This window comes from Labrus bergylta, chromosome 2, assembly GCF_963930695.1.
Source record: "Labrus bergylta chromosome 2, fLabBer1.1, whole genome shotgun sequence".
NCBI lineage: Eukaryota > Metazoa > Chordata > Actinopteri > Labriformes > Labridae > Labrus > Labrus bergylta.
Genome location: NC_089196.1, coordinates 21,120,632 through 21,242,527, shown reverse-complemented (window position 1 = coordinate 21,242,527; position 121,896 = coordinate 21,120,632). Strand labels below are relative to the sequence as shown.

The 121,896-nt window shown below is 39.8% G+C and overlaps 3 protein-coding genes across 4 annotated transcripts in view; 2 read left to right on the top strand and 1 right to left on the bottom strand.

Moving 5' to 3' along the window:
• Window positions 1-254: 254 nt before the first annotated feature.
• On the bottom strand, window positions 255-27,718 carry gak (cyclin G associated kinase). 2 transcript variants are annotated; one of them, XM_065948563.1, is made up of 29 exons: window positions 27,336-27,718; window positions 23,123-23,184; window positions 22,104-22,163; window positions 20,496-20,610; window positions 19,888-20,030; window positions 19,531-19,656; window positions 18,002-18,091; window positions 17,327-17,462; window positions 16,726-16,838; window positions 14,848-14,926; window positions 12,630-12,747; window positions 9,996-10,045; window positions 9,700-9,848; window positions 8,974-9,096; window positions 8,696-8,829; window positions 8,301-8,495; window positions 8,091-8,208; window positions 7,881-7,960; window positions 7,524-7,717; window positions 7,277-7,438; window positions 7,000-7,160; window positions 6,274-6,535; window positions 5,983-6,177; window positions 5,624-5,761; window positions 5,426-5,512; window positions 4,167-4,319; window positions 3,571-3,719; window positions 2,902-3,078; window positions 255-2,747 (listed from the first exon to the last, which is right to left on the bottom strand). In XM_065948563.1, exons 1-29 carry the CDS (start codon window positions 27,475-27,477, stop codon window positions 2,646-2,648), a joined length of 3,813 nt encoding a protein of 1,270 aa, XP_065804635.1. In that variant the 5' UTR covers window positions 27,478-27,718; the 3' UTR covers window positions 255-2,645. The 2 variants fall into 2 exon arrangements, with proteins under 2 accessions (XP_065804635.1, XP_020507924.1); XM_020652268.3 differs by having other exon boundaries at window positions 4,038-4,319; window positions 27,336-27,717.
• A 5,535-nt stretch (window positions 27,719-33,253) lies between these two features.
• Window positions 33,254-71,791, top strand: aacs (acetoacetyl-CoA synthetase). Its single transcript, XM_020652269.3, has 18 exons — window positions 33,254-33,575; window positions 35,116-35,219; window positions 36,714-36,834; window positions 37,732-37,845; window positions 42,631-42,728; window positions 43,647-43,761; window positions 44,231-44,312; window positions 44,449-44,602; window positions 46,979-47,059; window positions 48,088-48,212; window positions 58,910-58,974; window positions 60,903-61,025; window positions 66,236-66,349; window positions 67,579-67,704; window positions 68,029-68,098; window positions 68,768-68,826; window positions 69,284-69,486; window positions 69,605-71,791. The coding sequence occupies exons 1-18, from the start codon at window positions 33,437-33,439 to the stop codon at window positions 69,740-69,742; spliced, it is 2,031 nt and encodes a 676-aa protein (XP_020507925.2). The 5' UTR covers window positions 33,254-33,436; the 3' UTR covers window positions 69,743-71,791.
• A 46,816-nt stretch (window positions 71,792-118,607) lies between these two features.
• si:dkey-215k6.1 (transmembrane protein 132C) overlaps window positions 118,608-121,896 on the top strand; it is a 241,505-nt gene continuing 238,216 nt past the window's right edge. The window contains exon 1 of the mRNA XM_065948557.1: window positions 118,608-119,538. Coding sequence (XP_065804629.1) covers window positions 119,457-119,538 — 82 coding nt within the window. The 5' untranslated portion in view covers window positions 118,608-119,456. The remainder of the gene's footprint in view (window positions 119,539-121,896) is intronic.

The window sequence follows — 121,896 nt, the reverse complement described above, 5'->3', positions numbered from 1 at the left end:
CAGCCACCCAGCCCATAATTAGATAATACACTTCTATTGAACCACCTTATAAAGCCTTCTTTATTTCAAATGAACATGTTTCCATCCAACTGTTCATCATTCATGAGTAAAAATGTACCGATCAGTAAATCAACATAAATATAGACCAGAATACATTATTCAGAATTATTCCAAAACGACGCACACTGCAAGATTCTGGTGAGTCCAAAAACATGTTTTTTTTCTTTCCGTAAAGTAAATATAAGGAGACAACAACAGATCAAAGGTTTTTTAATTTTCTTTTTGCACTGAAATCTACATTCATATTAGTTATGATGTAATTTGGTACAGTAAACACTGTAGTTTTGCAATCCTTCTCTATACTGTGATCATACTGTCAAAGGAGTTTCAATCGAAACTCAAGCATCAGTTTTTTTTTTTTTTTCCTTCCTTACTCAGGTTAACTGGCCCCTCGACTTGGAATTTTAACAAGGTGTCAAAAAGCAAATACAGAAGAGAAACACTTCGGTTCTGTCGCAAAGAGAGAAAAGAAACAAAAACTTATCAAAAAGACAGACCGAACAGACAAATGAGAAACACATACTGCTTAACATCAAAGAGGATATATATATTTATATTTGTAAAAGCACATTCGTATTAATAATAGACGCTTTGGAATGAAAAACAGCAACAAAGAGGCTCAATGTGATCAAACTGTCCCACTTGCACTCAGCACATTTCACTTATATATTATCTGACCATTTTTTCACTTGTTCCATTTATATGCATGAATACATGTCATTATAACCCCTGACCCTCCCAGAAAAAAAACATAATAAATAAAAATTAAAAAAAAAAAAACAGGTGATTTGATTGGTCCATGAGGTAACGTGATAAGAATAGCGCAAAAGTTGGAAAGTTTTGGAAAACAACACGTCATGAAAAATAAGTGTGAAATTTAGAAAGCAAAAGATAGTGAATGCGGCATGATGCCAAAAAACAAATCAGGATTTTTTTCCCTACCCACACACACACACACACACACACACGTGCACACACACTCACGCAGCCAATTACAAGCTCACTGACTAATCAATCGCTCAGGCTGTATTCTTAAAGCCACTTGAAGGATTTCATATTTACAATGAAGTGATGATGAACAAAAAAAAAAACCCAAAGCTTCAAGAATTAACCCAGAAAAAAAATACGAGAAAAATTAAAAAACCAAGAGCATCATAACATATTCTCTTTTCATTCCTTCACTTTTTGATCTCCTCCTATGCACTGTCAAAAAGACAGTCCAATGACGTCGGCGCTGGAGGTGGGCGGGGCTTTCAGAGACACAGAGAGAGGTTAATAATGATGAGGCTGATGAGGAATGATTGAAAGCGCTGTGAAGACATGTCGAGTTTGCAACGCAGCGTAATCAGGCAGGTAGACTTTTCTTTGTTTCTGCTACAAGAAAAAGAGCACTTCAAAATAAAATAAAAAAAGAGACCCTGCCCTGTTTGGACTACCCTGGTTTGAAATCAAACACACCACCCTCCTGTTGTGTAGAGGTTTGGTGTAGGAGAGCATGCAGTTAGCTACACAGTAAAGCCTGAGTGGGTGGAATTCAAAGAGCACTTCAACAACAACAGACTGTCTGGTTTAGGTTTATACAGGGCTCCGAAACAAGTCCAGCTCCTTTAGAAGAAGTTCAGGATGCAGATTTAGACCGCGGTCAGAGGAGTGTGTATGTTTGTGTGTCTGTGTGTGTGCAGATAGAACAATAATTATAGAAGCAGCACTAGTAGTGTTCAGCAGGCATTAGTCTTCGTCTTTTTGGAGATAAACAGGCTCAGGAGCAAACCCAACCGAAGTATTGTGTGGTATTTTCAGTAGATCTACTTCCATTTATTTCAGTCCTTTTTCTGCAAGAGAAGTTTTTATTGTCCGTTTGTTGCTGTGGTTGGTGTGTTCCAACATTTATCAGCTATTCAATGAGGCAACTAAGCTTCAAAATGTTAACATTCAAATAACTGTAGACTTCCATTTGTTGCTGGCATGCTGAAAGATTTACAAGATTACCATGTTCTGTTTTTGTTTTTTTTAAATCCATTCTTTTGAATGACTTATTGTCTGCAAACGTGCCAGGCAAAAATGACGACCTATGAGCCAAAATATACCAGCAGTTTATTAGTGTAGGGTTGTTAAATCTTTTTTTTTTTTCTTTTTTTCTGAATACCACTGTCATAATATTCACATTGGTCACTTTTAAGGTCCTTGCGTTATCTGATTTCTCTCGTCTTCTTCATGTGATTGTCACTCATTCCACCCTCCTGATGTTTGCAGCACCACTCAGGCATTGGTACAGGTAGGCAGTGAGCTAACACAATGTTTATTTACCTGGCTGTTTTTCAACCACTGAGGGACTTTTCACCACAGCCAGGCATGAGGCAAAAGGTCTTTTTTTTTTTCCTTTACTGTGTGGACAGAAGAAATTAAACAGGGACAGAGGGAGTGAAGGGAATGGTAGAGAGGACACCTCTCAGAGGCTCTGCACCCCTTAAGGCCCAATGTGGGCTCAGTCCTGTCCAAACTGGCCCGGTCTAACTCTTGTTTAGTTAAACAGAATCCAGTCCAGTCTGGTCTGGATGGGTCCAGACCAAAGGTTTTCTTTTTTTTCAGAAGAGGGCTTTGGATCCCTGGTTCTCGAACTCTGACCAGGCGTCGTTTAATTCCATGAAGATCATTTTAGCATAATCTTCATAAGGCTTGCCTGTAGCCTGCAGACAGAAGGAACATGTGTAAGACATGCTGAAAATATACTGTACATATTTTTAACAAGCACTTGAATTTTACCTGGCCATTGCCTTAAAATTAGATATTAGTTTAAATTCCTGCCACGGCTAAATGCATGAGCAGCATGTTTTACTATACCTTATCAGGGTGGACAATCAGCACAGCCTTCCTGTAGTACTTCTTCACCTGGTCAGGCGTAACCAGGTCAGCCATGCCCACAGTCTTCCAGCGGGTTTCTCCCTCCCACAGCACCGTGTGCAGGGTTGACAGCAGCGCTCGGATGTTTCGCTCCTTCCCCTCAATCCAGTCCAAAATCTGCAGCACGACCATAAACAATGACTTTATCCTCTTTTAGAAGAAAACATTGCACAAACATGTTGAGCACTCTGAGGTTACTTTGTGAGGTAAGGATCTGACTGTCAGCTGCCAAAAAAGGGGCCTTGTTGGTCATCTAATGAGTCTGTTTGGTAGTTTATCTAAAGTATGGATTATGTAAAGCAGAATCTTGCTGTGTTCTTGTAAAATCATGTGTTGCAAATAGCAGTGAACCAAAGTGTGTAACACAGAGACCAAAACTTTCTACCACACTGTTTAATCTTAATCTTACAGCTATGTTTTTCAGAAAACAAAACTTGCATGTTCATGCATTAGCAAATAAAAACAGCCTAATACAACCTCAGCACTAAAGCAAGAATGCCAAGCAGTGCTTTACACTGATCATACCAAAGATAAAACCAGCAACCCTCCAGCCAATGGCAAATAGAAGAAAAAAAAATTGCATTTCATCCACTCGAGAATTTGTTTCACCTGTAACTTGAGCGGATCAATATCTTTTGTGATCTCTTGTCTTCTCATTTCAGCGATGGATCTTGGTCCCTTCTTATCAAACTTAGAGGCAAAACCCTGAGTGGATAGCAGGTCCTCAAAGTCGTCCTCCTTCACCTTCGGCTTGGGGCCTGCATCGTAACACAACACAGAAAATTATACAGTCTGATCTGGGATCGTGTGAGATGCATCAGGCTACGTCATACAGAATAATTTAGTAACAGAGAAGATGGTACAAACACCAAATCCATTTAAAACGTAATAATCGTGTCAAGTAGCTGCATGAAAGAACTGCAGCATCATAGTGAACCTCACTTTTTACTCGAAAGCTTGCTCAACTAATTCTGGACTGCCTTTTCCAATGACCTTTATGTTAGTTGTGAATTCAAGTGTTAAAAACTAATCCCATTTAGAAATGATCCCAGACTCCTGGAACATATGTCTCTCACCAAACCCAGGACCACGGACCCCTCTGTCCTCTCTGCCACCGATGACACTGGAGAAGTTAAGGTTGTAATTGGGTTTGGTGGGTTGTGCTCCTCCCGGCTGAGACACTGAGGATGCTTTGGGTGCAGTACCAGATCCTGATCCATGAATCCACGGTTTGCTCTGGGCTGGTGTGGGTCTTCCAGACTGCCAGGGCTGGGCTTGAGGCTTAGCAGAGGAAGAAGTAGAGGAAGAAGGAGCCTTTGTGTTGAAAGAAGGCCCGGAGAAGTTACCGCTGGAGGAACCTGCAAAAAAAATGGAGGAATGGCAGCTGCTTAAAATACGGTGACTAAATTAAAACAGTCATTAGTAAAGTTTTACTCTTTTAAAAAAGGAATTTCCCATTTTGGATCATTGTTCTCTATCAAAGCAGGAGCACTCTTACAGGCAGCTGGATAACTGAGCAGGCCTCTGTCACGTCAGTCAGTAAACATAATGATGCCTAGTATAAGTGAGATGTTTGTAATTAACTATTGAATACTTGTCTCAGCTAAAATGTTTGTGTTCTTCTAAGTACGGTACATACAAGGCCAAAAAAGTTATTGTTGTTATTAGTTTATCACCAATATGTCATTACAGACTAGTTTAGAGTTAAATTTACCTTTAAGATGACCTGTAAAAATATTTTGTACCCAAAAGATGTTTGAGTAAGTAAGAAATCAAGTTGTTGTCCAGTATGTGAGCAGTGATTTTAAGGTTAACCATTCTGTAGCATAGACCGTGACGCACAATGTTTTTTAAATGTTCATAAAAGGACAACTTGATTAATATTTTCAACATTTGTTTTGTAAAGGTTCTTAGAGCTATGGAATCTTTCCTCATCCATCTTTGCTCACTGCGTCTTACCCTTTAGTGTGTAAAGACCCCCAGGACATTATTCTAAATTACAACAATTTTGCATTTTTTTTTTATGATGAGAAGCTGCAAATGAAGTCAGTGTAGTGAAATATAATCTAGGTGAGATGGTTTCGAAACAGATGTTTAACTTTGTAATGTTAAAGACTGGAAAGTACAGTTGGCTGGTTCTTTAGATTGAACACTCTGTGTGAAAGAGCTACAGTCCATCCAGAGTTTGAGTCTGACCCTCATCATTTGCTGCATGTCTTCCCCCACTCTCTTCTCCCAATATGTCCTGTCTCTCTACTGACCCATTGATTAAAAAAGTGCAAAAAAGTACTACACTTCATTTTCTGTGTGTATACATAGTAGCAGGTCCCTTTCTTTCTAACTTTACCCTCTCTGGGCTATACTTGTGTTTTGCACCAATCACTGTCAGATTATACTTCAATGTATTTTCCACGAACAGACACATGAAAATATAAACATGACTATTTCCATCACAGCCTCTTACCTGGTAAATTGGATCCCAGGTTTCCTAAGTCAGCAAAAGGATCAAAGGTCTGAGACTTGGCCTTCGACATGGATGACATACCAGAAGCTACCAACACAGAAACAATATTTGAGTTATGATCTATGCATTCTTTATAATCTAATCAAGATTGCCGACCAATCTGAAAATGCATAGTGCTCTTAGTATTCTTCCACCTACATGTAGTGGTGTAGTTCTGTTTGCTTGTGGTGGCACTCATGCTAGCCGTGGTGCCAGCTGTCCAGCTATCCCAGCCACCCAGCAGATCTGGTTGGCTAGCTGACGATGTCATCTTAGGGGCATCATTCACTATCTTATCTGTAAAGCCACAAACATACCAAGTATTTCCCTTCAGCAATTGCTTATAACAAACGTCTATAAAACAAGAAGAGCAGTTTGTCTGGGAAAACAGGTTCGGTTTTAAGGGGAGTTGTTGTGTGTGTGTGTGTTTGTATTGTGATTGAAAGCAGACAGTCAGGTGATTGAAGGCGACAGAGGAGCACTAGCGTTTGTGACACGATGGAAGATAAAAGACTTACTGAGGTTGAAGAGGCTCGTGTTAGAAGCAGGAGTGGCGTTACTGTGGCCTGAACTGAACCCGCTGGTGACTGAACTGTCTGAACCCAACAAGTCTCCAAACAAGTCCGGTCCAGAGGCCTGCCGAGAGGAACCCACACTAGATCCAACCCCAGAGGCAGACCCCATTCCAAATGGATCAAACAGATCTCCCATGGCTGAAACACAGACAAAGCAAGGACTCATTTATAAAAATAAAATAAAAAAGCTAAAAAGAGATTATTTCATATTACAGGGACTGTGCAATGACTTACGTTTTGGGTCAGGTGTGGCCCCACTAGTAGGCCCACTGAAGAACAAGTCTTCCTGCACAGCTCCTGTTTGACCACCAGGGGGTGCAAACAGGTCGTTAAGGAGATCGCTGTTGCTGGATGCACCTTTCATTCCTCCCTGGACTCCTTGTTGAGGAGCAGAGGAGGAGGCTGATGACAAGGAGGGAGGTTGAGGGTCAGCGTTCAAGCCCAAGAGGTCAGCTGTGTCACCAATGGGAGAATCCAGGGCTGCCGGAGGAGGGCTCTGTAAAGGGGCAGGGACACCAAGGGAAGACAGACAGAAATGTAATGTTGTAATGTGGAAGAAAGAAATAAAAGCAATTTAAATCTAATTCATAATACACTGAGGGTGTGAAGTATTTCAAATACCATATCTGTTACCTTAAATCCCTTTTCTACTGTGCTAGTACTCATGTCAGTCTGCTGACCAAGACCTTCATTCATTGCCCCCTCCCCCAAAAAAAAAACAACTTTGTGTTTTTCCTAAATGGTAGCCCTCAAAGCAATATTGTGCATACCGTCAGGTAGCCACATGCAACTACTGTAATAGAGCAGCAAAATCATCACTGCAGTGGGAAAGGAGAGTTAGTAACTTTAGTCAAAAATGTGTTTTTCTCTGTTGCTTTTCAGCGCAGACAGAGAAGTCAGGAGAGGTTAGCATAGAAATGACATAATATGGTGTATTTTGCCATCCAGAACTTTGCCAACCTGGAAGTCAGCCTCAAACAGCGGTTCACTTGGGTCACGTGACAGCGGCTCTCCACCAGGAGCAGAGTAAGAGTAGGACTCTCCTTCAGACTGATCACTCAGGTCCTCTTGGTCATTCATGGACCCCCCTCCTTGACTGCCTTCCTGAGAGCCACGCACATCTGCAAATACAATATATATATATATTATTTTTTTTAATAATCAAAGGGCATATATGGAGCAAATTTCTAGACGACTTTACAGCCAAAATGTTATCACAAGAACTCAAGTGAAGTACCTTCCCAATCCAGCGTCTGGAAGAAGTTGTTAGCGTTGCTATCTGGGCTCATGGGAGATTCCGGTTCTGTTACAGTGGAACCTTCTGGGGTCTGCGCTGGTTGTGAGGTTTCTGAATCATAAAATGCGGATGAACCTGGCTGACGGGGCAGCTCGGGCTTCCCTGCAATTACATTACAAAAAGAAATAGAATAAACCCAAACACTCTTAGCGCCAGAGCCTGGCTTTTGTAAAGTAATCCCACCTACCAAATTTACTGAGGATCTCCTGCTGTTCATCACGAGAGCTGAAAAGGATTTTAGGGTTGAGGCCTTTGGTTTGGAAGCTCTCCCAAGGAGGGGTCTTTGCGCTGGGTCTGTCCCTGGGTTCTACCTCGATGTCAAGGTTGACCTGAAACAAGTCTGGGTACTTCTCCTGGATGTCACAGGCGTCCAAGTCATACCTGACAGTGAAACAGGTAGATAAGAAAAAAAATAAGGAAACGTTTAAAGGTTAAGAATAGTGTTTTCATACATATCACTGTGCTGGAGAAAAAAAAAACATGAAACTTCTAAGACAATGACTTTGATTGTCAAAAGCATTGCCAGTCTGAATTGTGTACATACTTGGAAAACTTTACAGTGGTTGCATTTCTGGGGACAAAGCCTGTGTGGAACTGGATCTGGAACATCTTCATGGATGCCATCTGGAACACAAAATTTTTAAGGTTAAAATGTCCTTTTGTCACCATCTTTTATTTTTAATCTGTCTTTGCAGGGAGATACAGAATCTACTGCCAGACGATGCGAGTTGTACTTAAGCTTGAATTTGTGTACCTTGGCCTGAAGACGTCCTCCCAGTGTAGACCTTGCATGATAGATCACCACCAGTACATCTCCTTGCACTGTCACATTGAGGGGAATCTCTGCTCTCCCATCCTCGATCTTAAAATCCCTTGATATTGCAAAAATAAATAAAATAGAGAACGAGAACCATCAATAACAAGCTAAAAGACATTCCTGCGCATGTATCAACTATCAACCTACTTCATCTTGTCGTACTCCTGTGATGTGGTGAGGACTCTCTCGTCTCCGACATAAACTTCACAGAACGGCCTGCACCCATTACGCAGCTTGTTGAACAGCGGCATGGGTGTCATGACGATGGAGTGAATGATTATGGGCTTGCTGTGGGGGATGATGGGTTCCTCTGCCATCATGTCGCACATATACTCTATATACCTGCAACAGAAGAACAAAAAAAAATGATCAGGATTGTGTTACGTTTGCCTTTTTGTTAAATACAATATAAGTCAGGAAATAAAAGCTTGAAAACATTACATATTTTTATTGTCACAGAATCTTGGAGGATGATTCTCTCAAAGTTCAGACTCAAAACAACACCATTTTCTACAGTTTATAAGTTATGTGTGTTGTTGTACCTCTTGTGTGAGGGTGCTATTCCAGGTGGGCAGCGTTTCATTGAGAACATGTAGACAGCAGCCTCAGCTGTGGTGAAAAGGCGACAGAAACACAAGAAGGAGCAAACTGCTACTGCTGATGCTGCCCTGCCGTCCTACAGAGATGAAAGGAAAGCAATTAAGTTATTAATCATCTTTTTATGTCACAGGCTTATTCCCTCTTTCCTCCTTTTTTTGGGGATGCATGGAGGACTTTGTTATTTGTATTATACATCATCTAGAAGGTGGTGACTACTTACCAGACAGTGTACTATACAGATGTTCCTTTGGTCTTGTTTGAGCCATAGATGCATGTTCTTACACACACTATAGAGACTGCGGAGGTTGGGAGCGCGGCGCACTTGCCAGTTACACTCTGAAACCTGCACACACACAAAAACACGCTTCTGAATACAACAGGAATCTTGTAAGGCTGCACCATATAGAAAAAAAAAAGATTCTACTCTAACAATATTAAAAAAACAGTGGCTAAGATATGTAAACACAACTCAACAAGCTTTCCACTCCACTAACATCCATCTGCTGAAAAGATGCATGCTTACACGTTCCACAAATTAAACATAGATAAACACACAGCTTACACCGGGCTTCCCCAACCTTGGGGGCCCAGAATTCAAATGGGGCCGTCTGCAGTGTTTATTTATTGATCAATAAAAAATATAATGTATATTGGAATCTATTGAACACAGGCTACTGCGGGCCATAGCTAATGCCACAACAAGAAATTTGCATCTCTGTCATCCATTGGGCAAAAATGTCATTGCAGCCCTTCTTCCTCTGTCCTTAATAATATTCCAGTAAAAGCCTAAATGTGTTCTCAAATGAATGTTTCCAAGCAACACAGTAGAAAAACTATTTATTACTATTGTTTTAGCAAAATAGCTGCAAGTGTTTTGGATGTCTGTTGAAGTGATAGTGGGGTAACAAGCCAAAAAAAGGGTCGGTAACCACAGACACACGCTTACCCTGTTGTGGAATCGAGAAGGCCTGTATGATCGTTTGGAGAGGTTGTACACTGCATAATGACCAGCATGGCGGGAATCCAGGAACAGACGGACGTCCTCAATGTTGTTCTTTATCGCTGACTCCACCCCCTCTGCTGGGAAGGACATGACTACAAACACAAACACATATTTTTTTTTATAAAACATGAACAACAATTTCATGAAAGCTTGTCTCTTTATTGAAATGTTTAACAGTCACTAATAACAAAAGCCTGCAATACGTTTAAAACGAGTTTTGTGAAGGGCACTGTGCCTACCTGCTATTCTGGAGGTGATGTACGAGATATCCAGGTCCCCTTTGGCATAGCTGTAGAGAAATTACAAGCATGCTTTTAAATTGAGTTGTTACGGAACACAATAGAGAGGGGAAATCACAGATCATGTCAATTATAAAAATGGGAATAAAACAGTTTGACTAAGGATAGGGGGACCTCACAGCAAATTCAAGGAGCCTGGTAACAGAAAAAAAAGTTTCTTAAAAAAAAAGGAATCATTATATTGCAGCATTTTGATGTCTTATATTTAAACAGGTATAGTGGGACTGGCTATGAAACACAATGCTGCAGAGAGGAAAGGTTTTTGGTCAATTCCTAAATGGGCCTCTCTACCAAGGTTACTAGACAATTAAGAATACTAATAGATATTTAGGAAGGACACCCCACAGGGACACGAATTAAAATATTTGTCCTTAAGAGTTTAAATGGGGGAAAATTATTTGGTAGCTAGAGAAGGACTGTTTCTGCCAGTGGCTTCTTAGTTCAACTGATATCGGCAGTAAAATGTAGGAGACAGTCAGACACACTGGATTTGACAGCAAAAACAAACACGGGAAGGCTGAAAATTACAATGTTTTGCACACGAGCAAACTGTAGGCAAAGCAAACAAATGTGTGTATCTATGCTGATGACACTGTTGTGTGCGTGTGGTGTCAGAGGCCCACTTGTGATGTGATCTAACAAAGCTAAAGCTGAAATGGTGATTTAGTAAGCAGTGGAGACATATCAGCCACCGTTCACTCACACACTCAGTCATTCATGTAGGTCTACGACACAGATCCAAATTTCTTCTGGGTAAACTCACAGAGAGAAAAAAAAAAAGGTTGCTCAAATCATTTTAAAGCAATTGCTATTATATTAAAATAAAAATCCATATCCATATATTGAGCCAGCTCTGAAAACTAAAATCATGCCTCAAAGTATCTTTAAGAGATTTAAAGTGATGAATAAATGATGAGAGAGAACACTTAATACATAGATTAAAAAAAAAGGTAAAAGAAGCTTCAATAATAAGCTAAATGTGATGGATACATGGGAAACCAGATGGTGAAATGTTGTAGATGAGCAGGTCAGTTACCAGGGTTGGCAAAATTCAATGCATAATCGGTTAAAAAAAGCTCAAAGTAATTGATCACCAGATACATCAGATGGATAAGTTATTAGAATAGACAGCTGAAGAAGGCAATAAAGAGTTGAACATTTGAGCTTTAAGTGACATTGTAGTCGTCGTAGGTTATAGTATTAGATATTAACTTGATATAATTGGCTGAGCGTGAAAAGACTTGCATCAAAGCCTGACATAAATGGCGGTATTAATAAAATAAGGGTATTAACAAATTATACAAAGAGCCATATACGGTATTACAATGCGAATTCAATTAGCATTTAAATGAACAAAGGCAATTATAGCTAATTATAGCTACAGGCTATAATGAATTCCTGTCACATGCACAGAGGTCATTTTCTCTTCTTGTGTTAAATGCTAACCAGCCATTAGACCCTTCCACTCATTCTTGAGATGACATCTTCTGTCAGCTCGTATCAAACTCTGCTCTGCATTCATTCAATTGAGACATTGAATGTGTGATGTTAGGATCAGCAAGCTACAATGACAGACATTGCACAGTAAATAGCTTAATGGGAGGGAGGGGGGGTTTCTTCCACTAAATCAAACACAAACTACAAAAACACACAGAGCAACGCATGAGATGACGCACTCCACCGACCCGCATTTACCTTGGGTTGCTAGGTGATGGACACATAGTGGGACCATGAGGGATTGGAACAGAGGAAAGAAACAACAAAAAAAATAAACAAAAGGGCAAACAAATGATGATGACAAAATAACCAATGAAACATTAACCTTTGAAATGATACGGATAGAGGGGGTGTAAAAGGAACACTTTGCTTAATTAACCCTAAAGCATAAAAAGACACAGAGGACGCTGTCTTCAACAGTAGCGATTATTATCAATGATTTCTACAGCAGATTGGACCATCTACTTAATTATCATTACTATCCTAGTTGTTGTTGAAATAGCTCCAATAGAGGTAATTATATTATACATCTTTTTCTTTTCCTTAAGATTTAAAACTACAAAAACTGTCTTTACAGAACTCTTCAGATGGCAAAGCAACAAAATGTTCCTTTTGAAGGTAAATCTGGGGACGAGGTAGGAATGAATATGAATGGCTACACATTTGCAGGGGTACAATCATCTGTATTTATTTTAGGTAATGCATTTGTGATATGATTACTGGCAATTGACATAAGGGGACGTTAACAAATGTTCTGAGCACATTAGGTTATACAGTTAGCATATTTTCCCATTATCACGACACACAAATAGTTACTAAAGCACTTGTGGTGGTGGAATAATTAAGTAATAAACTCCAGTAGCTTGTGAAGAATGTCAAAAACTAAAATGTTTAAGCGACTCCACACAGGTCGAAACACACATAAGATGGGACTCAAGAGATCGACTCAGCAATACATGCCCACTATATGCTACCTGACCGAAGAGTGAAAGGTTTAATAATAAGTATTTAACGGAAAGTGGACATTTGAAATTATGCAACAATGATAACCATGGTAACAACAGGGGAGCACCTTACCTTGCTACTGATTGGATGACTTTAGAGGACGTGTCCTTGATGTTGGTCAAAAAGCGCTCCGTTCCTCCCCTTAAGATATCGAAGAGGCCACTGCCCGACTGATCAGGATCATATATACCTAAAGACATAGTAGGGGAAAGAGAGGACAATAGTGAAAAATCTGCAGACAGTGTTAGAGCGTAGTCACTGAAATCTGGTTTAACTAGAAAGTAGTGTCATTGCTTGATCACAACAAAAACATTCATGCAATCTTTGCATGCAATAGGCTTTAAAAAAAAAAAGGTGAAATTTGTATTTTCACATTTAAAATATGTCAAACAGCTCGAATAAATTAAGGAGAACATATTAAGAAGCTACAATTTATTAGGCAAATGCATGGCATCAAATCAGTTGTTTTCAGCTGTAGTGGAGCTGCACCCTGTTTGGATAGAACAACTGGAACATGGAGTCAACCGTTTTTATTTCCCGGCTGATGGCGTGAATGGACAAAAGGACGAGGCAGTTCCTTGAGTCAAAGAGCAAACTCTACTCTGCCTTTCGACAGATGGTTGAATGGCATGGAAGAAATCCTCTTAATGGACAGAGCCTGCATGTGTGTATGGATGGGAAAATGATAAGCCCATTACGCTCATTTAGAGAAAAAGTACAAATTAACAACTCAAATAAGATTATCTCACTAGGTACCATTGACTAGTACTCTTAATACCTTAATACTCACTATATCTGAGGATACACTAATTGTCACTGGAGCAAATGCCTCTAAGTTATCTGCTGTGTTAAAACCTTTTTTTTTTTACACATATTTTGACAGTTTATTAGTCCTGGAATTTTTTTTTTACTCTGCAAGAGGTTTACACTTAAATAAAAGTATAAACTACACAAACTAGTCTTTAAAGTTGGTATTGCAAAACTAAAAATCAAGGCATGTGTACTTTGGATTAACTATAAATGTGTGTAGATAATGTAGCAGTGGGTGGAAACCACTTTGAATCAAAGATCCTACTCTTGATCAATACATCAAATGACTAAAATGAAAATAAAATCCAAGTGTAAGATTGTTTCAGAAAATCATATCTAACATGGTTCTGTAAACCAGTATGGCGTTAAAAGCTGCTGACCCATTACCAGTTGGTTATTTTTTTCCTGTTTTTTCAGAAGAGAACGAGACTTGTTAGTTAACTCCCTGTGTGCTGGATAAACAGAAGCTGGTGTGGCGTGAGTGTTTTATGTGTGTCAGCAGGGTGGTCACTGGTGAACTAAGCAGATTACTTATTGCCCTGGGTGACTCAATGATAAAGGTGGAATATGGGTTGGGTGTGCGAGAGTGAACATGTGGTTCTGGTTTGGCCTGCATGATATGAGGTAGAAACCTGCGATGTGAAATAACACTGTTCAATATTGTGTTGACAATATGACTTACGATATTAACTGAAGTGTGCGAATACGCTACATATTTGTCGTTTTTTTTGCCTTTTTGTTCTTGCACTGTTATACAGAATACGTGTGTAAAAAGTCGTCTGACACAAATCCAAAATAATTCCTAAAAGCAACAGTGTTCTTCTTTTTCACCACAAGGTCTTTGTCAACCACATTCATCTCCCTCTTCTCCCCCTTTTCAGTTACCAATGCGAGCAAACGTTCCAGTCCATACCAGAGTGACAGGCATGCATCTGAAGAAAGCTGGTAGCAGGGGCTTCATATGACTGGCCAAATGGCATAAGTGAGTTGCACATGTATGCAAGGCTCCACCTGATAACATTGCATCCAATATTTAACTTCCTGGTTGCAAATCACCAGGCACATTAAATAGATTTCAGGCAGTCTTTTGCCATGTGTTTATTGAGCCTAATCATATTGACTCATTGATGAAAATGTGATTTATTGTGAAGCCCTCTTCCGGGCTAATTTGAAGCCAGGAGCTATTAAGAAGGAGCAGATAAGTCAAATTAAGTGTCTCTGTGAGGAAGCAGCAGCACAACAAAAGCTATGCATATGCAAGAGTTTCCTCATGGGCTAACAGTTTTTCCTTTAGTAAATCAATGAGTTGTAACATCAAATTTGAGAGAACAGCATGGCACAGCTTCTTCGTATTCAGGGAAGATTCAGGTAAATCCCCCTTCAACCTAAAGTGTTGTTAACACACTAGAAACAAAGAAACACTTGACAATTACAAATACATGAGAGTATAATACTGTCATCCACACACACACAAATTTACCTGCATTGTTTTGGACGTTGTGGATCTGCATGGGCGGCTGGGCTCCGTTGTTGCCGAACCCTCCATTCTGCTCCAGAAGCTGCAGACATTCATAGCCGTCATACACTGGACGCCAACAGTAATATGAACTCAACATTTTGGTGGGTAGGTCAACAAAAGTAACAATAAGCTGACAAAAAAAAAAAAACGCATTACAAAATATCTGGGCTTGACATGTTCAAAATGGATCTAAGCCAGGAGCAGCCACAGAGTTTGAAATGAGGAGGCGAGAAAAAAAAGAGGCTTCTTTAGAATAGAAAAAATGTCATTTTAAAAAAAAGAAAAAACATGTTTTAAATCCAGGCAGAGAATAAGACTACATCTCTTGTCCCTATTGTTTAATCCAAAGATTATCCTAAAAAACAGTTTTTAAAAAAAAGAGAAGACATTCCTATAACTGCCAGTTTGATAAATACGCTCTGTCAGATGTACTAGATAAAATAATTTCCAGCTGAGAGCACTCGATTCTCTGGGTCAAGCGTTAAAGGCTCCCAGACAACCCTCTGTGTTCCTCCTCCCTTCAGCTGTCTACTGTATTTCCCTCTCTGTATTTCACTTCCATCTCCCAAGGTCTCTCCTCTCTCTGTTCCACCTCACGGTCAGTCTGCCTCTCCATATGTCTGTGCCGAGAAGCAGCAGAGTGAAGAGTAGGAGGAGGAGAAGAAGAAGGAGGATTATAATCTCCTTATGTCCAGCAGAGAAACCCCTTCTTAACCCTAATCAGATCAGCGATCGCCAAATCGGCCTTCACTCTGCACACATTTAACCATCCTTACTGACAGGATTCTGTTTGATAAGAAATTTGGTCGCAATAATGAGGAACTTCATTCTGCACGCTACTTCCCTAACTGTTCTGAATGATGACATAATCTGATAATAAGACACAAGATTGAAGAGTCTGTGGCATTGCAAAAACAGAAGAATATATTTTCTAACATCATAAGTGATGATTACTAAACAGTCAAGAACATGGAGAAGAAATATCATTCAGGATGCAAACTCTCGCTGCACTTGAAGTTTGTAGTAGTCATGTGAACTTTGCACACCAGAAATGTGTTGAAGAGAAGAAACAGACTGCAAAACTGAAGATTTTTGACTTTGAAATCAGCTTTGCATATAAATCACAACAGTGGTGGAGGATTTGGTGATAAGTAGCAGGATTTGTGGTAAGAAATCAAAAGAGGCTATGGCTGCTTAGTTGGTCATGACCTTCCACCATGCAGTGAGGAGTGCTTTTCTGTTCAAAAAGCTTGGCTAAAATCTTAAAGCTGATTGCGCTGGATTAGCTACCCTTGGTGGTGGAAACAAAAGTAGTAGTAGTATTAGTAGTAGTTTTAACAATTACAGTGCTGCACAAAATACTCCTGTACCACTGAAGTTTAAGTATCACTTCAAGCTTGTTTTAAACTTTGTTTCACCCATCTTCCACCGCTCGGTCTGTCTGTCTATTTGAGGGCACGATTGGACACGCACACACCCACAGTGGAAGAAGAAGCTGTGTGGTTGTTCCATCAATAGACTCTTCAGAGGCTGAATCCCGTTGTTGAACTTGATAAAAGTTGCACCAACGGGGGCGCTGATGGCCAAGCGACCCTGGTCTAAAAACCAACCCGTGGCTCCCTTCCCACATGTCATTCCCCACTCTCCTTCAGTCCCTGATTCTCCGACTCTGCCCTCTGTCCACTCTTGCACCAAAACTCAAAACTGATACCTGGATTAAAGACCCCACTGCCACATAATTGTGAGGAGGATTCAGAGAAGTATTAAGTTCCCTTCTTAAATCGACTGTGATTCTTTTTTTCTCCCAGTAGCAATGAACACAATCATGCAAACGCCTACCTCTGTAATGGGAGACTTGGGGTTTACGTTGCGTGCTGCTGCTATTTCTTGGAGCTGGTTGACCAACTCTGTTATAGACAGACGCTCCTCAGGGTTCACCTTCAACATGGAACCTGGACAGCAGGAGGAGGAGGAGGAGGAGAAGGAGGAGGGTGCAGTGGAAAAAATGGGGAATTGTCAATTATTTAAAGAGGAAGTTAATGATCAGAAAGGTGACAAAAATGTGGTCATTATCACTGCACTAATTAATAGACGAGACAACAGTGATATCATTCAATAAATAAGGAATTAAACAAAAGAATATTAAACATTTTTAACAATGTGTAATGAATCACTCGGACAGAACGATCTAAATGACAGCTCCTTTCATTGTTGTGATGTTGGTCACTAGGAAGTCGACATATATAAACTGTCCACCAGGTGGAGCTGTGAGTTTATTAGATTAACTGAAACAAAGTCTTGGTAGCACTGCCAACATAAGAGGTGCTCGCTTTCCTGAACATATTTCAGTCTATTAAAAGTGACAGAACATTTGACCGGAGGTTTCCACAAATGCAGACTCCATAGAAACATGATTGATAGACTAACAAAAGGTACTTACGTATGAGGTCATGATACACAGTGTACTTGACGTCATTCTGAGGGATGGAGTATTTTCCATTGACGATTTGCAGCTTGGCCCCCTCCTCGAATGGGTGCAGTTTAAAACACAAAAGGTAGAGGATGCACCCTAGAGCCTGCATGTGTGGACAGTGGATAGAAAGGAATCGTAAAACTTTCAAGCCATCTTTCCTAATGTACAAAAAACAAACCTCAGGTCATTGAAACATTGTTTTTCCAATATCATACAGGAAAGATTTGCTAATCTCTGTTAATAATAACCCAAAATTATTAGTTTAACAGGCTCTGTAAAATCTGTTGTTTCTGTTACGTGTCTTGTGTAACAAGTCACATTTTTGTGGCCCCTGATAAAGAAATTAGCAATAAAGTGAAAAAAAGTCATCCCAGACATACAATATATTTTTCTCTTTAGAAAATAGACCATTACAGAGACAACAATGAATCTGGTCTGCTGACTGGTAGCTTTGTTATTTGCCATTAAAACAACACTACTGTAATCTCATGGTTTTAACACAGGGGATTATTAGCATCTACCATTTGCAGAAACATCTTTCATCTAAATTGTGACGGTAAGCTAAACTGTAACATCTGGAAAATCCCGTTGATAGATAAATACGACATTGAAGGACGAAGAAGAAACACAATAAGCTCTGACCCAGATGTCCTGTTTGTCATTTATGGGGAAGTTGGAGTAGAGATCGATCATCTCTGGCGTTCGGTACGCAGGAGTGGTATTCCTTGTGATCTACGCCCAAACAGAAGGAAAAAAAAGAGCAACTTAGAAACACATGTACAGCTGCTGGAGCTCCCTGAGGTGTTGCAGTTTGATGCGATCAAATGCAAATACCCAGTTATTGGTAAAACGTAGCTCTGACTGATGTTTCTTCAAACTATTAGCTTTGTTTCAGAGATTAAGTGAAAAACATGATTATGTGAGAATGCTGTGATTGTATAAAGACAAGATTAAAATCTACACACAAAAAGATATTAAAAAAGCAAGGGGACGGTAGCCTAGTGGTTAGTGCGCGCGCCCCATGTACGGAGGCTATTGTCGTACAAGCAGGTGGCCCGGGTTTGAATCCGGCCTGTGGCTCCTTTTCCTGCAGGTAAGTTCCCCACTCTCTCTCTGATTTTCTGACTCTATCTATCGTCCTATCTGTCAAATAAAGGCATAAAAAGGGGGGCGGGGGGGGGGGGGCTCTCCCCTTAAGGAACTCTTTTGTAGTACCGGCCCTGAAAACAGCTGACCCGATGAATGCGATGGAACCAGAATCTCTGAGGACCAACAAACTGAGGTCATCCGTGGCAACACTCCTGTTTTGTCGAGTGTTGTGTCTGTGTGGTTATATGGCACAAATAAAATTAACCTCATTGATCAGTGCTTCCTGGACCTCTGGCTGGTAATCCAATCATAAGGTTTCTGGTTCCTGTCTATCACCATGACGCCTGTACTACACTGAGCAACTGGATCTTCTCATTGCTGTTTTTTTTTTCCACTCTTAATTGAAGAATCTTTCTTTCAGAATACAATTAGAAAAATGTAATTAGCACTGAGGGCAACTGGAAGTGTTTTTTGTTACAGATATGAACTATAAATACTTCAAATAAAATCAATGTGGAGTGTGAAATGTGATGCAATTGCTCGACGTTTGTCCTACATTTTCCAACATGTAATAAAGACACTGGGTATGGCATACTACATTTCAAGTATTTATCAAACTCTTTCCGTCTACCCCTTAAAACCATGAATCGGAACATGGTTGTGTTTTGTCTCGAAACTGCCTTCTTGATATCCGTGTTCTTTTTGACTCCTGAAAACTACAAATTATGTGTGTGATTCCTCAAACCTGGCTATGACATCTGGTTAATATGTTGGCTGTCTCATCTTGGTATAGGCTACAGAGTGGACCCATTGTAATGATATTATAAACACAGGAGTTTAAAACAACAGGATTGAGGATTATTTGACCAATGAAGGCACGCATCCTGTTACCAAACATGGCTAAATCTTTTGCAAAAATAATTTCTATTTGTGTTGTTTTGAATGTTAATCTACAAAAACACTTATTACATTGCTGTTTGGGAAAGTATTCCCTTATAAAAGTGATGACAAAATAACACGAATACAAGCAAAGATAGAAAACTGGTTTTAAAGGGTGTTTCGGGGTATGTGTTTGTTTGTACCTCATCCTCCACCATGGACCTTTTCTGTGCTGACCAGCTGTAGTCAGGGTAATGTGACACTGTGGTGGCGCTGCCAAAGTCACACAGCTTGATGGTGCCCTGGTTACTAATCAAGAGGTTCTCAATCTGCAGCACATCAAAGAAACAGTGGGTTACCAATACACATCCAACTAGCAGATAGTGACTAAAATATTCCCTTATATTAGGTACCATTGGTTGTTGTTACATTTCAGAATTGTTATCATAAGATAGAAAAACTGTGTCTATATTGAGGAGTTCAGTTAAATTCAATCATTGTCAAGTTCTGTGTACCATTGCTACATTACTTACTCATCAAAGAATGAAGGAAAGACAAACCTTGAGGTCTCTGTGTATGATTGGAGGCTTCTGTTTGTGCATGTGCTGTACGGCGCGGCACGTCTGGTAGAGGATTTTCAGGACTGTGTCACATGACAGCGGAGCCCTCTGCTCGACCCGCTTTATAAAGTCCACCAGCTGACCTAAGGGGGGGGCAAGAAAGTAACAAATGAATAAATGAATGAATGAATAAAAAGCCATCAGTCAAAGTGAAAGCAACACCTTCCAGTCTGTCTCTGATTGTAGCTTGTGTGCAGTGTCTTGTATTTTCAGATTAGAGTGCAAACATAATCAAAGGATGGATTCATTTCTGAAATGTGAATACATGATTTACAGGGGTAAGTAAAGAGTTCTTATCTTACACAAATGAGAAATACATACTGAAAAGTCAGACTAAAAGGAAGTAAAGCAGGAAGTGGAAAAGGCTGCAGACAGGAAACTGTTTCAACACCAGTGTCTTTAGGTTAGAGTTACTTAGAACCGGTTCCGTCCATTCAGATCTGTGGCACTTTAGTCAGATGAGTCAATACTGATTCAGCAGTAAAGAAAAAAGAGGGTGTTGCAATTTGAGAAGAAGTGTTTCTGTGTTGGTGAATGTGTGTGCTTACCTTTACACAGCTCAGTGAGGATCAGGAACTCGGCCTGTCCAGTGTCAGACTCCTCCTTACTGATGGAGGCAGCAGAGCAGAACTGAACCATGTTGGGATGACCCGACAGCTTTTTCTGTAGAGCAAGAGGGTCAAGGAACATCTCCAGCTATCTAAATGGATCAAGTCTGCCATGCACTTTCCACCTCAAACAGCAACTCTTATATCAACCTCAAACAGTGAATGCAAGGAGAGTTCAGGGTTGGGTGAGAGGAACTTCACTAGTTTATTTAGGCATTATTCTTTCCCACATCAGCATTCAGGGTATAACTTCTATAACACAATGTTGAAACAGAACCCAGAAACATGTTGCTTTTCGTACAAACAGCCTGCGCCTTCACAGTGTGCTGCACAGCATAGAACAACTATTACTCAACAGCACAAGAGATCTCCCTGCACTTTCTGCTGTGGTGAAAAGGTTTGTTTGTTTGGTTCACTGTCTGAGCTATCTCTTTGATAAAAACCCAAACGCCATACAACTGAAACCTCCTCAGAGACACTGAAACACAATGGATGCTTTCAAGATTTGAACTGATCCCCCTTTAAACCGCATCTATGAATGAAACCCATCTGAAACCAGATTCATTTTCTTTCCTGCACATTACTTCTTCTCAAACAAGGAGCACACATTTGTGCCAATGTCAATATGATAAATTTTACAGTAAGTCAAGTTTTTTTTATAAAGCACCTTTCAAGAACAGACGTCACAAAGTGCTTCACAATAAAGAACTGAACAGAGATAATAAAAACAGACAGTCACATGAAATCAAATACAGACAGATCAAACAAAGGCAAGTCTGAACAGATGGGTCTTTAGCTGATTTTTTTTAAAGGTGTCCACAGAGGTCAAGGCTCTCAGTTCTGCGGGAAGACAATTCCAAAGTTTAGGTGCCACCACCTCAAAGGCACAGTCTCCTTTGGTTTTTAGCCTCGTACGAGAAACAACCAGCAGACCCTGGTCAGAGAACCTCAGGGACCAGTACGGCGGCTAAGACTCCATCTATGGTGTGATCTATTGTGGTCTTATAAGCACCTGTCCTGCAAGTGAGCTGCTATAAACACGATGATGCCTGCATTAGATTGCTGTTTTCAGTTTGTTTGTTGTATCTGTCACGATCAAATAAAACATAAAAAAATAATCTAAACAGTGTGATCTGTTGCTGTAGTTAATGAAGTAAATTTACATTTGACATGATTAAGAAAATGAACTATTAAATATTGCAAATAGAAGTATCCTTTCTTATAATCAATGCAGATCACAAAAAAAAAAAATATTATGCAGTACTCGAGTGTGTTGGTGTGTTGAGTGGATAAATCCTATCCAAAGAATTTGTTTGAGCTGCATAACAAAGTAAGTCTGAGTTTGAAGAAAGATATTTGTGTTATATGGTTAAACACTGTAAATGTATATTAGTGTCTGTATTGTTGTTCATGTGGTTTTGCCATTTTAACGCCTTGCCTTTGTCACATATGCTGTTCATGCTAAGTGCTAAAACAGAAAGGGTATACACTGGTCTTAGGAAGAAAAATGTTTTCTTTTACAATTGGTTTGGAAATGATAAAGGATACCATGAAGCAGACTTCCTGGATGATTTCCTTGTTCTTCTCTTCCTCGTTGGATAGCAACCTCTGAAACAAAGCAAACACAGAGAGCTTTTGTTTTTTTTGCTGTTCAGATATTTAGGATCACTTTTTTTTTTTTTATTACTTATACCTTAGACAATAGAACTAACTATTCCATCGATAAAAGATCTGTGCAGTATTTGCTTTAACATGAGAAAGACGGATTCAACGTAAAGTAAAACAGTATAAGAGATTATCAAATGAACTGATGTCTGCTCAAGTAAAGTTGCTTCTTTGACTTCTCAAAACTCTGTCAGATGTTTTAATCCCCCCCAAACCCCCATCCCCAATTTATCCAAAATGTATCACATGAATGTATTTCCTCGACATGTTCAGTTAATACAGCTGTTGTGTAGATGCATCATTTCAAGTATAGACAATCATTTCCTAAACAAACAAACCAAACCAACAGCACAGCCGGGCATTATGCATACAAAGTGGGCAGAATAATAAAACATACAGCAGATGGTCCCAAAATAACGACATCTGCGCCATAATTCATCGAGTCCTGGTAGGAAACAGCTTCTCAAGGAATGTTTGTCCTAAGCAATGCAACTGACTGCATAGCACCATAACGTTCCCACATTATGCACGTTCAAATATGTGGTTAGCAGAGCGTACTGTCTAAATAAGAAAAGGGCAAAAGTTCTCTTTGTGTTGTACTTTGAGAGTTCAGGTCCATTTAGATGTTAAAGTCCAGTAAAATGAAGTCATGCTCTGCATAGTGCAAAGTGGTTGGTATTTCTTTGTATTAGTAATATGTGACATCTCACTGCACTATTTTAGAATGTAAAGCTAAATCTGAGCAGACAGAGGTTTTGTTCCTTATGTATTATATGAGTTATCATCATCGCCATGCCAACTAACAAATGAGTTAACGAATGAAAGTGAAATAAGAAGCGGTGCGACATGCATCAGTAGCTGAACGTGAAAGAAGCAGAATTTCGGGTGAGCGGGTGTCTTACCTTGAGGGCATAGTCTTTACCACCGCTCATGTCCTGGGCTTCATACACAAAGGCAAACCCACCTGAGAAACAAAGAGAGCAAGCAGCATGTCATTTACATTGTTCACAAGTTATTACATCTACACAAATAGCGCAAGCAGTCTTCAGCTCCTTTGATGATACATCAACATCGGATATTCTGTGTATTGTGGAAGTTGTATAACAAAAAGGGGGGGATGACTGTGTAGCTGTAAAGTATTTCAGAATATGAACACAGAAACATCCACACTTGATTCAATGAAAGTTATTAGACAAAGCAAAGTGATTTCTGAAGTTAATTAAGTCACCAAGGACGAGGCCTTTTAAATCAATAGAGATGCAATTATTGTGATATGTAGGGCCAATACCGATACCAATGTTTGAAATAACAATTTAGCCATTTGCTGATTCTGATAACGATGTTTGTTTCATGACTTCTTTTGATGCAAGACTCCCACAATGCCACCACTTTCTCTCGTGTTTGACTATGAAAACAAGTCAGTTTGTTCAACAGGTGACCTGATCTGCCCAATAAAAAAAACGTCCTCTCTGAATCAGTACTTAGATGGCAGCATTGATTTGGCTCAACAAATAAACAATGACATCGGTTCATGCCACGTTATTTGCCAATGTGCCGATGTCTGTCAGCAGGGCCAATATCTGCCGATCCCGATGTTGAACCGGTGCATAAGCATGATTAACAATGTAGAGGGCAATGACTAGCAGCAACTGGCGATGGACGACAGATTTTGCATCTCTAATATTTGACATCAACATCCAACCGCTGTTTTGGTAACTAATTAAAACCTCAAGCCGTACGTTACCACATGCACACACACAGATAAGGATTTTAAACCTGGAAGCTGCCAAGCGTAACCACAGCCTTATTTGTTGGCACTGAGCAGCCACATTGGAGAAATTGGAGCTTAAGAACTTTGCTGAAGAACAAAAAAACAAACAACAACCTCAAAGTCACTAGCTATCCTCTCTTACCTACAGGCAACCACTAAGCCTCACTACACTGAAGGTGTGGTTGAAACCTGAACTGTGTTTGTGTCTCAATGCAGAAATAATCAGCTATAAAGGGAGGAAACCAAATCAGTTTTCCTGGATGTGATCACCAATCCTTGCAGAGGCAATGCTACAAGGAGCCCAGTAGCTCAGAGTTTGCAATGCTTTAGTTAAATAATGAGTATTAATTGAGTTTATACAATTACAGATCAGTACAAAAACACACATCAATCATTTTTAAACATTCAATACCTCCTAATATCTTTCTGGGGAATGCTTCTTTTTTCTAGTTTTAGGGTTTAAAAATCTGTGTGGCGAGTGGACAAGACCCTTTCAACAAGTGTGTGTGTGTGTGTGTGTGTGTGTGTGTGTGTGTGTGTGTGTGTGTGTGTGTGTGTGTGTGTGTGTGTGTGTGTGTGTGTGTGTGTGCGCACAACAGAAAAAGCGTTTAGCAAGTCCCAGTCCCAACAAGACCAAGGGGTGGTTACCATAGTGATGAGTAAATCAACTACCAACCTTGCTTTGCTCTGTGAAAACCAGAATGAGCACACACACCACTCTAATCTTCAAAGCTTTATTTACATAGGGGAGTATACCCAGACGTGTGCATTGGTTTTTCTTTGGCACGTTCTGATTTCATTCAGCTCCGTCTTGAAATTGAAACTGACGGTCTGCTGATGGGTCACACTCGAGCAACAAGTGCCTCACTTAACACATACCTTGGTGCAAACCTTCTGCACAAAAACACAGCCAGGTTCCGAACAAATGTATCCTTTGGTGTCCCTTGCAGGAACACTTAGGAGTAATTCTAGTCACTTTACTTGAACAATAACAAATTTCCCCCTGGGATCAATAAAGCATTTCTTATTCTGAGTCTGAGTACACACCGTCCCTGTGAGGTCACAGATCTCCCTCGGTTTGTGCTTGTAAATGGAGAGACTGAAACTTTAGAGGCTCCATGTTCTCTGCCAAGATTATCGATGCATACCAAGAACAAAACAGAGATATTCAGGGAAGAAATATATTCTATCAAAACCCAACTTTTTAAATACTGCTTGGGCTCCATCTTTGTGGGTAATGACAACTTGAATACAGTATATCAGGTATGAGGCACAGCTGATCCACTTGAGCTCTGACTAAAGAAACACTTCTTGTTTGTCTATGTAAACATAATTATTCCTGCTTGGCTTACCTGTAGAGGACAGAGTAGTGAGTGTGGGAATTGCTGTTAATACGGCCATGATGACAACCAAAACATTTGCGTTGACTCTTTCCTTTACTAAAACAGCAAAGTAGTTTATAGTCAAACTGATTGCAGGCATACTTTGGATTCTCCCGTCACAGACCCTGGTGAGTTAATTCAAAACAAAGACACCATTCAAGCGGTAGGATGCCAGTTTTAAAATGGCAAAGGTTTCATGTTAAATGATCTTGAGCTTTACCACCTGCTTTGATTCTGGTGCATCTCTTTTAACGCCTCTTTGATCAAATACCAGGGCTAACAATGTACAATCCCCTCAACTAGATTCAACCCTTGATCACATGGAAATAGTGTGTGCATGCATTTCTCTATTTCATAACAACAAACATGAACTAGGTAATGAAATAAGCCATCAACCAGTGTTTCCCCTACCATTATATTAGGGGGGCGGCCTGCCCCCCCCAACATTTTTTTTTGCAGCTTCACTGTTTTTCTTTTACTCTGCTCTAATGGCTTTTATAACACATATTATATTTTAAAGAAAAGCATTGTTTCTACACAAAATCTAGAGTGATGTTTGGACAGAAGAAGTCAGAGAGGTTTAAGAAGTGGACATGGTAGTGTGTTCTTTGAAGGACAGGAAAGACGTCTCCCATCTCAACAGTTTCTTTGCACTTGCAAGTGATGAAACTATTAGTTAGAAGGAGTCATAGATTTCCAAGTATGGGGGGGACTGAAGTTACACATATCTGACCAAAAAACAGAGCATGAGTAGAAGAAAGACAGATTGTGCAACAGTATACTGACGTTGATGTCGATCCGTCTTTCTTAACAAGTTTTCAGCCGACTACATTCCCAGAAAAGCTTAAAGCACAAGTGAAGCCAGACTATTGACGAGCGACCCACTGGTCTTACTGTGCCACAGCTACTGTGGTACGTATCATGACGTATCAGGATTGTCTAGCACAGGGTCACAATCCCTGACCAGTGTCAGTCGAAATAAACAGCTGTTAACACCTGTCCTTTAACCAGAGTCAATGCATACAAACTAAAAAAAAAAAAGATCACTATTTCAGATTCAAACTCAGACACATTATCCTTCAGCAAAACTGCTGACAAAGCAGTTTCTTTGATTTTTTGTATTGTATTTTATACATTTAACAGGATTGTATTTTTGAATCATGCATTTGCAGCTTTCTAAAACACACACACAAACACACACACACACACACACACACACACACACGCACACGCACACGCACACACACCACCTTTGACTTAGGACAGAAGTTAACTGCAAACCAATTAAACTCTTAAGTTTTATGTATTCAGAAAGACATCTGACCATTTCCACAATATGCAAACATCTTTCATCATTATTGCCTATAGCCCTGGCTAGAAACAAATAAGTACGTCGTGTTTAAAAAAGGGTGCACTTGCACTTAAACAGTCTCTTACAGCAGACAGTATCCTGCAGCTCTGCAGATGCGTGGATTTGATTGTTTCGGGTGATTAACATTCAAAACGAGCACTCATAGTGTCACGCATCAACACTGCTATCTTTTTTTTTTTTCTCGTTTTATAATGAGATGCATCCATAACCCCTCTGTTGTGATCTTTCACTTGAGTAAAAACAGGTCTTGCAACCACCAGAGATGATAAGGTTTGAGGGAGGCTCCACAGATAAGTTCAGTGTCCGAGTTAAACGCAGCTTCACTTAACAACTCACAGAAGCGGGAAGTTAAACATGCCAAATCATCTTCTACAAACATTCAAATATGGACATTTAATGACCGAAAGCGAATCATCAGCTGGTGTTTACTCGGTGACTCGCAGCCCTGCAGACGCAAACACCTATTGTCATTTGACTACAAGTACAAATATGTCACTTGTGCTAGGCGAGTAGGCTAGGCGAGTTAGCTCTGATGCCGACTCGCACAAGACGTCCACAACATTTCTCTCAGCTGTTACACAACACCTCACCTTCTGCGATCACCCTCTTGATCCTCAGTTTCATGTCACCAAGCTCAACGACTTGCCCGACGAAATCATTCTGGTCCCGACTGGCAGCCCCGACCGAGCCTGGCCCGGCTAGGAAATCCAGTGCCGACTGGAACAGGGACATTTTTTTGATCCAGCGACCCTGCTTTCAGACTTACAGAGCGGCGGCTGCACCGAAGGGAATTTTGCTATCTGAAAACGCCCCCCCCCAGCAGGTTAAATAGTTAAACTCTAAGGTGTTCAACTTTGTTATAAAGGCTTATAAGCAGGTACTAGCATCCATTTTCTTGAAGCAAAACATCCTCTTCCTGATGCTAGGTTGACGAGGCCGCCACCATCACCGTGCTTGACTTCCGCGAAGGCTGGTGACGTCGGAGCACGATTCAGTCATGTGACGCAAAAAAAAAAAAAAAACACTTATGAAACTCAAAGAGATGCATTTTTTTTTTTTTTAACGTGTGCAATGCAAAAATGTGGATTTGTCTCAACGTGTTCAAACCCATGCATTGTATTACACACATCGCCAGGCTGAATGAGAGAGTCACATAAGCCAAGCCCGTCAGCTGGTCGACCTAATACAGTAGTAGTAAAAGAAGTAGGCCTAAGGAGCTTCAACATTTTCTATAGCTGATATGAAACTCTGGTATTTTTGTAGTTTAATTTCATCTTAAAGAGTGGTTTCAAGATTAATTCCACATGCATATTTTCATAAGAAAGGGAAATTAATTTAGGAACACTATGCTTAACGTGAAAATAATAGGACGCAACATTGTGTGTGATTACGCCATCTACTGGACGTTTAGGCTACCTGCCAAGTTTTTTTTTTTTAAATTTAGTAACATGTACTCTACACGTTTAACTAAGGTACCATGTTAGGATAATCTTTTTATTCAATGTTCATTCTTGAATAAATGTGAGACTTTAGCAATAACCTAAAGGTTGTTGATATTTGTCATAGTCATGGTCGTTGGTCGATGTCAACCCACCTGTAAGGGCAGTAATGGAAACAGGTGGCTAAAACACAGATAAGGGTGCTATGTGTCAGTTAATCAATGTATCAGTATTGGCTATTGACCAGTTTTAAGAATCATAACTGCGGTTTGTCTCACGGTTTTGTTTTACTGTCTGTTTTGCAACCTGTCTGTCTTGTTTGCTTAATCTGTACCGTTCTGCAATCTGCCCTGTTGCTGTAATAAAACAGTAAAACAAATCACCATCACTTTATTACATTTACCATTTCAAAGTTGTTGATCTAATGCAACTCAAAACGTAGAAGAAATCGCCGCTGGGTCACCAAACGGCTGATGCCCATAATCACAATGTTTGGCTAAACCTGGAATGGGAGCAAAGGCAAGGTTTTTTGGACTCATCCCAGTGCCATAAGGATACAGAATACATACACTACAAATAAATGTTAACTGTGGGTCAATCTAAAGTACATGAAAAACACTTGCCTCATTTTCTTTATTTGGTATTATAATCATAAAGATGGGTATTGTTTATGACTTATTACTTGACCTTTATTCTGCACAACAGAAAATAATGCTACAAAATTCCTCATCACCATAAGGTTTATTATTAATTTGCCTGTTTGTCTTGTTGAAAGCTGCCCATGATACAATTAACATTTTAATGCAGTGTGGTGTGCATGTGTCAGTACTACATTTAACATCACAGGATCCAAAGAGCAGTCATTGGGAAAGAATTGCACAATGAGAAAAATGACAGATATTGCCTGTTACAAAGTTGAAGTTGGGTTGGAGAGCAGCAGACATGAGCTAATGTGGAGGTGGAGCTGGAATGAAATAGAGAAATCAGGCCAGGTTCCATTTCAGGTCAAGTAAAATCTTAAATACCAACAGATACATAAATGTTTGACTTAAAAATCAAAAGTTGAAGTCACTGAACTGAACCTAAAAATGAAACACCAAAAATCTGACCTATACTAGCCAGTTTTGAATCTAATTGCAAATAAATAATAGCAACTGTTTTGTGCTGTTTGGGTTTTAACTTTATTTTTCTTCCAAATGTATGTTTTGTAATATGTGGGTAAAACACTTTATGAATATTCACAATCACTGTTTTGGGGCATTGTTCTAATGTCAAGTATCTTATTATGTCAATATGAAAAGCTGTGTAGATTACCACATGGCACATAGAACATTTTTGCATTCTCAAGGTTCCTTTTCCATGTAGAAAAAAGTATATTCTCTTTTTCACTTACAATCTATTTGCAGTATTAGCACTAAAATTAGGGACATACAGCAACTGCAAAATACAAAACAATTCTCAGAATTCATCCAGATTTACATTAATACAATTTATGTTTTACTAAAATATCTGATTGTCTTAAAGATGTACCATGCATTTTCACATTTTTGGTATGTCTTTCAAAATGTACATTGGTCGCTGTGAAAGATTTTCTAGCAAGCAGGTGTGATCATAGAATTATTCATATGAGCTTTTTTACATATTCCCTTTGAAGTTTCAGCAATGCCTGATCAAGCGAAACTGTGTGCCTATATGCTTGATAATGACAACAAGGAAACAATCTTACAAAGACACAACCACACACATCCAACTGTTGATAACACAATTGTTTTGTCTAATGTGTTCATCAAGGGCTCTCTTTGATAAAGAAATGGTCTACTCAGGTGGTTGCGACCGTGATATTTCCTGCTGCAGTATTTGGTTACACTGTGGACTACTCTGTGTTCCTCAAATGACATCACAGTATGCATCAGACATTATATTTCCTTGGATAACTAATTGTTTAAGCCCAGTTTGCCTACACAGTTACTACTGCACCAGCATAAACATCAGGGATTGTCATTTGGTGCAGTTTATTTGATTTAGTTTGAGATTTTTTGTTTCTTCTCTTGAAGTACTTTTGTGTCAGAAAATTTGAACACACCCATGGTTTGGCCTTTATGCTAACTCTCAATGTAAAAGAGTTACATTTCCATTTGTTTGCTAAATAAGTGTGAGAGAGAGAAAAAGTTTCACTGACTTGACATGGTGGGAGGTACTGTACTGACGTTTTGAATTTTTGAATCATGAGGTTTTTCACTCATTGCATCTTGTACAACAAGGTTGGGTGGTCCTCTCATGATATGCACTGCCATCTATTTATTTATGAAGCTCTCATCGGAAAATTAGCTTTATACTTAACAGAACTCAAGCATCTTTTGGCTGGGCAGACACGTGCCTCAAAGCAGTTACTGTTGAATGTTCCTCAAGTCAGATCAGGACTGGGAAAATCAGCTTTTTTCTTCTTCTGCACCGGATTCTTCGAAACATCTCCTTGAGGGGAATTATCTTTTACCTTTTGGACATTTTAGGATCCTGATTTTAAACCTCCCAACCTCTGTTTGTAACTATTTTACTTAAGTGTATTTCATTAATTGCATTTATTTTTTGAGCTTGCTTGATTATTTTAGTCAATGTTTAACTTTTTCTTACACTCTAGTAGCTTAGCTTCTTCGAAATCCCCCAGTTTGTTGATTTTTAGTAGTCTTTTATTCATAGTCCTGTATTTGTTGTCTGTCTTCAATTGATTCTGTCATGACTCTGTGTCATTGTAAATGACGGTTGCCTCTCAATGATCTCTTGAGTATAAATACAGGTTGAATGAATGAATACAATTATTGACAACTGTAAAAGCTTGAGGTTTTTTCTTTAAAAATGCATAAAAGATGTTTATTCTTCACATTTACAGAGAATGCCATTGTAAGAATACAATGTTGCAAACTGGACGTAGACTGGATTTTTTTTTTAAAGTAGGTTATAGCCCGTAAGGCACAACTTGTGTAAGAATGTTTTAAACTTTGCCTAAACTCGCCTTACACAAATTACACCAACAGACAGTGAGGAGGGTCGTTCAATCCTTTCCCTGATTGGGCACACCTCTCTAAGGGAGCCAAAGCCAGTTTGCCATTGACCAAACGACACGCCACTCCAACTGTGACGATACGCCCCCAACATAGACCGATCTGTCGGCTGATGTGGAGCCAGTTTGCTCAGGACCAATCAGAATCATTTATTTTGACAGGCAAGTTAATCGCGTGCAAGAATGATTTGACTACAAAACTGTATTGCGCGTTCCCGTATGGGGTGTTCAAGACTTCTAAGGGATGCAAATAGTCCAAAATAAAAATACAAATATGTATCAAACATTTTACATATTTAACATGTAGAGTTGGCGTCTCAAAGGTTTTTAAATGAAACAGAATATGACGCAAACATAAATTTAAAATGTGAAATTAAAAAATGACAGTGATGAAAGAGGTAGCTACTTAAAACCTTTATTAAGTGAAGGGACCCATGCTGTCTGTTTTTTTTTTTGTATTTTCTATGTAATATTTAAGTAAGTAAGTCAAGTTTATTTATATAGCAACTTATTTATAGAGCAACTTTCAAGAACAGACGTCACAAAGTGCTTCACAATAAAGGATATAAGTTAATGTTTGATGAATTTATTCCAAAGCATCATATTTTAGAAAGTGATCATATTTTGGTTTTGATCCTAATCTCCAAAATAACAAGTACCTATCATTTACTCTTTGGTAGAGAAGATCAGATTACATACGACTACATTTACCTTTAAACTGTGGTTGACAGTTTCACAGTATGTCTCACAACATATGAGAAACATACTGCCACAACGATAGTTACACTAATACACAAAGTAAGATGTACACCAAAACGATTGAGCATTTTGTGACCACCCACCAATTCATCCATCCATCAACCATCCACCAATCCATCCATCCGTTATACTCAAAGTAATGGGGGCGGTATAGTAGCTCTGTCCTTAGGAACTTGGGTTGGTAGTCAAAGGGTCGCTGGTTCAAGTCTGGTGGCTGGAGAGGTGCCAGGTCACCTCGAGGTGCCTTGAGCAAGGCACTGAGAACCCCCAACTGCTCTCTGCCTAGCCTCACTCTGACATCTCTCCACTAATCCTGTTTGTGCATGTGTGATTTGGGACGAAGCATGTCTCAAAAATAACAGAGTGTAAACCAGAATTTCCCCTCAGGGATTAATAAAGTATATAAAAAAAATAAATGTTTATTTCTACAGTCGTTTATAAAATGTAGTGATACTCAGGACGTATGTGTTTAAGTACTGATTCAATTTTTTAGTAGCCTAGTAGGACACACTTTTGTACAAATATGTTACCTTGCACAGTGTTCCTCATAAGTAAAAAAATGGTAGCATGCTACTTTATATCAGTTGTATCAATTAAATCAAACTCAGTGGTATCATTCAGAGTAAAACTGGTTTGATGACAATAAGTGCTCATTCACTAAAACGTTTAGTAGGACAGATATTTATTATATTAAGCCTAAAACTGTGTATTTGTTCTCTATTCTGGAGATTGAGAGACAGGCTCGATAACTATTACAACTGATGTGCTCAGAATCTTCTTGGTGCCCCCTAAAAAACCAGACCAGTTTCGAAATGTGGGGGTTCTTGTGTTGCAGCATCTATTCGTATAACAATGTGTTTAACTGGACTGAACGTGGCGTTTTATCCACACACATTGTTCTATATCCTTCCCTCCATTGAACAAAATGTCACAAGGTCAAATCATGTTTTTTTTTTTTTTTACTTATGGACTCTTTGTTACCTTGCACTTAACTTGTATGGTAACTAATGTCACCTAGAGATTAGGGGGTTTCTCTGAGTCAAAAAAGAGTGCATTTGTTTTTTTTATTTAATACTCTCAGTTATTTTTTCTGAAAGTCTGAAAAAACAGAGTTGAGGGTGCATTTGAGTGCAGAATGGATGCAGTGGTGAGCGCAAGGCTGTGTTATCAGATTGGTTGCGCGTTCTTGAACCCATCTTGCTTACGTCACGACCCTGGGGGCGTGGTCTGCCGGTTCTCCTCGTCAGCCTCACGCTCGTCTTTGACAGTGAAACCTCGCCAGTCGCCACGCGCTGTATGGTCCCGAGCCATTCAAACTAAAGTAGTCTGCCGAGGATCTAATCCCCGACACCAGCCCTCACCTCCGGCAACAGTGAGCTTTTAATAAGCAAGGCGCTCGGGATTTGGAGTTGACGAAGTAGCAGACGCGACAAAGATGTCTAAGGACGCCGAGGGCAAGAGCGATACGATTATGGACATGGAGAGCAAGGTGTTGTGGTACCCGGACTCCAAAAAGAACACGCAGATGGACAAGTTTAGGATACAGGTCAACGGAGAGTACGGGCTTAATCTCGGTGAGTAAAGAAGAGAGGGGGAGAAGAAGAAGAAGGAGGAGGGAGGAAGACAGACAGGCAGGCAGGCAGACAGACGAGGAGCCAGACAGAGACAGAGAGCAGGAGACAGAATGGTGCGTTTGAATGAATATCAGAACGGAGTTTATTGAGAATACGAAGCTTGTCCGAGCTGAAACACACAGGGACAGAAGTGCCTCCCCCGTTCATTGGCTGCATGTGCATGTTGTGTGAGCACCTCTAAATGAAACCCCGCCTGAAGCCTCCTCACAATGCACTGTGTTTTAGCTCGCTCTGTTGTGCAGCCATTTGGTATTTTTTTTAAAGGGAATATTAAAGAGCCAGTGATTCAGCATTTAAACCTATCGACCTATAAATATTACTAAACACGTCTCTGCAAGTTGTAGATAATGGCATATGTATAATGTTGCACGGTCTCTCACTTGCTCACCACAGTGTCTCTTTTTGGTCCATTATTAGCTGTTTATACTGCTGTTTTACTTTGCATTGGTTTACTTCCAGCTCCCATTTAAGGTCGGCTTTTTTTTTAATTGTTTCTTTGATGCCAGGTCAATGCGAGGAATGCTGACAAACCCGCCGGCTAGTGTACAGAGAAGATTGTTATTTAATTGTAAAGGGATGGGAGAGGGAGTGTGGCAAATACAGGTGTTTGGAAATAATAATTGTAATCATAATAATATGTAATATATATATAATCCTGATTTGCATAAACCCTGTGTTTGCATATTTTTTTAATAGGTCTATAGACTTTTACAACAATGGCAGAAATGTGTATTTTCAAAACTATTTGAACATCTGCCTCAAAACCAGATGTGACACCTGACATTTTTTTCCTGGAAAAAAAAACCCAAAAAACCACTTAGCAATATATCGTCTAAACATTTTCCTTTATAGAGGCTTTGCAAGTGTTGGTCGTGTGGTATAAAAAAAAAGTTAAGATGGAGAATAGAACATAGCACTGGTAGTTTCTGAGATATGTATGCAAATTCTCTCAGTCAATTCATTCATTGTATGACATTCAAATCATAAAACCTGTAGAAAAAAAACCAAACATGCATAGACACATGCAAGCTGATAAGTGATTGTGTGTAAGTATGGCTGTCCTTGATTATAAATAGTTATAAACCAGTATATTGGGAGTCACTGTGTAAGATTACTCATGGAGGTCTGAAAGAATTTACTCAGTCGCCACTGTCCAGAGCCAAACCTTTGCGAGTCCTTCCAAAAATCATGTAAAAGTTAAAAAAAAAAAAAAGTTCCCATTGACTTAATGTAAGTGAAAGCCAGTTTTCTTTGGCTTTATGATTATTTAACAGTTGTCCATGGAACATAAGAGGCATAAGGAGGCTGCTTTTCCTCAGACAATATTCTATGTAATAAAATTGCTTTAATTTGCTGTAGTGGTACTTTTACTTAAATATGATATTTTCTCGTTTTCAGCCTGTCTTAAGCTTAAGGTTAACAACCAGTTAGTCATTTGTTGTTGTAAAACTATACTCACTGTTTCCTGTCTGTCCTCTAGTGAACTACAATGACTTGTACCAATGGTCCGTGGAAAGCTACTCCCAATTCTGGGGAGAGGTGTGGCGCTTCTGTGGAGTCGTCAGCTCTAAACCTTACGAAGAAGTGAGTGCAAACTCTGCAACAAAATCGAACAGATGCTATCAAAACATGTATTAAAAATAGGATTAGTGTAGACAATGGCAGCATTTATTCTCAAGTGATTTATATTTAAACAAATGGATGCATTGATTTGCTTTATTAATCCATGAGGGGAATTCTGTTCACATCCTGTTATTAAGAGACATGCTACTCTCACACACACAGGCCTGAAATACACACATACACAAACAGATGTCAGAGTGAGGAGGGGCTCACACAGGGGGCTGCTGGGGGTTTGGTCCCTTTGCTCAAGGGCTCATCGGCAGTACTCAGGAAGTTTACTGCCCTCTCTCCAGCAACCACTTCAGCTTCACTGCTTTGGTGTGTGACGCCGGTTCCCAACTCAAGTCCCTACAGACTGCTGCCGCCCCTTATGGTTGTAACTTTGAACTTCCTGGTTTATTCCAGGTGAAATAAAGTACTAAAGTAATCGCTCCTCAAACTCAGATTGCAGAAGAGGCCATCTCTGCTTGAGTTGAGTCTTCCTCAGTCATTACATCAATAGGAAGGCAGTACACTGATGTATTCATCTTACTAGGAGATACACTGATTCTCAAGGAGACTCTTTTCTTGAGCTCATTTGTTTCTGTGACCTTTTTTGCAATTCTATTTGAAAAATCTAATTAGTGAAAGGAGGTATTATTGGATTGTTTTTATTTGTGTGCTCACCATTGGAGGAACTTTTGAGCCTCTTCACTTTGCTAAGCTCCAGGATATAGGCACTGAAGTTGACGTGTGATGTAATGCATGGTATCTATGTCAACACACCCTTTTTGCACACACAGGCGACACTTTCCACGTCACATTGGCCACATGTTCATTTTCAACTCTTATTTTATGAACTACTTGATACTACTACTTTTGTTTGCATTCTAGGCAGATATAATTAAACAAGGATAGGATAGGATAATACTTCATTGATCCCCAGAGGGGAAATTCTGGCGTTGCAGCAGCACAGACAAGTAAGCTCAGAATACACATTAAACAGAATAGATAAGATAAATAAAAATTAAAATAGTATATACTAGTACAAAATGAATGATGAAACTGAGACAATGATCTAGTCAATCAATCAATCATTTTGGGACTGTGATGTACAGTAGACTAGGCTGTTAAATTTGAGTGTTACCATGGAAACTTTACTCCTACAATAGCAGTTGCTATCAGTTCTGAGTGCTTATAGCTCATAATACCTTATATGTCATGGGCAAATGCATAGATTTGACTTTATTTTCATGTTCTTTTATATTCAGTTTATTTCATCTTATCAAACAATGTTGGCTGATCCACTCTATTTAGACTTAAATAAAAACAAAGTCTTAAGGATGTGACTAAATTTGGTTCCAGCAGAAAGCAGCTGAGTGTTATGATTCACTCTCTTGGTAATTGACACCTGTGTGTGTGTGTGTGTGTGTGTGTGTGTGTGTGTGTGTGTGTGTGTTAATGGGTGTACACCAGGTTGTGGATGTATCAAAGCGGATCTCTGATGTTCCAGAGTGGTTTAAAGGAGCCCGACTAAACTACGCAGAGAACCTACTCAAACATGCACACCAGGACAAAGTAGCTCTATATGCTGCAAGTAAGTATATATGAAGTATATGGTGCTTATAAAATGAATTTATATATAGAGCTACATACATGTGACTTAGTCTTTTATCCACACACATTGTTCTATATCCTTCCCTCCATTGAACAAAATGTCACAAGGTCAAATCACGTTTTTTTTTTTTTACTTATGGACTCTTTGTTACCTTGCACTTAACTTGTATGGTAACTAATGTCACCTAGAGATTAGGGGGTTTCTCTGAGTCAAAAAAGAGTGCATTTGTTTTTTATTTAATACTCTCAATTATTTGTTCCAAGTTAGCTAGGCAGCAGTAGAATAAGAGTCTGAAAAAAACAGAGTTGAGGGTGCATTTGAGTGCAGAATGGATGCAGTGGTGAGCGCAAGGCTGAACATGTCACTGTGTTATTAGATTAAGAGCCACTCCCCTGCTCTATCTCTCAGGACTGTCACATACTAATGGATATGCCCCTTCTGTATTGCCCTATCTGTGTGTATATGAGGGAGACTGGGCTTTTGCATGCTCAGGTGACTATACACAGGCACATGCACACAACCTTCCACAGGAGCTGTAATGTAATTATGACAAGGCTCATTGGTCACAATGCTGCAGAGCCTCTGCAAATGTCAGTAAACTATTACTTAGGGAGACAATAATACTGTTCCTGTCTGTGCTCCGTCCTGCCACACCATCCGTCTCTATTTATGTCTTCAACTCGGCTTACTGTCTCTTTGTTTCCAAATGAATTTGAAGTCCTGTTTTAATAAATATTAAGCAATGCTCTTACCAAACTAAACTAAATACATCTTTTCTTTAGTTTTCTGAATATTTCTTGACATAGTTCAGACTGTATTGATCTTTTTTTCAGTGTTTGTGTCTCACCCTTTATTATTTTGTTTTTCAACATCAAGCGGAGGCCAATGACGAGATTGTGAAGGTGACGTTTGGGGAACTTAGGCGTGACGTGGCTTTGTTTGCTGCAGCCATGAGGAAAATGGGCGTTGAGATCGGAGACAGGGTTGTAGGTGAGTCTAAAATTTTTTTACATTTCCTTCTGCCCCAAAGGCAGAAAACAAGAGTATGGAGAAAGAAATAGTAACATCATTCTAATGTAACTCTTAGATCAACCAGATGAAAACAGGCCATATAATTATAAAAAGTATGTACTTTACTCTCCTCTTGAGATTTGTTTTTATCTCTTTGTCTTTCAGTTTCTTTTCATCACCCTCTCCTCTCTCACGTCTTCCTTATTTAAAACCTGTTGCAGCATGAGCTGAACATCAGCCCTTTTGCCTTCGCTGTTTGTGTTTGCAAAGGTTCTCTGTGTGTGTGCGCGCGTGTGCATGTGCGCATGTCTGTATGTCTGTCTGTCTTGGCACAGGTCGCAGCTCACTCTGAATGTCGCCATTTATTTTTTCTGAGTTTTATGTTTGTAAAAGGAGGACTGGCTGAGTCGATGTTTTTCTGTAATGCAGACACATTTACACGTTTATACCTACAAACTGCACAGAACTCAAAACTGATCGTTTGCACTTACTGACGTTTTTTTTTTTTTTTTTTTTAAGATCCTTGCTTATGTTGTACTTACTCAGTGGTCACTTTGGATAAAAGCCTCTGCTAAGTGAATTGTAGAATTGTATACAAGGCTTTTTCCCCCAGCTAGTTTAGACTCCAAACTTTGTGGATGTCGACCCACAACGCCTAAAAGCAATGTGAATTAACCGACTGGGACACCAATTTAACGCCATCGCGGAATCAATATGAATTTAGAAAGACGTGATGAGGGCTGAGCTTAGTAACACTTTTGAGGAAAAAAAAAAAGCAGTCTGAAAAGGGCTAGTGTTGATGGCAGCAAGTTAGATCAAATGTTAGGTCTTCCTGTTGATACATTTATACAAAATGTATTTTACTAAAAGATAAGTCATTTACAAAAACATAGCCAGTTTATGTTAATAGCGCAATTTTCTCAATAAGCTACTCAACAATCGTTTAAGTTATCTCATAAATAAAACTAAAACCTTTAAGCAAACTTTGGTTATTGTGGTGGGTTTCATACAACACCTGTATGGTGTGTTTAATAACAAGTCACACACAGATAGTGACAGATAACACTCAGTTTTACTTATACTGTCTATCATTCATTCAGTGCTCTGTGTCACATTTCAAGCCTTCACACAACAGTGTGTATTCAGCTGGTTGTGCTGTGTCAGCATCAGGGACTTCAATTCCACAAACAACTATCAAACAGTGGCATCTCAGATATCTCAACCCTCAGTTGTTTTACAAACCTTTGTTATGTTATTTATTTGAATGACTGCTCTGACGGTGAGTCGGATGATAACTGGTGAGGAAAAGGACATCTGACTTGTACTTCCTTTCTTAAATCCCCACATTTTTCATCTATAAAATCTATGCATTAATAGGGATTTCAAAAACGAAGTTGCAAAAAAAAAAGTGTTAAAAAAACATTTTGACCATTTATGAACAACTCCGATCATTTTAGTTATTCCTTTCCAAACTGGAGTAAAACTATGGAATGACCAGGGTGTGGATGAAAGTTTGTGTGCGTGTGCACATAGGGAAGATGGATATTGTGGTTCGGGAAATCCATTAGCTTAATGACTTGAGCTTTGTGGGAATCTCATTAGAAAGACGAGAGGGATGGAGTGAAGGAAAGAAGGAGAGAGGGAGCAAGAAAACCTTGAGAGAGAAAGGAGGAGAGATCCAGCCACTACATCCCCCTCTGGGGGGGAGGTGTCCTTGTCCCCTGGTTGTAACTGAAATGCCTTGTCAGGGTCTTTAATCCAGGAGATGTATAAGCACTTAGCTGATGAATACACACACACACACACACACACACACACTGTTATGTATTCTTACTCTAATGCACTTTTTAGTTTCATGGCTCCCCTGTTTATCCCCTTTTATCTAAGACATTTGAATCTGATTGTTGACAAAAAACAACTGTTAACCAGGAGGTCATATTTGGCTGTAACTCGCAAATCCTTTCTCTTGAGTGCTGTGGAGTGGGATCGTACACACACACACACTTCATAAAGACACATCCCAGTGCGAATAGGAAAAGATGAATAATAGTTTTTGCATGTTAGCTTCAATCAAAAGCTATTTTAAGCCCCTTGATGAAACTTTACTAAAATAAAATGACTAATACAAATCACTGCATAATTCAGTCGGATATGGAAAACACATTTATAAATCTGCGACCTCGGTATATGGCTGCTGAAGGATGTGATGCACTTAGCTGCAGAATAAAAGACTCCACCCAGAGATTTCTAAATGACTAAGGATTTTTAGAACACACCAGCAGCCCTCTTGTCAAACATAACTTGAAATACCCCTAATTGTATGTATTCAGTGGTAGCCATGCTAGCTCCACAACATTGCACCTTTTGGGGTTAATCTGGTTGAACTCTGGGCAATACTCTTAAATCCCCTCCTCTGACCTCTTGGTTCAATGCTTTATTCTTGCAGTATTACCAGATCCACCACCAGACTTCATTTTTTGACCTCCAGAATGATTTGGACCGATGCAGTTATGTGTGAACACATGTTAGTATTGCGTGCAAATGTTTATAATGAGAAAAAAAAAGATATTGAAGGATTTTTTTGCAATTCTTTTGAGTAACACTGACTGCAAACATAACCTTGTTCACAAAGCACACCACACCTTTAAGAAGCCTTTGTACAACACATTTCATTTCCTAATCAACTGATCTTTATTTGTCTTTAGCGTCAATTCATAACAAATGTTATCTCTAAAAGAACAGGTCTAGACCAGTAGTTCTCAACTGGTATAGCCTCAGTCAGGACCCACCACCAACTCCTTCATGAAAATTCAAGACCCAAATGTCTGTTTGTTTTTTTTAAAGATTTATTTGTGGGCTTTTTGTGATTCGAACCTGGGCCGCCCGCTTGGAAGACTGGCCTCCATACATGGGGCGCTCGCACTAACCACCGTGCCACCAGCGCCCCTGTTTTCTTAACCCATCAGATATATGTAATTAAAAATTGTTCTGTTTGGACCTCAGATGGTATCAAACCTGAAAGATCAGAGACACGCACATGTTTATGAAGCGCTTCACAGACCTTTTAACCCTTTTTTTTTCCCTGGCACAATTTTGAAACCCGCTACAAACGGCTCTGTGACCCACTCTTGGGTTCAGACCAACTTTCTTATATTATTATAGTTCCTGAGCAGTGGATCATCCTGGTGTGCTTGCAGTTTTCTTAAGGTGGAAAAAAATATAGCAGCAAATGGGTGAAGAAACTTCATGTAACACATGTAAAGAAAACTTATAGCCACATGTTAGGAAAATAGCACTGCTATTTGTGCTTTCAATATAAAGTTGTCAATCTCAAGTGATAATATCCTGAAGCCCTTTTTATTAATATACATGAAGCGTGCATAAATGATCAGATAGGATCAACAGTATCTTGCTTGACTTTGCTACAGCATAGCAAGATGGTGATTCATAACGTCAGCCACGGATGCAGTCAAGCAAGGTGTTGTTGTAGCATTATGATCCATGACGCTATTTTTCCTCGTCAAAGATAAAAATTTATGAGAGTGTCTGAAGAGCCGGGGTTTCAGGATGGTGATCAGACAGCCTATGATGTCACCCGGCCACGTCGAACATCCTGGTTACAGCAGGAAGAGTCAGCATGACAACTAATAATGCCTGATTGGGCATGACTAACAGGAAGTGACAGCATGGCTGCCGTTATCTTTGACCACTCAGATTGCTAAAAGGGAACTAGCAGCTTTTTACTGTTTCATCATGTAAGATTAGATACCATGATATCTTATCAACAGAACAGCTTAGCGTGAGAGCTCCTGTGTTGAGCCTGAACATTGCATCGTTTATGTACCTTATGTGCTTTTTTGTAGCAGAATTCAATATTTTCCCTCGTCTCAAATGTTATCAGTTGAATTAGAGAACAAATGACTTAGTTAAGTATAACTGTTAACTGACTAGAGGTTTTTATTAAAACCAGGCATCTCAAATAATATGTGATGTAAATAATCCAGTGAGTACAAGAGACACAATGTGAAAGTAACATGAGGATGACTGCTAAACAGGTGATTAATGTAATGGGACTTTCTACACTGTGCATCCTTATTCAGTGTTCTCTCTCTCTCTCTCTCTCTCTCTCTCTCTCTCTCTTATGCTGATTGTCTGTTGGGTAAAAAGACCTGTAGTGTCCTTGAACACCATTTCCTATATTGATCCAGCAATATATCACAGCATGACAGCAGTTAAGACGTCAGCTCAGCTTGTTAAGAATGAAATAGTCTCTCTGCCATGTTTGAAAGTCATCTCTCCCTCCCCCTCTTTTTTTACGTTCTTATTTTTGTCTCTCTCTCTCTCTCTCTCTCTTTCTCTCTCACACACACACACACCAAGCTGTGCTGACGTTTTTGTTTGTCCCATATTGTTCTGTCTCTCCCGCTTTTCTCCTCACTCTCTGCTTCATCTGCTTTTCCTCATTTAAGTTTACCATTCGTATAGTTTTCTGCACGTTTCCCTTCTTATTTTAGTGCTGCTAGGTAACACACTAATAAGGTGACGTAAAATCTTCAAACACCTGCTGATATTTCCTGAGTATTGTCCCTGTTGTTTAATGTACTTTGTTTCTGTACATATTCAGGAGTATACAGCAGTAATGAATGAGCAAAAAAAACATTGAGTTATGTGCTGTTGGGAAACACTTTAGAGTAATTTCTCTTTAAGAAATCCTATTTATTGCTCTGTAATTCTAATGGTTTTGTCTTCTTTGCCCAACTTCAGGCTACCTTCCAAACGGTATCCATGCAGTGGAGGCCATGTTAGCAGCAGCCAGCATTGGAGCAGTCTGGAGCTCCACTTCTGTCGACTTTGGAGTCAATGTAAGGGCTGTTGGTGGCATGTATTCCCTTTTTTTATGTTTGAGTTAAAGGTTTTACCATCAATAGCTGTAAATTAATTATCAACCATTTGCTTCTCAGTATACGCATATTATGCTCATTCACACTCAATTTCAGAACGAAACATATTCCCTACACAGGGCCTGGAATTCCTTGTAAAGTACAAATCAATTAAAAAAACAACTGTTTCTGGTTTACATTTGGTAAAGTGGCATTTTTTAACCTAGCAAATGAATGCCTCCCTTCACTTATAGTGTTGAATTCTATTAAGGAATCATCTGTAAAGAGACTTGTCTGATAACAAACACGCATACAGAATAAAAACGGATTTAGGTCTACATCGTGTGTGTGACAGAGTGTGTGAGTTAACTCAGCATATTTTTCCTCAATGGTTTGTTGATCATTTCCTCTGCTTCTTATTTCTGATGCTCTGCTGCCCCATGTGGTGGAGCACAAAAGTACACCTTTAAAAATGTGCTTTCACACTTGGTTTGAAGTTGTTGTTGTTTTTCCGGTTAACTTTAAGTAGGTTGTTATGTACAGAGGTATCTGAAACATGCATCAAGGACAGGCTCTCAACTTTAAGATAAATGATGTTGAGTAGGAAATAAAACCTTTCATATAAACCTGCTCTTGTGTTTTCCTTTATAACTTAAAAATATTTTTCCTTCATCACAAAATACTTCTTCATTTTGAGAATCTCCGAAAAACAAAACTATCTTAATATAATAGTGTTTGTGTTCCTTCTGTGTCACAGTTCTGATGAATTGTAAATCCTCTCAATTTGTGTTGCTTTTGTGGACTTGATCCTTTTTCCATTTATCTTATTATTTCTTCTTCCTTTATTATTTTCTGCTTTTAACCCCTTCTGTCTCTCTCTCTCTCTCTCTGTTGTTTCAGGGCGTCCTTGACAGATTCTCTCAAATCCAGCCCAAACTGATCTTCTCTGTGGCAGCTGTGGTTTACAACGGCAAGACACACGATCACATGGAAAAGCTGACCAGTGTTGTCAAAGGTTTGCAGCCAGATAACTTGTCTTGACCAAACCGTTTTATATTACAAACATGTAATTAATAACTTCCATACATTTTTTGATTTAATGTTTTGGTCCCATTCTAACATTACCCTTGATTCATTAAAGAGAATAATGATAGATAAGGATAAGGTTAAGACCAGAATTTTAGGACAAAGTAGCTTTACAGGGTTTCGCAAGTGTTCAAAATTAACAGTTAATGCACAACAGATGCTGTCGTTAAAAAAGGAGGATGATAAAGGATGCTTCATTTGCTACCACAGAGAGTTGCTGAGCATATTTAAGTCCCTAACTAAAGAAAAGCTTTCATGGGCTCTGTCAAGTCACGAAACGTGTTATATGCTGTAAAAGGGAAAAACAATATTGTGATTCCTCTGGGAACCCTCTTGGCCTTTCTTTATTATAGAAGAAGGAAAAAAAACAAAGCATCAATCTCTTTCCTTCTCTGCAGGGCTGCCAGACCTGAAGAAAATAGTGGTGATTCCCTACGCTCGCTCTAAACACGAGACTGACCTCTCAAAGATCCCTAACAGGTAAGTGTTCCTGTGAATACAACTACACACACATAGACATTAAAGCGGAAAAACTGAGCAGGTCAAGGTTGTGTCAGTCTTTGTTTTTGTTCATCTCTGACTCATTCTTCTTCTTTTTTTTTCTTCCTCTCTGCAGTGTTTTCATAGATGATTTCTTGGCATCGGGGCGCAGTGAGGGCGACCAGTTACCTCAGCTAGAATTTGAGCAGCTTCCATTCAGTCATCCTCTGTTCATCATGTACTCCTCTGGCACCACAGGAGCTCCCAAATGCATGGTCCATTCTGCAGGGGTAAGAAACACAGTGTGGCCTCCATTAGACCAAAATCATAATTATAAATCACTCACCTTCTTTTGCTAAGTGACTTTGCACAAACGTCATTATTCACACTAGAAAGAGTAAAATAAATGACACTATTGTTGCTGTTTTTCTGTCTATATTTTTTTTTTACTGCTCCAGAAGGGTCAGATGGACCCAGCTGTCACACACACACACACACACACACACACATACACACGCACATGCACACACATATTAGCACGCACTGGTCACATCTGTTTGCCAAGCTCTCCTAGGATGGCCGACATGTACAGTTTTATATCCAGTCCAAACCAGTTATATAAATACACATGTGGGCAATTTCAGAGGAAGGTGACGCACTCAAAAATATTTATTCATAAAAAAGAGTTAATGAAATACTAATATCTAAAGCTGAGAAAACAATTTCACAACCATGCTAATGTTTTGGCTCAGACACTTTTGATCATATCACACGATGTTGCACATAGAATTTGGCCAGTTGTTGGAATCGTTGATGGTCAAATGTTCTTTTTTTTCTTTCCTCAACACATTTCTCATTCATTCTGATTTAGGAGCACCAAGGTTCCAAGTTAGTTTTTTTTTTTTTTCAAGATGTATGCCTATATTTTGCAGACAATAGACAGTAACAGTGAAAAACAAAACAAGCATTTCCAAGACCAGCATAAACCAAATGATGGCAACATTTCTTGAATTTGCCACCCATGTCATTCCTCATAGTATAGCTTCTATGAGCCAAATCCACAAAGGGATTGTGCTGCTATTGCAGTCACTAACCCTGTGCAAAATGTAGAGAAAAGAAAGCGTGGAATCCAAAAAGTATGCGCAGTTGGAGACATGCACGCAAACTGCACTGCCAAGCAGGTAGCATCCTGGGTGCGTCTGTCTCATTTGCCCTCCCGTCGAAGCTCATCATCCTTATGTGGGTAAAACATCTCCATCAGTTTAGAGTGCAGCTCTGCACAGAGAAAAGGTGCGAACGGCTTTTCTCCACGTTCAGAAGCAAAACAAGAACAAACTGAGTAGAGAAGGACAGCTTTGTTGGCGTGTTAGTGCCAGCAAATTATTTTGTGGATAGGGTGCTAAAATGGGGCAGTTTGTGGTTTCTGCGTAATTCATAGTGCTTTTAGTAGGAGCAATCCATTCTCAGTGGATCTGGCCACAAGTGTAAGTGTCAATTCTCACCACACGGTGGCATCAAACCTCCATCAGAAGACCATGGAGGGGTATTCATTTTTATGAGAGAGCATGAATGACATTTTTATCCTGCAGCTTCTCATATCTGAGTAAGGGAGAGTGTCAGATGAATTTGTGATATAAAGAAATGAAGGCTATACAACTCTTAACTTTAGAAATTGGTTTTGCACAGTCATGCAATAATGCACAATCACACACACACACACACACACACACACACACACACACACACACACACACACACACACACACACACACACACACACACACACACACACAGAGTTTATTCTTTAAGGTTTTGCTCCACTTCAGTTTAACTTTTTACCCTCCTGCCTGCTTTCACATTGGCTTCTGTATCACCAACTTGCATTCTCCACATCCTTCCACCCAGTCTGCCTTTTTAAGACTCTCATTGAAAGTTTTTTTCCCCCCATCTTTATTTCTCCTCCACTCCAGCTTGCTTTATTTTTTGCTCTCTCTTTTATTTTCCTCCCAGTCTCCTTCTTTTGTGCTCTTTCCTTCTCCCCATGCTGCCGATAATTGGACAGTAATGCGTTGGTGAAAACATTTTGTATTGTGACGCTGGCAGTCCTTTCTGGCTCCCCCAATTAGCCCCGACACTGTTGTGCTTTCTGCTTTGTTACGGCTCTGTTAACATGCTGTCAGTGGCAGGATGGCATGCACCAAAGGAGGGTATGGCAGTCAGGTTCTGCCAAAGATTATATTCACACACGCACACAGACACACACACACAGAGAACACCTGTTTTGTTTTTTTCTTGTTTTTTTTTTCAAAACTAAAACACAGGCAATGCCGCACACTCATACAGTTCAAACTCACCACCAGAAATAATAACCTGTCAAACCTGTGATGGGTTTGCAACTCTGGAAGTATTCACACTTAACACAAATTGCCCTTTTTGTCAAATGAAGTGCTTATGTTGGCTGTTTTGGAAGTAATCTTTTAAAAACAATGCTAATGGAGTTCAGAAATACTTTTGAATATATATATATATATATATATAGACAAGGTATTTTAATTACAAATTTAAATGATCAAACATGGTCTATATCATAATGATGTCAACAAAATGGCTAAAACAATTCACTTCTTCCCTCTGTCTCTCTCTTCTTTGTCTCTCTGTATCTGTAGGGCTCGCTCATCCAACACTTGAAAGAACACGTTCTCCATGGCAATATGAACAGCAGTGATGTCATCATTTACTACACCACGGTAGGTGTTATCTTTTCACAAGTAGAATGACATGAACCTGGTGCCAACAACGAAGAAATGAATGCTGTAACTATCTTTTTTTTATATATATATATATTAATTAATGTGATGATTTTATTTTTTTAATGAAAAGTACTGGTATGTTTATTTTTGAAATATGACCATCACAGGTTTTTGGAGCCTATAAAGATGTGAGCAATAACTCCAACCAAATGCGTGAAATGTTCACTAAACATTTAAACATTCCAGAAGCTGGAACAAGTGGCATTTGTCATTTTTGATTGATAAATGGCCTCAATGATTTATTGATTATCAGAAAATTCCCTGTCAGTCAACTTATTTATGAACCGACCAAGTGTTTCATCATAGGCAATATTCTGTAAAGCCAACATTAATGTCCATATTCAAATGAATGGGGATTGATCAAGCGTCAACCGTTGTCGTGGAAAAATGAAACCAATGCGGAAGTGCAACAAGCTGCAGTTCGTCGAGTGTCCACTTGAGGCTGATTGCAAAAAGCCCTGGAAGTCACTTACACACGCATGATAGAAAGTCCATGCTTACAGCCTGGTGAATTCAACCAGGCTGTAAACATGTAATGTGCTTTGTGATCTGAGACTCTCAGCAGCTTGTTCAAAGCTGCCTTGTTCAGGCTTTAGACATCCAAAAAGGGGGGCAGGCGCCTCAGCTCCAGCTCTTTGCCTGTTACTAGGCTGACCAAATGTAAGTTTGAGACAGCATTTCTAATATGGCATCCGCCATTGATAGGCTTCAAAAATCCTCCTCAGAAACCAATGGGCGAAGTTACTGAGACTACGTCCATGTTTTATACATTTAGTGGGATTGATGCCGAAGCAGGAGCTCACTAAACTAAACAGAGAAACACAGATGCATAGCTCTCAGCCTGCAGCAGTTGTTCATTTTGATATCCATTCATTTGTGGTAATGGGAAAGGAGTGTTTGTGCTAGATGAATTTACCACTGTGTTTTCCATTTTGTGTTTTTGTGTGTGTCTGTGATGTCCATAGACTGGTTGGATGATGTGGAACTGGCTGATGTCCGCTCTGGCACTGGGAGCTTCAGTGGTTTTGTATGACGGTTCCCCACTAATGCCCACACCCAGTGTACTGTGGAATCTTACAGACCAGCTGGGGTGAGTTTGCCTCACATAGATGCACAAACACACAGACATACACACACATATGCACAATAGACAACTGAATTATATTGCTATATCGAGCTTTTTGTGCAAGTAGAACAAATACTCAAAATTAACCTTAACCCCCCCCCCCTTTTTGAAAGAGGTTTTTAGACATTTTTATGGGAATTTAGATGATAATGACAATATATACATTATCAGTTAACCATAAAAAACACACATTTGCATGACTTGCTTGTACACTCGTGCAATCTCAAAGGTCTGCATCTATGTTGCATTTCCAACACAATTGGTGAAACTGCCACAACACTTGTGGGTATTTTCCTTTTACAACAATATTTTATTCGACAGTAGAGAAGTGATTCACATAGATGGCAAAGACCAAAACCAGACAGTGAAAGGAAAAAAAGAGGAAGTCAGATATGCAGGCAGAGCGTTAAAAGGGGAGAATGAGCAAAGGGTAAGGTTTTCCTTGGAGATTCTGTTTTTATCGCAGAATTGATAATGTGTTTACCTAACTGGCAACTTGTGCACAGGAGCATAGCCATGAATAAAGATTTCTGCCGGTTATAATGTGCATTGAGATGAGAGACCCTCTGCAACTGATCATCCAATAAACATTTATTATTTACTCTCAAATAAATTACTCCTTATTTATTTATTCAATAGAGGGGGAGAAGAGAAGTGGAATTGAAAATGATGGCTTTGCAAGACAAAAAAAATAGTGGGAAATAAAGACATAATCATTTTGCTAAATTTTCCTGTATGTTGTAAATGTATTAAGATTGACATAAAATACTATTCTAATATTCTCACAGCTTTTCAAAGCACAAAGACGATCCTTTTTTTCAAACAAATTACCACAACATATTTTCCTCACTGTTGTGCGCTGATGAGTTGTAAAAGCTACAGGCTACCCTTTGGCTGTCCTTTTTTTAAAAACAGTGATGCTGCAAATTTGGATGAACCTATAAAAATCCAACGACAAGACCGTAAGGAGAGCCTAAACCCAAAGTAACCATCTGGTCCAGAAAGTGTTCACTCCATAAAATGGCATGATGTGGACATACAAATAAAATGATGAAATGCAGGTATAACAGCTCGTTTTATTATACTGTGAGGATATGTTTGAATGAAAGTTTGATCCATTGATACAAGACTTAGATTCCGTAATTTCCCACTAACTACTGTAATGTATATTACTCATAACCACATCCAAATGTTTTTGCACACTATAGATTCACATCCACGGTATCTCGGAGGATATTAGCAGCAGTATCTCTAAATAAATGTCCTGTTACTCTCTCCCATCAACACCACAACTATCACCATAACAAACAGCAGACGTTAAACCCAGTATTGATCTTCTATTGCCCCACGAAGACAATGAGAGAAAAGAGGAAGTGGCCGAGGATAATAGTGTGTGAGTGTAGGTGTGCAGGCAGGCAATTCATTTGTCTGAGTTTAATTGGGAAGATGGTGAGCATATATATTTTCCAATGTCTTCCATTGTATGTGTCTTTATTCATGAATCCCTTAGGTCTTATTCTATTCAGCCTTGGAGCTCTTGATGTTGTAAATCATTGTGTTCGTTTCAGGCTATGATTCAAAATTAATCTACAAGCTGTTTATTTACTGTACACACATATAAGTATCAAAGAGTAGCTAACTCAAGACTCATCTGATCTTGTAACAAAGAACAAACAAGGAACTTAAAGTAGCACAATTTTATACAGACTCAATAGAATGAATGATTGTGGATGCTTTGAGACACAGTTTGACTTGGATAGATCCAGAAGAGATTCACTTAGCCTGAGTCAGACAGGGTAGTCATTGCAGGAGTGCAATCAACCTGCTTTCTTTCTAGTGGCCAACAGGGGGCGACTTCACTGGTAGCAGAAAGCAGTCAGGTTGTACAGAAGTCTTTACATTATGGTCCCAGTTGAAGTTAGTTAGAGAGGGGGCTAATTTTGCCCCAAATGTAAGCACAACTGGATATTATTTATGCACAAACAGCAGGATTTGTGCAGCATTTAGAACTTTGCATGCGATTTGTGAATTACAAAATGTATTTTTTTCATGTTGGCGACTCTCATTCTTATAGTGTTCATAGTTAATTTAAAAAAACATCTTGTAAGAAGATGTGTGTCATCTGAAAAAGTGGCTTTTATTTTTATATAATTTTTCCAAGTTCCTGTGGAATTATCTCAGTCTTAAATCACACAAAAAAGAACAAAAATCTGCCAACAGATGGAGATTGTGACATAAGAGGTATCTTCCAGAAGTCAGTATGTGTCCCTGAGCACACTCAGTCAACCTTTGGTTAAATTGTGAAAGAAATCCACTGTGGTCAGCAGAAATACAATTTTAGGGAGGAAAACCACAGACAGACACATCTTTAGAGCAACACAAATGTCTTTTCAGCTTTAGCAAGGAGAGACAGTGTGGAGAGAAAGATTAGATTCAGATCGGGTTAAGTGGAATCTAAAGAGCCAAAAGTGCCAAGAAAAATTCCTTCTACTGCATCAACTGTGAGTTGGCTCTTTTAGAATAATCCCAAAGATAATGAGCTCCTTTCACAATTTACCAGAAGTAGGATTACCGAGCTGGTAGTTAGAAAAATAACGGTAGAGCAATTGATTGTAAAATTTCAGCATGAACATTATTTTAAAAGACTTGAATTTAAGAGTAGTGTTATGAAAACTCACCAGTGGAGGGTTTCCACTCTGACAGAAAGACAGAGTGAACCTTTGAAGTAGTGAGGACATTTCTGAACCAATTAAGTGCTGATGTTGCCACCTCAGACACATTTTTCCAGATCCAAGCACTATGTAGATAAACCCTCTGCGAGACGTTGACATGAGTTTTTTTTTCTTCTTTCTAACACCCATCTTCTGAATTGAGGTTGGACATTTTAATTGGGGCTAAATCCGTCAGAGCCTCCGAGAGTGTTAAAGTCACGCTGAAGCTTCCCACGCCGCCTTGAATTTTGTTGGTTAGTTGGGGAAATTTGCCGTTGAATCATACTGCGACATGACACGTAAGGGATGATATTTACAGTTTAAAACCCTTAGATAAATATATTTTGAATAATGGCATTTTCAGTTTTGGGAAAGAAGTTTTAATTTGACACAACAGTTGGATTTATTTATTTTTTGTTCTAGTGGAAGCAGCTGAATGTTTGGCAGCACACAGGACAATGAAGTGTATCGTATCGTATTATTGCAGATTTGCTTTAGGAAAGGAAAATGTGAGAGGAGACTGAAGCATGGGGAAAGTCTAGGAATGATTATATTTGGTTGATCTTTAGTTGTGCAGTAGTTCTATGTGCTTAACATCAAGCGTGCTTTGACAGGTTTTAGCAGCTAGTGGGTGATTTGTTCCCTCTCTTTGTCTGTGTGTTAAAAAACAAGAATTGCTGCACAATCCTGTAAAAGAAATGGTTGATCACCATCAGAAATGGTGTCAGAATGTGACTTTGATGATAGTGTGTTTAATCATTTGAAAACCTAAGTGCATTAGATGTACAAACAGATGAGTATGTATTCTTGTCGACAGTATACATTTAATTATCCAAGTAATGAGAAGCCAATATTTAGTGTCTCATACAATCTGTGGTCCAGACAACCAACAGTCACGGCTCAACCCAATCCAAACATTATTGAATCAAACATTAAATAACAAGCACTGGAATATTTCATTTGTAATTTATTTAAATCTAGTCTTAACTCATCCAGGTGGAACAAAAATGGTCACAAAGTGATTCACTGTGGGGAGTGGTACATGCCAGTATGTATTAACCACTCAGTCACTGATACTGCGATTCCACCCAATTAGACATAGCATTGATATAAATGCACTGATGTCATCATGGCGTCAGACTCTTTTTGCTTCATCCACCATTTCTGCACAATCCTTTTTTTTGTCACATCCTGCCTCCTGGGAGGTGCAGTCTGTTCTGGAAATTTCAAGACATTTTCTTTAGTGCACGTATGAAAAAGTCTCTTAATGCTTTGACTGTATGTTGGAGAGGGAGAGGGGGAGAGGGAGAGGGAGAGAGGGAGAGAGAGAGAGGGAGAGAGAGAGGGAGAGAGAGAGAGAGAGAGGGAGAGAGAGAGGGAGAGAGAGAGAGAGAGGGAGAGAGAGAGAGAGAGAGAGAGAGAGAGAGAGAGAGAGAGAGAGAGAGAGAGAGAGAGAGAGAGAGAGAGAGAGAGAGAGAGAGATTTTTTTAGACCACATAGGGCAGTACTGAAAACTACAGCAGCAGCTTTCCTTGGTAAAGCAAGCTAAAGGTTACAACACGTGTACTTGTGACAGGTGACTTATTCACCACGACTCCTCCATTTCTCCTGAGGATCTTCTTGTCTCTTCCATCTTATGTCCATTATGTGTTGGGCAGATTTGATGGATAAAACCCTCCTGTACTTCTTAACTATTGCACAGTGCTCTTTGCAAATGGTAGGCAAAAGTTGTCCCTTTTTGTAGGACAATACTCCAGATATAGTCCGGCAGATTTCCTTCTTCCTCTTTCCTTCATTTTTGTGTCTTTAATGTAAAAAAAATTAGAGACTTATGTCTTCTTTCGGTCCAGTAGAAAGATTTTTTGTGCACAAACAAAAACAATACATACATCTGTTTGAAGTGTCAAATGCATGATATTGATTTTGAGATTTTATCTCAAGTCTTTTTTACTTTCTGCCACCTGTCGCACATAAAACATGTTTTTTTAAATTCAAAATAGAAAGAATGACTCAGACATGTCTCTTTTTTTAAGGTTAAATTGTGGGCTTTTTAATGCCTTTATTTTAGAGACAGGACAGTAGATGGAGTCAGATATTGTGGGGAAAAGAGAGAGAGAGTGGGGAATGACATGCAGGAAAGGAGCAACAGGTTGCATTCGAACCCGGGCTGCCCGCTTGGATGACTAGCCTCTGCACTCACTAACCACTAGGCTACAGGCGTAATTTAAATCAGTGATTCTCAAAGTGGGGTCCGCGAACCATAGCTTGGGGGGCCGCGGAATATTTGTGAATTGTTTGACATAAGAATATGAGTAATGTAAATATTTACATCGAAATCTTCTTTGATAAGGCTTAATGAGTGTTTTGAAACACTGTTAAATACATTCTGTGGTTTGTCCAGAGCGTCCTGCCAGCGATTTGAATAAGGAGCAAATAACCCATCTTTAAAGTGAAATCACTTCCTGAAAGTCGGCTTTAGAATACATGACAACATTTAAATTTAGCCTAATTCTATCCTTGCAAAGTACCGGTACTACATAGTACATTAACACATAGTGTTAATATATGCTTATCAAACATTACGATAATGAGGGGATCCTTGAAAAATGTCTCACCTGAAAGGGGTCCATGGTCTAAAAACCCCTGATTTCGATAATACATAAGGAATAACAACTGCATTCCAGAGAGGAGGATGGGGTGGTTGCAGCACGTATATGTATACAGTTGTTTTCATGGGTATTCTGTATTTTACACCTCTTGTATACAAAGCAGTAACACCAAGGTACCCTAATATATGCAGTATTTATTGATTTCAGAATGATATAGTAAGCCTTGCCAAGTGGTTACACGATTACACCATCAGACGGTGGTTTCCATCTGTTTTCTTGAGGCCCCTGACACCTGAGAGGACAGTAGCGGTTCATTGTTATATTACGAGGATGGAGACCGTGCGCACGAGCAGTTAAGAAAACACTCCGTCAAGTAGGCCGTCAATTGCTACATCAGGACAAGCACGGAAACACTTTAACGCAATAACTGCTCAGAGGTGCTCTTGTGTCTCATTTTTCTCTGAGTGTCTCTTATTGACTTATTACCTTCCCTTAGCATGTCTCCTTTGGAGCAGACACACGGGTACATTAACACATGCAGGCACACGCGCCTCTCACAGACGAGAGACTCGTAGCTTCACCTCCTCCCTCCATGCTGAACACCCTATTAGCAGCCACACCTGGCCACCTGCCTCCAATCAGAATAGAGTGGGCCTTTTTTTTATGGACACCGATAACGAACAAATCCAGATGCAGATAGGGGGTCAGAGATGATGGATACATTAGAGAGTGACTGTGTGTGCAGAGAGAAAAACAGGTTTTTGTGTTTGAGTATCTATGTGCCATGTGCTGTATCAGACAGATGTTAGTACATTTTGGGATACACTTACAAAACCCACCCAGCCATAAAAAATAAACAGTGTTTGATTCAACTTCTACTTTTCTACAAAAAATGTTGATGTTTTTGTGTTTTAAGAAGGCAAAAACAGTGGAACATAGTATATAAAAAACATATTTAAAAATAAATCAAACAAAACGTACAAAAACAAAGAAAGATAAATATAGCAGCTTTGCCATATTTTGATAATCTCATATTCTCTCCGAAGCTCCCATATAAAAGATGAAAGGCTGAGCAATATGGTTACTGGATTGTAAGGTGATTTTTATTTTGCAAGCATCAAACATGGCTTCTATCCTGTCGTCTATCCCTCTGATTACTGAAAATGTATACATTTTAGATATATTTTATGTTATAGGATTTTTCATGTATTTCATTTTTTGGATTAGCAGTTCTACTGGTTTACGTCACGCATAGTTTGGACTGCAAGCGCAAAATAGTGATCAGTGGAAGAGGCAAATAAACTTACAATATTTTTGAGTTACAGCAGATAAAACTGAATATTACAAATGAAAATGTGGCTTATAAGAAAACCTCGGCATTAAACAGGGCCTCTCTTTTCTTCCCTCCACCTTTTGAATGAAGCGTCATACATTGCGGTGTGTCTGATCGGACATAAAGTCACAGTAAAGAGGTATCGAAGACGGGGGTACAAGCAGTGGTGAGCTCCCCCAATCCAAGCATCCTACAGCGTAGCAGCAGCGGGCTGTAGAGGGAGGAGACGAGCGCATTATGGAGAGGAGCGCACGAGCTAAGGGGAGAGACGCGCACACCCGAGAAAAAGGAAATCCCAGTTTAAAATGAAATGTTGGCGAAAAGAGGGAAATAGGAAGACATAAATGTCAATGATACAATTCTTTAGAATGCAGAGGCTGTGAATGTTCAGTTTCGTTTAAATAGGCAACAATAGCGTGTAGTTTAATCATGCTGTTTCATGCTGTCATATTCTTGTGTGTGTAAAAGCGCAATCTGTATGCCTTCTTTTATTGTGCCTCCTCCTAACTTCAATAACATCAGCCTGTTGGTCGTTACACTGGTCTCCTGGGTTAGCACCTTCTTTTCAAAGGTGTTAAATACAGACACCGTCATAATCACCGCAGTTTTTGCCAGGCTTGGTAAATCGCTATGCGTGTACTAACTTCAGTTCTTTGCATTTTCTCCTCCCAGTATTTATTAGTTATATATTTAATCATGGCAGAAACGACCCATATTGCGTATTCATTAAGGCAAACATACTAAATGGACAATGCGTGTTGTTTTGCTCATGTAAAAGGCACAATCCTCTTTGCGCGCCGTTAGTAGATCAGATAGCACATTTTTTTGCTGCTGGTATCAAGTTTGCACACGTTTTAAGACACGCAGACCTTTAGTAAATCTGGCCCATACTGTGATTAAGATGTCAAGACGTGACACCCAGGGGCGTGGTGAGGCCAGCAGAATGAGGAAGGGGTGGGTGTGCATTTCTACAAATTCAATTAGGTCTGCAGACGTTTTTATCCTCCACATTTTGTTTTCTCTCAGATTTGAATTCAATAGCTTTATTGTCAGTGCGCAACAAATTAAGAAATTGAGCAGCATTCCTGAGAGACAGATCGACAGCGTTCTCTGATATTACTTCTTAGGCGTTTTGCCCTTTCGACCCCCATCTACCTGCCCTCCATTTACCACCAACCTCTATCACCACTAATCCATTTTAACAGCAAATCACTGAGAGCAAATCACATCTTTCACTGCAAAACCAATTCCTGCCTATCGACCAATCGAGCATCAGACCGTTGTTGTCTCTAGGACAGGTTCTTTTTTTGTTGTTGATGTGCTTTGATTGACAGGAATGGTTACCATAGTTACAGAAGGCAATTTGATTGACTTAATGTCAGCGAGAATAACTTGAAAAGACAGAGAGAGAGAGACAGACGGGGACACAAACACACCCATGCACAGAGGAAGACTTTAAAAGGCCCTTTGTTTTAAAAGGAAAACAGCAGGGGAACACTGAAGTGACGCTTTGTCACTTCTTGCCTTCCACATGTTGTCCAACCGTTGTCAGCTGTCAGGGGGGCTTCTATTCACACAGAACAAAGCCATCCTCAAAAGTCATTTCATTTCAGGGTGGTTGTCTGCAAACATCCTGTCAATACATTGTCCTCTGAACTATTACCTTGTTGAACATACACAAAGAAGACATGTTGTCCTCTTATGCTAGACTGACCATCTCTGTGTTTTTTGTTTTTTTTGTATTTGTTCGGCTGAAAGTCATTTTTCTTTCACTTTCTCTTTTTCTTGATTTTTTCTTATCTATCCATGTAGGGTTGGCTGAGCACACACATTCTTGTTTCAGCATCACCTTGCTTTACGTTTACACACTGACATACTCTCCTCTCCTGGGAGCTTCTTAGCACAGCCGAGCTACTGAGCAGCTCCACTGGAGCAGACGGGATTAAGGGCAAAGGCTGTTCAGTAGCCGTTGCCCTTTTTGTTCGTTTACATTCAGCATGCAGATATTGAAATTGCGCCTTGCCATGCATAGATTAAGAGCAACAAATGGAGCAATTTCAGTCGCGGCTTAGCGCTGAAGGTGTGCGGCATCGGCTTCTCCATTTATGCTCTCAGTCTTCCATTTGCCGGTTCTCTACCAGCTTTATAGTTTTTGCTGCTGAAATGCTGTTAGTCTGAGCATCAAGTCATGTATGTACAGGTGTTATAACAGTCTCACTTGTCACTACTACACTGCCTATTCATACCAGATACAGAATGAAGTTCCCTCCACGTCCTCCATATGTGATCAACCTTTTTTTTTTTTCCAAGTCATTCAGTATATGAAGGGACCCCTTGCAAACTCTGAAATACATTTCCCCTGCCAAATTCTCCTTCAGAAAAAACAGCTTGTCTCCTGCCACACTTGCCTGAAGAAGATCCTTTGGATCAAAACGTTGCCATTAATAAAGTTGCTCATTGGGAGCTGAAGAGTGTGCGGACCTTTCTCTTGAATTCAGGTCTGCCAACTTCTTCTCATTTGAAAAGATGATACTTGAGGTGAAAATTGCAGAAACATAGCTGTGAAGAAGCAGAGTGTGATTTTTCTGGTACAACTTCACCGACTAACAAGGTGCATGAAGAGTTGAAAGGCTTGAAGAGGTGAAAAAGCTCCAGCAACACTTGGAGTATGAAGATCAACTTTATCAAAAAATTAGACCGACGAGTTTTGGCTTGTTGCCTACATCAGGGTCATCAAGAAACAAAGCTGTGCACAAGCATTCATGCTCAAGTTTGGGTGATTGAACCAAAATATCATCTGTAATAATAATGTGTACTATATCATTTATAAAGGTGAAAAATGAAAACAGTTTAGTATTGGTTGTAGTATTGGAACTTGTTTTTTTGCATTAGATTAGATTGGAACATTTGATGTTATACAGTACGTATCATATGTCTCCTATACAAATAACACAATTCATGCCAGCACTGATTGTGTACACAGTTCTTTTCAACACACCTTCATCGTCTGCCCTCGTCTGTGTGGCACTCCATTCTTCTTCTCATGTTTCAGGAGTTTGCTATTCGCCAACAGCAGAATTCATCTCGCTACAGTTCTGTTTGCTTTTATGTTTCAGTCAATTTCACATTATTTCATCACTAATATTTTCAAATGTTTTTATTATTGTGAAACCTTTTATTATTGTGAACCCTTTATTGAACAAAGACAGTACCATTTCCATGGTCGTACTGCAAGTGTGGTGCAAGTGTGGTAAAAGTTGAGCATTCCTACCACTTTGTTAGACACATTTTTGTGAGCAGATTGAAGATGCACTTTTTGTGCTGATATTGCAAACACTGACTCGAGGTAGAGCCATGACTTTTATTTATGTAATATGTATTAGATTTTAGTTTTTTAGTTATGTTTTATAGTTTTTTTTTATACATTATATCAGCCTTTTTTCTTTTTCTTTTTTTTACAGAACCTAAGTAGCTAGTTTTGCTCCCTTTCATGGACTTACATGTTTTGGAAGTTCAATATACTTCCTCTAATCCTCGACACTGGATGTTGAAGAGTGCTGCATAGTTCAAGGACAAGTCTGAATAAATCCCACAAGTCATCCTGTCTTCATCCGTTAAACAATAACATTCATCTGCAAACTGATGAGATTGCGCTAGTAAAAGTTCACGATGTCACATGATCTGTCGCTCTGTCTGTCCATCCAGTGATCCTTCCAACACTTCAGATGGTCACGAAAGAGAGATACCAAAAACAACCGAGCAGATTGTCATGAAACTTTGTGACAATATTCATGACCAACCTATGAAGGATGATTCATTTTGTGAGCTAATTTGGTTCTGTTGTTTCAAAGTTCATGTAGTCACAAAGCGAAAAGAGAACACAGATGTAGGAGGGCTGTCATTGTTGCAAACACTGACGCAAATTATGTCCCCCCCCCATAAATAATTCTTCTTTTTTTTTTTTTTTTTTCTGTGTCTTGTCCTTGTCTATCTCTTCCTTCTCTCCAGCATCACTATCTTTGGTACCGGGGCCAAGTGGCTGGCTGTGCTGCAGGAGAGGAACATGAAACCTGGTGAGTTGTGATCACAAACACAAACACGGGAAAATGAGCACAGTTATCCAGAGACACACATGGACGCACAAAAATAACAAGCAGCAACTCAGAGAGAAATGCATTAACCCCCCCACACACACACACACACACACACACACACACACACACACACACACACACACACACACACACACACACACACACACACACACACACACACACACACACACACACACACACACACACACACACACACACACACACACACACACACACACACACACACACACACTCACTCACATCCTTTCTTTTTGAATTGGACCAGGAACAAAACAAGCAGATGGACACGATAATGATTATAATAGTGAGGCTGTTTGACTCCAAATGTCCTTTAAGCTATTTACTGCGTGAATCAACAGTTTGCCCTGTGCTCTGGTGTTTGACACTGAATCGAATGGATAAAAGTGCTGTTATGATAATTTCGATGAGTCATGGATAGGAGCAGCTAATTGCTTTTAGTGTCACAGCTCTCTAGAGACAGAACCCGGTCTCCACACATAATCAGTGCCTTGCTAGCCTTCCTGCTAACCTTCCTACATGCCCCTCTCTCTCTCTCTCTCTCTCTCTCTCTCTGTTATTTATGTGACAAAATAAATTACAGTTTACAAGTGCAAGCCACAATTACTGCTGCTAAGCTATGCTCTCTTGCATATGTACAAGGTGTATTATAATAGGGAAAGGATCACTTTTCAAATCTAGTCCTTAATGTGGTGTAATTGCAAGCCTTTAAGCGTTGCTCATTTTGACTATTGGTGAGTAAAATAACAATTAGTTACACAATCTGGAACTTGAAATACCTATCTATGTCTCTCAACTCATCACTCCTAAGTAAATTTATTTATTATAACTACTGAAAAGGACTTAACTATTTCCTATTTGTCCTTATCTCCTCTCCTCTCCTTATAACTGATTTTTATTTCATCAGGAAAGGAAAGCAAGAAAAACTGAATGTCTCAAATGTGTATCTGTTGGTCTGCCTCTTAACAATCACCGCCCCACAACATTTAGTGTGCGCGTGCATGCGTATGTTCGTGTGTGTGTGTGTTTGGATGCTTATAAAAGAAAACGAGCGTGGCATACGGAGATTTGTGTCTCTCTGTGCGTGGTACATTTGTGTGTGTTTGTGTGTGTGCATATAAGCATATCTCCGGTGGGCTTAGAAGGGTAGGGGGAGCAGCTTCAGTGACTGCCCCAGCGGAGAGGCCCTTTTCCCTGGGCTGACATTTGGACTGGACACCTGGAGGCAGAGTGGGGGGCAGAAAGAGTTCCCACTGCGCGTGTGTGTGTGTGTGTGTGTATGTGTGTGTCTATGGGGTGAGGGTCGGTTGCTGGGAGCTTGGTGTTATTGGCATGTGGATTGGTTTTGTGTGTGTTTGTTTGTGTGTGTGAGACAGATACAGATCATTTGCATGTGTGGACCTCTGCGGCAGAGCCCACATGCAAGCGCTTGCGCCGTGTCGCACGAGACTGCTCAACATGTTAGGGTGCGTGGAGTCAGAGCTGCACATGTCATTCTCATGTGGGTTACATTAAACTTAGTCCCAAAGTAATAGCTTAGAAGTACAATACCCTTTCTATTTAACAAAAAATGCTTATGTTCTTCATGAATCTTTGTTTATTCCTGCAGCACGGGCAGTATAACATCAACTTTTATCTACTGAACACAAGTCCAAGTTACTATTTCTGATTTCTTGACTAGGGTCACGATTTATTTTTACTCCAGTTGTTATAAACAAGAGAAAAAAACGGTCTAGGAGTCAACATCAATAATTGATTATTGTTGGCTTGCGAAGAGAGATACAGCAAAGTATACAAATATTTAAACAGTTTTTTTTGTCTTTTATTTTGTGTGTGTAATTCTGTCTTTAATTTATCTCTTCCCCCAGCGGAAACACACAACCTCCAGTCTCTCCACACCATCCTGTCTACCGGATCTCCTCTCAAACCTCAGAGCTACGAATACGTCTACCGCTGCATCAAGAGCAACGTGATGCTGGGCTCCATCTCAGGTGAGTGGCTAATGCCTGGACAAAGTTTGTCTGTTTTTTTTTATTGAAACTGAAGTTTTATCCATGGGAGCAAATTGCAGCAGCTTTGTTGTTGTCTAGTGCTTTAAAGAAAAGTCAAAGAAAAGCAACAAAGCATCTTAGACACAAGCACAAAAGGACTGACGCATGCAAAGGAAATTCAACAATAACAAATTCTATAGAACTGTACATTTTCCTCACCACCCACAGCATCATGACACACACACACACACACACACACACACATGCAAACATGGGCACTCTCAGCCCATTGTTATGTTGACAGGGCAATAGAATGCTATCTGTCTCCCTCTGAGAGTCCTGAAACGTTTAACATTTAGCACAGCCTGGGTGACTGACGTATTGCAGACACACAAACTCAAAAGACCGCACACGCGCTGAGTAGCAGCTTGGAGTGTCACACATGCACAGACAAGCAAGCGTTTTAGCAACACATACACACTGCTGATGACAAACCTGATGTGTAGCCACAGATGCACACATACACAAACACCAACATGCACATAAGCACGTTGACAAGGAGGTGTTGGACACACAAGCAGCCACTTAAATGTCACATGTAAGGCAGAAGTCTGTTTTAAGTAGTTAAATCTTAAAACAAGATACTGCTGCATTTGCACCACAATATTTTTTCAAAACATGACTTGTTGCAATAATGCAACTTTAATTGGAAAGAGGTCATTAAGCGTAGAGTGTAAATATTGATGGACGAAGCCTGGGTGACGTCAGCCATCAGTTACAGACAAGGGGGGCTCTGGAGGCTCATCAACAGCAGCTTCCATGCTGGAAATGCTGTGGCTGTGCAGTGACGGGTTTTAAGCCTCTTGACAAACCGTTTCATCGCGCCCACCTGTCAATCATGTCAGTTATAACGGATCGTTCATAAAATCAAAACAGTTTTTAAGAAATGTTGCGCTTCTGCATTGGCTTCATTTGTGCAAGTTCAGAGGTTGCCGCTTGGTCAAAAGATGTCTCTTGCATGTGCATCAGAAGACTTATTAAGTTCGGTAAGGTAATAAGTGATCACTGTGACATGTGTAGAGGTATTTTTAGTCACATTGCTGTTGTGTTTTTTCACATGCACATTATTAAATCGAGTAAAATACAAACATAGCAGTGTGTAATGATGCTTGCTCTGATGCTGCACTTCTGTATTCAGAAGCTGAAGCTCTATCAACACATTGGTCCTTCTGCCTTCAGTCGGCTGCACTGATTTAGTGATCTGAAGGGGAAGCTTTTCATACTGTTGAATACTGCTGTGGACAAGATATACTGTTAGCTACTGTTAATTATTCATGTAAATAAATTCAGACTGATTAGACATTCCTGCTTTAACAAAATTAAGGTATTTATTGATTTCAATGGACTTACTGGCTGAGAGTTTATGGTTAACTTACAGTATTTACTCTTTGAGAGATGTAAAGTGTTACTGTGGACTGATGTTTCAAAAGAAACAGACATAGTTCCTCTTTTCTCAGTGTCGGTCTTCGACACCTTTCTTGAAAAAGATAACACCCGGTGTGCGCTGCCTCTTTTGAATCAACCCCCCACCTGTTTGCACCTCTCCTCCCACATGCTCACTGTGCACTTTGTGCTTTGGCAGCAAAATACCACAGAGATGGGCAAAGACAATGTCAAGGTCAGAGAACTGTCTGAGTGCTCCTTGAGATGGTTGTTGCTCCACTATGGAAAAAAAAAAAAGGGCCTAAAGAGATACACAGATACGTTTTAAAGCTGAAAGAATTCTTCTTTTCTTCTTCCTTTTCACCGTCTTCTCCTTTTGTAGCTCTTTGCTCCTCAAAGGAACGTAAGCCATGGACAAATGTTCATTCCATCTCACTGAGTTTTTGGCAGGTCTCTTAAGAGTTCCAGTTAAGCCCACTCGTAGACATTTCTGCCCAGTACTTTGTAGAACATGAGTTTTATATTCAGAACTGTGGAAAGAAAAAGAAACCTGCAATAACAAAAAATGGGAGTGCTTTCAACACAGTTTAAAATACACTGAACGCAGAAATTGTGATCAGGACTGAAGATCTTGTTTAATACAAAATGGAAACACTTGTCTCAGTTTCGGTCATTATTCTTATGTATCTATTAAAACATTGTACTGTGGGCTAACAGGAAGCCAGAACAGTATGATTGTTGGGAATGTTAAGATGGTCACAACAGTCACTGCTCTTAGGCAAAGTTGAAGAACAAACGAAAGGGAAATGTAAAATGTATCATCTGTTGTAAACATTGATCAGAGATTACAGACAGACTTCTTGGTTTAGATATGTTTTACACCAACATACTTCATTTTACACAGAAGAAGAAGACATACTGTACTTTCCCTCACGATGAAAGGATTACTACCAAAGGTTTGGATAGGCTAACTTCAGATTGTACCGCTACATAAAATGCAGGTTTTCAGCAAAACTGTTGGCCGGTATGCAACCAGAAAGAAGCCGATCTGAACATTGTATTGATATATATTTTAAACTCATCCAATTTTGTTGTAGCGATAATGTTCCTGCATTCTCAAGTGAAATGGTAGTAAAAAAAAAAAAGATAGAATAAATTTGGAACAAGGATCGTTTTACATTTGAATGATCCTTTAAGATTAGTCTTCTTTTTAGAATTTATTGTCTGTTTCCATGTGAGTGTGTCTTGTGTGGGGGTGTGTGGGGGTGTGTGTGTGTGTGTGTGGGTGTGTGTGTGGGTGTGTATTCATCAGAACAGCAGATCCTGCCCCAGTCAGTTTCCTCCTTGTAGCCAAGGGCAACAGCAGGCAGCAACCCTGTTGGCTGCCACCGACCTAACCTTGACCCCCGAGGTCACCACTCTGTGTGTGTGTGTGTGTGTGTGTGTGTGTGTGTGTGTGTGTGTGTGTGTGTGTGTGTGTGTGTGTGTGTGTGTGTGTGTGTGTGTGTGTGTGTGTGTGTGTGTGTGTGTGTGTGTGTGTGTGTGTGTGTGTGTGTGTGTGTGTGTGTGTGTGTGTGTGTGTGTGTGTGTGTTCGTGTGTTCTCAGGATTTATCACAGCATATGTGTCTGACTGCTGGTCGCGCTGACATATGTGATGGGGCCCCTTTGCCGATTTCACCCTGTGTGACGCTGTGTGTGAGCTCGTGTGTTTGTGTGTATCTGCAAACATATGTTTGAGTTAAAACATATATTTTTTCTCAGTCTCGTAAGGATAACTTTTCCCTTCTTGTGTATGTCAGGCTGTGTGTGTGTGTTTGTGTTGTGCTCTCAGCAGGGATGTCATAGCCCCGTTGCCCTTCATTGGGGAATTTTAACACTTTCACTGCTGGATTCCCTTCATCCTAATAAACCTCCTTCTGACTGCCCATATGTCACTCCTCTGCTCCACTTTTACTCTCTTCTTTTTAATCCTCTCTTGTTAGTTAAAACAGGCTAAACCTCCTAAAGTTTTCTTGTATTTCCGTTCCACTTTGTGGTATTGTCATATATTTTTGCATTTCCATTCAAATCTGCACAAGAATGGAAATATCTACTTGTGAGTTCTTTCTCTGATATTTCATTATCTGTATTCCCTTTTTATTGATTCTTCTTCTACATATGAATGTATTTTTTGAGTTTGCTGTTTGCCTTTTGGTCTCAAGTTTCCACATTTTCCGACCCCAAACTGTGCCAAAGATGTTCAAAGCAGTCACACCTCCGCATGTGAGAGCAGACTGTCACACACATGCACACAAAATATATATATATATATATATATATATATATACACACACACACAAAGTGGGGAGTTCAAAATTGTTTTTCTTTACCATTCACCAAAGCCAGTGCTGTTAGAAACGTCAGATTCGAGTGACAAGTTCTTGTGCATACACACAGAAAATACACACACTAAATGGCTGACAGTGGAATGCATCCCATGAAGGCAGCAGTATCTCTTAGTGTTTGTGAGTATGTGTGTGTGTTTGTGTGTACCTGCCCATTAAAGCGAGTGTAATAATAAAATAATTGCGTGTCTTCCTGCTATAAGCGTGTGTGTTTAATCAGAAGACAAAGTTTCTACTTCCTCCTGGGAGCCAATTAAAGCTCAATAAAGAACCTGGCAGAGAGAGAGAGAGAGAGAATAAGTCTAAAGAACAGAAAGGAAAGGAGGGAAGGAGCGGCAGAGAGGAGCTGAGAGATGGATGGATGGATGGAGTCGATGATACAGAGAGGGAACCAAACAGGGAGGTAGTGTTAGAACAATGGGAAGAGAGATGAATAGAACGTGTCAGAAATAGTAGAGGATGGGAAGATAGGAAGAGATAAATGGATGGTGAAGCTGTTTGTGTGTGTGTGTGTGTGTGTTTATGACACTTTCAAGAATGTGCTACAACTCCTATATAGGTCAATGGAGGTTAAGCAGGGGGGGTTTACGCTGCCAGTTTGTGAGGTGGAAACATCAGATTGATAGTATTACTAACTGCACGAGCCTACTGGAGCCCTATGGGGCAAAAACTAAGAAATATGACCACATTACTGGAGTCCTACAATTCCTAAATACTGGCTACTTGGAGAACCACTTTCAAAATACTCTGCTCACCTTCTTTACTTGTCTGTCTGTAGCTTGGCCCCCAAATACATGTCTGAAATGCTTGTGTGCATGACATGTGACGTATGAACCCTGAGGACATTTGTACGTAGCCTGCTGGCCATCAAAAGAGTTTGAACAAAAAGAGGTAGAGCAGAGCTGAATTGAAATCTTTTACTCCTGCTCTTCTGAATTGTGTTTGTGTCTTTTATTTATTTTTGTAACTTTCTAAAGCACTTTGAATACCCTGTGCCTAGCTTAACATCTTGCCAAAGGACTACAGTTGAAACTTAGCCTGCAGGCTAACACTGGCACATTTACAGAAATGTTGATTGATGTGCACTGTCCTTTAAATAAATAAATGAAATGAAATGAATTGCCTCATTGTATGAGATGTGCCATGCAAATAAAACTGCCTTGCCTTGCTTAGGGGGCAGCAAAACTTCCCTGCAAGCAGACAGACATGAAGTGGCATTTTGTGGTAACATTACTTGGGCTGAAGATTTTTGGTCATTCCCACACTGTGTGCTTTCAAAATACTTTGGGTAATTGTATATAGCATCTATGGGGTGATTTATTTAAGATATCCATCATCTCATCTCTTCCTCTGTGTTATTTTTCTCTCATCTCTCTTCCTAGGCGGCACAGACATCGTGTCATGTTTCATGGGCCAGAACCCGACGGTTCCAGTGTATCGGGGCGAGATCCAAACAAGAAACCTCGGCATGGCTGTGGAAGCCTGGAGCCTTGAAGGTAAGAGAATGTGTGCACATTCAGAGTGATTGTTTTGCCAAGAAATGGAATAGTACTGACTTTTTGTTTGTCTACCTTTTAAAGCCAAAATTGGGAACGCCAAGAGGTTTTGAGGAAGATGCTAGTAAGAAATCAAGGGGGGGTCTGGAAATGCATTAAAGGCTTTATATGCGATTTTTGGATCCAGCAGATGTCGCCCTTGAGCACCAGCATGAAACCAAAACAACTCGCGGTGCATTGTTGTGTTAGCATGCTAATGCTAGCGATCTTTATTATGCTCGTATCTTCACACTGCATGTAAATTTACCCGAAATGAGTGTGATCTAGAAACGCAGTTAAGCAGTGAGTACTGTTATTCTTCTTTTCTCTAGTCCCTCAATTAAACAACTTTTCGCGAGGGGAGGAGTCAGCCGCCGTCCTGGCGATGTAAACAAACTGAAGATAGGACTCTGAAAACATCACAGACAGTGGGACTCGGGTTTTACACCCATTGTAGACAGTCACTACTTATAGTTATTTTCAGAGGATATACTTGATTTCTATTATATTTAAGTGTGAAAAATCGCATATAAAGCCTTTAAAGAAGAAAATGAATCACAAGCCTGTTTAAAAACTGCTGAGGGGCCCATATGCTTCAGAACAAAACTCCTCAATAGGGATGAAAATGTAAACATAGAATTTGAAGCTAGCCACTGCTGACAAACCGTGAGAGTAATTAGTGAACTTTCCCAGGCTAAATGCAGGTCAAAAACTTAAGGCAACACTATCTTTTCATTTACAAACCAAACAAAATACTGTGACTGTTATGTTGCTGGAAGTCTTCAAAGCCCTCTTTGTTTTTCTCATTGATTTTAGTCCCTTGTTCCCCAGCGCCCGATCCCTTCTGCAGGCTGCTCTGGCGTGTCTCCACCACCTCAAAGGAGAGTGGATTGAAGAATAATTTAAAGGCAGTTTTGTAGGAAGAGCTTGGGATTGTTTTAGTGGGTCTGTAAGCCTATAACACCGTCCTGAGGGAGGAGGTGATTTCTGTGTGAAACCACACACTAAAGTGTATCAGGGTGTGAGTTTGGGATACATCACTAGGTGATTTCCTTCAAATCGAAGAACGCTTTATGTGTGTGTTTGTGTTTAAGCATGTGTGCCCAAGTATAGGTTTGTGTTGTTGAACATCTGAGCCATCTAACTTTGTTTTTTGTACCTTTTTAAATTCTGTGTATGTGTGTGTACAGGTAAGCCAGTATGGGGAGAGAGTGGGGAGCTCGTGTGTTTGAAGCCAATCCCCTGCGCACCAACTCACTTCTGGAATGATGAGAACGGGAGCAAATATCATAAAGCGTACTTTTCTACGTATCCTGGTGAGAGTACAAACATCAAAGATGAACACAAACATACATTCAGTAGACATAAACACAAAGATACCAGGAAGAAAAAAGGAACACTTGTTCCATTACACACTCTATAACATCTTTAAGAAATACCTTCAAAGTCAACACTTCTTTATGTCCTTACTGCATCTAACATTTATACACTTAGACACAAGCACAAAACACATCTTATACATTTCTACTGCACGTTTTGCTGTTTTACTGTTTAACATGTTTACACTTGTTATTTATTAGCAGGCATTTCTTACTTTAAGAACACTGAATGACACTTCATTGTGTGTTCCTTCTCTTCAGGGGTGTGGGCTCATGGAGACTACTGTAAAATCAACCCAAAGACAGGAGGCATTGTCATGCTGGGCAGAAGGTCAGCCATTTCTTTATTTTTTTTAAATGATCTTTTACATGAGTGTGTGATAAGATGACGTTGCATGTGGACAGGTAGAAAAATAATATATGCAAATTACAGTTTAAAAAATATAAGAAGCTGATCCTTTGAATGTCCCATGTTGGGATAAGAAACAGCCTTTTTGTTGGGAATGAAGCACAGCAGCCCGTTATATTGTTTGTGAGCCCGGTGGCCTATGAAGGATTTTAATTGAATGACACGTTGTAAGATTATTTACAAAAAAAAACTCCCCATGAAACGAACTTGTGGTGGTCATGTCATGACCAATTGCAACGGGATCGACCCAATCACAAGATAGAAAGCTTTTTTAATTGGTCGAAAAATGGGACAAACATTTGGGATGATTGATCAGACATTTGAAATGTTTGACAGGATGATTATAGGTCTTTTGTTATGTATTAATTTATTGAAATATATTTGGCCGATAAATGAACCTGTAGCACAGAAACTCTGGATTCAAACCAGGGAAATGTACTCTTCATATCATGGGGACTTTTAAATGTGGATGCTGTCTTCCTGATTCATTGAGATAAACTGAACGCTTGGAAATGTACAGTACATGAGATTCCTACAGCTATAAAAGGAAAAAAATAAACCTTTGTATATAACCTTAATTTTTGTCTGCAGTGACGGAACATTGAACCCCAACGGAGTCCGATTCGGCAGCTCAGAGATCTACAACATTGGTGAGTGAATGTCACAGTCGGAGCAGTGTGCGGTTTTAAGTAAAGCAATGTCTAAACCATTTTTCTGAAATCAGCAGAGACGTGGTTCTGTTAATGTTGGTTTAAAAAATGTAGCATTTCATCATACAGTTTTGTATAGTGGGATGTTTTAAATTTGCTCACTTATCAGTTTTATACAGCATGTCACATAAAAGCACAATTCTTCTTTTTAAGTAAAAGGAAATCTGTGTCTCTGATATATTTTAAAGTTGTGAATGTGGTTTGATGCTCTCTGTTCTCTCCTCCTCCTTCAAACTATCCCAACACTCAATCATTTCCTCTTCACTTCTCATCTTTGCTTCCTTACTTGTTTCACCTTTCACCTCCTCTTTTCTCCATGTGTCTGTGCTGCTCTCATCACTTCTGTTGTGTCTCCTTGTCCTCTACTCTGCCCTCTCCTTTCCTCTCCTCTCTATAGTTGAGGCTTTTGAGGAAGTGTCAGACAGTCTCTGCGTACCTCAGTACAACTCAGACGGGGAAGAGCGAGTTATTTTGTTCTTGAAGATGGCACCCGGGAAGCCCTTCAGTCCAGAGTTGGTAGGGAAGATTAGAGGAGCCATTAGAAAAGCTCTGTCTGCCCGACACGTCCCCGCGCTGCTGCTGGAGACCAGAGACATTCCTGTAAGAGAAATATGACTCAGATATGAATAATAACTGTCAGATTATTCTGTCACAATGGCTACATCTGTAAAAGTCAGCTCTCGTTTGAGTGACAGCTCTTTTCTTCTCTGTTCTGCAGTACACCATCAGCGGTAAGAAGGTGGAGGTGGCTGTGAAACAAGTAATCGCCGGCAGGGAGGTGGCGCAAAGAGGAGCTTTCTCCAACCCCGATTCACTGGACCTCTACAAGAACATTCCTGAACTGCAGAACTATTAGAGAGCACGTTTCACAGAGCTCGAGAAAGGACCTGAAACAGAAAACTATCTGAAGATCATTCAGCTTAGATTTTACATTAACTTCATTTACAGGTACAGGTGCAGGGAGACATCCAGGTGGGCCGAAGGGAAAATTAACAATATGAAGATACCCTAAGCTGTGTGCAGGGCATCAAAACAAAATATATATATATATATATGTGTAACATCCACATGTAAAAAAACATTAGGTGTACTGCTCAATTGGGTACTTTCATCTAACAGCTGCTTTACTCTACTATGTTGTGCTGGACTGGAGTCAGCTTTACGAGTTCTATGACGTGCACAGCTTGAGAATAAGCTCGTACTCTGAGGCCGGCCAGCAAAGAAGCATTTCTCTCTGTGTCACCAGGTGTTGGTCCTAAACTTAATCTTGAACTGAGAATCCATGTAAGTGTGTACATCCCCTGGCTCTGGTCAGATATATCACCATGTCATAATTGTGTGGGGTGTATTGCTTTATTAAATGTAAATATTTGGATACATATTTTTTGACTTTGCGATTACACTAGCATCATAATCTTACATTTAAAGATATTGACCTAAACACCATTTAACCAAAGTGAAAGGGATTTAGATGGTTGTAGAATGAACTAGAGAACTTACTGAACTTTGTCCTTTTATTAAATGTGTTTATTTTCCTGTAAATTGTCTTTGACATGTTAGAACTGTAACTAACACTGGACTATGTTACTTCTGATTCTTTGTCACTCTACCCAAGACATCAAGGAATAATTTAAGGAACCTCTATGTAGGATTTTTTAGTCATGTTGGCCCTACTATGTCAAGCAAATGATCGAACAGGTCATTTAAAAAAATCAAGCGTGAACCTGTTGTCCATGTTTGACACGTTAATGCGGTAAAAATGTGATCCAGCCTCCTTTTGCTTTGTACATAAGAAAGCTGGCTTATTTATTCGCATGATCTTATTTCTGTGCTGCAAAGCCTAAAGGGTCATTTATGATTTTTAAAGATTAAATGGAGAGTTTTTTGCTCACTAATAGCGCTACAGAAACACTGGTGAAAAATAACAAATACTACTAAGTTGAATGTCATGTTGGGAGAAACCTGGCCAGAATCTGACTTGTGGCGCACAGATATTAATATTGGGGAATTACAGAATCTTTGGAGGAAACTTTTCTCCAAAGATCTGTATCATTTCTTACTGATACTTAAGCAGCACTTTTCTTACTGGATTGTTTTTAAAAGGACATTTCTTGTTTGACTTTTGATTCATTCGGTCTCTCTGCTTTGTTTTCATCTTAAAACATGTTTAATGGTACTTTAAAAAAAAAACCCAGATTGACCTGAAAACTCCTCAGTTCATCTTGAGTGTCATATTTGCTTTTCAAAAACACCTTGTGGAGTTTTTGACTACTGCCAGAGATACTGTATGTTGTTTTATCTTTGTGGGTACTCATTCTGTATGTGACACATAAGCATGCAGTTGCTACTTCCATTTCCACTGATTGACATGTGGGGTGTGTTAAGAAAGTGGGAAAGCAAATGCTGCAAGCTAGAAAACATGGGTGTAATCTGGTGAAAAGAGGAAAAACACTAATTTCAAATATGTTGGGATCTTTTAAGGCCCAATAATCCACAGATTGCTCCTTGTTAAAAAAAGAAAAACTGTATGCATCACACTGTATGTTCTGTTAATTTCAGAAGAAAAATCCACAGGGTTCCTATCAACTCTAACGACAAAGAGGTGTCTTAGCTGTACACTGTGCACTTTAGTTCTGTTTGCTACATGTTGTAGTCTGATACTTATGGCAGATCTACTCTTCTATTCTGTGGTGTGCATGCAGGTTATGGAGTTTTTTTTCTCCGCACTCAGTCTTGCCAATAATAGGCCGAAAGTCTGCAAAAATCATTCTTGGTTCGTCACATATATTTGTTGAATTTCGGTTATATTTGGTTCTTCCGTTTCCGCCTCAAGTGAATCAATAATGTAATTTCTACTTTTATTTTGGTGTTGCAACAACGTTTATTAAATCAGATGTAACATGTGTGTGTGTGTTGATTATTTCTACATTCAAGTATCGTGCTTTTACACAACAGAATGGTGATGATAGTCTTTTGAATCTACAGACACAGTGAGTGTGGTCCACAGTCTGCTGCACTAACCAATGTGCCACCAGCGCCCGTGGTATCCTACTCTTATTAGAACTGTCAGTTATACCCAAATTAGAAGACTTAAAGCTAGTTCATGTGCTTTAGTTTAGCCTGGTTGCAGGTTTACAGTGGCAGAACTGCTTCCCTAAGCTAAGATTCTATTTATGCAGGACACAGCACACGTGTGCAATGTTAAGTCAATGTTTATGTTTTTAACTGATTTACTAAAATATTAGTATTTGTGTTCTGACTCAAAAAACAGCCAAACATCCATTTATTTATTTGAATGAGAATGTTCACTGGGATTAGTCTTTTGCTTCTTTGTGGTGCACAGCTTCACCTTCGGGTTTCAACACAATCAGCAGCAAATAACATTTATTCGCTGAATCAGCATTGGAGCCGTTCGGGTTTATCTTGACCACCTCAGCATGTGAACTTTTGCTTTAGTGTGAAGAAGAATAAACAGCTTTCCGTCTGGCGAATTAACAGAGAAAACTGTGTGTCTGGTAATTGTCTGTCAAATGTTTGAGTACTTTGGGGATAGAAGCCAGTCATTTTGACAGACATCTACTTTAGAAATAAACTTGGCAGTTTTAAAGCTCTCTGTAACCTTTATTAGTGTGAGCGCTCAGACCTGCCAGTCAGCGGCACTTCAAAACAGAACAGAGAGAGAGAATTGTAAAAATAGAAAAAGTGAGACTTGGTTAAAGTCCAGCTCCTCAGTGTAAAAAGTCTCACCAATCCAATGTTCAAGGGTTTTATTTAGTCCTCCCTTCAGTCAGTCGAACATGAGAAAATGTTTGGTTGGCATGCTGTCAGTCTGTGGAAGAGAGAGGAGGGAGTGATGCAGAAATGAGCAGTGTGGGCTGAATGTAGGAATGTTGACAAATGAAAGGCTGAAGTGTTTACCAAATTCAGAAATAATAACCATCTGATGAGCATGAAAGTTAAGTGCCATGCGGTCCCCCAGAGGGGTTGGCTGTTGTTCTGTGATTCATCCTTATAGTCTCATAACTGAGCACATCACAAACCACAAAATGACGCTGTTAATGGCTTGATTGTACACTGCATGCTTACAGGAGTTGACAGTTAATTCACTCAGGTAGATTCATTAAAATTCCAATTTAAATTGGAGTTGCACGGATGGACTGCTTACTCTTAGTTCATTTTCTAGAAACACACTTGTGTTGTTTTTGGTTTTAGCTTCTTTTCATAATTTGTTGTGTAATCTATCTAATCCACATTACAATCCATGCTCTGCAGAGAGACCAATCAATCACATCATCAATCACATGTGATTTTGAAAGAAAAAAGTGTCCATGTCATTCCCCACTCTCTCTCTCGCCCCAATTTCTGACTCTATCCACTGTCCTATCTCTTCAATAAAAAGGCCCATAAAGCCCACCAAAAAAAAAAGATGAGGATGGCGGAGGTTGCAAACAGTGACTGCTTCACTCAGATGCTAGATCCTCATATGAAGCAGTGTGATGCCAGTTTGTTGTAGCAAGCCAGGAAAGGGTGAATTATTGAGACCGATTAGCAAGACGACTGGGCTGCCAGATTAGATTTGAATGCGGCACATTATTAGGTATTCCGTACCTGTGCAGGAGCCACTAAGACAAAACGTTTCAAAAAGTTGTTCCTCTTGTCGAAGCTCTGACTTCTCTCTGCAGTCCCCCCTGACACTCCATTTGAACCCTGAACCATCCCAAAAGGCAGCTGTCCTAACCCCTACTTTACTGGTATTTCCTAATTAGTGTTTGTTTTCCAGTTCATTAGGGATATTCAAAAGCATAGACCAGTCTCCACTGGGAGGAATGCAGAACATTCCTGTATCATACAGAAAGCTCCTGTACTTCTCTATGAGTCGATAGTCTTAACCACCACACCACTGGAAGGTAGGTTTATTTCTTATCCAGATCATTATGGTTTTTCAAAAAGAACATGGGCTAGAATTTAATGTGAGAAAGCTGATTTAGTTACACGATGCAGGGAGAGACCCCGACCAGGATTGAAAACTCTGAAGCATCTCTCTCGGTCCTTATCTCTATGCCCCTGGAACTTCTTGCATTTGCCTTAATAGGTTCATTTAATTTAAAGTTTGTTATTGTAATTAAAGTAATAAAGCAGAGTAAAGTAGTAAACCAGAACATTCAGGAAGTTTGAAAACTAGTGCAGATAATGTGTTACAAATCGCCTTTTATCTGTAATTAATACAAAATCCACAACCAGAGGGAGTAATTATAAGAAAGACATGCACACTGTATCTGTTTCTGCATCTGTATATATTCAGTGATCAAACTGAAGTGGCTTTACTAGCCAATCTGCTTTGTGTTACCTTTTCAATGTGATCCTCACAGGAGCACATGGAACGAGGCTTTTATTGCATATACACTGTCAACAATTTGTATGAGACAACTCTCGCTTCTCCTCATTCTTTGTTTTCTCTGATAGCAATTTTTTTTCATATCCCTCTCTGATAAATGAACATCAATTTATGTAATGTGGTCTTTCATTTGAGTTTGACACCAGAAGTGGCTAAACAGGTTCAAATGTGTACTGAGATTGGTGTCAGTGTAGTATAGCCCTAATTGAGTGGAGCAGATGTGCAAATTGCTGCCTCACATTTTCAGATAACCCATACCACTGCAGATGGAAACTATGTTTTTTTGTCTTCTGGATTGGCAATTGTGTTTTGATAAAATAATACACTTGAGGATCGTGCAACAATAAATGAATTCATACATACATTTCCGAAGTAGTATCCAGAAGAGGTTCTAATCATGCAGCTGCAGTGATATGCCTCTCAATAGGCCCTGCCCACCGTGACTGCTAAAAAAAAAGGCAGATCTACCTATCTAAAAAAAAGATGCATAGCGTTGTTGAAACATGGAGTTTTCAGCCACACGAGTAAGTCTCATCAGACCCATTAGGACCCAATTGTTCTCCCAAATCAGTGACTAAAGTGTAGTTCGCATCTTTGTTTCTGTTTCTTGCAAAGGCTGTGCCTTAGGAAGACATTGTTGAAGTAGGGCAAAGCTTGTTTTTTGTTTGGTTTTTAAATTCTAAAACAGAACTATCTGCCATTTTAATTGTCCAAACTTGACGTACATTCTAATACTAACACTGTTTTTTTTTTTTGTGCAGGCAAGTTTATTCCTTCTTCCCTGTCTTGTGTAAAAGAGAGGGATCTGATTTCCAATGTGTCTCATAGCAAATCTAGCTCGCCTAACATACGCTTGAATCTAAGTCTTTTGTGGACAGTATCAACCATCAATCTTTAATCAATCAATCTTTATTTGTATAGCGCCAATTCATAAGTTGCTATCTCGGGACACAAAGCAGGTAAGAGACATTTCTCTTTGGAGTCAGTACACTTTCCAGTGTTAAACTTTGCAGAGACACGAACATGCACTGTGTGGTAAAAATGACACACATCACACATTTGAGGGGTCATCCAATCCTTTAGTAGAATTCAACAAGACATGATTTATGCATTTCCTTAAATATCGCTGCATTTTTGTTTATTCTACTGCAAAGCAGAATAGAACTGGTCTCTCTTCATGACTTAATTACAGCTATGACTGGCTAAGATAAAGATTTTTTTGAAGGGGAAATAGGTTGTCAAAGCTGATGAATTGCACATCCACAGTAACTTCGCAACTTGGGGTTCCTGGTTTGGTATTTCTCTTTTTCTTAGATCAACCTCCATAAGGTTTTGATTAAGTCTCTGACCCCAAGCTGTTTAAAAAGCGACTCAACAAGATGAATTTTTGTTGACATACAGAGAGAGATCCCAGACATGAGTGTAACAGAAGGCTTGTAGTAAAAAAAGCTCTCTACATCAAACTGCAATTACAGGGTCAGATTTCACACATGCATTACAGTTATACCCTCCACCGCCACACCCCTTTGTTCAGAATGTCAATGTGAAGTATTAAAAATGCAGACAAAGGTTAGAAAGACAAGATGGGAGGAAAGCTTGTATGAAAAGCCTGGCGATAAATGCCAAATATTGATGGATGGATACCTGCTGTGTGTGTCTGTCACGATAGATAAGTGCGAGGTATGGAGCAGTCTGGAGACATATAACCAATCGATAACTTTAACCTCTGTACATGACAGCAGAGCCGAGGGGAAAGGGCTGCTGGGAAAGGGTTCTTATGTACATTAGGTGGCTCTGTATTTAAAGGCTAGTGCGGAAATGTTTGTCTCTGCAAATTAAAGATTTAAGATCATATCAGTAAAAGAAAATGTTTTAGATTATTTTCTTCCAATGTATTATGGTTTAAGCTACTGTTAATAAAAAAAAAAAAAACAGACACTTGAACCGTCAAGTACTAAAATAATGAATAACCCTAAAGGTCCATGCTGTTTTATCTTTAATGCAGAACAGTTGATGTCAGGATATAGTTTGAATAGCAGAGAGAGAGTATTGATATTTTGATATTTTAAAAAGCTCTCACAATGCTATGACCATATAAAAACCTGCTTAGTTGATTATTTTCCATTAAATGTGACTGTATGTTTAAGCTATTAAAACTGTAGTATTTTGTGAATAGAACAAAGACAAAATGCTCCTAACACTCGTGCATTTTGCTGAAATGATTGTGACCAAAAATCCAAATTTTTGGTATTTCCATGAATGCAACGACATGAATATGAAAACATAAAAATGGTCGAAATATACTTGTGCGGATAAATCTAGATTTAAATCTGAGAAATATCTGTAATGTAGAAATGCCTGCATTAACTTCTAACCATGTCTCGGTTAAAGAAGAAGGTCTAAACTAGTGCACACTAGGAAAACTATTGGAAAGCTACTTTTAGAGGAGTTCTTCTTCTCTCATCATAACCTGCCCACCTGTGCAGCCACTTTCACTTCCTCTCTTTGCCCCTGAGTCATAATAAGGTATTTGTTTTCATGAGCCTGTAGTCTTACATGATTATTTGTCAAAATAATCCCCTTGAAACAAACAAATATTAAAAGAAATTCTTCATTTAATTTAGGTGAATCTCAATGAAAGACTGTAAATAAAAGATCTGAACAATTTTTGTCACTGTCATCTGACAAGTGCCTAATGGAGACAAGTAATCTCTTTTAAGACAAACATTAGTGTTTCCCAAGAAGGGAGGAATCAGACTTCCTGATGTGTTGCTCAGATCTTACAAAAGTTTTTATTTTGTCCTCTTAAGATGCAAGCAAGTGTAAGAAGTCGGTGCATGGTTTTAGTTATTTCAGTTGCATGTGCAACAGAGTTGTTATTCTGAGGTCTTTGCTTTTGTCCTCTGTCGCCTCCCACATCCAGATTAGTTGTGTGTTTAGTGCAGAACACCAACATTTAAACATTGTTACATGTATCATAACTTCCCTGAGATTTGACCAAACAGAAAGGAGTCAGTCTGACCTACTTCCCAAATTAAAACAGCCTTAAGTAATGTGTTTGAATAACATATTAAGAAAGTCAATCTTAGGTCTTCGTAAAGATCTTTATTTCTTCTTCAAGTGTTTATTTAGCTGTCCCAATTCTGCACTTTCAGAGACAAGAGGAAGGAGTTGCACCTTTTACGGCAAGAAATACAACAAACGAGCCCAAGGAAGCAGCACCGTCTGATGTAGCTTACGTCTTCTTCTCAATGTTTCTGACTGCTTTCATCAAACCACTGCAGAGAGAGAGATGAGGGAAGCTGGAGACATAGAAGAAGAGAGAACATCAAGAAAAACAGGGTGGAAAAAAGCACGAGACAGAAAAAAAGGAAAGCCTAATAACCAGGTGAAGCAAGATGGTGCAGTTGAGAAAGAAGAACTAAACAGTAGAAGAAGTTAAGAAGAAAAGGAGATATTTTATATTTGAAGTCACAAATATAAACCAGTCGGCAGAACACCATGAACATTTTGACTTTTCTCCAATTCCACCTGTCAATCTTGCTGCCTTTTTTAGTGGGATTGTTGAGCTGTAGGTGGCTCCCTGCTTTGTGAAGAAAACTTGCTAACTGTCACAGCTTGATTCTTGTTCAGTTAAGGCATCGTAAGTGTGTGTGTGTGTGTGTCTGTGTGTGAGTGTACTCTCCTTGTCCTGAAGTCGTCAGTTTAACTCCCTGTAAAATCCTTGCGTGACAGTAGACTTAAGAATGGGAGTGCAAAGTGAGAGACTGATTGGTTCAAATGAGTGAGAGTATAGGTAGGGCTATTGCTTCAGGTTGGAAATGATTGATGAGTATGATTCATTTAGGCTGTATGTTGGAGTTACTTGGACCACCTTTTGTATCTCTTAAAATTACAGCAAAATAAAACCATTTCTTTCATAAATTGGTACCGCATATTTTTTGTGGAAATTTAAGGTGATGGCCGAGTAAGCTGTTCCCATATTTCATACATGTATAGGCCAGCAGGGAATGTAGGCTACAGTATAACTGATATCAAACATTAAACATTTATTTTTTCTTATTATTAGTATTATTTTTTCTTTTCTAAATCTTAATTTAATTAACTTTTCTCTCTTCGTACCTTTTATTTGGATTTTTCTCTATTTTTTATTTTATTTCATGTTGTATTCTGGTATGTTTAATTATATATAAAAATGTGCCAGGATGAACAAAATTTGTGATGAAATATGACAACTTGTAATGAAGTAAAACAGCCTGCAAGAAAGTATTTAAAAAAAAAAAAAAACATGAAACACCTTTACTTGAATACTATTTAAAACTGCTATTATACCATTTTTATCAATGTGTTTTGTTGAAAACTTAAGATGACATGCATAAAATGTATTTCAATTAAGATAAGAGTAGTCTAATGAAGTGGGGAACATGATAAACATGTCAAGCCTACATGTATGATTTTTTGCTCTTTTCCACTATTTTTATTGCGATGGTTTGCTTATCAGCCTTTTGAAGGGCTGGGCTGGAGTCCAAAGGTTGAGCTATGTGAATTATACTTCTTTAAATGTGTGGGAACTTTTTTAAATTAATCTGTTTGGTTTGGCTACCTCAATATAGCAGTGGCTCAATCTACCCACTGGCACAAATGACTTGCCTATTTTTTAAAACAAACTTTTTATTTTTTGTGTAGGCTATAACAAGAAGACACGGCCATTAACTTTAACATATTATATAAAAATAACATCAACATGTCCTTATAAATCAATTAGCCCCACCCAGCTAGCACGCAATGACCCCCAAATCAAACACACCCAAGATGCTGCCTGACCCACAGGTGTATGTTGGACCGAGCTACACTCTACATGCTAAATGTGAAGTAGACCCTCCAATGTGGATTAAGAACTACATTCTCTACTTTTCTAAATGTGAAAATGAACCTTCAGTGTTAATAGTAGATGAACAAACAGACTGAACAAACAGACTATGAAGGACCTTGTCGTTCAAGTGTACAGGTGAGCACAACAACAACAACAACAACAACAACAGCTACTGTGTTGCAGTGTGTTAAAACAGCTGTTTTGCTTTGTGTGTCTGCAGCTGCTGTGGAGTTTATTAGTCTATGTTATTATATGTCGTTGTTATCCCCTTTGTTCAGTTTTCATATTATTTATTTTTTCCTGTTAAAGTGGCAGTTATTACATTGCATTAGCCTGAGCCTCATATTGTTGCACATGCTTGGTGTAGTCTATGTTTTATTTAGGCTATTGCTTGTCATTTGTGTTTTGGCTTACGGTTTTGACTTTGTTTTTGTAGTGAGGTTTTAGTACTTTTACTTGAGTGTCTCTGTACTTTCTTGTTTTGGGCAGATTATTGATAACTGAAAAGAAAATTCTGAATTGAGAGGAATTTCCTTTTTCCTTCCAGAATAAAAAAAAATCTACTTCCATTGTTCACAAAAAAAGTGACTGAATGAAAAGTGTCTGACTGTAAATGTTTTAGATTCCCGTATTTGCTCAATCACACTTTTATTTTTGATATTACACGACAAGTCAAAAAAGCAGCTAAAGTTAGTCGATTCTGATTTAAGTACTTTCTTTAGTCATATATTATTATTATTATTTATTTTATTTTTTTTACAAATAATGTTTATTGAGGATAAGCATTTAACAGATAAAGATGAAGACTAATTTTACATTTACATTTTACATAGGCTACATACTAATGTATACAAATATATAATCATACACATGTAAGTAACCGTGTAGACATAAACACAACCATTTTTTCTAAATGAACACATAACCCCCCCCTCCCACTCAAGCCTGGCTCAGTAATTGCAATGAGTGCATATTTACTTTTTTGTTGTTTCAGCTGCATTCCACTAGCAGTTATGTCCACTGATACACTAAAGTTGATTTAATAAGAATGTTACCTAGTTTTAACCTATAGTTTCCACAAAATAAAAATAAAAAACCAGTTGATTTGTTCAATTCAGTCTGTAATAACATTAGTTTTGAGTTCATTTTATGCAAATTTTTGAGCCTCCGTTTTTCGTCAAAATCAAATCTTTGGCTTTTAAGATTCCACATTTGATTGACAGGTAGAGACAGCAGGATCCATCTGTGGAAGACAGACAGAAACAGAGACGAAAGGATAGATTGACTGATGAATGAGTGGCATGGAAGAAGGCAAAAATCATTGTGTTGAGGTAGAAGAGAAGTCAGTGCTGAAGACATTTTTATTGAAAGTATTACTTTCTAAGCTGCAAGTTCAGGATGGAGGAAGTGAAACTACAGCAATGCTACTGTTTTTTGGAGAGAAATAGACTTTGGTTAGCTTAAAAAGTTACCCAGAAGAACCCAGACACAAGTACTTTGTGCTGGGAGGAAACGAGGGGGGAGGATGTGAACTAAAGGAGGCCAAGGAGAGTGGCAGATCAGGTTGAAGAGGAGAAAAATCTTGTTTTTTTATTTTTTTTTAAATCCAGGTTTTCCAAAAATCCCCAGCCCTAGCCCCAGTGTTTCTGTAGGCTTTGGTTGTGTCCAGGAATAGTCCAAAGGGAGAGACCAAAAGATGCGGAATGCATTGATTAGAATATTCTAGAGACCATCAGCTCTCATTTCATAAATGATGTAGCTGTCTCCTAATCTCTATCAATAGACATGTGCATGCCAGTGCAGATCAGTCAGCGTTGACATCCGTCTCATAACTCTGATTCCATCCTAACTTCTAACATTACTCGATGGACTTTAAATAATGGCTACACACAGAAAAGGGAAGTCTTGGTCCCATGTCCTATTTTCTAACCACTAACAGGAAGCTTCACAGTTTCAGGTAAATCTTGTTTAATGGCCTTGAAGGAAGCAAAGATGACCTTCAAAATCTCAAAGTCTGTCATGCTCCATGGTGAACACGTCTCATAATGTGTGAATTATTACAAGAGTTGAATCTTCCCACGGTTCAGCCTGTTAGCATCCACATCGATCTGTGTCCTTGATTGTGTGATCACATTCACTAGGAGAGGGGAAGCAAGTCAGGGAGAAATGTTAAACTCAGAGTTAAAAACTCACACGAACCTTTTCGAGGCATTGCTTTCCGTTTTTTGTTCATTAGGGTCAGTGGATTACACAGGGATAAAGTGTGTGTCCTTTACACGTGTGTGTATACACACTTTCACATGCATACACACACACACATAGGAAAACACCTTTATCAGGGTTGTTGGATTACACAGGCATAAGGCTCGACTCTTGATATTGACGCATTCAGTGACTAAACATACACACACATACACACACACGCACACACACACACACACACACTCACAGGGTACCTACACAAACACATACCCAGAAATAGCTCAGAGTGTGTATATTTTACAAAGGGAACAGTATTATTCCATTATAGACACACAATGTTTAGCTCTTGACTTGTATGATCTTCGGTGTCCTTAAATGTCTTTCATTGTCCTTGTTGGGAATTCTCGGTTTGGTCTTCTAATGCTAACAGTACAATTTATTTAACTAAAATAAATTGGGGTCACTCAAAATAGTACTTAACTTAACTTAAAGGACTTATATGTATATGTATGTCCTTTAATGTATGTCCTTTATGTATGTATATGTAAATATGTAAATAGACTTTATAGAACTCAAAGGGTTTGGCTTAAGTTTGGCTTTTGGAAGTTGCCGTCATGGTTTTGAAATGTGCATGTGATGATAACAGGGTTAATCTATACACATGATGCTTCTCTCTGCTGGTTGACAGGCCCAATGTGGTGTTAGAGCTCCCCAAGATCTAAAGCATTACCCTCCCTAATGTCTTTTTCTCTACATATGACCAAATATACAAAATGATAGTCATATACTACTGAAGTAGCATTGAATAACTAACAGTAACTAATCAGACCAAAAACAATTTTTGTACCAGGCTGTAGACATGTTAATTTCTTCTGTAAAAACAAGCATTTTGGAAGTATGTGATTTCCGGGGCTTTTGGAACCAGCAGGGGTTGACATTAAGTTAAATTTGCCAGTGGCCCTCTGGACACTAATTTTCAAAGATCACTGGCCCCACCATTGTTACCGCTGGCCCAGGAACGTTACTTTTGATTAGAAGAATAACAGTCACCAATTTACTCTTGAACCATTCTGATGCAAAAGTAAATTACAACTTTCATTTAATTAATTGAGCTCTAATTATATCAATTATTTTGTATTTTTCTTATATTTATGTGCTCCTGTTTATTCACCATGCTGGTAACTGTAAGAGTCTACTTAATCTGACTGATATTAATATGAGGCTGTGATAGAGCTGGAATCTCTCCTTCTTTCTTCACTGTGAGAAACTCTTCATCCTTAGATCTTTACTTTAGGAGCTCAGATGCTTTGTGAATAACTTTTATCTTAACCAAGATCTGTGTGTGAGTGTACAATTCAAGAGTAGCGAGCGCGCTCGTGGGAGGGACAGCAGTGAAGCCGTCGGCTGCCTTTCAACTATGACACACATGTGCGGGCCAGTTATAATGTTGAGCCCTGAACCAGCCTCAAGCAGAAACTCAAAACTGTCTTGCAATTTTTTGCGCTTCCATATTGGCTTGATTTTTCAACACTAGAGGTTGTCACTTGTTTTGAACCAATGGAGTCTCCCCCAGTTGGCCATTACAGATACAGCAATTCTCTTTTGCATTGGCTCCAACGTTGAAACCAGAGGTAATGTCAACCTCCAATGTATCTGCATGTGTATGGTTTGATAACACAATACCGTTTTGTCAATGTTAATAAAGTGTCATATTTTGGCCGTCGAACGTAAAACCAAGTAAAACTGGCAATTTTTGCATGGAAAATATAACTGTTAGGATATCAAGCCTATTCATATCCTTTACATGTTTTGTCTGCCTTTGAGGCTCTATTTTTGCATTGTACTTTGTGGGCTTTGCATCCACATTTGCTCACACACTGTGCTAAACAGCATGTGCATATTCGCATGAAATTGAAGGGGAGCTACAGTATGGGCAGCAATGAAAAACATAATTTTTTAAAGCCTTCATCCACTTGAAAAGGCAGACAAAATGCAGATATGGTAGAATAAGAAATTCAAAAAACCACTGAGGTAGTCAGTTCATGTCAGCACAGCTACTTGTCGTCTTGTACCATACACAGGTTTGACGTTGAATTTAATGACTTAGTGGTTGAAAACATACTACTTGGTGCATAAAGATATGATTTTAATACTCTTTCTGCTTTTTTTTCTTTGTAAGAGAGACAGTTTGGCTAATTATTTGAATCATACTTTTCCTTTACCTGTACTTCTCTGTCTCAGGGAGGTCTGTGTGTGTTTCTGCAGAGGCGCACACACATACAAACTGTATGCTCCTGTTGCATCCAAACACACTGCATTCAGAATTGAGTGTCCTGTAATTTGGCTGAGATATCATTATTGAAAGTCTTAATATAGCAGCGGTTATTAATCCCTTTTATATAACACATCGTAGTCTCACTGTGGGAAGATCCTCACCTCAGCACTCCAAACGGGATTGTGGATCGATTGCATCTCCAAGATATTAACGAGGACTAAAGAATCCTCATGCGGGAGTGTTTTCCACCCTTAGTCAGCCTCTCCCAGGAAACTGTAAATTTTTATGGACCTTCAATATCACAGCTGATACTAATAAGCTTGCAGATGAAAGAAAGTTATTAAAGGCTCAACAAATAGTCAGCCAAGGACAGCTCAGGAATCAATTTAAATCCTGATTTGGTGAGACGGCACCACATTGTCCCCTTTAGTTTTATACTCTGTTAATAGATTTCACTTCAGCTGACCAGCCTCTCTGATAAACACAGGTCTGAAGAGAAGGTTTTAAGGAATTTCGAACAAGATTACGTCAGGTGTTGCAAATCAGCATTTTGCTAAAAACACTAAGAGCAGTGCATCTGGGACTTGTGCATTAAATGTTACTGCACCAATGTTACTGTATGTCCTCGTCACATAAACAAATAAATAAATAAATCAAATTTGATTGGAAATTCCGATTACCTTCAGATCTGTAAAAACATCTCTTCTCAGAGCTTTCCATGTGTACTACTTCCTGGCACAGCATGTTCCGCACTCTCTTTTAGAATTGTATTTAGCACTTTCTTTGCTGTCTGTAAAGTCAACGCCGTTAAATGGCCGACTGGTCTTAACCCTCATACAAGATATTTCAGTAGTTGCTTATGCTTTTGAGCAGCTGGTTGGTGAAATACTATTTGGTAAAGTTACCATGATATCTTTTAGACTGAATGCATTTCAAAAGCCTTCTCCGCATACATTTAACCTGTTGTGAAAACAGAAATTCAGAGCAAACAGCTCTTGAGAGATAAGGCTGTTATTTTTCTGGCTGCCCAATTTATTTAGAGCAAAAATAAACTCTCTGTATCAGTTAAGGACTTATGTCTTAACCTGATTAAAATTATGATGGAATCAAAGCTAAAAACATTTGAGTTTTTACTGAAGTAAAACTAATTACAGAAAGATTGGACAGGTACAACTTTTGCCAAAGCAAACACTTGGAAAAACCGTCTCCATTTTCAAATAAAACTTTTAACCCTTTGACCCTAAACTCTGGCCTTGGTGGACAAGGTGTGTCTGTATCCATACATTCTGTCTGTCTGTTTCCATGTCTCTACTTGCCTCTCTCACACAGTCTACCTCACACATCTTCACCCTCTTTTCCTCGATGACCTGCTGTGAATTCATCCTTACCCTCCTCTTTCAAGGATTATTTTGAAGGCCATCCTCTCTGCTCGGTTCGAATACGGGCAGAGCAACAGCTTTAATTGGCCCAGAAATAGCCAAGGAGACTAGGATGGATCTGGGGGGGGGGGGGGGGGGGGGGGGGGGGGGAGGAGGAGGAGGTAGGAGGAGCATGAAGGCAGGGTTTAAGGTTTTTCCAGAATTTTAATGTTGAACTCTTATGTTTTCACACCTGAGGGGGACAGGGGGGCTCTGCCTGGGGTCCCTTGCTCCTCTGGTGTGATTATGTGTAGAATTAGCATGTAGATGTGCACTACAGGTACATATGTTTAATATAAATCAAGGTAATCAAATATGTTGCTGTTTATATTTGAAAATAAAAAAAGTGATGTTCCCTCTTCAAACCCAATCATTTCTGTATAGTTAGTAATTGCCCTTCATTAGTTAACGTTAATGTAGTTTGCAGTTTGACTTTTTTGAAATTATTTACTTATTTTTAGGATTTATTTTTTGTCTGTAATTTCTTCTCTTAACACTAACAAGCTGTTAAAAGGCATAGCAAATTCAGAAGTGAATCATACCATTCTCAGTGATCTGGTTTTAATTCAAATGTACGCATTTTGTTTAACAATTGATTTGGACAGCTTGGGACCAGTTCTACTTGGTAGATAGACACATTGATGCTCCAGCTGCCTGATGGTACCTTTATATGGAAAATGTAATCACACATGTGGGGTTCATGGTTGGGCAGTGTTCTTTTTAGAGATGCCTATTGATATTCTCAAATGAAAAAGGTACTACTGTGTCATTAACACTTTAAGGCTATTTAAAAAAAAAAAAACTAAATAAATGTCTCAACAACCGGCTGGTAGTGTTAGCTCTCCCTGCCCTTGTCACTTGTATTGCACGCATTGATCCAGCACTGTCAAGACGTGTGTGATCCTACAGTTCAAATCATACGAGTAGCGACAGGAAACAAAAAAGAGCAAATATTCTGTCAGTAATATGATAGTGGAAGAGCAGTCTGTGTCACTTTTTATGGCACAGCCACACAAACTGTTAGATGAGGATTTATGGTGTCACAGTTGTTTTGTAAAAAATATTCTGGATATTGAAATCCAACATAACCTGCATTAATCTTCTCTTTCAATTCCAGTAACTAAATAAAAACATTATAACAGCACTTTTGTCAATTAAACATAAATCACTAAAAACCACTGTGTGGGAGCAGACTAAACTAAGAGTGGCGGATTGGTTGTCCAATCACGTGGCTGTTTTCACTGACGAGCTAACTGGATTTTGGACTTAATGGCCGACTGAATAACAGACCAGCTAATTAACTAGCTGGCTGATAAAATAATCACACATTATCCTGCTGTCAATTTGTCCAATCAAGTCTCATCAGCTCATTAATCTTCTAATTTGTTATCTGCTCCCAACAAGCTCTGAACTACACACATCTAATTAGAGGCACAAATGCTACCTGAAGTTTCCTAATAAAGACTGATGAGCTCCTCGTCTCCTCGCGCACGCCTGCATGCAAACAGCCTCATGCATGTATACAGTCTCTGAGTGTGCTGCTAACATCTTAATGAGCAGGTATTTTTGGTATAAAAAGACTCATTTACTTCATAGAATTATTTACTGCGTCTGCATCAGGAAAAAGTTGTATATTAAAAAATGCTGGTTTCTCTAAAATTTAGGATGAACATATTTAAGGGGCATAATTAAAACAGCTACGAGGGTTTGATTTTGTGTCACTTTTGGTGTTCCCTGTGAATATATGTAAGATACATAACTGTAATATGAAGACCGCAAAGCTTTTTAAAACCAAAGGTCACATATTATTCTCCTTTTGAACAAGTTTAAGTCTCCAAGCTCCCCAAAAATGTCCTACAAGGTTTATGCCAAATGCTCCACTCTGATCCTGTATTTTATCATGCCTATAAACCCATATATTTATACAGCCCAGATCATGACAGGCTGTTTCCGTGTCTATAGCTTTAAATGCAAATGAGTTGTGTTTGACCACGCCCCTCTCTGGAAGGTGATGTGGCTTGGGCTTTCTTGCACCATGCACAATTGTTTACAGTGAAAAGGCAGACTCAGAGGTGCCGAACAAACACCTAGCTGTGGGAGTGTCACCCACCTTGGGGGAGGGATTACTGCCCTTTGTGATGTCACAAAGGGAAAATCTCCAAATGGCCTGTTTGAGCACACATTTTCTGAAAAGTGGAGACAGCAAGAGACAGGAGGAGGATGGACTTTCTCATAATTGGGGGGTTTGTAGGGGGGTTAGGGACAGATATTTGTAATACATGGTAAAGTATATCTTGTGTAATATGTGACCTTTTAAGTATCATTCATACACCTCATATAGCCAACATCTTGCAGATTGTGTTTCTAAAAAATATCTTTGTGACAAAGATGAGGTTAATTGTGCTCCACTCGGTGTGGACCCGTCCCCTTTTGCAACCTGCTACAGGTTATATTCTGAGTGAAAAGTTTGTAAAAACTGCACTCAAATAATGATTTTACATGTTGCCGATGAGAAAATTTTTAATGTGTGATTACATGGTTCAACATTGTGATAATGATATGAAGTGCATAACTAGAGTGAACTAAACATTCAAGAGTAGCTATAATTAGTTTTAAAGACCTTCATCCATATACTAAGGAAAATAAAGGCACCCTGAGTCAGAAGATTGTTTACAAAAATATTGTATCATTTATACAGATTTTAGCAGCACAAGTGTCAATTGTGAATGCTTGTATTGCAGTAACAATTAAATTGCCATTTAATGTGCAACCCCCCCCAAAACTATCATATTACGAGAAGCTGCCTTTGTATACCCCTAATCATAACATCATTACGTTCACAATAATTCAGCTAAGAAGGCAAAGTGAGTCAGTGTTTTGTTTGTTTATCACTTCCGGAGTGTTTGAAAATCAACCCTGCTCATATTCAAGATTTAAACCTTCTAATTGATCCATTCATTGTTCCCAATGTGAAAATCTGGTTGCAAAGCACACAACACAGTTCATAATTACTGTATACTTCATAAGAATTTAATAAAAGGACACAAAATGCAGAAACATTAATGTCATGATTGTGTGTATGCTCTGTTGAAGTGTACCTTTCTGTGTTTCACTGTGCTGCTTTCCACCAGACTCAGAAACACAAGAACAGAACCTACAGTATGCTACTCCACTATGAAGGAGGGCATACACACAATCACACACCAGCAGCATACACACCACAGAAAATGTCCTGTCTCAGGAGTGTGTGTTTCCTGTTGAGTGTGATTAGATGAACTGGTAACCATCCCTCTCTCTCACACACACTCTCACGCACACACACACACACACACACACACACACACACACACACACACACACACACACACACACATACACAGACAATACAGCTCACTGATTATTCATAACAAGCTGTTGCACTCTTGGTCCAGGTCCAGGTGTTTGTGTGTATGTCTGTGTAAGACAAATTAATAAATAAACAGGTTGGCCCTTATTCTCCTAATCTAACGCCTCTACCTCTTTAATGATGATTTGTTTAATTTTGCTTGTCTTTTAAAACCACACACATACAAACACACACACACACACACACACGCACGCACGCACACACACACACACACACACACACACACACACACACACACACACACACACACACACACATACCAGCTACCATGAGCAAACTAGCTTGGACACACAAATACACACACTCAGGAGAGAGAAAGTGAGTTACTCATTGTTTTTTTAAACCACAAAAAAAGTAAAACAGCAAATTACAAATCGTTCTTTTCTCTCTGTTTCTTACTCTCTCTCTCCCCTTTCACACACAAACACACAGGCTAACACACATCACACATCACCAACAGGTGACACAAAACAAACTCACAATAAGAAGCAGAGGAGACAGGATAAGAGAGAAGCTTTCATTGTGTTTGTCTTTCTATATGATGTGTGCGTCTCCATGTGTGAGACATGAGACAGTCCAGTTGGCTTCAGGTGGCAGCTTGCCCGCCGCAGCTGTGCCGGTTTAACGGCTCTTACTGCAGGATTAGCGGCTCAGTCTGAGCCAAGCTCGCGGCCTTGTCAGCGGCGATCGTGTCGCAGAAGCAGGCAGATGACAGAAGTGTCTGTCTTACTTCAGTAAACACTCACTAAAAAACAAAAACAAATACCAAAAGATGAAGTAGTTCCTCTTTGAATTTGCAGAAAAAGTTTTCAGTCTTCTTTGACATGCTGTCAACAATGAATTAAGGAAACAGAAATTGGAGCAATTAAGAGACATTTTGCATTATTGATATGATTTCAAAAGAATATCAACGTGAGACTCGCACTGGTCAAATAAAGCTGCTATAGCTGTGAGGATAGCTCTTCACTGCTGCTGTCATTGTGTTTTTCTGTGTTTCTGTGTGTACCTTATATGTTTTTCTAATTGCATAAATATCAACCTACTGTTCAGGCATTTTTTTCTGCACAACAAGAGCTTATTTTTACACTCATTTTTAAGAGTACTTAAGTTTCTCTTTCCACATCTGGTAACAATCTTCTAGATGGACATGCCACCCTTTTTTTAAAAGCCTTGTCTGACTTCTTTGCACCGTTTTCTTTATAACCAAATCCCTGCCATTACTTACAATATTTCAAAAAAGATCCTGTTTTTCTATTTTCTGAACCTGAAACGTTACCGCTTTTATTTAAGAAAAGCAGTAACATTCAAATCCACGGGGAGATTATAGAGCTTGAGGATTCATTTACCAAGTATTGAAACCTTCTGCATTTTCATCTCTATCAAAATGGTGAACAGTTTGGAAGCAGTTTTACACTTTAAAGAGTTGATGTCTAACTGTGTGGGGGGGTTTCTTTTCTATAGGCTCCTTTGTTTATCAGAACTGAAAATATGAAACAAATGTCACTCCTGATGGCATAATCCTTTACATATTTTCATGCATATTTATTGATTTGTTTGTGTGACTGGATTGGACTACATTATACAGTTCACTGGAAAGAGCAAGTGATAAATTCACCTTCATGTTCATATGTACACTATACTTGTCTAGATCCTCAAGGGATCCATTTGAACTGACCTCCACATGTCGACAAAGATGGGATGGCAGATGGTTAAATAAGCTTTTGCATAGATCTCACTTTCGAATAAATCCATACCTATACACACAGAGGCTTAACAAATGCAGTGACAAAATTGTTTAAAACTAGATGGAGACAAGCAACTATTATGGCAGTTACAAATTACAGTTGTCCTTGTATAAGTCTGATTCTCTGAAAATATTCCCCCATCTAATTGTGTGTAAAAAAAGTTATGTTCATAACTACACGCATACAACAAGCTGTTAAACTGACTAATGCTCCATACATACTAGGGGTTGACTGATATTAGTTTTTCAGGACCGATACCGATTTGAAGTAGCATCAGTTTTTCATGAGACCAATAACTGTATTAACAGTTCTTGGGAATTGGGGTAACAAAAGTACAAAGTACCTTTTCTCCTCCAGTTAAACCAAACCAATATATTGACCCAGATATAGGTATATAATTAAATATATATATATATATATATATATATATATATATATATATATATATATATATATGGAAGAAAATTATATTGTATGTATATATATATATATATATATATATATATATATATATATATATTTATATTTATAGACATACAATATAATTTTCTTCCTTGAAATTATTTAATGACACAGAACAAATGGTGAAAACATATTTATGTAGAAAATCAAAGAACAAATATTAAAAAACAAATACAGCTTTCCAACTTTAGAAATGACAATTGTCTAGGTACAAAAAAATCAAACCAAAATCTAACAGAACATCTGGAGCCCTGAACCTTGTTTGCTTAGGTTGCCTGACGAGCCGTGACCAGACGCCATGGTAACGACACACACCAACACCTCGTTAGGCCATCGTTAAGCTCGTTAACGCCCCACTCGCTATGCTATTCTGCTAATGAGGCTGCTTTGAGGTGACTGAGCCGTGGAAGGGATATGTGGAAATGCGTTGTGTAAATGCAGCATGCTTGCACGTGGCCTTGGAATGATAATGGGAGGAATAAGAAAGGGGAAGACATAAAACCGAAAACCTGAACAACTACAGTAGTATGTTTTTACTACTTTAATACCTGGAAACATCATCATCAGACATTAAGTGTGTTAAAATTCAAAACCTTTTAACAAAACAAAACGTCAAACTCTTCATTTACCCAGTTTTGACCTGAGTAGAAGTTTAATAACCCTAACCTGAAAACACCTGTGTGAGCAATAAAGGGGCAGACAGGTTATTATAATTTCAAAATACACAACAAGGGACACTGTTTTTTGTGAAAAGAGGCCGAAGAAAAATGTATTTCCAATCTGGGAACTGACAGAGCTGTCAATCAACTTCAAAGCCGCTTTAGACGGATATAGTTCTTCATCTTCATCCGATGGCTTGCAATCTGTGGCGGAGTATGCATGTTTTCTGACATAAGCTGCAAGGGAGTGAGTGTGATCTTTTCTCCTGGTTTTCTGTCCTATCCACTCCCATTACATCAACTTTAGTTGAACAAGTACAGAACTTCCATGTCCATCATCTGTAAGCACAGTTCAATGATATTGGCACTGTGGATGCTTAAAGTGTATCTGTGTGATACTCTTTATTAAGGACAGAATTGGCCAAGTTCTTCTGGTTCCATTGTTTCATATAGTCTTTTTTATGGTGTTGGTGTTGTTGTGGATGGTTTATTATTTCAGATCACTATTTTTGTTTTAAACCTGAAGAATGCTGTCAATGTGTTTGGATGATCACATTTTGTATTGATGGCTTTACATTTTTTGGGGGGTATAAAAAACAGCTTTCTCAATTTGTTGTGTGGTGCTGTGTCTTCTCAGATACAAACTCTCATTACTCAAACTTTCTTTTGAGATGAGAGATGAGATGAGATTCAACTTTATTGTCATTACACATATACAAGTATAGAGTAACGAAATGAGGTTTGGCATCTCACCAGAAGTGCAAATAAGCAGAAAGTGCAAGAGTCTGTGCTATGTACAGTAATTGAGTGCAAGAGTCTGTGCTATGTACAGTAATTCTGTGCTATGTACAGTAATTCTGTGCTATGTACAGTAATTGCAAAATTTACAGATGTAGACAAAAAAAGTGAATTATGAGGTATATCTGGATGGCTGGATTAATGGGATGCAATAAATATAAATAAATGCTATAAATAAGTAATGCTACAAAATAAGTGTGTTATTAGGATTATAATATACAGATTAAGATGCAGTGAGCATGCTATACTAATAATATACAGATTAAGGTGCAGTGAGCATGCTATACTAATAATATACAGATTAAGATGCAGTGAGCATGCTATACTAATAATATACAGATTAAGGTGCAGTGAGCATGCTATACTAATAATATACAGATTAAGGTGCAGTGAGCATGCTATACTAATAATATACAGAATAAGATGCAGTGAGCATGCTATACTAATAATATACAGATTAAGATGCAGTGAGCATGTTATACAAGTTTACAGATAATTTAAAGAATATGAACATACTATAATACAATAATACAGATGGATGAGAGATGTGTGTGTGTGTGACCAGGAGGAGTGGTGGGGTGATGATGGGTGTGAGGTGATATGGAGGGGAAGGGGGGTCAGCAGGGTGCGGAGAGAGAGAGGGAGAGAGAGAGAGAGACAGAGTTCAGAGTTCGGGGTGTGAGGTGATATGGAGGGGAAAGGGGGGTCAGCAGGGTGCGGAGAGAGAGAGAGAGAGAGAGACAGAGTTCAGAGTTCGGGGGGTAGAGTTCAGTAGAGAAACAGCTCTGGGGAAAAAGCTGTTCCTCAGTCTGCTGGTTCTGGTCCGGAGGCTTCTGAAGCGCCTGCCGGAGGGCAGGAGGGTAAACAGTCTGTGGGTAGGGTGGGAGGAGTCTTTAAGGATGCCATGAGCTCGCCGCAGACAGCGTGTTCTTTGGACATCCTCAATGGCAGGAAGTGGACACCTTGTGATGCGCTGGGCGGTTTTTACCACCCGCTGTAGCGCCTTACGGTCTGCGACAGAGCAGTTTCCGTACCAGACTGAGACACTGCTGGTCAGGATGCTCTCGATCACACAGCGGTAGAAGTTCGTCAGTACAGCTGAAGACAGGTGGTGTCTCTTCAGTGTCCTCAGGAAAAAGAGGCGTTGATGAGCCTTCTTAACCAGACTGGAGGTGTTAGTGGACCAGGAGAGGTCCTCTGTGATGTGGGTCCCCAGGAACTTGAAGCTGGAGACACGTTCAACAGCCATCCCGTTGATGTGAATGGGGTTGTGCGTGCTTCCTCTTTCTCTCCTGAAGTCCACGATGATCTCCTTCGTCTTGCTGGTGTTGAGGAGCAGGTTGTTGTCAGCACACCAGGCGGCCAGATGCTGTACCTCCTCCCTGTAGGCTGTGTCATCGTTGTTGCTGATGAGGCCAATCACCGCTGTATCGTCCGCAAACTTGATGATGGTGTTGGATCCATGTACAGGTCTGCAGTCGTGGGTGAAGAGGGAGTAGAGGAATGGGCTCAGCACACAGCCCTGTGGTACGCCTGTGTTGAGTGTGATGGTGGTGGAGCAGGTGTGTCCTGACCTAACATACTGGGGTCTGTTGGTCAGAAAGTCCATTATCCAGTGACGGAGGGAGGAGTTGAAGCCCAGGTCTCCGAGTTTAGTGTTCAACTTGGAGGGGATGACAGAGTTGAATGCTGAGCTAAAATCAACAAACAGCATTCGTGCGTATGTGTTGTTATTGTCCAGATGAGTGAGCACAGAGTGCAGCGCAGTGGAGACTGCATCCTCTGTACTCCTATTGCTGCGGTAGGCAAACTGGAATGGGTCCAGTGTGGGTGGGAGGCAGTTTTTCAGGTGTGCTAGGACCAGTCGCTCAAAGCACTTCATTATGATGGGTGTGAGTGCCACAGGGCGGTAGTCGTTCAGGCCTGTCGGGCTGGAGTGTTTCGGCACTGGGACAATGGAGGTGGCTTTGAAGCATGCTGGCACAGCTGCTTGGGCGAGGGACAGGTTGAAGATGTCCGTAAAAACCCCAGTGAGCTGCTCCGCACATGCTCTAAGCACGCGCCCAGGGGTGCCGTCTGGACCAGCAGCCTTTCGAGCGTTGATCCGGCTCAGTGCAGCGTGGACGTCTGTGGAGGTGAGTGAGAGGGGCTGGTTGTCTGCAGGAGGTCTGTTCGTGGTCTGTGTCTCTCTGTTGTCTCTATCGAAACGAGCATAAAAGTGATTTAGCTCGTTCAGGAAGGAGACATCTGTGGTTATCGGGGTGGAGTTTCTGGGTTTATAGTCACTGATGGCCTGGATGCCCTGCCACATGCGTCTGGGGTCGGAGTTGGAGAAGTGTTCCTCAACCTTCAGCTTGTAGCAGTGCTTGGCCTTGATGATGCCCCTCCTCAGGTTTGCCCTGGATACGCTGTAGGCCATTGCATCATCTGATCTGAAGGCGGTGTTGCGGGCCTTCAGCAGGAGACGCACCTCCTTGTTCATCCATGGCTTCTGATTTGGGTACGTGGTGATCTGCTTCCATGTTGTAACACTGTCGATGGTGGTGTTGATATAATCCAGCACAGAAGAAGTGTAGGTGTCAATGTCTGTGTGAGAGCCCAAGGTAGCCTGAGCAGCAAACATACTCCAGTCTGTGTGATGGAACTTGTCCTGAAGTACAGAGTCTGTCCCCGCTGGCCACACTTTAATGTTGGAAAGATACCATTAATTAGCATCAAATGTTATTGCTTTTTTTCCTGAACAAGTTCTCTGTCAATTGTTCGTATGGCAGTTGAGCATTTGCCCATAGCCACATCTCATCTTAATATGTATACCTAGGTACTACTCTAGCATCAGCAAGGAAAGTGCAGGGCTCTGTGGTGAAGTGAGCCATAATAAATATGCAACATCTGGTTGCATTATCAAAATCAAGCAACAATTATTGCCAATGAGCTAGCAATTATAAATGTGCATCAACAGCAATGTTGTGCTAATTTTAAGATTTCAGAAACACATGACATGATGTACATATTGTTTACTTGCTAGATCCTAGTAAGACAGTGTTCTTGACTGTGGGAAGTTGACACAGAAGGGTTTTCAAGCGGGCCCCCCTTCTTCCTCAGCGTTTCTTTGCCAGCATTAATTTGATGTAACACAACACACATTGCCTACTGACATTGATGCATAGAAAATTATTTACTGATATGCCGATGTCTGTCAACACTGCCGATATTGGTGTTCATCATACATCGGGCATCCCTACTAAACAGACCAGACAGGTAAAAATGATTCATCCTGGCAGTTCATATCAACAGGCCAAAGTGAACAGGTGTTCTCTTCCAGGACCAGAGCTCTGATTATGCTGTACAGAGAAAGAGGCCTCATCTCCATCTAGCTCTTTGTTGTCCTTTTCTAGAGCAGGGAACCATTTCAGCTGCCATTACACTGAATGAGAAAAGGTGGCAAGGTGCATTATTATATATTCGAATGTAGGGATCCAACGATTATGAATTTGACATCCCAATTATATTCTGAGGTAGTGGTGGGCGATATAACGATCTTAGATCGTGAAGGATTTTAACATGCTGACGATCTGCCAAAGCAGGGAGATTGTAGAACCGGGCTAATGTGTTTATTCTATCATCCTGCAGTTTATGCTCCGACACAGACGCGTCTCACCCTCCTCTTTTGCTCCGCAGCGGTGAAAATGAAACTTAAAAGTAAAGTCCGTAAAAACAACTCCATCCCGGTTATATGTTACTGTTCTGATATTTTTCCAAACAGGCACGGCGTGAGCAACAGTTAACTTATCTGCATAGTTTGCACAGTTAAGTTTACATCTCAGATAGCGACACAAGTAACCGTTTAACGAGCCGGAGAGACGTTAACAGTCTGCAGAGAGTCAGACAGAGCGGAGCTCAGACAGTCAGTGAGTAGAGATATAACCCCGAAGTTTAAAATGTTGCTGTCTGTGTTTTCTGCTCTGTCTCGGTTTTTAAAAGTTACTTTCAAGCTTCTCCACCTGAAGCTCACCTGTTGTGATAACCAAATTTATAGGGATTAGGTTAAATGACGTTACACGTTGTGTGGGGCAGGCAGGTGAGAGTGAGTAACCATGGTGACTGTCTGTCAATCAACAATGTCCCGCCCCCTCTATGAATGAAACTCTTCTGTCAGTAAAACTTACTTTGATCATGTGTCACAGAATGAACACATTGTGTATTATGTTTTATATACAAACAAAAGTAAAGTTAGTCCACTGATGTCATAAAAACAACAATGTCTATGAACAAAGGCTACAGAGCCTGTATGAAGCTCTGCAGGGCTAAAGAGAACAGAAACACAAGATCTCAAAGTCTACATGTTTTTAAATGAATGCATCACTGTGTGTTCCTGGTGAACATAAAAAGAGGACACATATCTAAATCATCATTTCAAAGTGGTGAGGAAAACCTTCAAATTGTTCAAAAATATTGATCAAATTGAGGGAAAGACTGGTGCTAAAGATGTTCTGGGTGAGAGACCTCCAGACCTCCTACAAAGATGTTTTTCAAATAGATTAAACTTGTCAGCACAGTTTCTGTGCATTTTGAACTTGTCATTAACTTTCAAATTTGTCTTAAGATTAGTCTGAAAAAAATTGTGATAAAATCGTAATCGTGATTTTGCAAAAAAAAAAAGAAATCGTGATATGATATTTTTCCCATATTCGCCAACATCTATTCTGAGGAATAATCTGTGTATCAGGATTGTCACCATTATTATTTGCATTCATTTCACAACATTACTAATGTATAAAATCATATAAACAGCCTTTGTACGATTAAATGTGTTATTTGTTGCTGTTTAAAAAAACAGAAATAGTCAGTCAAATAATCCATATAAAATAATAAATAAAGGTAAACATAAACTCTATCTCCCTTTGAATTGGAGGCATTTTGGAAAACTAAACTAATTAGCTTTTTCACTTAAACTGTTGCTGCCTTTTGAAGCATAAATAATAATTTCACAGTAAAAGTAAAACAAAGAAAAGAAAACGAACAGGTGTTCAGTATCCATCCTCATCTAAGAACGTTTCATTTCAATTGTTTTTAAATTTAATTTTTTTTTCTTCCAATAACGACCACACAGTGTTGCCACAGGCCTAGCACTCAATTAAAAATGTAAGTGATCCCTGTAAATCACATTTTATTATTTCAATCCCAGTGCATACAAAACTTTGCTGCAGTGTCCCTCTGCCATGGGGAAGCTAATGTAGCTTAGCTTGATGAGGACGGCACATTTAGCTAATGAACAACAGCTGGTGTCATTAATCTGTTTTCCATTCAAAACTTTGGACACGAAGGAATCTGAAATGTGAAGTTCCAAACATCAACAAATCCAGAGCCGGCTGTGGGTCAGTGGTAGAGTCTTCTAAATAGAAGGTCAGGGGTTCAATCGCCAGCTCCTGCAGACACATATCGCAGAGTGCTTGGTAGATATAGTACCTTTTGAAGAATAAATATTGCTTTCTGATTGTCATTGTGCTGCTGCAGGTAATTCTGGTGTTTTTTTCTACATTAGCATCCTAAACCTGCTGTTGGTGTTGGTGGTGTTCTTCCTGCTTTCTTACAGTGCAGACGCTTTTCTTCTTTCTCTCTGCTTTGCTTACATTCTTTTGCTGATATCTTCTTTTTTCTAAACCTAATTTAATCGACAGCCGGTCCTGGACATTTCCAAATCCTCAGGAATGTATTTTTTGATAGATACAGGAGGTCTTTAGCCATATTTTTTAAATATTTTTTGACCTCTGCATCGCTACACTGTGACTGTGCCTGTGCCTCAGTACTTTGAAACGCTGTACACAGCTAAAGCTAATCAGCAACAAGATGCCCCCCTTCTCCGAGGACGATTAGCACAAACTTCTTCAGAAAATTGCAGTGGTGGAGACAAAGATGAATCGTCTAGAAGTGAATGTGGAAGTGAACGGACTGTGCGGGAATGACACCACGTTACCACTAACTCAGAATTGTGGACAAGAGCAAGCTAACACACAGCTAAGGAGCACAGAGACCGCTACAATGACAAAAGTGGGCTCTGTTTTGTCTAATAAGTCTACAAATGGTAGTCCTCCTTGGAACTGTCTTGGTGCTAAGCCAAAGAAGAAATCATTTCTCTGGGAAATGGGAGGACGGATAACAGGCAGAGCACAGCGAGCTGAGATATGTGATGAGACCGGCTGGCCTGCACTACCTCCCCTGCAAAGTGCCTCCTTAACCCCTATATCAAGAGGGACACAGCCGTGGACAACTGCGAAAGGGAAGGTTAGGAACAAACCTCCCCCACAAATAAATGTGGAACTACTGAACAGATATTCCCCTCTGTTGCAGAGCCCTGGCTCTTCATCTGGTTCTCCATCCTCAGATACCAGGGTAAGGACTGAAAACATATCAAAAAGCAAAAGGCTACAGGGAAAGCTAAATCCTGGGCTTGAAACTCTGATTGTGGGTGACTTTGCTGTTAAAGATGTACAAAGGATGTGCGGTAAAAACACAGAAGTACTGTGTTTTCCCAGAGATATGGTCTCTGATTTAGCAGAAAGGATCCTGCATATTGTGGCTGAACACCCGACTGTGAAGCATGTCATACTACACGTTGGGTCAAATGATGTCACAAAACAACAATCAGAAGTCTTGAAGCAGGACTTCACTGGTCTGCTGAAGATGGTCAGCCCCTTGGATGTGGATGTGTTTATCAGTGGCCCCATACCACCAGTCAGAAGAGCAGTGGAGAGATTCAGCAGGTTGTTGGCACTGAATAACTGGCTTACAACTGCATGTAATGCCCATTCAGTGAATTTTATTAACAATTTTAACATTTTCTGGGAACGCAGACATCTTTTTAAGGCAGATGGATTTTGCCTGAACATGTCAGGGGTGAAACTGTTCACCTCTAACCTATTTTACTCCCTGCCTCAACCATCAGTTCTCTCTGCCAAGGACACGAGACAAAAGAAAACAGCTTTCAAGAAAGACAAAACACAGCGTGATGGAAACCTTCGTCAAGAATCACGTCTGCCAGTATCTGAGGAGAGACCTAAAGAGGAGAGACACCGGAACCAAGAGGAGGGGTCTCCATCCACCTTCGACCCCCTCACCAACACCAACACCTGTGAAGTCTCACCGCCCTTGCCCCCTCGAACCCCGATCAGATCATCATCTTCCTCCCTAATCACCCTGTCTCCCTCCTCCCCCCACCTGGAGTTCACTGACCAGATGAAGGAGCTGGTCAATGCTGGATTAAAAAGTACCCCCCGCACTTCTCCCTTTTTCTCTTCCATAAACACCCGAAGACGCCTACCATCGCCCATTCCGACACGGCTCTCACCCCCCCCCCCCCCCCCCCCCCCCCGTCCCTCCACGGGTGTGTCATGTTTTGTCTCCTCAGCTTGATAAGGATGAAATGCAGAACATTCAGAGGTCAAACTGATGTGTTTTGGGTCCAGGCTGCAAGGATATCAGCAGTCATGACTCTCTCCAGGATAAGCCGGGGCCCTGCACGTCAATAGGTTCCAAAATCTCTGTGATGATAGGTAATAGAAGAATAAAGGGGACTTTGCCAAGAAACAAAAGGCAGTTATTTGATTTTGCAAACTTGTCAAACTTAGAACCCATTCCTTTTGAGCCACAACCTGTCCCAAAAACGTTTGCAGATGATTGCTTCTAGGACCCTAAAGCTGGCTCTACTAAACATTAGATCACTGGCAGGGAAATCATTTTGAATCAATGATTTTATTATTGGGCACAAGCTTGATTTTATTTTTTTAACTGAAACTTGGTTAGACCAAAATAACAGTGCAGCTGTTCTTATCGAGTCAACCCCTCCCAACTTCAGTTTTGTAAGCGAGGCTAGAGTGCATAAGAGAGGAGGAGGAGTTGCAGTTTTGTTTAATGATTCCTTCCAATGTAAGCAATTATTTTTTGGAAATTTCGCTTCTTTTGAATATGTGGCCCTTCAGTCCACCCCCAGAACCATGTTCCTAAATATTTACAGGCCAGCTAAATACTGTGCAAACTCTTTCGATGATTTCACTGAACTGCTGTCTGTGATCTGTATTGACTTTGACTGTGTTATTATTGTTGGTGATTTTAACATCCATGTTGATAACCCCCAGGACAGAGGGACTAAAGAACTGTTTCACACTCTTGATAGCTTTGGGCTGACTCAGCATGTGACAGAGCCCACACACAACAGAGGGCACACTCTGGACTTAATCATCTCCAAGGGCTTGGACATCTCCAAGGTTGTTGTTTCAGATGTTGCCCTCTCTGATCACTCCTGTGTTTTATTTGAGAGTACTATGTCAGTGTACAAAAGTATTCATACAAAAGTGATCACAAAACGGTGTTTCACTGAAAACACCAGTGAAATATTTAACAAGGTTTTCTCTTCCACAGCTGCCCTGTCCTGGGGCTCAGTCAGTGAGTTGGTAGATAACTTCAATTCTAAAATCACAAATGTTATTGATTCCATTGCTCCCACTAAGGTGAAGGTTGTCTCTGGTAAGAAAAAATCTCCATGGAGAAATTCGACACTGGTAAGTAACGGAAAAAGAGATTGTCGAAAAGCTGAGCGCAGGTGGCGTAAAACTAATCTCCAGATTCATTATGATATCTACAAAGAGAGACTTCACACTTATAATTCACAACTGAGGAATGCAAGGCAATCTTTCTTCTCTGACATCATCACCAGAAACAATAATAATGCTTGTGCTCTGTTTGCTACTGTCGACAGGCTAACAAACCCTCCTGTGTCAATAGCATCTGAATTTCATTCTACCAGGGCCTATAATACATTTTCCACCTTCTTTCCTGAAAAAATCCAGAAAATTAGACAAACTGTCAGTAACTCATCATCAGGATCAGGATATGTGCTGTGTCCATTTAAAACTAACTTAAGCACCATGACACAATTTAATCAAATGAACCTTAAAAACCTGGAGGACATTATACAACAATTAAATTCCTCCTCCTGCTGTCTTGATATTATGCAAACAGGTTTTTTCAAAAAAGTCTCCCAAGTCATGGCTCCAGATCTGTTACAGATTGTAAACCTGTTTCTTCTCTCAGGTGTCTTCCCACAGGCCCTGAAAACAGCAGTCATCAAGCCACTATTAAAATAGAACAATCTAGACAAGTCAATAATGAACAGTTACAGGCCTATATCAAATCTTCCTTTTTTAAGTAAAATAATCGAAAAAGCTGTTTTTCAACAGTTAAATAACTTCTTGACATTGAGTGACTGTTTCAATGTCTTCCAATCAGGTTTTAGACAAAATCACAGCACTGAGACAGCTCTGGTTAAAGTGTTTAATGACATCCGTTTAAACACAGACAGTGGCAGAACCTCAGTCTTAGTTTTACTTGATCTCAGTGCTGCGTTCGACACAGTTGACCACAATATATTACTCGACCGACTGGAAAACTTGGTGGGAGTTTCTGGCACAGTACTAAACTGGTTTGAATCCTACTTAAAGGACAGGGACTTCTTCGTGTCTATAGGTAACTTCAAATCTGAGCAAACAAAAAATACTTGTGGAGTTCCCCAAGGTTCCATCCTGGGGCCTCTTCTGTTTAACCTCTACATGCTCCCACTAGCTCAGATTATAAAAAAACTATAGAATAAGTTATAATAACTATGCAGACGACTCACAAATATATATTACAATGTTGCCAGGCAACCATGGTCCCATAAAAGCACTGGGTAAATGCATAGAGCAAGTCAATGAGTGGATGTGCAAACATTTTCTCCAGCTAAACAAAGACAAAACTGAGGTTGTTGTTTTTGGAGCAAAGGAGGAGTGAGAGTCAGCAAGCAGCTTCAGTCAGTAAGACTTAAAACCACAGACCAGGCAAGAAATCTGGGCGTAAGTCAGCCTACTATCACCTGAAGAACATATCAAGAATTAGAGGACTTATGTCCCAGCAGGACCTGGAAAAACTTGTCCATGCTTTTATCTTCAGTCGTCTTGATTACTGCAACAGTGTCTTTACAGGTCTGCCTAAAAAATCAGTCAGACAACTGCAGCTGATCCAGAAAGCTGCTGCTAGAGTCCTCACCAAAACCAAGAAAATGGATCACATCAGTCCAGTTCTGAGGTCCTTACACTGGCTCCCAGTCTGTCAGAGAATAGACTTTAAAATCCTGCTGCTGGTTTAGAAAGCGCTTAAAGGTTTAGGGCCAAAATACATTAGTGACCTCCTGATTAATTACGAACCATCCAGACCGCTCAGGTCATCTGGGACAGGTCTGCTCTCTCTTCCCAGAGTCAGAACCAAACATGGAGAAGCAGCGTTCAGTTTCTATGCTCCTTATATCTAGAACAAACTTCCAGAAAACTGCAGGTCTGCTGAAACTCTCAGCTCTTTTAAGTCCAGGTTGAAGACACACCTGTTTACAGCTGCCTATCATCAAACAATTTTAATAAGATTTTAAATTTTAACTTTGCACTGTAACTTTTAACTCTTTTTATATTTTTACTTTATTTGTTTGAATTAATTTCATTTGAATTATTATTTTTTTAATGTTCTATTTTAATGTTTCTTTTCTTTCCTCTAACATGATGTTTTTGATGTCTTGTGTGAAGCACTTTGAATTGCCTTGTTGTTGAAATGTGCTATATAAATAAACTTGCCTTGCCTTGCCTAAAGATGTGAAGAACTTTGCATAAAACTTACCTCTTATTATGTTGGTGTGGTACAGTATCTTTTCAGTCAAACACTTTCAATTTTACATGTAATACAACAATATGACGCATGGGTCCTTCGCTTATAGATAGATCTGGGTAGTATAGCACTTTTTCCTTATATGTAGTATTATTTCACGTGGAGTCGACACTGTGGATAAGATAATAATGGAGATGATTCATGTGGAGCAACTTTTGAACACAAGGCTGTCATTTTTAAGATAAAAGAACTGCCAAAATATCTGTTTTCTAACTCGTTGACTCACTTAAACCCTTTTCACACATACAGAAATCTCCTGAAAAACTCAGGAGATTTGGCTACCCGGAGGTGCTTTAGGCTATGTGTGAACGCAAACAGCCGCATTTTTCGTGCTGTCTTTACCCGGAGTTTCTCCGGCCAGACCCCTAGTATTTTTTCAGCAGAAAATCAGAGTGAGCTGATGTCTGAACGCAGCAGCATATTGGATGTTGTCATTCCATTGGATGACACATAGCATTGATATAAAGGCAAATATTCTCATTATAGCATTGTGTAGCGGTCTCTGTTGCTTCGGCTGCTACTTCCATATTGTTTATTTACGTCACGTCTTACCTCAGAAAATCCCCCGATCCCCCTCCCCTCTGACAGGGATAGTCCCCCGCTGTGAGGAGCATATGTGAACGGCTAGGTCGGGAGAATCTCCGGAGCGGTCCTCCTGTAATTATCTAGATATTATCCGGAGTGCATATGTGAAAACAGCTTTACTGTTATTTATGTTACATGTGCTTTTAATCAGCTCTGTGCTTAATTATGTTTGTTAAAGAAAGATGACTCCACTATATCTGCCATTTTTTTTGCAGTGTAGGTTGAATTAAATGTGAACAATTCCACATTAACAGAAGTTAAGTCGAGGTGAAGTATGAAATAATTGGTTTAAAAGTTTGTTCTGAAGGGATTGAATTAAGTTTTGGAGATAGAGTGACACAAGAGAAGGTCTGCGTGATCCGGTTGTCCTCCAGCATTTGTGCCAAGCATGGTTATTCACTGGCTTTGTGCGTTTCTGATAAGAGTGAGCATACATGGAGCGTTGCCTCTGTGCTGCTCTCTTTTTGACCTGTTCTGGGTATAAATGTGTGGTTCTGTGTCTATTTGCTCGTGCCTCTTTGTGGCATTGGAAAACTGTTTTCATTGGTGTTTGGTGTGTGTATGAGTTGTCTCTTTTTGTGCCTATGTGTGGGTGAAGCTGAACAAATAAAGCTAGTTTCCTCTTTGATTGTGTTCACAGTGTCAAGCACTCACTCTGTAATTAGCACACAGACAGCCATCTGTCCAAACAAGCAGCTCAAAACAGCTCCTGTCCTGCTCACTTTCCCTATCACAGCATCCATCCATTGCTAACTCTCTCGTATTTGCTCGCCCTTCCCTCCATCTGCCTGTCTGCCTCAGTTTCTATTCATACACCTCCATCTCTCTCCATCTCCACTTTACTCTACCTTTTAATGTTTGCTCACTTTCTAATTCCATCTGTCTTTCTCCTTATCTTTTCTTAGCTTCTGTCTTGCTTTGTGTGGGACCAAAAAGTCTAAACAACTTTGTCTAAAAGATTGAAACAGAACTTAGTAGCTTGAACCTTTTTCAACTTTTCCTTGCACTTAATACGTGATTAAACAGCGAGGAAATACTGTAACACACTGGCATCAACTGATGGCAGAAAACTGTAAAACTCATTTTCACTAACAACACAGATAATGTTTTTCTTATCAGCCCTTAGCATCAAACAACACATTGTTATTTGAACGTACACCATTCTGCAACACTTTTCTGCAATTTCACAGTATCAGTAGTACCAGTGATCAATTGTATACTTTAAAGATATGAGAGAAACAAAATAATAAAACAAGCATTTTGAAAAAAGAAAGAGTCAATATTTGACATAAAAAACCCAAAATCACTCTGTGAGGATCTTAAGGCCGATAACCACAATCCTGTTTCCCATAGACTCCACTGTGCTGTTCTGTGGTCATGAATTGAGGCAATCTGCACCGTGCCTAAGCATGCTTCACCCACACAGTCCAAGTAAGTAAAGTAGCTGTCATGCTCTCTGTGTTGTTCTCCGATGTGCTGACACAGGAGCAATCACACACAACTTATGTTCCTGATTATTCTGACACCAAATAGATTTAGGGCAAGAAATTCTCTCTTGACAAAATGCCCGTCATGTGGCTGTGAGATTGGACTTAACAGTTCAATATCTCAGTGGTTAGCGATGAACCTTAAAGGCCTAATGTACTTTTCGCAAGAATCACTACTCAAGTCCATAAACAGAAAATCAACATAACATTCTGAAGATTTGTCAAACATGCATAAGAGTTCAAAAAGGTTTACCCCCATTTAAAGACAATCAGTTCTCTGATACTTTATTACTGGAGTATTTGTGTAATTTTGGACTTAATTTTGCCCATTAGCCCCTTTTCTTTTTGTAAAAGGGGCTTTCCTCTGTCGAATGGAGTGTCTGAGACTGCTGTTGAGGTTAAGAGCGAAACAGAATAGTGACTTCAACTCTAATGAGGTGGAAGTAGAAGATTAGCATGAACTGCACTTAAAAACGTATTGCAATTTAACTCCAAGAAGACGCTTCAAAGATTTGGTTTTAGAATTATCCTGAGAAACTTGGTGAAGATTCAAGTCAACCTACTAATTAAAGATTTAAGTGATTCGAGCCAGAACCTTAATACGACTACAAAGTCATTTTCTTGTAACCGTCCTCGAAAACGTTCTCTAACGACTCCAAATTAAACCTTTGTAGTGCTGCTAAACAAGTCTTTTTCTTGTTGTTTTTTAAGTGCCTTATCATTCTGTGATTGCTGCAGCAGATGAATACATGTATGGTGAGTGCAGAAGTGATTCAATGTGTGTCATTATTGAGGAAAGTATTTCTTAAGTGTGACATGAAAAACTGTAAACAGAAAACCGAAATATCAGTTTTAATGACATTGTGTCGCTTCCGATCCTATTGCAGGCTTTGACTCACACACACACACACACACACACACACACACACACACACACACACACACACACACACACACACAGACACACACACACACACACACACACACACACACACACACACACACACACAATCACAGGCAATCACAATCACAGGGGAAATGATCCAATATGACAATATTCTTAATTCAGAGTGTTAGGGCCAAATTGTCTTCGCCAAGTGTGTGTGTGTGTGCGCTAGTGTGTGTTTTTGTGCTCCTGTGGGAGACAATCACGGTGAAATTAGTGTAATTAAGTTGCCAGTTGCAACGGGCTTCTGCCGAGAATTAATATTTACTGGCTGTGTGCGTGTGTGTGTGCGTTTGAGTGTGTGTGTGTTTGGGTAAAAATTGATATTAGCATCTTCCTGATGAGTCACCTCCCATCCCCTTTCAGGTGGCAAACACTGAGGCCCCCTGGGTAATCTGCACAGCAAATTGGATATTTTTTCGAATTGCCATCCTGTTCAGGACACTGTTCGTCCCAACATATGTGTATTTGTGTGTGTGTGTGTGTGTGTGTGTGTGTGTGTGTTTGTCGAAGCTATTCAGCTGAACGTGTGCATCTGTGATATGTTGAAATGTGTGACATGTTTCTCTCAGACAATCTCCATTCCATTCATATTGTGCAAAAAGTATAAATCTACATGTTCAATCTGAAAAAGCAGCAGTCAGTTTGAGCTCATTCAGACACATATGCCAGTTTTCCAAATTACATCCACAACTTTTGCCAATAGAAATCCAAAAAAAAGAGGAGGTCAAAGCTAGCTTAGCAGCTAATCAATACTGATAAACTAACAAACATAAAGGCGATTGCATGGCTCACTTCATCCAAAACCCCTCAGCTCATTAACAAGGATTAAAAGCTGACACAGTAGACACAGTGAAGCAGGAAATGCCCATCCTTTGGCTTATTTTTGACATATTTACCAAACACCTTCATCCAGTCACATGAAGACGGATCATGTTGATGTCTCAGCGAAGAGAAAATTGTCAATCAACCGTCTTCAACACCTATTTGATTTGACATGTGTCAAAAACTTTTCCATCTACTCAATGTTTTCCTGAATCAAAAGCCATTACATTTTTTTTATTAACACCGATACATCAAGGTATAGATAATTGAGCTTTAATGAAAGAAAGTTACACAAGTCTTTAAAGTATTAAAACATGAGAAGAAATATTATAGATTTGAAGTGTGTTGTTGTGATAATGACCAGATAACTGTAAATTTGGATAAATATTCCTTACCTTACTGAGTTGGAATAGCAGGCAAAGTAGGAATAGATTTATCAACATAGTTTGTACTTTTTGAATCATAACATTGCAAAATGTAAGTGAAGCATTTCTGATGTTTGAGAGGTTTTGTATATTTGAGGAAGAGGATGATAACATTAAAATCTCTGACTCAGCAGTGGAGAGTGTGTTAAGACTGTCTTTGTTTTTCCAACAATAAATAAGATTGAAGTAAGACACATTGACAATACCTCTTTATATCCCTCACTCTGTCAGCATGCCTGTGTGAGCACATAAATTACACGTTAGAAACGGGAACAGAGGGAGAAGGTGTGTGTGTGTGTGTGTGTGTGTGTGTGTGTGTGTGTGTGTGTGTGTGTGTGTGTGTGTGTGTGTGTGTGTGTGTGTGTGTGTGTCTGTGTGTGTGTGTTTGGAGGCTTGAATAATCAACACAAATCTCTTGTCCAATAGTAGTTCTTTTCTTGCAGTTCCAATGCACACACACCGCACAATTAGACAGATGGGCAGATAGAATAGTAAACCCAATGGCAGACGTAGATTAGATCAAACACCCACAAGGTTCGTTGTGAATATCAACGTGTGCGGACAGCAGGGCCATCAAGCTTTTTATTTTTTTAAAGACTTAAGGCACAGAAGCATGTGAAAACAATGACATGAATTTTGAGGGATTTTTCATTTAAGTACTGTAAAGCCTCTCTGAGTGGAGCGGCACTCAACCTCTTAGTTGCAGGAAGAAAGCAGGATGAATGTGAACAGGGGCGTGTCCAAACTTTTTTGACCCAACTGGGGCACTGTCTTAAACAGGGGTGGCCTGACGTATGACGTGTGCACAAACTTACACAAATAAATATCAATTATTTACCCTCTTCTAACCTCACCATTAATATCTACTTTTATAACGCAATATAATGGGTTTCAGGTCACGATTTAAAGTACTTTAAAAAGTGCATGCAAACCCCTGCACTGTCTTAACTGTTGCAATGTTTTGATCCTGACACAATGCCAGCTGGTTCATTGAAGTAAGGCAGTGTGCATTACTTCCCCATGCCCACATCTTATTAAATAGATGTGCATCGTTTTAATTTACAATTTGAAACACAAACAAAATGTGTAACATTGGTTTGAAAAGAAAACTATTAGCAGCGTTTGCAAAACAATACCTAATAGTTTGTTTTAACATAAGTCCCGCCTCTGAATGGACAAGTAGCCTATCACAGTTTAGGATTTTCGGGCTGGCCACCCCTTTGGACACGCCCCTTCAACTGTGTTGTTCTAGTCAGAGAGGTTTCCGGTGGTTTCAGACCTCCATGTGAGGTCAAGGCTTTGATGACAACCTCAATAGATACTTAAATTTTACTGTTAACCTGTGTTACACACTTTTGTTTTGTTATATTAATTAAGCCACATGGAATCTCTGCACTGTGTAGCGATTACGTCTGGTTGATGTCTCCTAAGCTACCTTGAAGAAAACTATCCACCAGATACAGCAAAGGAATATGAAAAACCTAAACCAACATGACCCCATCAATATCAAAGTAACAAAGTAATTTAAAGCATTAGAAAAATAAAAAATGACAGCTTCAATTCAGTCCTTCTCTATTGTTTGAACTAAATTATGACAATCAACTTTGCCCTGTCTGAATTATTCTCTCTTTTTTATTGTGTTTTGCAGATCTGCATTGAAATACCCAATCATGACAAAATATTGCCAGAATTGAAGACATCTTTGGCTCAGAGTGAACAGCTGTGTTAGAGTGTTGAGGCCTGCATGATATTTTTGGCAATTCTGTGTGCTGCTGAACAGCTTCCAGGCATCGGTTCACAGACCTCGGTCAGGGGCAGAGATAACTTGGACACAGTTTCGACCACTTATGTCAAGAAAATAAATCCATCTCTGTTCTTTTGTACCCTCTCCTCCCGCCTTTCCATCTTTCTCCTCCCTTCCCAGCCTCCCCCCCATAGTTCCTCGATTGTCTTCCCCCTCTCTTGATTCCCCCCCCTACATTTCCTCCTCTCTCTTTCTCCCCTCTCTCTCTCTCTCACACGATAATTGATAGCGCCCAGTGCTGTTATTTCATCCAAAGGACCCTGTAAACAAAATCGCCTCTGACAGAACCAATATGGAAATCTCAGGCAGTGGGGCAAAGAGTTATGGGCTGCCTCATGGAGTGTGTGTATGTAAGCGTGTGCATGAAACTGGAAAAGGGTGCTTGTGTGTGTGTATGTTCATGAGAGAGAGTGTGTGTGTGTGTGTGTGTGTGTGTGTGTGTGTGTGTGTGTGTGTGTGTGTGTGCCATTGAGACTAAGAGGTGGTTCTCCGTTCTGCGTAATAAACTCCAATGCAGCGAGTCATTAAGTGGAGTGCAAGCGTGTGTGTGTGTGTGTGTGTGTGTGTGTGTGTGTGTGTGTGTGTGTGTGTGTGAGAGTGAGTGAGTGAGACCATGTGAGTTTGTGTGTGTGATGGGAGGGGTCAAGGCCAAATTGACATCAAATGGTCTAAATTAGCCCCACTTGTCTCCATTGATTTACGGTGGGCGAGTAAATTGCATCTGTAGAGAAGGAGGTGGTGGTGGGTGGGTGGGGTGGGGGGGGAGGGGTGCTTCTCTGTAATTGATCTCAGGCAGCATGTGTGTGTTGTGTGTTGGTGGTGACAAAAGCTGTAGAGGAGCTCACTGTCATCATGGCTGAAACACTTAAATGTAACCTTTATCACACATGGAGGCCCGGTACACGTGCTTGGACAGACAAGGGCGGTCAGGGGATCTCTGAGGAAAAAAGAAAAGAATGCCTATTCAAATGGAATCCAAGGAGCAAGAAAAGATAGGTATAAAAAGATGATTTTGAAATGAATTGACAGGTGATATTGATTTCATTTAAATAGCTGTAGGACACCATCAGGGATATCCTTTCAAATATGTTGGCTCTTCAGTAGACATCAAAAAGCAAGGTTCAGTGTATAAACACAATCATTTATGTATCATTTACTCGCGTTGCACATAGATGGTTACAATTGGTAGAGCAACACTGCATACTTGAAGAGAGATAGTAATCAGGTAAAAAGTTAACTAAGACCCACACAGTTTTTTTTTTTAAACCCTGCTAGTTTGTCTGCAAAATCTGGATGGACTTAACACATTTGTATTTTTATTTTCAGCTTTGACTATAACAGATTCAGGGTGCTGTTTTTTTATACACTGCAGCTATCTCAATGGTCCCTTAGAATACGGTGATGCTGTTAAGATGTGTCAGCATTAATGTAAATGAGCATCAACTGAAAACCTACATTGACAGTATGTGCATGTTGTGTTTGTGAATGTTATGTTCATGGACGTGACTTGTGCCTTTTAATTAGAGTCGTCAGTCCAGGTGTGTGTTTTGATTTGTGATATCTTCAGAGTTTACCTGATTTTTTTTTCTCTCTGTGTATTTAAGTCTCTGATCTTGTACTAAATAGGGTGTGTGGGTGTGTAAAGTAAAAAGGAGCACACTCACACAGCGAAACCTCTACAGGCGCACAACCAAGAAAAAGGAAAAGAAATACAACAAAGTACAAAAGTCAGAACAATCTCATTTCACACTTTTTCATCTGGGGCAGAGTAGCAGCCTACGGACCAGCAACACTGGTTTCAGCAAAAAGCCTTCATCTGTGTTCAGCAGCATCAATGCAGATAAAGGCTTTTTATTTTTATTTTTATTTTTTAAAGGCAACCTTTGCTGGTCTGTACGCTGCTGCTCTACCCAGATTAAAAGATGGACATTGAGTGTGCTGACTTCTATACTTTCTCGTGTGTGTATGTGTACTTCAGTGTCTGTCCCCGATTTCAAATTGAACAAGGGCAGTACGTAATGCAACACAGAGTTATTGATTCCCTGACTCACACTCACACACACACACACACACATTACGTCTCTGATTTACCGTGCCTGACAGTGGTCTTGTTGTGTGTTAATAGTGCAACCCGAAACCAGTCAGAGTGAGATGGAAAGGCGTTCTCTGTCACTGACTCAATGCACTATGACATGAAATGGGAGATCTACACACAGCCACAACCACACACTATTACACACTAGAGATGCAAACACACACAACACACAGACGCAAAGACAGTCTCCCAAAACCCCTACGCAGACACACTGTCTGATGCATACGCTGTCATATATGACAAATAGACACACACACACTCACACACACCTCTCACTCACACGGCTGCACACTCTAAGCCTGAGCAGTCCTCTTCACCAGCTTTAATTGGATTCTAATGTATTCAGTTTGCTTCACTGAGCAAAGAGATGGCTCTGGTTTTCTGACCAGAGAGAGCGAGGGTGACAGAGGAAGAGGGACAGAAAGAGAGAAAGAGAGAGAGAGGGACATAGAGAGAGAGAGAGAGAGAGAGAGAGAAAGAGAGAAAGTGGGAATTAGAAGTAGATAGGGAGGTTTCTCAATGGCGGTCGGCTTCCTCCAGCCTCCGAGTGGAGCATACTATCTGAACAAGTTGTCGACAGAATTTATACAAGAGCCATTTGACCTCACCGAGAGAGAGGCACACTGTGTGGCTCTGCTCTCTCTCTCTCTTTTTCCCCTCTCATCAGCTCTCTCAGCACTTGAATAAAAAGATTAAAGTTGCATCTAATGCAGTAAGTGAACATCTTTCTCTGTGCTTGTATAAAAACAACCGCTCCAAAACCGAAACCGGTTCACCAGATCACAATATGAGTGTCTTCTCTGTCTCACCACCTCGCCCTGCCCTTCCTCAGTGCTGAAATAGAAATGAAGATCTATATGGGCACAAAATGTTTATTCAAGCACAAGCCTTTTATTCAAAGACTTAAAGGGCCAATGTGTAAGACAGAGACATTTTTTTCACAGTTTGGAGTGCTGGCAGAATTTCTACAGTTGTTCGTTTACATGAGTGGATCCCCTGGAAATAAAGACAATCACTCTGTGTGAATGGTTGTTTGGTTCCATGCATTTACATTGTGAGAGACTAACAATGGGAGCTTTGCTAAGTGTTCCTGTAAAGCTATACAGGAGAGTCACCACGGAGAGGAGAACAGCGCCATTCAGTAAATTACAAACCTGGTTTGCATCAGCAGTTTAGGACAGATAATTCCTATACAAGTATGACATAACAAGCAAAAGGTTAATATCTATTCACATACTTGGGTTGTCATTTCTTTCACGTCTGCCTCTTTCTCTGCAGCTACTTTCTGGAGTAAACGTTAGGAAAACATTATTTTGTGTATAGAAAATGCCCACAAAGCCAGAATATAATGTAGCACAGACACTTTAACATGTGCTCATTGTACACTGGATTAGGATGGCTGAACTGACATCTAAATAGGTTTTATTGAAATACTCCACCATGCAAACAGACTTACTGACATAATGACTAACAACCATTTAATTTACATGTGCAACATAAACAAAGATTCTTTACGAGGCGGCCTTGTTTTTGGCTATTAAGACAATTTAAAGAATCGTGTCCAACTCATAAACATAACAGGACATTTTCCTGATGATTAATATGATTGTCAGTGTTGCGGAAACGGTTCGTAGTGACCATAAAAACATTTTTTTGCGCATCTATCCTGCATATTTAGGTTAGCTGTGATAGCCCAGCTGATTCATCTGCTTAACAAGTAGAAGAAGAGTCATACTTTTTTTTCTTTCAGAAATATATGTATGCCCTGAACTTTATGTAAGAAAAACTGCTAGACTGTTAATCTGCATTCCATTTTCAGCACCATGGAACTGTCCGCTTGGCAGCACATAACACAAATAGTCTGCACCGTCAGGCCTCTTAAAGATCCAGTGCGATGATTTCAGACATTGCACTTCAGCTTGAAAAAGGTCTTTATGTGTGTAGCCCTTATTTTTTATTTTTTTGGGAGGGGCATGAAAACATTTCTATGTCCATGATGAGAACAAACTGATCATAGTGCTACAAACACTCTGAATCAAAAATACATTTTGAATGTGAAATTAGACATTCCTGTATTGTCTTGACCATCAAAAAAACAGTGAGTCGGGAGGCTTTCAAGAACAGATAACTCTTCAACGGACTCACTCTGAACAACATTTTAAATACTTCAATTATGCTTAAATAAAGTGTTACTCATATTCAGTAAACATATTTTCACATAACACATGCATCCCTATCATTGATATTAATATATTGTATAATTTTCCTTGCACCACATTTTTACCTTACAGAATAGGGCCTGACTGATACGATACCGATATTAAGGAGAAACATATCCAATACAGATATATTGGCCGATATCTTTCTTAGATCTACCTTCAATCTGCAGAGATAGATAAATAGATATACTTATTTATTCTGTTGATCAAACACTTGTGCAAAAGATATATAATGAAGGCAAGATGATCAGTCAACTGTAAAGTAACTGCGCATTCACTGCTTGTGTAGAGTGATAATGCTTGTTGTAATCTTTATAGCACACTCTGATGGTGAGAGCCAAAAAGAGAACTGCTAGTGAAAAATAACGCCCAAAACTCCACGAATACATTTGAGACATTGAAACTGTGACTGATGCATTACATCTGATAGCCAAAACAGCTTCTGTTGAACAATCAGTTTTGTTCATAAGACCATGTCCTTTGTTAAACAATACCGTGAAATTGAGAATGTGATGCTCATTGGGCTGGACCTTTGCAGGCCTGCTTCTGGTGGGTCACTCCATGGTGAGACTCAGATTAAGTTTGAGGCTCGGGTCCCTTGACTTTCTAGAGGAATTGTCTCCCCCCCCCCCCCCCCCCCAAACCCCAAAACCCCAAAACCTTCATAACACTTTTGAATTGTAGTTCTATTACAGTTTTTTCCAATTGCTAAAACACAATTTTGCAAACTAGGCTGGTTTTACCAAAATACTTTCACACAATTCACAAAACCACACACCCAAACTGCAAAATACCTCATATATCCTGCAAAATGAAGCACTGCAACCAAAACTACATATATCATTATCAAAATCAAACGTTTGCACCAGATGGCACACACTTCATTCATATTACCAGATTTTTGTTTAACCAACTACACACTGTCGGGCGTAATGATGAGCACTCTCATCTTTAGTATGTTTTGCCCTAATACTAAAATAGTTTGAACTGTTGAAAATTCTTTAGATTGTTCACATGCACAGAAATATTTGCAGATACACACACATGCTGTTCAAACATTTATTTTTTTATTTTTCACCAAACCAGTCAGTGCTACATATACCAGTACATTAAAACGGCTCGAGTTGGGCTGCACTCTCTGTCCAGCCTCTCGCATTGTCAGCCCATAGTTGATGACATGACCAACTATGGTTGCTCTGATTTCATTTGAAAGTTGTTGTCTTGTTTGGCCATCAACTCCTCTACCAGCTCTACCCCTCCCTCTCACTCTTCCTCGTCTTCCATTGTTGTTGTAAAAAAAAAAAGGTGCTCACTTGTTGTCTTTTCATAGTGCTTACTTCCTGATTGAAGTGATAACTTTAACCATTGAGGTGTTTGGCCAGGTGGCACATACATTAGCTCATGTAGTGTCATTTTGAATGGCAGTGTTTTGAAATGGCAAACATGTGACTTTATGTCAGATTGTTGTGTCTTGTGCAGAGAACCGTGTTCAGTGCATTTAAAAAGTGCCATTTTGAATTGCAAAATGTGTGTAAAGCAGAAAATGTGTTTAGACTTTTGGAGACTTGAGAGGAGGTTTTGCTCTCTGTGTGTCAGTTTAAATAATTGTGCTATGCATGTCATGTTAGTGTGTTGGCAATTGGAAAAAACTGTAATAAACATCCTTACCGTTACTTTTTGGATTCAAGGAGGTCAAGCTTTGACCTATCGTGAACTGTCACTTTTCAAATGAAAGAGAGATATGGGTCCCCTCAGTGGTTCATATAAGTATCATGGATTTCTATTTGGTAATATAGGGAGTTTAATTTCCTGAGATTCAGAAGGTTTGGGAAAAAAAAGAGAACTGCCGAGTAATTTTAGATGGAATCTTCCTCTGCCTGTTTTTGATAGTCATTAAAGATAAAACAATATTGCAATGAACATGTTGATTGACAGGGGATTCAGACAAGAAGTGTGATTTCAGTTATTTTCTTTCATTAAAGGAGTTTTCAGCCTGCGACGAAAGATGTGGAGGGACTTGGAACTCAAAGGTCATCCAACCACAGAGAAGCCACGGGGAGAGAAGCTGAGACGGGCTGCAGTCATGACCACCGTGACCTCAGGGTGGGCTCAGCGCAGCAGTGGACTGACAGTGATGGGAGAAAGACGAGGGTCTTACACTTGCTTTGATGCATTTCTGCCCATGGCTGGAGTGTCGTCTGATCAGAGCTCTGCATGTTTCCAGGTGAGGAGTAAAAAGCTTTTGGTATTTCTTCTGGCGTTTTCAAGCCTGACTGAAACCCAATTTAAACATTCTGCAATATGCTGAGTATTTCATTTAAAAAAAGATAGCAACTGAATACCCTTTGTCAGCTTACATTCCCAAAAAAATCATCTTTCAACTTCTGCTTTTTATCAATAACATTTTGAAGAGTTAAAGTCTTTTCATATCACCAATATATAGCCTTAATATACAGTATATCCTCAATCCTCAATATAATATCCTCAATTTTGTTGCATCATAATAACATACAGGTCATAACATCCTGAAAAAATACACTAGTATTACAGTCACTTGTATGGTCTTCTGTACAATCACAAGGACTTTTAAACAGTCAAACTTGTACCGAAAAAGTTCTGCAGCCCCTTTCAGAGACTTAGGGAAGTAAAGTTGGTCATTGAAAAGAAAAACTACAAAAGTTTTTTTTGTGTTAGAAATTGTGGCTATGAATCAAGACTAGGTTGCCCGCCAAAATATCACAATACTTTAACATTTCTGTCTGGATTTGTCTCTACTCTCATTTATTTACTCATAATAAAAGATTGTATTTTAAATTCATGAATGAGTTTCAAGGTCATCCCAACACGATGTGCAGTCTATAGTCATGATCGGCTGTCTGCTTCAGGTACAACATGCAACATTTCTTATTTAAATTTCAGACTATTTTCACTTCACCTTGTCTTACTTCTTCATTTCTTCCCTAACTCTCCACACTCACTTCCTGTCATCCAGCTTTTTAACAGACCTTAAAATGAGAGCAACTCTTTGGAATAAGTTCCTCCTGGGATTGAAAACAAAGTGCATAGAAACGTCGAACAAGTATGCAGTAAAAAAGAAAAAAAAAAAGTATGTGGGACTTGTTTAATTATGGAATGAAGCTGCATGCATGGGACTAATCCTGACTGAAGTGTAAAAGTAGAACAGGTCAGTGACTGTGGTCAGTACAGCAAGCAGTCACATGACACTGAGAGCCACTTTTAGAAAGCACATACTTCATTTATCACACCACATCTATTCCAGATTGTATGTGAAGAGTTAATGACAGTGCAATCTGTGTGATGAATGCTTTCCTTTTTGTGATTTAATGCACTTTTGCTGCCTCCAGGCTTCCTTCATAATGACAAGTGAAAGAACTTTCCAAGGACGGAAATTAATAGTTTTCCTATTGATTTGCTACATTAAATTTGGTCTTGAGCGTTAGGTGTTGGATTACTTTTTTTTTGGGTTTCATATGAGCAGCAAAATATTTAAACCAGATGTCTAGATGAGCCATCTTTCTATATTCTTCCCTGGCGTGTTTTCCTTTTACTCACACTTTGAAAGATGCAGTCTTTGTTTTTTGGTCCCTAGGTACATGAGGGATGATCTGCTATTCCTTTTTATTCTCTGTCAAATTCCCCCAAAACAGCCAGTGGGGCCTCATTGGTATACAGACACTGTATTTGTACAAATATGACTTTTTAGCGCACGCCTGCTGAACTAATGCCTTGCGTCCTCTGGGGCCCTAAGAGGAATTGTTCAGTTAAGAAAAAGGATCTTTCAAGCTTAAGTCACAGGGAACAGTGCGGCTGGCGGAGGGAAATAATGCCGGTGAGGGAAAATTAGAGTAACGCTTTGAAATGCACTGATTTTGTTGTGTTCTATAACTTAGACAGATGGTGGCTACTTATAGAAGGAATAGCTGGCTTTTTAATTTCGAGGCCAGAAAATGTCTTTTTGCGCGGAAAGGTGAGGGACCAAAGGAACTGAAAAACAAGGGGAAACATATCATAAATACAGAGAGGAATGACAGAGTGTAAATGTTTGATAGATTATTGACAAATGACAAGGGCAAAAACTCTCACATATAATCCTTATTAAAGCCAAATGAAGGATAAATGTGTGGCAGTTAGTGCCACCGCTTTGTGTCTCTTCTTAAATTGGACGCTAGGGGGTGCTGTCGCTCCTTGTTAGCTACCCGGTGGAGGCCGTGGAGTCAGAGAGATAGACACGCAGGTAGAGAGACAGACGGACAGAGAGACAGCGAGGCTCACGTAGCCTATCTCCATCTCCGGAAATCCTCCCATCTCTCCGCCAACGGACTGATTTGCAATTCAATAAGTCACAATGTCATCTCTTTAGCTTTTACACATTTAGCTGACAAAGGGAAGCAGGCACGCGGCCTCATGAAATATCGTCTCGGACTCAAAGAAGACCTTAATGTTCTTTCTGCTCAGCCCCCTTTTCCTCTCCTCTACACACACACACACACACACACACACACTCACACACACACACACACACACACACACACACACACACACACACACACACTACACACACACACACACACACGCACGCACGCACGCACACACACACACTCACACACACACACACACACACACACACACTCACACAGTCTCACACAGTCTCACACATGCACTCGTCCTGTCAATAGAAAGTGAGTGAGTTGTATTACAAGGTGCCTGCCGCATCACGTTTTGCACTCGTACAAGCTGTCACACGCCACTGGAGGTGGATGTGATGTGCGTGAGTGCGCGTGCACTATCGATTACAGAGAGAACAGGTGTAGCGCGTGTCTCTCTATGAATAATGCAGAGAGGCTTTGAAATAATAAACAGCACGTGAACCAACGCACACGCTGACTGACAACACACATAAGACATAGAGAGGAACAGGCCTATTCTTATGAGATATTTCATATTTACTGTGTATTAAACGTTCGCTATTTATAGCCATTTTGCAACAAAAGAAATACAAAAAAACAAACAATCGCATGCCTTGTTTCTTATAGATTAACAAGTTTGTGTTTGCAGTACTTGGCTTTAAATGGTCTCTCATCCAAACGTGTTGGTTTTCCAAAGTTCTTCAGTTTCTAAATACAAACACACACCTTGAAGTACCTCTGGTTGGCAGTAGGTTATTAAATAGACAACAAAAAAAATAGCCATACTTCATAAAATATATGAAGAAACATCAAACGACTGATAAGCAACACTAAAATAAAAATAAAATCCTACACACTCCATTGGCTGCATTACTGTCACTCAAATCCCCAAATCCCGCCCCCCCCCCCCCCCTCTCCTCCCTCCTCCCTCCTCAGCCCCACAGCCTTCGCTGGCCCTCCTCCTCTTCCTCCTCCCTCGCCTCTGCCGGCTGGTGGAAGCGTCAGACCTCCTCCTCCTCTTCGGTCCTCTCCTCTTCTTCTCCTCTCCTCCCTCCATCCCGCGGACGAGTGTATACAGCCTCTCAAGTTGAGTCCAGACGCGCACACACATGCGACACACGCGCAGCAAGAGGAGGACAGTCGGACAGGAGACACAGAGGGAGAAATGAGTAGAGAGAGTTCGCACGGAGCAGCTCCCCGGCGAGCGGAATTTGGATTTTGTTTAACATATGAGCCTTAATTGACAGAGTTTTCCAGGCTGTTTTTGGTTCAATGGTGCGCGTAAAGTTGACTTTTTAATCCTACATGGGAGTCCTTCGTCCACTCTGCTGGTCTTTGTGAACTTTGGAAGGAAGAAAAGTGTGATAAAGGGAGAGACGGTGAGCTTTTGCTGTCCCGTTTGGATAAATAACGCGGAGGAGCGCACCGGTGGAAGAAGCTCACCACTGGGGACAAACGGGTTCATCCCTCGGCTCTGGGTTGAAGGAAACACACTGCTGACTTTTTGGGGTGGAGGATTAAAAGAGAAGCCATCCTGCGCAGGAATTTCCCATCGGATTTTTCTGATTAATACTGTCCCCAGAAGGATTTATAGTTCCCTCCAAACCTCGTCTGAGCGGTGTCTTAGGTCAAGCGCAGCGGGAGAGCAGTTTGGTCAATTTGAGATTATTTATGGCACCAATGCGGTAGTGATCTTTTTTGGGGGGACGAAAAGAGATTAATAAGTAAATACCCCCTTTTGCCATTTTGAACAGTCCCGGAGGTTTTAACCGACTGTAGGGATGGAGACAGTGTCGGGTCGGGGAGGCGCGCCGGTGGGCTGTTGCCTCTGGAGGACGGTGCTTCTTCTTCTCCTGTGGAAAGGTAAGAGATGCAAATGGTGACGAAAACTTGTTGCCTGTTTCAGACATCGTGATTTAATTCAAACGTAGAAAATGGTTGCACACAATCAATTGCCTGTGGAGCTTTGTATATGGAAGTTGGAAGCTACTGAAAGGCTTTTCTCCTTTTTTTTTTTTTGCTTAGGGCTAGATATCGGGAATGTCAAACCCACACACAATATTTTATGTCCTCGTTTCCTTTTGTTCAGTCCTGCTACCTTTGTTGTTAAAAATGATAACTTACACTTAGCTACCCCGCGTTAATGCAAAAATGATCGCACATAGGCTGCTTGTACCTGTTGGTATATTCTTCTCGGTTATTATGCTGCGTAAATTTGCGCTTTGGGGAGAAGTGATGTCAGAATAAAGTCTGCATTCGGGACATCGATGAAACTGAGTCAAAACTCAGTTTATCCACTTCTTCCTCCTCACCGAAATTAACGCGACTGCCCTCGTCTCTAAATAAATTGTACAACTCCGTCGTGTTGCAATAAGTTGTGGCATTCTTTCGTTGTTTTTAGAATGGCTATGCCTGTTTGCCATATGCTGATCACAGATCGGAGGTCATGCTTTGCAACATTAAAACACTAGTCTGGTAAAACACAATATTTTTTTTGCCTAACGACAATCGATTATTCCATTTCAACACTGACACCTCCTGTTTCATGCGCGTGTAAGGAATAATAACTCATTGACTAAGCCTCAGCGTCAAATGACAGATGGAACTAACTGGTGACATCCGAGACACCCGAAGCCCAGAGAGACGGCGGCTGGCACGCCGATGTGCGTATTCCAGGTTTTCGGAGAAGACCTGATGGCATCATTTTCCCTTAAATTATGAAATATAAAGTTGTTATTTTATATACTAAAGGGAAAGAAATGAGACTCGATTTTATACGCGTAACTTCTCCGACGCTCGTGGAATCCTCAGTCAGTCGTATGGGAGGGGGTTTGTTATACTTTGAGGTCCTTTTAAATCAAAGTGTCAGCTGTCCATCCTAAAATATGCACACGAGCCTCTCTAAACTGCGGCGTTTAACATACACGTAAGCAAGTAAAGTAAACGATCATTAAAATCGCATGCAGAAAGAAGCATAAAGAAAAAGAAGAGAGGGGGTCAAGATCTCTCCACGTGTGCGCCTGAAAAAAATGCTGACCTCATTGAAGAACTCTTTCAAAGGCTTTTATTTTGCACTGACTTGTGGCGCGTGCCTTTTCCAAACACAAAGTCACCAGTCTCTGAGCTCAGGGAGACTCTTTAATTCAGGGCGTGTTGCAACGTGCGCAGATGTCGATCTGCTGTCTTGGGTGAAAACACTAAATCAGGGCTGAGGTATTCAGAATTCAGCTTGGGTAACACCACCACCTACTTAGTCCCGGGAGAAAAAAACACATAGAGGAAGAAGAAGAAGAAGCGTGAAAAGAAGAAGGCTGACAGATATTTTAGGTTTGGATTCCTCTGAGTGCGCGCTTGTCCGCCTCCGTTTTCCACACAAATGACAGTCCTTCAGCATTAGTATCACATTCCCTTGAGTGTTTTCCTTGTCTGAGCGCGCGCTTGCATGCCCGCGTGTGTGTTAGTGTTTTAATCAGCTCCGATCACTCACGGCTCACTGAGCAGTTAACAGTCGCTGCGTTGTGCGCTCCGGAGCGCGGCGGTCCCCGTCGCCGTGACCGCGCGGCGCACGGCAACACCGACAGGAGACCAGAGAGGGAAGGAAAACAGCTGTGGCTGCCAAAACGGCTGAGTAACCGAAAGATGAAATCAACCAAACAGTCCCTCTCCTCTTCTCCTCCTCCTCTCCTCTTCTTTTCTCTTCTCTCCTCTCCTCTTCTTTTCTCTTCTCTTCTCTCCTCTTCTCTCCTCTTCTCTCCTCTCCTCTTCTCTTCTCTTCTTTTCTCTTCTCTTCTCTCCTCTCCTCTTCTCTCCTCTTCTTTTCTCTCCTCTTCTCTTCTCTTCTCTTCTCTTCTCGTCTCCTCTCTTCTCTTCTCTCCTCTCCTCTCCTCTCCTCTCCTCTCCTCTCCTCTCCTCTCCTCTTCTCTTCTCTTCTTTTCTCCTCTCCTCTCCTCTCCTCTCCTCTCCTTTTTCTGCATAAGGGATAACCCCCCCCCAATATAACCTTTTGCCTAGGGTATGTAGTTTTTGTCCGACAGTGCATGTTGCTCTTTGACTGCTGTTTAGTAGCTCCCCTGGTAGTTTGGCTGGCCAGGAGTATCCCCCTCTTTCTCTCTTCCTCCCTCTCTCTTTCGCATAAGAAAAAGGTCTTTTCCAACTTGGCTGTGGTTACACGCTTGTTATTGGGCATTGGGGAGCCCTGGCTCTAATGGTGTAATGGCCACC

Excerpts from the sequence above, each read along its gene's own strand:
- gak (XM_020652268.3), bottom strand. The coding sequence starts at position 27,477 with ATGTCCCTGTTCCAGTCGGCACTGGATTTCCTAGCCGGGCCAGGCTCG. Across the intron at positions 23,185-27,335 it reads CAAGAGGGTGATCGCAGAAG|GTGGGTTTGCCTTTGTGTAT; the intron begins GTGAGGTGTTGT and ends TTTGTTTCTCAG. Across the intron at positions 5,762-5,982 it reads CACGAGCCTCTTCAACCTCA|ATAAGATAGTGAATGATGCC; the intron begins GTAAGTCTTTTA and ends GTGGCTTTACAG.
- aacs (XM_020652269.3), top strand. The coding sequence starts at position 33,437 with ATGTCTAAGGACGCCGAGGGCAAGAGCGATACGATTATGGACATGGAG. Across the intron at positions 37,846-42,630 it reads GATCGGAGACAGGGTTGTAG|GCTACCTTCCAAACGGTATC; the intron begins GTGAGTCTAAAA and ends GCCCAACTTCAG. Across the intron at positions 58,975-60,902 it reads GGAGAGGAACATGAAACCTG|CGGAAACACACAACCTCCAG; the intron begins GTGAGTTGTGAT and ends CTCTTCCCCCAG.